Here is a 144,179-nt window from a genome sequence, read left to right on the forward strand (position 1 = left end):
AGCTCACAGATAAAAGTTCATTCTGCATGTTTTGGATTTAATGTCTGAATCTAAATGGAATTTTCAAGGGTCAGAAACAACTAACTTGCAGAACTGTCCCACTATTACACACCAAATGTTATTTAAATGAGTAATTATTTAAATGACCTGGAGTGGCATCCTTTTTCCTCTAAGAAGAAATACATTTTCATCATTATTCCTTTCACCAACTCTTTTCTCTTCACCTCTAAAGAAATGGGAAATTTTGTATCAGCACTGCAATATTTTTTTTTCAGTTATTCTTCATCGTTTAAATCAATCTGGTAAACATGTACTCTTGTGAGCCTGAGACTGTTCGAATGAAGATTGATGATTTCATTTTACAACTTGAGGATCTCCTAGGAAAAGCAGCTGATGTGAAGTCCAGATATTTAACTTCAGGGTTGAGTTTTCAATGAACTTACGACTTTTTTTTAGCTTTAGAGTAAACCTAGCAAGAGGCTTTCTTTGCTGTAGTGTGTGGTGTCTGTGGCCCTAAGTGTGACTGCCTCCCAAAGTGGCTGTTGGACAGGCTGTGTGAGCAGCCCTGGAGATGGTCATCAGAGCCCAGGTGATGAAGCCCAGGCTGCAGTCTTGGGAGGGGCATCAGATTGGCAGGAGGAAGAGAACTTTAACGAACTGAAAGAAAGATGGAACAGAACAGGTAAAAGGGCGATTTGGAGGCCAACCCCATGAGCCCTGAGCCTCTTCTGGGACATTCCTTCTTAACGGTAGCTGGTGCCTTTCAAGGACTAGAGGCAGGTGACCCATTCTAGGGAGTCGAATGGTCCTGAGGAGTGGATTCACCTTGGATCCCACAGCATAAGTTTGATTATCTGTGTACAAGGACGAAGGTCATTAAAAGCTGCCATCAGACCGGTATTCAGCAGAGAATTTCATGTAATTACTTGTTAGTGGCATTTTCAGAATGCATAACCTTGGAGTTAGTCCAGGTTAAAAGCAAAGATTCTCAACTTCAACTGACAGGTTCAAACCCCCAGCTCCACCGCTTGCTTATAGGCTGTGTAACGGTGCTTTGTAAAACAACCTAATCTTTCTAAAATGATCTATGCTTCAAGATCATTCATCCTTCTTTCTAAAATTGTGTTTGCGCCTGTCTAGCCACCCTCTATCCCACCCCCACCTGCCCCCACCTCAACTACTTTTCGCTGGCTGCCACGAACGGCTGGATGGAATCATATGAATTCTAAATTACTTTTAAAAATTGACATGACTTTGTTGCAAGCCAACTGCTTCATAAGCTGTGTCAGCTAAAGGTCTCCCCACCAGTTAGTCTGAAGAAGTTTTTGCTGTCATCTCAGTCCTGTTAATTTAAGCAGAAACTGTAATTAGATGTAAGTGGTCCTGTTCCCACAGAAATGAATGGCAGCATCTGTAGAGAGACAACCGTTCCAAACCCTTTTGGCTACCAGGGCTCTACAAGTTAGCAGTGTGCAGTGAGGCCTAGATCCAGACTTCTGTCGGCCTAATTTTATATCTGTGGGCACACAACACTAAATCCAACATTTCTAATGCCTTGCTGTGATGGGTGCAAAGCCAGGCACATTCCAGATTTTTACGCTGGTGCTTCTCCTGGGAAGGACAAACCACTAGGTTCTCTCTGTATGTGTGTGTGTGTGTGTGTGTGTGTGTGTGTGTGTGTGTGTCTTCTATGTCCTCCATCACTTAGTATAGACAGGGAAAATAAAATAAGAGGTTTGGTAAATAGGAGGAAAACCAGAAAATCAGAAAAAAGTAGAAAGTTGTGTTTATAACTGAACAATGGAATCACTAAGATGCTTTATTTATAATAAAGCTGCTCCATTCCCTTTTTCCCCCTGATTAATAAAGAAACTGCTTGCATCCTGAAAGCCTGGCGAAGGACAGACCCAAATGTGAGAGCCTCCTGTGCGTGTAGTGATATATTTAGGGGAGGACATGTCTATGGTGGAAAGACAGGTTCTAACTCCAGGCGGTTAAAGAAATCCACATTGAGACAATTTGTGCAGTAACTAATGCTTCAACAGTGCAATGAAGCCAGCGGTTGCTGAGTGTCAGCCTTCATCCAACCACACCAGACACTACGGGGTGTGTACAATTGCAATAGAAAACACAATTCCTGATTCCAGTGAGGCTGCAATTTGGATGGCACTGAAATACAGAAACTCAAAAGAATACTGTATAATACTGAGCAAAAAAAATAAAATTGTATAAAATTGAGTATTAAGAGTTTGTGAAACTCTCTCCATGATGAGAAGAGCAGGGTCCCCAAAATTCACTTGCTTAAAACCTGGGGTCACATTGCAAGATTAATGAAATGGCCAGAGGGAGGTTGCCCAGCAGCCATCTGGGAGTTCCAGGGGTCTGCAGCCTCCAATTCTGTCCTGATCCCAGCTGCAGTTCGGGGTCACCTGACAGTGGTTGTTGACTCCAGTTTAAAGGTACACGAGCTGAATCTGGGACGTGTGGTTGGAGGGACCTCCGGGTAAAGAGGCAGTGATTCTGGAAATCTCCCAGACAACTGGCACCCATCTCAAAGTCCAATCCAGAGAACCTGGGGTTGTAGACACCACTCTTGGTGTCCCAGCTTCCTGATGGGGTTACCTGCAAGGACTCCCCCTTTCCTTCCATGAAACCCTCCTTCCCACCTGCTCTCTCTTTGAGAACTGTAGCTGGGTTGGTAATGACAGCCAGTCACTAACTGCATTATACGCAGATTTACCTCTTGGTTGGTTTGTTTGCTTGTCTGCCATTTTTTAGCAAGTTTGCAGAGGGTTTATTCGGGCGTAGGTTGTAGCAGCCAAAGGTTCTTGAATATGCAGAAAGTGGTCCTTAACGGAAGTGTGAAATTTAGTTGTACCAAAGCGCAGTGAAAACATTTCAGAAAAGGCAAACTTTATACAATCAAGTATAGAATATTCTCCTAGCTGAGAATATACATATAAAAATATACCTGATTTAGCATAGATTTGGCCAAAATATGATATATTTGGGGATCTTTGGAATTTTTGGGGTGGCAGTAAGGGTTGAGGGACGTCTTGCTACCTAATAATAGTCCCTATTTTTGAAAGCTACAATGGCTGCTAATCATTTTTGGCAGCAGATTAAAAAAACCTTCTTTTCACAGGTAGATATTCAGCTGTATGCATGGATACCTTAAAACACCATCAACCGTGGCATATTTGAACATAAAGATCTACAGATTAAGAGAGAGAGATAGAAAGAAAGAGAATCGATGCTTACCTAAGAATCGACTTACCTCAGATTTTTCTCATTTAAAACACCGACTTGCCTTTCATACAAACACAGCCACTTTACCTGGGAGTTTGATTTTAGTTAGGTCTCAATCAGGTAAACAATAGATCTTCTAGGGATCAAGACCGGAAATTTAAGTTTATAGCAATCATGCAGCTCATTTTAAATAAAATTTTTCCTTCTGGTTCACTCACTTGTTATTAGGTCTCCCCTTGGTGATTTCCCCATACTGCCTCATGGTTAATGTTTTGCTTTTTGTATGTAGTGCATTTTAATCTTTTTAACATGCCATACAGGAGAGAATTAATCTCTAGTGGATTTTTTCCATTTTATTGATGGAGAAGATAGCAGAGGAAATGTGGATAGATTGTCTGTGACTCCAAAGTGGAATGCTTTCAGAGCTTGGATTTTGTTGAGCAGAAATCCTGAGACAGCATTAAAATTTCTGTGTGCTCCTGGATTCTATATTCTCTTGAATCATTTTTCCGAGTATGTGTATTTGTGTGGTGATGGGAGAAGGGAATGAGAAGTGCCCAATGAACTGAGTTAAAATGATATATTCTCAATTGTAACAATTGAAAAACAAACAAACAAAAGCTGCAGCACCAGATATAACAGAAAGAGCACTAGGGAATTACTTTGCATCTTTGTGCAGTGCCCTCTTCTATAAAACTAAAACCAAAATCAAACATATTTACTGAGCATTACTTATGCATTACATAGATATATATATGACTGAAACTGATCTAGGTGGTTCCCAGCTGAATTTCCCAACAGTCCAGAACCTTAGAAGAAGGAGACTCAAAAGATTCCATTGACTTTTCAAAGTTCAATCAACTATAAAGTAGAAGAGTCTGGATTCAAGCTCACATCTTTGCACCTGGGTCCTGAGCTCTCTCTGTCACCTTGCAGCTGCCTCAAAAGAGAGGGCAGGGCTAGATCATCTTGCAGATCCTGGATGGCTCTAATGTATTATGATCCTATGATATGTGAGAAGGTACGATTCAGTGAGTCGGACTGGAAGATGAGAAATTAATTAAGAGTGGGATCATGGTGACGGTCTGCATCTAGAGCCATGATTGACAACCTCGATTTCACATCAGCATCACCTTGAGAACGTTTTAAAAATCCTGATGCTCAGACCTCACCAGATGCTCAGACATGTTGAAACACAAGGGAGGGTTCCAGACGTCAGTCTTTTAAAATCTCTCCACTTGCTTCCAAGGTTGAGTACAACTGCTTGAGACTTAGAAATTCACACCAGTGAACCTCCTATTTTTTGTGTGGCAGTTTGATACCTTATTCTCTTCTCATGCACCCCATCTCCCTTTGCTCTTGCAGGCAAATACAAATGTCTGTGATCCTCAGCTTCCTTGTTCTTTCTCCTTACCATTCACAACAGAGCATGATAGCTAAAGGGGAGGGGAGGAAAGAAAATTAATAACAACAGGCATGAACAACAAATATTGGCAACAGGTCTATTCCTGACAAAGACTTAGCAGTGCATAATCATGACATGCCAAAACATTAGCAAGGAAACTACTCACGCATGACTTGCTCTGTCAGCTTTGCCAGCAGATATCAACAGGCTCTTGGGAGTAGCTTCCACCCATTGCAGCTCCTCAAACCAAGGGTGTTATAGGTTTACTTTAGCAAGAGGAGCAAAAGTGATGTGCAATGTCAGAGCATGCCATGTCCAAAACGACCCCAAGCCATATGGAATTCTATGAGCTAGAAAATAGTTGATTAAAATCTCAAGGCTCTCCGTAGACCAAAAGGGATTTTATCCCCAAATTTGGCAAAGAAACTGTGACAGCTTCTAGAATTGGACTATGTTCTCATGAGGAATAGTTCTTAACAATTTCCATGGGTTCTGATTCAGTTAGGCCCCTTGTTTTAGAATCTGATTTCAAGCTCTCTAGCAGATAGATTTCTATACTTCTTGAAACAGTAAACAGAGTTAAAAGGAAATATCTAGATCATATGAGTATGCCTAAAATATATATGCATTTCACTAGTAAGTTGAGAAGGAGCTAAGTAGTAACTGGTAAAATAGTCCAAGATTTTCCTAAAGTCAAAATATGAGAAGGCATTTGAAATGAGTGAGTGTATTTTTTCTGAATATTCCCAATTGGTCAAGAGAACACTAGTGAAGGCAAAAACCCCAGGGTTTCCAAATGTAGCAGCTGTCCCCCTACTCTGAGAGGATAAAAGGGAATAAAGGCTGACTTCCACTTTTCCCAGTACTTTAACTTGGGTTTCAGTTATTAGTAAGCAATACAGCAGAGGGAAGAGCTTTTAATAATTTTCAACATTTTTATTGAGAAATACAACACACGTGTCAGGAAAATACAAAACTGAAAAATGCTCAGCTCAATGATTTTTCACAAAGAGCATTAGAATAGCCAACTGCTGAGTCAAGAAATAGAGCGTTGCAGCACCCCTGTAATATTGTCTGATGCTGACTTGGAAAGATTCCTTAAGAGGGAAAAAGAAGGAAAGGACATTAATGGGAAATGCTGAATTCCTCTGAGGTCTTGAGGACCCATCTCTAGGCCAACTAGAATTCGCATGGTTGCCTAAATCTATTTCTGTGCCTTTGCTTCTGCTGCTGTCTGGGAAGTCTTCCTTCTACAGAATGTGCAAAGGGAGCCGATAATAGCTTTCCGACTAGAGGCTTATCTAATTCTGTAACAAATATTAATGAAGGAACAAATAGCCCAGTCTCTGTGAGGAGTTATATTCTGAGAAGTCCAGCAACCAGAAGCTATTAAAGGAATTCTAATTCTTATTTGCATCACTGAAAGAAGATTTTAGGGGATATATTTCATACCCCACAGTGACAAAAAAAAATCCCCTTTCCCTCTTTTTCATTTCTTCCATACCCTGCAGCACCTTTTGATGATTTCTATCCCAGAAATAATCTCCTAGACACCTTATACTATGGCAATTTCTTTCTCTGTCCCCTCCTCTATCTTTTTTCTGTTCTTTATTGTGTAGGCCAATTAAATCCCTCAGGTGGTGATGGCAGTGGGGGCTTTTCTCCCCCTCCACTCTCCCCTCCACGTCCTCCTCTCTTTCCTCCTCCTCCTCCTTCCTTTTCTGCTTTATCCGTCACCTAGATTTTTTTCACAGCAAAGGAAAGTAAGGGAAGTGCCCCTTGCTAACAAGAGTCTCCCATTTTTATCTTTCTTCTCGAGTCCTTTTTCCATCTGCTCCGTCCTCGAATTCTGTTTCACAAAGGGGCCAAACTGGTTTGAGAAAGGCCAAAATATACTTAGAAGATGGGAGGGTGGAGAGAAAAAATGCATAAAGACGAAATTCTCTCAGCTGGTGCGGGGATGATGCGTGTGTGGGCGGGTGGAAGAGTGGGGGATAGAGACAGGGAATACTTAATGTTAATAAATCAAATCCCAGACGTGGTTGTTGGACTTGAACTGAAATGAAAAGCAACGTAAGCTAATTTTCGTTCTTCGAGGCAGTTAAGTTCTATCAAGTTGATTTGAACACTCAATTAGTGAATACCAAGCCGCTGTCCCTAGGGGAAATATGTGGTTAGGTTCCAATGAACCACTGGTCACAACATTTTTGTCAACTGATCTTATGCGTGTATTGTTTAAAACACCTTATTCAACATATTTTATTTCATTAGCATTGAATTCACAGCCAACAGCACTGTAATTCATGCTGGAATGAAGCTTGTTTAACACATATATTTTCTCTGTAAGGCATATCATAGCTTTCTTGCACTTAGGGATATGACAACATTTCAGTATTATGTTTGGGGGGTGCATTTTAAACAGCAAAATCACCAAGAAAAGTACAGAAATGTGAAAAACAGGGCATTAAATCTACCACGAAAAGGACACTTATTTGCAGTAGGAGAGCTGAAGCTAGGAGGTTTGACCTCAACTCGGAACACACGTGCATTGGGTGACTCGATATTTTTTGCCCCTCTGAACAGAGCCACAAATGGCCATGAAAGCCCTGTGAGTATTGATTTGGGAATCACGAATAAATGTCAGCAGACAGGCAAATTTGCAAATACGGAATCCATGAGTAATAAGGATCAGCTACGAGCTGAATGTGGACAGGGGGTAGAGGTGCTACATCTTAACCCCATTTCATGCGTAGGAGATTCTATGAAAGGGTCGAAAACATTGAAAGAGCGACCTGTGGGTCTGAGTTATGGAGGCATTGCTTTCAGCCCCGGGGACCCCTAGTGCCTGGAAGGGAAGGATCTGAAATGAGGGAGAAGGCGACACCTTCTGCTTGGGTGGGGGTAGCCTTTCCCGTGGCGCTTTGCTGATATGTCCTTTCTCCTCTCACAACTGCAGCATCTCTATCCAGACCCAGCTCGGGTGGGGCAGAGCCTGAGGTGATAGGGTTCAGCCAGAATAGCAAGTCCAAGGCCATTGCAAAGGGTCAGTGTGTGACCAGAGAGCAGTTGCACCCCCGCAAAAACAGATCTAGAGATTGTGTTTAATAAAATTTGCTTCTCATGTTGTGATTTAGGTATTCTAAAATAATGCCTGTTCTGAATTGTCAGTGGAAGAATCCGTTCTGGAATTGCCCATAGTACAAACAACTAAATCTCATTCTGCTCAACCAAGCATCCTTTCACTCTGGTCATTACCCAGGAGGGCCAGTTAACCAACTGGTGCCCCGACAGGGAGGGCTCAGAAGAGATGCTCAGCCGTGCCAAGGTCATCCTATTATTCCCAACTGATGATATTGATTTAGATGTGTTATGAATCAAACACAGATGATATTGATTCTGAATTTGTAATTCCTCTGATTCTGAGTCCCCTGGTTTATGAATGATCACAGCTACTCATACTTGCCAGGCTTTGTGAAAGGGCAAATGGAAGCACCAGACTTACAGTCTGTATCCTTGACGTCTCCATTTCCTTTACTCCCCATATTCTGTATTATATCTTTCTTTTTTTAAAGTCTCCTGAATGCAGGACTGCCCCTATTATTTGAGGGACCCAGGGCCAGAGTAAAATAAGGTCCACATACCCTATGTCTAAATGCTCAAAAGTTGCAAAAGTCTTTTGGGCTGGCCACAGTGGCTCAGCAGGCAGAGTTACTGCCTGCCATGCCGGAGACCCTGGTTCGATTCCTAGTGCCTGCCCATGCAAAAAAAAACAAAAAAAAGGTGCAAAAGTCAAGTTTACAAACCGTTAAACAAAATACTCTCCCTTTCGTCTTGACAAGTAATTCCTTCAGGATGGCACAATGGGAAAATATGGGTAAAGCTATGGTTTATATATGACTGAAAGTTGGCCAAGTGTCAAAGGCCTCTGAATTTAATTATACTTGCATGTGTCTGGGTGTTCGGTTGATGGCTAGTGATGTTTAAATGAGTAATAAAATGAAGATATTCATATTTCATAATTACTATCTATGTATTTAATAAAATTTATTTTTCTTGCCTTCTTTTCAGCAAAATTACCAATCATGTTGTTATAATGAAGATTTTCATACGATTTGTGCTGTATTTAGCATTAATAATTTAGAGGATTAAAAAATAAATGTATTGTATCCAAGCATACAGCATTTGAATATATTTTCAGCAAAAAATGTAAATTAAAGTAAAATTTTGAAAAATTAAATTTTTTAAATCTGATTTTGAAAACATCTATTTTCTCCTGAAATATTTATATTTATTTATTAAAGTAACAAGGAAAGATACTAATAAAAATTAATAACATTTTAAAGCAAAATTATTTAGATAAAGCAGACATTTTCATTTTTATTTAATTTCTTAAAAAATTAATCCAATTTCTTTACCTATTCTTATAAAAATGAAACTATTGACAATACCTGCAGGGTCCCTATAGGTATCAAGGTGAAAAATCTTTATTACATACATGTTATATCTAAATCCTCAAATCTTAAAGTAATGTAACTCTTAGGCCTAACTTTAAATAGGTTTAGCCTATCCTTTGCAGGAATAAGTTTCATCTTACCTACATTTTTTTTTTCAAAGCTTAACAGATTTATTGAGGTGAGGAAGCAGGGAGAAGGTGGGTGGGAGAGTGGAAGGGAGAAAGGAGGTGGTAGCCTGAAAATGGCTCCAACCTTAGGAACCAGAGAAAGGAAAGAGAAAATGGCTCCCCATCTTACATACATTTTTATATACTTTTTAAAAACAAAAATATTCCCTTTTATGACTTGCTTTACTATTAACAATATATCATGGACATCTTCCCAAGTCAACATAGAAGGCTATGCCAGTCGTTTGAAGTTAGAAAACATGGACACAATATCTCAACTGTAAAATGAGATAATAGTATATATTTAGTTTTAAAAAATGTTACTGCCTCTTTTTTGCATTTAGCTGCTTTTTTAGCGTACCATTTTAATTCCTTTCTTTCCTTTTTTTTTTTTTTTTTTTTTTGCATGGCAGGCACTAGGAATTGAACCCAAGTCTCCAGAATGGCAAGTGAGAATTCTGCCACTGAACCACCATCACACCATCCCACTTCTTTCTTTTTCTCTATATTTTGTAGTTATCTTCTTAGTGGTTACCCCTGCAATTACAATTAACATCTTAAATAGTAACAATCTAATTTGACTGGTGCTGAAACCTAATTTCAGTGGTGTACAAATTTTCCACTCCTATGTATCTCCGTCTCCCCCCCACCTTATATTGTTATTGGCTCAGCGCACATCTTTATTCATTGTATGCTCATTAACGTAAACTTAAAATATTATTTTACACATTTGCCTGTTATGTCAAATGGAAGGGGGAAGCAGTTACAAACCAAAGGTAAAATAATACAGGATTTTATACTTACCTATGCAGTTAGATGCCTTTATCAATGTTCTTTATTTCTCTCATGGCTTTGAGTACTGTCTAGTGCCCTTTTGTTTCAGCCTGAATGACTTCCTTTAGCATTTCTTGTAGAGCAGGTCTTCTGGTAATGAACTCTTTCAGCTTTTGTTTATCTGTTAATGTCTTAATTTAGCCTTCATTTTTGAAAGCTAATTTTGCTGTGTATAGAATTCCTGGTTAATAGTGTTTTGTTTTGTTTTTTTCCTTAAGAACTTTAAATATGCTCTCCTACTGTCTTCTGGCCTCCATGGTTTCTGATGAGAAATGCTCTGGTAATAATCTTGGGGATCCCTTTTATGTGGCGTGTTTCTTCTCTTTTGCTGCTTTCAAAATCATACCTTTGTCTTTGGGTTCTGACCATTTTGCTCTAAGGTGTCTCGGTGAGATCTCTTAGAGTCTCTCCTTCTGGAGTTTGTGGAGCTTCTTGGATGTCTTTCATCAGATTGGGGAAGACAATGACTTTGATTATTCAGGTCTTTTTCTGCCACCATCTCGCTCTGGTCCTTCTAGGACTCCAAGGATGCATCTGTTGGGATGCTGGATGGTGTCACTCAGGTCTCTCAGCCTCTGTTCATTTTTTTTTTTTTCATTATCTTTTCTATCTCCTCCTCCCTCTGTATAATTTCAATAGTCTTGTCTTCCAGTTCACTGATCCAGTTTCTGCCTGTTCAAATCTGTGTTGAATCTGTCTAAGGAGGTTGCCATTTCAATTACTGTACTTTGCAGCTCCAAAATTTCTGCTTAATTCCTTTTTATAACTTCTATCTTTTTATTACTTTCATTTTCCTAATTCCCTTTAGTTGTTTTATATGGATCCCTTTAGCTCATTAAACATATTTAAGACAGTTGATTTAAAGTCTCTGGCTAATAGTTCCAGCATATGAGCATCCTCAGGAATGGTTTTCATCAAATTCTCTCTTTTTTTTTTTCCTGTGAATGGGCCATATTTTCCTGTTTGTTTGTGTGTCTTGTAATTTTTGTCGGGAACTGGATATTCTGAGTATTATGTTGTTATAACTCCAGAAATCTTGTTCTCCCACTCGTTGGAGATTGCTGGGGATTTTTTGTTTTGTTTTGTTTCATTTTGTTTTGTCTTTGTTGAGGCTTGGAGCCATCTATTTGTGGATTTTCCAAATTGTTTTTGCTCCTAAGTGGAGAATGAAAAGAGAAAAAAAATTAGCCTCTTTAAGACTCTTCTGCTAACTTTGCCTATGGGGGAGGGGGTGGGGTTGGAACAAGGGCCCCCACCCTCATAGCCATTCTCCCAGCCATCTGAGGTCGAGGAGCAAAGCAGGGATCAGCCCCCAGCCCCTGCACACAAGCCCCCCCCAGTCCCACAACCCCAGATTGTGGAGGACTGGGTCCTTACAGCCCACCCCGCACCAGCAAGCTCCATTCCCCACTGCTCTTTGCTGGGGAATGGTAGCCACTGCCTGGAGGATGGAATCACAGGTAGTAACAATTTACCACCCTTTCCTCCAGTTACTTCCTAGGTGCTGCATAGTGTTCCACTAGAGTCCCAAATTTCAAAAGAGTTGATTCAGATAGTTTCTGCTAGTTCAATAGCTGTTTTGGTGAAGGGACGGGTTCCTGGAGCTTCCTGCCATCTTCCAATAGTCCTCCCTCTGCAGTTAGCTTTTACAAATATATTTTTCAATGTAATTTATTTGATTTTAAGCTTTTCTAATTTAATACTTTAAAACATCCTACTTTGAGGTACGTGTAGATTCATAAACAGCTGTGAGAAAGAACACAGAGAGGTCCGTTGTACCCTTCAACCAATTTCACACCAGGAAATTGACACAATCCACCCATCTTCTTCAGATTTCCCCCATTTTACTCATATTTACTTGTGTGTGTGTATGTAGTTCTGTGCAATTTTATCATGTGTGTAGATTCACGTCCCCCCATCACAAGGACCCCCCATACTACTCTTTCAAAGTTGCAGCCCCCTCCCTCCCTCCCTCTCCCTTCCTTCACCCATGGCGACCACTAATCTGTCTCCATCTCCATAATTTTGTCATTTCGAGTGTGTTATATAACTTGACTCATATAGTATGTAACCTGTGGGATGGGGCTTTTCACTCTTTCATTGCCTCAGAGATTCACCCAAGTTCTTATATCTATCAATAGTTTGTTCTGGTTTGTTGCTGAGTGGTATTCCATCATATGGATGTGTTATAATTTATTGTTGAAGGACATCAAGTTGTTTCCAGTTTGGAGCTATGATGAATAAAGCTGCTATGAAAATTTGTGTACAAGTGTTTAAGCAAACTTTTCATTGCTCTGGGATAAATGGCCAGTAGTTCAATTGCTGGGTCGAACAGTTAGCACAGGTTTTGTTTTGTAAGAAACTGCCATGCACTTTTCCAGAGTGGCTGTACCATTTTGCATTCCCAGCAACAATGCATATATGACCCAGTTTCGCCACATCCTCATTAGCATCCATTCTTATCACTGGTTTTAATTTTAGCTATTCCAGTAGGTGTGCAGGGATCTTTCATTACAGTTTTAATTTCCTTAATGACCAAGGATCTTGAACACCTTTTCATGTGTTTATTTCTTTTATTGTGAAAAAAAAAAAGAAAGAAATTTCAAAGCACACTCCAACAATTAGTTGTAAAACAGATTTCAGAGTTTGGTATGGGTTACAATTCCACAACTTTAGGTTTTTACTTCTAGCTTCTCCAAGACACTGCAAACTAAAAGAAATATCAATATTATGATTCAGCAATTATAATCATTTGTTAAATTTTATCTTTTCTATTATAGCTCCATGTTCTCCTTTGATCTTTCTACCAGTTTTTAGGGGTATTTAGGCTATGACCATTGTAACTTTTTCATGTTGGAAAGGGCCATTGATAATATGGGATGGGGAACAGAACTAGTTAATATTCTGGAGAGGCTGGCCCCTCTGGGTTTCAAGACTTATCTGGCTTAGGAATCCATCTGGAGGTTGTAGGTTTCAGAAAAGTCATCATAGTGCATGGAACCTTTATAGAATCTCAGAAAACACCTTAGGTGTTCTTTAGGGTTAGTAGGAATGGTTTTAGTGGGGCGTTGGCAAACCATGATAAGTAGCAATGACTAGCTGAAGCTTGTGTAAGAGTAGCCTCCAGAATAGCCTCTCAACTCCACTCGAACGCTCCCAGCCACTGATACATTATTTGTTAAAATCCTTTCCCCCTACCTTTGGGCTGGAAGATGTTGTCGATCCCACAGCACCAGAGCCAGGCCTATTCCTGGGAGCCACATCCCACCATTGCTAGGGAAACTGTGGTTAGCTTTGGAATGTACATTTTTGCCCACATTTTTCTGTTTTACTTGAGACTGTGTGCCAGTTTGAAAGTGTTGTGTACCCCAGAAAAGCAATGTTCTTTAATCCTGATTCAATATTGCTGGGTGGGATCTTTTTAATTAAGTTGTTTCCATGGAGATGTGACCCACTCAACTGCAGGTGGGACCTTTTATTTTTTTTCCAGTGGCTGTACAATTTTATGTATTATGTGTGTTTATTTTTTGAATTGCAATTTAAAGACAACTTGAATTATAACTTAGTCTTGACTTAAGATAGTAAAGAAAGAGCAAAATTTAACTTGCCACACTGATTTTTTAAAACATTCAACTTTATATGTTATCTATAAAACGTGAGAAAGGTTCAGCATTCTTTATTGGGTATTATACATAAACCACATCAAAACGCATTTTGCTAAGTAAAAGGCAACATTTCAGATGATAAAATTGAGGGAATTTTAATTAGATGGACACAGTTAAGACCAAAAAGATAAAGCAGACATAGCTACCTTATTTTCAGCACCTGCCTTTAAACAGGCTAATAACACCAATTGAAACCCAGGCGAGTCTTGCTCTGTTTTGAGACAGTGAAGTGATTTCCCTAGTATTCAAATATATTCATAAAACCAGTTATGTATATCTAAATATAAAACCAATCTATAGATTAGGAATTGGTATTCACCATCTCTGTGAAACGTTGAACATAACTGATTCAAACTGGTCTCAAATCCAATTATGTCTTTAGAAAGGGGAAATAGTGATACCACTTGCTGAACCAGAATTACTATGAAAATTAAAAAAGCTTGATCTGTTCATTTTAACTATAAATTAATCTTATTTAACTTGGGACTGCCCAACAAAAATATACTATCAGCCATTCATGATCTGAATTCTGGTGTATGAGATCAATTTAAATATGATACACGTACAAAAGTCACAAGACATCTGTTTTAGAATAAATAATGCAGTGGCCAAGTATTACTCATTAGTAGCTTTTTTGAGATAAGCTATCAAGTCTGCCCTTTCTGCCTTCTTCTTAATGCCAGCAAAGATCATTTTTGTTCCAGGGATGTACGTCTTGGGATTCTCCAAATGCTCCCACAGTGTCTCCTCTTCCCGAATGGTGCCTTTCTTCTTGTTGGCATCTGTGTAAGAGGATCCAGGGGCCTGACCCGTCTTCCGCCCACAGAGACCATGCAGATTTGGCCCAGTCTTGTGTTTGCCTCCCTTTTCCACGGTGTGGCACTGGGCACACTTCTGAACAAAAATCTTCTTGCCCTTCTCAACATCAAGCAGGTGGGACCTTTTGATTAGATGGTTTCCATGGAGATGTGTCTCCACCCATTCAAGGTGGGGTTGCTTACTGGAGCCCTTTAAGAGGGAACCATTTTGGAAAAAGCTTCAGAGCCACCAGAGCCCAAAGATCCAGATGTTTGGAGATGCAGAAAGTAAATGCCCTCAGGCGAGCTTTTTGAAACCAGAAACCAAAAACCCCAGCTGACAGAGGTGTTCTGGACCCATTGGCCTTTTTTGAGTCAAGGTATCCTTATCTGGATGCCTTAGTTTGGACATTTTTATGGCCTCAGAACTGTAAACTTGCAACCTAATAAATTCCCTTTATAAAAGCCGTTCCATTTCTGGTCTGCTACATTCTGGCAGCATTAGCAGACCAAAACGGACAGGAAGGATACAAACTTTTAATTGCCATAGTGATTTGCAGGAAGGTTGTTAGTGGTGCAGGAGAGTGCCAGCTCTAGGAAAAGCCTGTAGAAGTCGGTCTCTACTTTTCCAATCTGGAAACTTCTGCCTTATCACTGCTTCTCTACCTCCTCCAGCACCAGAATGATCCTGGCAATTTTAGTCCCAGACTCTGATGGTCTAGCTACCAAACTCTTGCTCTGTATTCAGCACTTAGTTATTATCTCTTGCACTTCGCAATCTTTCTTTGAATTCTTTACGGCCACATTTCATACTCCTTTGGGATATCACCTCAGTGAGCTATATATGATTGGAATCCAAATTCTATTTTCTGCCCAACCATGGACTAATGCATTGTATTGGACAAGTTATCTATTCGCTCTGTATTTCAGCATCCTAATCAGCAAACAAGAGGTATATGCAATAGGCCTTTTTGCAATATAACATTTAGTACCCACAAATTGAATAAAATCACTCTAAAATCATTTAAAAGGTAGAAATTTACATGTAAGTGGGCCTATGATGATAAAATATGGCTCACAATTTTGTTGCCCTAATGAGAGGAGGGGTCTAGCTTGTTGGTCAAGCTGGTTGTAGCATTTCTTCCAGCTCTGAAGGGAACAGGTAAAAGTGCCTTTATTCCACTTTGTAAACTTCTAATGCGGGAGGCAGAAAGAATGGGGTGAAAAAAGAGAGGGTACTGGTAGGTGATGACTGAGGGAGCCTAAAGCATGTTCTACCTGTCAGGTGTGTTGATAGCTTTGGTTAAAATTCACATACAAGGGAGTCAGGTACAAATACCACAATTTTTTTTAGCCACAGGCAGAGAGTTGTGTCAGGCCCTTTTTTTCCCTGCTTTCATCCATATGCAAGCAAGTGATAACATGAACTAAGTTAAGTAATGCATGGTACTTCAACTATTCTTACTTTCTGTCCTTTGGTTATTGTAATTACATGTAATTTTGTGACGGATTTTCTATTTTTTAAGAAATCGCACTTTTGTACTTGATCCAGCTAACAGGATTTTCTTACATTACTTCATAAAGAGACCATCTTTTAAACTTCTAATGTTATTTCTTATTCATTAGTACATTTGCCTGTGGGGTACGTTCATAAATGGGTTAAAGTCACAAAGTTATGCTTATAAAAGCTCATGGTAATTTGGAGTATCAGGAGGATTTATTAATTTTGAAATCTTAAAAGAGCAAAAGCTGAAATGAGATTGGATTAGGTATATTCTTGCATGCAGTTATTCTAAATACCCTTAAGGACCAAAGACTAAGTTACAGAGGACATTATGCAAATGTGAATATATCTCTAAGTGCCTGGTAGGCTTGCTGATGTAACGTTTTACATGGTTAGTTAAATACATCAAGTAAAAGGTTTGACCTTGATGGAGAATAATGGTGCTTACTTCACAACAACTTGGTTGTTTTCCAGGCCACTGCAGATCGACATAACATGAATGAAATCTAGACGCTTATCATCAGTGTCTTAGCTAAGCATCTGCTCCACAGGAAACCAAACGTGTTGTTAATAAACACAGAGATCTTCTGCGTTCATGTTTGTCTCCTCAGTCTTCCATATGCTTGAGCGCTTCTTAGGGACCACGTCATTGCAATGTGAAGAAACAGGTCTCAAACAAGACTGGGGAAGTTTTTAAAAAAAACTTATTAAAAACAGATTCCCACATGATTCCCAGGGGTGTAAACCTCCCTGGCAACGTGGGACAGAAATCCTAGGATGAGCTGGGACTCAGCATCAAGGGACTGAGAAAACCTTCTCGACCAAAAGGGGGAAGAGTGAAATGAGACAAAGTGTCAATGGCTGAGAGATTCCAAACAGAGTGGAGAGGTGATCCTGGAGGTTATTCTTATGCATTGTATCAATGTCCCCTTTTTAATTTATGGTATATTAGAGAGACTAGAGTGAAGTGCCTGAAAATGTAGAGCTGTGTTCCAGTAGCCTTGTTTCTTGAAGATGATTTAATAATGATACAGCTTTTACAATATGACTGTGTGACTGTGAAAACCTTGTGTCCGATGCTCCTATCTATGGAATGGATAGATGAGTAAAAAATATGGATAAGAAATAAATAAGAGGGGGAACAAAGGTTAAAATAAATTGAGTAGATTGAAATAATAGTGTTCAATGAGAGGCGTGTATGAATTTTTTCTTTTTTCTTTCTTTTACTGAATTGATGCAAATGTTAAAAAAAATGATCATGGTGATGAATACACAACTATGGGGTGATATTGTGAGCCACTGATTGTAACCATGACAAGAATGTTTGTGTGTCAAAATGTTTGTATTTTTGTTTGTTATTTACAATAAAAATCTTTTTAAAAAACCACAGAAAAAGCAACAGATTCCCAGGTCTCATTTCATCAGGTTTTTTTGAGGATGGGCCCAAGAATCAAGCAATTTTTATAAAAGTAGCCCCAGATAAATCTGATGATCTAGTGTAAGAACCACCAATGGCCTTTAAACTGTAATTTGACAGCCTGATGTGGTATTTTTTTTCATTGTTCCCTTTGGCCGTATTATCATCTGAACATGATAAGGAAGCAAGCTTTTCTGAGATGCAAACCGTTTCTAGATTAATTTGTGAAGAACAAAATGAGAATGGGGGAATTATGGCAGACTCCTGGGAACTTTGAATGGAGGGGCTGTTTGGTATTCTTAAGCTCACCCATTTTAATTTGGCATCTACTTATGGTACCCAAATATAGAGTTAGCTAAAAGTAAGGGAAGAGTTTATGGAGGAGAAGACAGGAGAATGTTATGAAGAAACCTATGCATTCGTTATCATATCATTGCATCAAGTAGAGTCCTCTTCCCCACAAACAACTTAATTGATCATTCATCACTGATTGATCACTAACTTTTGTGATCATTCACTTTTTAAAATTCACTCAACAAGTATCTGCAGACATGTACAAAGTACAGAGTTCTGTGCTGTGCCCAAAGGAGCAGTGGGTTTAGAGACTTTCTAAACATTCCCTGCCCAATCCATTAGCAGTGGACACGGAGAGGGTTCAACACAAACCCAATCAACAAACTTATTGTAGAAGGAATTTTTCTGAGGGTCTGCAATTCAGGAGGGATACGAATTCCCCATTTTTAAGCTAATTGCATCCTTCCACATCTTAATAAGAATGGTTGGTGTTTCTTTCTTGATCATTTTAAGCATCACTAATGCCCCAGTAGACTAAAGGGGCAACAATTGGCAGGTGGAGCGAATGGATGATGGCGGAAATGGAATGTAATTTCTTCCACTGAAATGCCCCACAAGCTGTGTAAACCCACTGCAGTTAAATAAACACCTTTAAAGACAAAGATTTTATATTTCCATCCAAACACTGCTGGTGACAACTGCTCACTTTCACTCTTTTGGAACCTTCCCAAACAGCAAGGAGATTTGCATTTTCTCTAATAGTCTCAGCAGTATGCTTCCTTCCAAAAAAATGAGAGAGAGAATAAAAACCTTGAATTCCCCTGAATGCTGAGTAAAACCATGTGACTATATTCCAGGTGGCCTAGCGGATAAATATGCAATTATTATTATTTATTGACTTATGTAGCAAACTCCCCAGGCATCAGCATTTCACACACCACCAGATAAAAATGAGGCCATAACCTGCATACCAAATAAAGAGAACTTAAGTTGACTCTTCAAAATAGTGAATGGTTCACTGAGTGGGTCCTTAAATTGGAATCAGTGAGGAAAAATCTAAGGGTCAGTGAAAGTTTGAATGGATCTACATGCAATGTAGATTTTTATTTCTGAGGATGGTCATGGTTCTGACACTTGTGTTAGGGAAAATAAGTTATCTAAAGAGAGTGAATTTAGATATCTAATTTCACCTTAGGCTATATCAGTCATATTCCTTAAATGAAGGCCAAAAGTCAGCAAAATACAAAGGAGAGGAATGAATTACAAGTGAAAAGTTGGATAATGATATCGTTCCAACACGGGTTTCAAAACTCAGTTCTGTTTTCCACTGGCTGTGTGTCCTTGGATATGTGACATTGCATTTCTGTGCCTCATTTTCCCCATCTGAAATTGGGGACAATATAGTACTTATGTCACAAAACTGTTTGAGGTTAAAATAAGCTCATATGTGTATTAAATTTAAAGCAATGCAGAACAAAGTGAAAATGTTCAGTGAGCCTTATTAATTCCTACCTTATAACCTACTTTTATGACAAATTTTCAAGAAACCACTAAAATGTGACAATTCTGATTGGCTTACGGTGTAACCCATCCTTGCCGGGACTTTCTTCTGTGCCTGTCCCTTTGTTTCACCATTCTCACTTCCCCAGGAGCATTTGCCATATAGTTCCTCAAATTCCCAGGGTAAGAAAATCTATAACCTTGGGCTTAATGTATGGTGGTCCTCAAAGTTTATGCCATGGGGTTCAACCATACACTCACCTTTATCATTAACACTTACAGTACTGTGCAGGCATCACATGGTATTATGGCATCCATTTCGGAACCTTTGCAATCAGCCTTATTAAACATTCTGTACTCCTTAAGCATCAATGGCCCAATCTCTACCCTATCTGCTAATAACCTATGCTCTTGAATTTTATTCCCAGAGTTTTCTCATTATAGTTAATTCATATTAGTGAGATCAAACAATACTTGTCATTTTGTTTCTGGCTTATTTTGCTCAAAGTAATGTCTTTAAGGTTCATCCAGGTAGCTGGATGCCTCATGACTTCATCCCTTCCTAGAGCTGCATAACAGTCCGCCATAGGTACATGCCACAGTTCGCCCATCCGCTCACCAGTCAATGGACACTTGGGCCACCTCCATCCATTGGCAATCATGAATAATGCTGCCCAAAACATTGGTGTGCAAATATCTATTTGTGTCCCTGCCTTTAGTCCTTCAAGTAGGTACTTAGTAACAGGATTACCTGATCACATGGCAGTTTTATACTTAGCTTCCTGAGGAGCTGCCAAATGGCCTTCCAGAGCAGCTACACCATTCTACAATTTCCACCAACAGTGAATAGTGTACCTCTTTTTCCATATCCTCTCCAACACTTGTAGTTTTCTGTTTTTTTAAAACAGTTTTAAAATATTGTTCTTGATGAGACAAATGGCATTGCAATGCCCATAATGATGTGTAGCTGTATTTTATTACAACTGAGGTGATTCAGATTTGTCTCAACTTTATATGACGTAGAGTATTTTGTTAATGGAGACAAAGAAGTAAAGAGATTTAAACAAAATTGCCAATGCTGCAAAGCTAGTCTCTCTGGGTCTCAGAACTCACAGCTGACCTCCAAGTTTCCTGCTGAGGTTCTCTGCCTAATAGAAAACTGCTTCTGTTCTAGGTCCTTAAAGCAAGAGAGCTGTATGGCCCTCTAGGATTTGCTCCACCTAAGCTCCCCACTTCCCCAGCCTTGCTGCATCCAGCCGCATTTGCCTCCTCTCTATTCCTCATCCACTCTAGCCCCTTCCCAGCCCTGGCTCTTGCTCTTCCCATAGTTTTGCACATGACTGGCTCCTCGTCATCTTTCAGGTCTCAACTCAAACATTACCTCCTCAGAGGGACCTTCCATGACCACCCCCCAGCTCCTCACTGTCATGATTCCCTCCATACCATTTTCCACAATCTGCAATTATCTCTGTGATTCGTTCCCTTCCTCAATGTCTGCTATCTCCCGGAGACCGTGTTGGTCTTGTTCAGGGGTTGACCTGTAGTCCGAGTACTTGGTGAGCCCTTCTGTCTGCAGGTGAGCCCCTCAGCACCACCTCCAGCATCATCGCTTCTTCCATGAAGGCTGCCTTGGAACAGAAATGAATTTCCACCTCCATGGTGCCATCCCTTCCCTCGCCATGCCTCGGTTAAAGCACCTGCTATGCTAGTCTATAATTGCTTCTCTCCACACATAGCTTCTCTGATAGCACACAAGCTCCCCGAGAGCAGGGACCAAAGACTTCTCTCTCTCTATACCCAAAGCTGAGCAGTAGTGATAGGAGCATAGCAGGGGCTCCCGGTCAATGACTGAATGAAAGCAACCCCAATTCACCAGCAACCTTACCTACATGTTCATGTGTTCATCAGGGAAGGGAGGGGTGGAGGGCCACAGAAAGGTCCTGGGATTTTGCTTTTTGTTTTTCACATGGGCAGGCAGCAGGAATTGAAACCGGGTCTCCAACATGGCAGGTGAGAACTCTGTCACTGAGCCACCGTCGTACCACCCAGCCTGGGTTTTTTTTGGTTTTTGCTTGTTTTTTTTGGCTTTATCTGCTATACTGATGGGGGTGGGGTGGGGCGAAAGAAAGCTTTATGAGCAGAAGACAGGAAACTGATTCATCAAGAAAGAAAACCTGTGGGCAATCATCTCCGATTTTATTCATTGCCGCTGGTGGGTTAAAAAGAAGAAAAGTATTAGAGGGGAACCCAAAACCAAATACTTGACAAGCATTCCTTCAATACTTTTTCCTGTTCCTTGATGTGTTGTCTTCTTGTGGAAATATCGATATTGTGTGCATACAGGGGGGAAAGCATCATCTTCCAACTGTAATGAATCTAAAATGAAAACAAGTCACACAGTTGGCCAATACTGCTTTAAAACGGCACATCAAGAATGTTCCCAGTGACAAACACTTTCAAGGCAAACAAACCAAACAGAAATTAAAAAATCTCTGTGGGGTATAAATATGTAATTATACTCACACAGGGAGCATTTTATCAGGTAAACCATCCCACTTTGTTAATTGAAATGCTCCAGCACGGGGCTTTTTTTCACAAAGCGTCTGAATATGTATGTGTGCGGTGTAGACACGCTGTTCACCACGGCTGCTCCAAGCTGGGGTCAACAGCCTCAAAGCCATTTTCTCGTGCAGCTGGAAGGTCAGTTCTCCAAACCTTCCTTTTGTTTGTTTGCTTCTGTTTCCATCCAGCCGAATATCACCGGGAGACAGATTGATTCAGAATTCTAAATATCTGTCCAAAGCATAGCTATTGTAAAAATCAAGACTAATGCTTTACTTTTGTATAGCTCATGGAAAATACATAGATAAGCGATCTTCTTTGGTAATTTAAAGATGTGAAGATGACCCAAAAGAGAGACGCTCCAAGCATGTACATTAGTTTGGCATGGCGAAAGAATGTTGGACTAAAATCCCGGCTCCTGTGCTCTAATTCAGGCTTTGCCTTGAACTTGAGACATCAAAATGTTGCTGCCTCAGTTTTCTCCTCTAAAATGAAGGCTGGTCTAGAATTGTTTAAAAAAAAAAATTCTTTCTACTCCAACAAGGCAAATGATTCATTACCTAATCCAACTGTCTTTTCTTGAAGGGTATTTGAGCATTTATATTATTAACCCAAGCAGATCTTTATTAAATATAGGGAAAGCTTTTCAAATGAGGTGCCACCTCCTCACTCTGGCATGCCCGGGAACTCTGGCTTTCCTTCAGGTCTGGCATGGCTGACACTGCTGTCCCAAATGCCAGAGCCACCTCTGCAGATTTTCTGGATGACTTCCACACTCTACTTAGGAATATACTACAGAGATCGTCTGCTGCGGGAGGGACACAGGATGGTGTCTGGGACTTATTGGAGTAGAAATCCAAGTCCAAACACATAGATCTTGTGGATTGGTATAACCCACTGTTCGGGTTGCCCAGTTCCCCAGACCTAATATATTAGGTCATCACAGTGATGTAAAACAACAGAAATTTATCCTTTCCAGTTCTGGAGTTCGGACATCAAGATGCTGACAGGGCCATGCTTTCTCTGAAGACTGTGTGGGAAATTCTGTTCTTGCCTCTTCCAGCTTTTAGTGGCTTCAGGCATTCCTTGGCTTGTGGCGGCATCTCTTCAATCTTTGTGGTCACTTCATCTTCTCCTCTTTGGTATCTCTCTGTCTTCACCTCTTCTATTTCTCATAAGGACAATTATTGTTGGTTTTAAGTTCCACTCGGGAAATCCAAGATGATCTCATCTCAAGATCCCTAAATTAATGATCTCTGCAAAAATGCGTCTTACAAACAAGGTCACATGTTGCAGGAATTTGGGTCTGGGTGTATCTTCTGGGGGCCACCATTCCAATCATGACCCCTAATCTCTGCTCCCAAATGTCTGAGCCAGCAGCATCGAAAGTCTGAGTCTAATTATTAAAGGGGTATATAAATGATTATCATATGAATTCACTCCCGGGTCATCTTAGCCTGTAATTTATTTATGAGGAACTGTTGCAAAATGATAGGAATAAGACATGAATGCATTTGAGATTTAGTGAGGAGAATAAAAGGGGACAAGGATTAAACCCAGTGCTAAGTGCTTATGATCTCTACTAGGCACCAGGAGAGCTGCAAAGATGTATAAGAGATGGCTTACTCTTGAGTAATTCACAACGCATGGACAAAAAAGGCATAAGAATCAGAGATAGAGGAAAAAAAAAAAAAGAAAGTGAGACATTTTTAACAGGGTAAGCTAGCAGTAAGGTTTCCTTTCAGCCCTCAAATATTTCTTCTGAAACACACTTTAGATTGGGCTCCTTTTCGGGGGGTGGGAAGAGAGGCAATTAGAGCATAGAGGGGCAGACCCTGGAATGGAGATTAGCATGTGGGATGTTTATAAAGACTGCTTCTCTTGAGATCAACACCTGGGGAAGGGAAATGAGGGGAGAGGAAAGGATTAAGAATGGGCAGATATGCAAGGATGGTTCAACATAAGAAAATCAATTAATGTAATACACCATATCAACAAATCAAAGCAGAAAAATCACATGATCATCTCAATTGATGCAGAGAAGGCATTTCACAAGATTCAACATCCTTTCCTGTTGAAAACACTTCAAAAGATAGGAATACAAAGGAACTTCCTTAAAATGATAGAGGGAATATATGAAAAACCCACAGCTAATATCATCCTCAATGGGGAAAAATTGAAAACTTTCCCCCTAAGATCAGGAACAAGACAAGGATGTCCACTATCACCACTATTATTCAACATTGTGTTGGAGGTTCTAGCCAGAGCAATTAGACAAGAAAAAGAAATACAAGGCATCAAAATTGGAAAGGAAGAAGTAAAACTATCACTGTTTGCAGACGATATGATACTATACGTCGAAAACCCGGAAAAATCCACAACAAAACTACTAGAGCTAATAAATGAGTACAGCAAAGTAGCAGGTTACAAAATCAACATTCAAAAATCTGTAGCATTTCTATACACTAGTAATGAACAAGCTGAGGGGGAAATCAAGAAACAAATCCCATTTACAATTGCAACTAAAAGAATGAAATACCTAGGAATAAATTTAACTAAAGAGACAAAAAACCTATATAAAGAAAACTACAAAAAACTGTTAAAAGAAATCACAGAAGACCTAAATAGATGGAAGGGCATACCGTGTTCATGGATTGGAAGACTAAATATAGTTAAGATGTCAATCCTACCTAAACTGATTTATAGATTCAATGCAATACCAATCAAAATCCCAACAACTTATTTTTCAGAAATAGAAAAACCAATAAGCAAATTTATCTGGAAGGGCAGGGTGCCCCGAATTGCTAAAAACATCTTGAGGAAAAAAAACAAAGCTGGAGGTCTTGCACTGCCTGACTTTAAGGCATATTATGAAGCCACAGTGGTCAAAACAGCATGGTATTGGCATAAAGATAGATATATCGACCAATGGAATCGAATAGAGTGCTCAGATATAGACCCTCTCATCTATGGACATCTGATCTTTGATAAGGCAGTCAAGCCAAGTCACCTGGGACAGAACAGTCTCTTCAATAAATGGTGCCTAGAGAACTGGATATCCATATGCAAAAGAATGAAAGAAGACCCATATCTCACACCCTATACAAAAGTTAACTCAAAATGGATCAAAGATCTAAACATTAGGTCTAAGACCATAAAACAGTTAGGGGGAAATATAGGGAGATATCTTATGAATCTTACAATTGGAGGCGGTTTTATGGACCTTAAACCTAAAGCAAGAGCACTAAAGAAGGAAATAAATAAATGGGATCTCCTCAAAATTAAACACTTTTGTGCATCAAAGATCTTCATCAAGAAAGTAGAAAGACAGCCTACACAATGGGAGACAATATTTGGAAATGACATATCAGATAAAGGTCTAGTATCTAGAATTTATAAAGAGATTGTTCAACTCAACAACAAAAAGACAGCCAACCCAATTACAAAATGGGAAAAAGACTTGAACAGACACCTCTCAGAAGAGGAAATACAAATGGCCAAAAGGCACATGAAGAGATGCTCAATGTCCCTGGCCATTAGAGAAATGCAAATCAAAACCACAATGAGATATCATCTCACACCCACCAGAATGGCCATTATCAACAAAACAGAAAATGACAAGTGCTAGAGAGGATGCAGAGAAAGAGGCACACTTATCCACTGTTGGTGGGAATGTCAAATGATGCAACCACTGTGGAAGGCAGTTTGGCGGTTCCTCAAAAAGCTGAATATAGAATTGCCATACGATCCAGCAATACCATTGCTAGGTATCTACTCAAAGGACTTAAGGGCAAAGACACAAACGGACATTTGCACACCAATGTTTATAGCAGCGTTATTTACAATTGCAAAGAGATGGAAACAGCCAAAATCTCCATCAACAGACAAGTGGCTAAACAAACTGTGGTATATACATATGATGGAATATTATGCAGCTTTAAGACAGGATAAACTTATGAAGCATGTAATAACATGGATGGACCTAGAGAACATTATGCTGAGTGAGTCTAGCCAAAAACTAAAAGACAAATACTGTATGGTCCCAATGATGTGAATTGACATTCGAGAATAAACTTGGAGTATGTCATTGGTAACAGAGACCAGCAGGAGTTAGAAACAGGGTAAGATAATGGGTAATTGGAGCTGAAGGGATACAGACTGTGCAACAGGACTAGATACAAGAACTCAAAAATGGACAGCACAATAATACCTAATTGTAAAGTAATCATGTTAAAACACTGAATGAAGCTGCGTCCGAGCTAAAAAATAATAATAATAATAATTATATCATGAATATTGTTCAATGTAATCAGTGTTTATATTATTTTTGAATAGATATAAAACCTTTATTGCTCTTTTGAAGTTTTTTATTAAAAAATTATTCTGGAAAAAAAAAAAAAAAGAATGGGCAGAGAGAGCAGCTCGTCTGCGGTAAGGTCTCCCTGACCTTCAGGGAGCTCTGGAGCTAGGATGGTCCTTCAGAGGGATCCCTGGTTGGGGTGATGGGGCAGAAGCTTTGCACTTCAAATCAGTCAGTTGATATGTGCTGTCCCATGTGAGAGGTTCTCTTCTGCCAGCCTGTCTCCAGAGAGGGCTGACAGCTGCCGGCTGTCTGCCAGTACCACTCCCAGCAGCTAGGGCAAGAGGTTCTTGAGCGCTGAAGGAGGATCTGGTCCCATGCATCAGGCAGCCCCTACAGATCCTTTCTCAGGCGTAACCATCCCCCAGATCCATGGCACTATTCCATAAGCTTGGCATATTTTGAAGACGAATCACATTCAAAGGGTTGACAGAGCCCAGCTAGATTCTTCGGTCTGATTGCCCTCATGAATTTGTGATTGGAGAAGAGAACAGGACCTTGTGGTAGTGTCCAAATCTTGCATCTCCCAAGATTGGAGATTGGCTCTAAATTCTGGATCTCCCTTTGTGCCACGATTTCCTTCTTGTAAAATGGAGATAACAATAGTTGTGTTTTATAGATATATTCTCTCTCTATATGATGTACATATGTAATTTTAATATATATGAGTTGCTGTATTAGTCAACACTTTGCACCCAGTGTTAGCCATTACCAGTACCGTTATTTCACTTTCACACTCAGCAACTGTCCTTCGGTGTCATCCTCTGTTAGGCAGACAGTTGAGGTGTCTGCTCACATGTTGACTCTTTATCATTCTTCTCCTTGGGTCAGCTCTTCCACCCTTCTTTGTGGAGCCTCCCTTGATTGCCCCAGCCAATGGCCATCTCTCTTCTTCACTCTCATAGCACTTCTCTCCTGGGTCCCTGAGCTTCTTCACTGCATTACATCATTTGCCATCGTGTTACACTTGAATTTTTTTTTTTAATTTTTATTTACTTATTAATTTAAAAAATTAACAAAAAAATATTAACATATCATTCCATTCTACATATACAATCAGCAATTCTCAATATCACATAGTTGCATATTCATCATTTCTTAGAACATTTGCATCAATTTAAAAAAAGAAATAAAAAGACAACAGAAAAAGAAATAAAACGATAACAGAAAAAAAAGATTATACATACCATACCCCTTACCCCTCACTTTCATTTATCACTAGCATTTCAAACTAAATTTATTTTAACATTTGTTCCCCCTATTATTTATTTTTATTCCATATGTTCTACTCATCTGTTGATAAGGTAGATAAAAGGAGGATCAGACACAAGATTTTCACAATCACAGAGTCACACTGTAAAAGCTATATCATTATACAATCATCATCAAGAAACATGGCTACTGGAACACAGCTCTACAGTCTCAGGCAGTTCCCTCCAGCCTCTCCATTACATCTTGAACAACAAGGTGATATCTACTTAATGCATAAGAATAACCTCCAGGATAACCTCTTGACTCTGTTTGGAATCTCTTAGCCATTGATACTTTGTCTCATTTCACTCTTCCCCCTTTTGGTCGAGAAGGTTCTCTCAATCCCTTGATGTTAATTCTCAGCTCATTCTAGGGTTTTTCTCAATCCCTTGATGCTGAGTCTCAGCTCATTCCAGGATCTCTGTCCCACGTTGCCAGGAAGGTCCACACCCCTGGGAGTCATGTCCCACGCAGAGAGTGGGAGGGTGGTGAGACTGCTCATTGTGTTGGCTGGAGAGAGAGGCCACATCTGAGCAACAAAAGAGGCTCTCTTGGGGTGACTCTTAGGCCTAAATTTTAAGTAGACTTGACCTATCCTTTGCGGGGTTAAGTTTCATATGAACAAACCCCAAGACTAGGGGCTCAGCCTATAGCTTTGGTTGTCCACACTGTTTGTGAGAATATCAAGAATTCAACTTGGGGAAGTTGAATTTCTCCCCGTTCTCACCACTCCCCGAAGGGGGCTTTGCAGATACTTTTCCACTCACTGATCGAATCACTCTGGGATTCATCGGGGCATCACTCTGGACAAACCAACAAAATCTCATGTCCTACCTGAGATTCCAAGTACTTATGGCATTCAATCAAACCATCTCCGTAAATTATATTAGGAAATACACTAGTCAAAATATAAATTTTGTAACAAATAAGCATTTTTTGGAAAGCCTCCTTTTTGAGAACTTATCCTTCACCTGGATATTTCTATTTTAGCAAAACAGGCAGAGGTTTAGGATAAAGATGTCTGTAGTAGTATCATTGTTTTAACAAAAGGACACAGCAAATGCTTAAACGACAGGTGGTTGGTTGATAAAGTTGGATATTGTGGGTGGAATTATGCCGTTGTCAACAATTGTGAAAAAATCATAGCTCCGCTGGCCTAAAATAATGTTCACCGCATAAGTTTAGGTGAAAAAAATTAAAAGAAGATCACAAATCAGCTTTCAATCCCCTTTTTATAAAACATTCCCAAGTGTATCTGCATGAAAAAAGCTGGACATTTGTAAACAATTGATTAAAAAAAAAAAGGCTGGGGATTTGTTACAACTGAAAAACATATTTTATTATAATCGCATTATGAATTGTGGACCGTGGTTTACCTTAAGATTCTCTGTGTTGTGCAGTCCTATGGCTTTGGTTTTGCTTTTTAATTCTAGTAACATACATGCAACCTAAATGCAAGGTGTTAATAAAAGGGGTTGGGGGTAGTACATGGGAATTCTGTATTTTCTGCAGGATTTTTTTTTTATTATTAATTAAAAAAAATTAACTAACACAACATTTAGAAATCATTCCATTCTACATATGCAATCAGTAATTCTTAATATCATCACATAGATGTATGATCATCATTTCTTAGTACATTTGCATCGATTTAGAAAAAAAATAGCAAGACAACAGAAAAAGAAATAAAATGATAATATAGAGAAAAAAATAAAAATAAAAAATACAAAAAATATATATAAAAAAACAAACAAACAAAAAAAACCTATAGCTCAGATGCAGCTTCGTTCAGTGTTTTAACATAATTACATTACAATTAGGTAGTATTGTGCTGTCCATTTTTGAGTTTTTGTATCTAGTCCTGTTGCTACACTTGAGTATTTGGCCGACCTGGCTCAAGGAACACAATCACTGTCAGGTTGAAACAGCTGGTCAGACATTGGCAAGGACGATCTGAAACCCATGATACTGAGGGAGGATGAGTAAGGTCCCAGGCCTCACAGCCCTTACAGCTCAATAAGGAAGTGAGACGTTAGCAATGTGGTCTGGCGTGTGCTTTGATGAGGCAGCTTGGGGAGTCATGGTAACACACAGCTGGGACACTCCTGCTCCTCCCAGGTATGGGAGAATCCCTCAGGAGTACCCTTCGGCCTAGATAGAGAAAATAAGAAAAGAGGAGAACTGGATACATAGTAGGTAGAGATAAAAGGAACTTCTTCCAGACCTTTCACAGGTTTTCCCCCTGTACTCTTGGCCTTTCTTATACAACTGTTAACTACTTAGTAACTGCCTTTGGCTCATTCAACAAGTATCTATTGAATGACTTCTGTGTGTCAGGTACTACACTACATGCAGGGTCTATAGAGGGAATAAGACAGAAGCAGTCCCTCCCTCATGAAGCTGACCATTGCAGTCCAGGCCTTGGAGGCAGGCCTGAGTTTGGGGGTCTCCAGTACCGAGTTCCAGTTCTAGAATTTCACATGTATTAAGACATCTAATCCTTGCAATAGCCTTAGGTGGTAGACATGATTATTGTCTTTTTTTTTTTTTAACTTCTTTTAAATTGCATAGTATAACATATATATATAAAACAAAGTAATAAGAAAGCAAAAGTTTTCAAAGCACTCTTCAACAAGCATTACAGGACAGATCCCAGAGTTTGTCATGGATACCATACTATCCTCTCAGAGTTTTCCTTTTAGCTGCTCCAGAATATAGGAGGCTGGAGGGCTTAAATATTACTTTATCATCACAACTGACTTGTTTTCCTTTTTTTTTCTTATGAAGAATAATAATTATACAAAAAAAGCTACAGATTTTTTGTGCTGGTTTGAAAGGATATGTGTCCCCTAGAAAAGCCATGTTTTAATCTAAATCCCATTTTGTAAAGGCAGAATAATCGCTATTCAATACTATTACAATACTATTTGTAAAGAGGAATAATCGCAATTCATCTCCCCGGAGATGTGATTTAATCAAGAGAGGTTGTTAAGCTGGATTAGGTGATGACATGTCTCCACCCATTTGGACAGATCTTGATAAGTTTCTGGAATCCTATAAAAGAGGAAATATTTTGGAAAATGAAAGAGATTCAGAGAGCAGAGCAGAACGACACATCCACGAGAAGCAGAATCCACCAGCCAGAGACCTTTGGAGATGAAGAAGGAAAATGTCTCCCAGGCAGCTTCATGAAACAGGAAGCCAGGAGAAGAAGCTAGCAGATGAAGCTGTGTTTGCCATGTGCCTTTCCAGATGAGAGAGAAACTCTGACTGTGTTTGCTATGTGCCCTTCCACTTGAGAGAGAAACCCTGAACTTCATCAGCTTTCTTGAACCAAGGTATCTTTCCTTGGATGCCTTAGATTGGACGTTTCTATAAACCTGTTTTAATTGGGACATTTTCTCAGCCTTAGAACTGTAAAATAGCAACTTATTAAATTCCCCCTTTTAAAAGCCATTCTGTTTCTGGTATATTGCATTCCAAGAGCTAGCAGACTAGAACAATTTCCAAGTACAGCACCACAATTAATTGTAAAACGTATTTCAGGGACCCATCTGGAAGTTGTAAATTTATAGAAAGTTACTCTAGTGCATGGAACCCTTGTGGACTCTTATATATTGCCCTAGGTGTTCTTTAGGATTGGCTGAAATGGTCCTTTTGAAAATATCATTTTTATTGTCTATATAACATATAGACAAAGCAAAGAGATAAAAAAGCAATAGTTTTCAAAGCACTCTTCAAAAAGTGGTTACAGGACAGATCCCAGAGTTTGTCGTGGGCTACCCTATCATCCTCTTAGATTTTTCCTTCTAGCTGCTCCAGAATATAGGAGGCTAGAGGACTTTCTTTTTGATCATCGCTATCAACTTTTTGTTCCCTTTTTGTGTGTGTGAACAATAACATATATGCAAAAAAGCTACAAATTTCCAAGCACAGCACCACAGTTAGTTGTAGAACATATTTCAGACTTTGACATGGGTTACAATTTCACAACTTTAGGTTTTAACTTCTAGCTGCTCTAAAATACTGGAGAATAAAAGAGATATCGACTTAATGATTCAGCATTCATGTTCATTTGTTAAGTCCTATCATCTATGTATAATTCTACCATCACCTTCGATCTTTCCATACCTCTCACTGGGGTTGTTTGGGCTATGGCAGTTCTAAATTTTTTATATTGGAAGGGTTTGTCACTAACATGGGGTAGGGAGATGGAACTATTTGATGTTCTTGAGAGGTTGGGCTCTCCAGATTTCAGGACTTATCTGGACCAGGGACCCATCTAGAGGTCGTAGATTTCTGGCAAGTTACTCTAGTGCCTAGAGCCCTTGTGGAATCTTATATATTGCCCTAGGTGTTCTTTAGGATTGACTAGAATGGTCCTGGTTGGGAGTTGACAGGTTATGATAGGTAGGAAGGTCTACCTGAAGCTTGCATAAGAGCAATCTCCAGAGTAGCCTCTTGGCTCTATTTGAACTCTCTCTGCCACTGATACTTCAGTAATTATACTTCATTTCTCCCTTTTGGTCAGGATGGAATTGTCGATCCCACAGTGCTAAGTCTAGATTCATCCCTGGGAGTCATCTCCCACATCGCCAAGGAGACTTTCACCCCTGGATGTCGTGTCCCACGTAGGGGGGAGGGCAATGATCTCACTTGCAGAGTTGGGCTTAGAGAGACTGATGTCTTTGTTTTATAGATGAGAAAACTGAGGCATGGAGAAGTCATGTAACTTACTCAAGATCTAATAGCTAGTTTGAATCTGGGCTGTGTGATTTTGGCCAAGTTAATTTTGCAATAATTTCATAAGTTAGATACTATTACTATCATCCACACTTTATAGGTAAGAAAACAGGCACAGAAAGATTGAGTTAATCCATCTAAAACACTTAGCATCGTGCCTATTATGACACTATGATAGTGACTGCTAGCTGTTATTATCATTTGAGGAAAAGTACATGGAAAACTGGACAGGTTTCAGAAGACTGCAGATGAGTAAGTGTGGTTCCAAATTTTCATAATGTATGATTCTATCAACTGTAACCTGACAAGCTGACACAGGCACTGGGTAAAAAATTCTATTACAGTTGATTGAAAGAATTATTCATGAGTCATTAAACAGGTAGTATGAGGTACACAAGTTCACAGAGCAAGTCTCTCTCTTTCTCAGCATTAGACATGCTAGGTAAACTTGACTTAACTACAACATATGAGGGGGGTGAAAAGTAAGGATTTTGATTGACAATTGGCACAACATTATTTATCACTGTTGCAGCAAATGTCAACCCACAGTTACTGCCTCCTTACATTACATTGGTAGAAGGCATTTAGTTATGGGTCCTTACTTTAAGATGGGAAGGGGAAAACATTTTTTGAGCATATACTACATGAAATTTCTTTGGCATATATTACCATATTTAATCCTCATGACAAACCTGTAAATTGTTGGTATTATGGTCCCCGTTAAAAAAAAATCTAATGATGAAATTGTTGCTCAAAATGACGCTGATACTTTACCAAGGTCATCAAGCTAAGTGCGTAGGGAGACTCGGTTTCATATCCAGAAAGAATGGTGGAAATAGGGGGCCCTTGAAAAGAGAAATTAAGGGGTAAGTTTGAACATATTATGGATGATCATCTTTGGAAGAGGTAACTGCAGTAGACATTGTGACTCCTGAAGGCAGTACATAGATGGATTGGAAGAAATTTTGGGAAGAAAATTTTGATTTAATATATATACATTTTCCAACAACTCTCCAAAATATAATAGGTTATTCTAGGTGAGTGTATCATATTGCTTATTATTGGAGGTGTTCTAAAACTAGAAACTCTTTTTGGGGGAGATAATAGAGTAGAACCAAGCATCAAGTGGATTAGATTAGACAATGTATTTAAATGGTACCATTCTTCTAAGTTTGATGAAATTGCCTGTCACTGTAGAAGGAACTTCACAATAGTAAGCTTTGGCACATGAAATTCTAAATGCTTTTGAACCTTTAGGGTGGTGATTATCTAGAGTAGATCACAAACTTTATCTGATGCATATGTTTTGCTAATTGATGTTTACGTATTTTCACATATGAAAGTAAAATCAATTCAATAGGAATCAATTTGAATTAAGTTATTAGAATAAAAGAATAAGAGAACCATTTCTATTTATGACATCTGGAAGCTATATCCCAAGAATGCCCTTGTAATTATGTTCAGGGTTGCTTATCTAGGGCACATCAGGGAATTAGAGTCAAGTGGTCATTGCACTAATGAAATGCTTATCTTCCTCTACTCATCATGCTAAAGAGCTTTTTAAAATGCTCAATGTTTGGACTCTTATTCCACTATTAATTAATTGAATGAGTATCAGAGCTCTTAGACTTTATTAAATGAAAAGGGAGACCCAGCATAATTCTGTTTCTATACAACAGGTACATTTGAAAACAACAATTTTTAGCAGTTATAAAACAGATCTAGGATAAAATGCATGAGAGAAAAACACTCCTTCCTCCATTGATGCTTATTTTGTAAATAATAAAGAAAAAAAAGGCCTTAAGGTATTATGTTCCTGAAATTAAACTTGCACAATTGCCCTACAATATGTATCCTCTATAGATCTGAGACTTAATTGGAATATTACAATTCTCAGGGGCACTTGTACCTCATGTTCTAACTTTGAATGTGTTTTGGTTTGAAAGTACTTGGTTAAAAACTATTGCAAGAATGTTCAAAAAAAAATGATCATGGTGATGAAGACACAACTATGTGATGTTATTGTGAGCCATTGATTGTACTAACCATGTCAAGAATGTTTGTATGTCAAGAATGTTGATATGTCTATTCGTTGTTTATAATAAAAATATTTTTTTAAATATGGATAAAAATAAATAAATAATAGGGGAACAAAGGTTAAAATAAATTGGGTAGATGGAAATACTATTGGCCAATGAGAGGGATGGGTAAGGGGTATGGTATGTATGAGTTTTTTTTTTTCTGGAGTGATACAAATGTCCTAAAAAATGATCAAGGTGATGAATACACAACTATGTGATGATATTGCGAGACATTGATTGTACACCATGTATGAGATGTTTGTATGTAAAAATTGTTTGTGTTTGTATGTTGTTGTTGTTTTTTTACTTTTTTATTGTATAATATAACATATATTATATGTTGTTTTAGCCATAAAAATATTTTTTAAAAACCTCTTGCGAGGAAAAATACTTTTAACTGCTTTGGTTGTGTCACCTGTTCAAATGTTTCTGGCAAATAAGCTCAAGGAGTAAGAGCTAAAATTCTCCCCAAAGGCTTCTGGCTTAGATAAACTCTTGCCAAAGTGCTATTTATTCTTGGTATCAAAATAAACGTTGACTTTAGTCAGAAGGATCACAGCAAGTTTTTCTATTTTGAGAACATTGGAAAATAAAACAGTTTTCAATGGAAATGAAAGATGGTTGGGCCACTAAAAGACACTCAGATGGTGTAAAACTTTTCATAATTCAGAGGAAATTTAGACTTCATGTGGCCTTCCATTACATCTGGGATATTGAAGCCAACTTTAGCTTTTAGCTCTACTTTATGGTATGTCTGAAAATTCTAGCTTCCTTTCTCAATCTGTATCTCAAGTCTCCTATCCTTGCCCCCTCAGCCCATTTCTTTATCTAAAAGAAAGCTTCAAGCAACTACAGTAGGAAAACACTCTGCATGGATCACTCTGCATGGGTACTAATTATTTTAAACCACATTTGTTTGTTGTGTTTTACCTGCTGAGGTGAGCCTTACTTCCTAGGCAAGCTGCCATCGGCCAGCTTTTTCTGAACTGAAACACATGTTGATTCCATCATGGCATGGGGACTTAGTGAGAGAAGTGCATGTTTTGTACATTTAGTCTTGCCATTGCAAAGCAAACGTGATGCCAATTTTGACAGTTTCCTTTGAAGAAATTAACCTTTGACAACTTAGATGGAAAAATTTATACTTAGTTGAGTCACTTGACACTAACCAGAGTACTAAAAATATTATTGACATGTGAATAATTTGAGTGATGCTGGAGGGCTCTCTGTTTTACTTTCAGAAATTCTCAGGTTGGGTCAAATGTGTAGATTGATTACTGTGGGGTCAGGAGGTGGTGAAACATAATATATTAATGGGCCTGCCACTTGGTAGGGAGACTCATGGTATTGTCTTTACAAGCAAATTGCTCCTTCAGAACAATTGGTGGAGTTACTTTTATCAAATTTCTTTTTTTTGAGATGGTGGGCTTAGATGATAAGTCAATAAACACAGTGATCTTTTCTTGGTTTGTAACTTGTGGGTGGCTTTGAACCAAGTCTGTAAAGTAAACAGTTGAGTTATGACTTTTGAGGGGCTCACAAACCTCCTCTCTGCTCCATGTTCTCACAAAACATCTCCTTACTAACCTTGTGAGAGCCTGAAACACTCAGACTTACAAGTCACAGGATTGGAAGGAACCTTCAAGATCGTGTACGTCTACTTTCCTCTCAGTACAGGGATCTCCTGTACAGCAGCTTCACTCAATTACCCAAGCTTTTTATGCTATAATTATCAACTGGAAGAGGAAGTGTATCCATGGATCTCAAATTTTCTAAGCAATTGCTGCCTTCTCCCCTAATTACCCCTGACAGATGTTATCAGTTAATCTAGATCCTCTTTCCAGTTGAGACCACACCCAGGGCCTTAGAATCCTTCCTAAGACAGTACTCTATGCAGCCAATAATCTCCTTCAGTGCAGGGATGAGAGAAGAGACCTAATTTCCATTGCAATTTTACACGGTCAAGTCCTTCAGCACTACCAGTTTGGCTAGCCATTTATCCAACAGTCCCACTGGGAGGTTCACAGGACATGCAGATTTTATTTTCAGTATTTGTCCTGACTAAAATTCTTGTTTCTTCTTTGCACAGTCATAATACATGCGCCATTTTTGTATTCTGTTTTTAAATTTAACACTTTTATACATAATGTTAAATGGATGCATAATGTTTCATGAAATTGGTGTTATTAATTAAACTATTCCCTTATGTTGAACATTTAGTTTACTTCCAGTTCTTTATTATTACAAATATGTATTAGGAATGCTATAGAATTTATTTTTATGCTAGATTTTTTTTCCAAATTTTTTATTATTTCCTTCAGTTAAATTCTCGAAAGTAGATTTATTGGATCAAATAGTACAAAAATTTTAAGATTCTTGATAGGTTATCCAGTTGCCTTCCAAATAATTATATCAATTTAAACTCACACCATGTATAAAACTACTTATTTCACCTAACCTTTGACAATTTTGTGCACACTTTTAAATTTTCAGGCAGTAAACCAAGAGTTGCATTTCTGGGATACATGGACATCTGTCCTGTGGTATGAAGTGCTCACCTTTCTGCTACCATGGCCCATTTTCCATGAGCAGGCTGTCTGTATCTTTCAGGTCTCCAGGGCATTGAAAGTTCTTCCTAAATTCCCTAGGTACTGGTCTGTGAATTCTCCTGTTCCTCTATCCAGAGATTTAGTTCTCCTGGCAATGATTATAATGACCTACTTGGTTCTTTCCTCACCACTAATAATAGTAACAACAACAACTACTACCATCACCACTTACTGAGCATTGGTTTGTGCTGGGCATGAGTCTAAGTATGTCACATTTAATCCTCTCTGAAACCCACTAAATTGGGTTCTATCATCCCAGTTTACAGGTGAGTGGCTAATTGAATCATGGGAGAAGTTCAGTAACTCAACCAAGTAGAGGAGCTGATAATTGAAGAGAGACTGTATCTTATTTTCCAGTCCAAGCTTTTACCCAGTCTATAAAATTCCTCCAAGTCCCTGAGCCACCCACTATTAGGCTCAGTCAAGGTGTTGACTCTGGAAGCAATCCAATTCTGAGTTGTTAGCCCAGAATCTGAAGTAACCCTTGCTTCTAGACCAGTTCTGGTCTTGTACTCCATTCACATTAATTGAACGTCTGCCATGCATGTAACTGAAAAGATATGAGGGGGACTAGTACTAATGAGAACACTTGCTAAAATTGAGATTTTGATTTTAAAAGAGGACTGTAAGAAAGTATAATGGTAGCAAATCAGATAGCTAGATGAAATGGAAAAATTCCTGAAACACACAAATTACCTTAACTGATTTATGAAGCAATAGAAAATCTCAAAAAAACAATAATAAGTGAATGATGGAGTCAATAGTCAAAAACATCCTAATAAAGAAAATCCAGGACAGTATGGCTTCACTAGTGACTTTTAGCAAACTTTCAAAGAATAACACCAATCCTTCTCAAACTCTTCCATAAAACTGAAGAGGAGGGAACACTTTCCAGCTTATTCTATGAGGACAACATCACCCTAATATCAAAGTCAAATAATAATGTCATAAGAAAATAAAATTAGAGACCAATGACTAAGTGGTATTTATCCCAGGAATGCAAGGATGGTTCAACTTAAGAAAATCAATCAATGCAATCCACCACATTAATTGAATGAAAGAAAAAAATACAGGATCATCTCAATTGAAACAGAAAGGACATTTAACAAAACCACCACCCTTTCTTGATTAAAACAGTTAGAAAACTAGGGATAGATGGAAACTTTTTCAATATAATGAAGGGCATATATGAAGGACCCACAGCTAACATTATACTCAATGGTGAATGACTGGAAACTTTCCCTCTAATGTCAGAAAAAAGACAAGATGCCCACTTTCTTCACTGCTGTATAATATTGTACTGGAGGTTCTAGCCAGAGGAGATAGGGGGAAAAAAAGGGAAGAAAAAAACTTTCGCCATTGACATATGACTTGATTATATAGAAAACCCCAAAGAATCCAAAAGAAACTACTAGAGCTTATAAACAAATTTAACAAAGTTGTAAGATGCAAGATTGAGACAAAAAAAAATCACGTACATTTCTATACACCAGCAATGAACCACCCAAAAAGAAAATCAAGAAAACAAATCCATTTACAATAGTATATGTGGTGGTTTGGAACTATGTACCACAGAAAAACATGTTCTTAAACTTAATTCATTTCTGTGAGTATGAATTCTTCTAAATAAGACATCTGCAGAGGTTACTTCAGAAAAGGTGTGGCCCAGCATGGACATTAATCCTACTACTGAGGGCCCAATAGAGAAAGTCATTGGGAGAGAAAAAAGCCAGAGAGGGAGCAGCCAGAAGTTGAAATCAGTGAAACCTGGAAGAGAAGGGAGAAGCCAGGAGAGGGTGCCATGTGCATTGCCATGTGACAAAGGAACCCAGGAGCAAGGGTCACTTGCAGCCAGCCACAGGATACCAGTCTTTGGGAAGAAGACATTGCCTTGATGATGACTAGATATGGATTTCTTCTAGCCTCAAAATTGTGAGTCAAAAAATTCCAATTATTTAAGCCATCCCATTGAATGGTGTTTGCTTTAGCAACAAGGAAAATAAAGGGTATGCTTTAGAAACAAGGGTATGAAATATTCATATAATGAGAGCTATAAAACATTTCTTTCTTGTTGAAAGAAATTTAAAAAGACCTAACGAATGGAAAGGTACCCTGTGTGCCTAGATTGGAAGATTTAATATTAAGATGTCAATACTACCAAAGCAATTAACAGGTGCAAAGCACCCCCTCTCAAAATCCCATAGCCTGGTTTGCAGAAATGGAAAAGCCAGCCATGAAATTCATATGGGATTGCAATGAGATACCCCTTTACACTCACTAGGATGGCAATGAGATACCCCTTTATACTCACTAGGATGGCTAGTATTTAAAAAATGGAAAAAATAGCAACTGTTGAAGACGGTGTGGAGAAGCTGAATCCTTAGGCCACTGATGAGAATGTAACATGGCACAGCCACTGTGGTGAGCAGTTTGGCTGTTCCTCAAAAAGCTAAACATAGAATAGCCATATGAACCAGCAATTCTACTCCTAGGTTTATAATACAAAGCATTGAAAACAGCAATTCAGATACCTAAATACCAATGTTCATAGCAGCATTATTCACAATAGCCAAAAGTTATAAACAACCTAACTATATACCAACAGAGGGATTGATAAACAAAATTTAGTATATACAGACAATGAATTATTCAGTCATAAAAAGGAATGATATTCTGATACATGGATGAATCTTGAAAACATTAAGTGCAATAAACCAAACACAAAAGGACTAATATTGTAGGATTTCACTTATCTGAAATGTACAGAGTAAACAAATTCATAGAGATGAAAAATAGAATAGAGGTTACCAGGGGCTGGAGGGTAGAGGAATGGGGCGTGGAGTTTCTATTCTGCTTGATGAAATGTTTTGGTAATGGACGGCGATTATGATGGCACAACATTGTAGATGTGGTAAATGCCACTGAACTGTATTCTTAAAAATGATTAAAATGGCAAATTTATATAAATACATATACATCTACTTCACAAAAATATATTATTAAAAAAATAGACTTTTGCAGGCAATAAAAAAGGATTATCCAAGTGTGGTACTATATTTTAGTTGTTCTCTTTCCAATAGTAAATTATGGTTACATTTCAGCTTTTGATCAAATCCCTATTTTCTTCTTGATTCCAATGACTGTTCTTGCCTCAGTTTCCCATGACTGAATCCTAGTCTTGAGAAAATTCCCAAAAGCTTACTTCTTATAAGATCTTCAAAAGAATAGGAGGACCTGGTACTATGCCCTGGTAGGAAAGGGGGAACACAGTGACAAAAGATCTTGAAAGTTTTAGAATAAGGGGTGGAATATAAGGCTGAATTCATTGACATAGGGACATTCACCCATGAGTCAGGTGTCAATATTATGTTAACTGATTGTAAAGCTGGTCTAATAATTTGCTGTGATTGTTCCTTAATGCCTGGATTTGAAGACAGTTTATGAAATAAGTAGATGCCAGCATTTCTTTGGCCTGGTACTGAGGAAGTGCTCAGAAGTCTCAAGGAGATAAGAATATTAGAATAGGTTTATAAACCCCCAACCCATTACCTAACTGTATTCTCTGGGAGAGTCCGGAGGGCACTCTTCATTTTAGTAAAAAGAATGCACTAGCAAGGGAGGCATCCACATCTCTAATAAACTTGGCAGTGTTTATCATAGGATGTTTAGAGAGGGGAATACCATCTTGGAACTTGATTCTCTACTATCAAATGGGGAATAGCAGAGGCCAGGTGGTAACTTTTAACTGACTACAGTGTAGTACTCAGCCCAGATCCCTTGTTCGGGGCCAGTGCACACTGCCGTTGGGAATGTTGGCCTGCTAATAGCTCATAGATGTGTCTGTCGCTGGGAAATGTTTCACCCTAGGTTATATTCCTTCCCAGGCAACCTGACTGAAGATATGGAGATACACAGGCTTAACTTCCTTACCTTGATTTTGGACAACTCTGAAGTGCCACCCTGTCGCTACTGCTCTCTGTAGAAGCAAATGAGGTCTCCGTGAGAACTACCCTGTGGCTCAACATCTTCCTCGGACCAATCCCTCCCTCTTTACTTCCCTTAGACGTCTCTCCTAAGAGTACTCCCCAGTAAGCTTTCTGCATACAATGCTTTATCTCAGAGTTTGTTTCCAGAGAACTTAAACTAAGAGAGCACCACAAGTGTTCTAGGAACCAGACTCTAAAATGGGACTTCAGACATGCTGTGACAGTGTAACTGTTAGAACTTCCATCAGTCTTGATCTGGGATGGGAGGCCAGTGGAAGTATATGCTCTGGCTGGTGTAATAGCTCAGTTGCTTAAGAGATCTGAGGGAAATGATTCTTTGGGAACAATGGAATTGTGTGTCTGTTGCTGGGTGCCATTGATTCATTGAAGAGAGAAAATGTCAGACCTGGGGTGACTAATCACCAATTCAAGACAGAATGTGAAAGCCAGAGGTCCTGCTTGGTAGCATGTAAGGGGACTCCAATGTCCTACAGCCCAAGCACAGAGAGAATGGAGGATAAAGTTCAGAACTTAATCACGAAAGTAGTGGCGCTTCATGCCAAGGTCATGGTTGGCTCCTGAGTTTGGGGATGGGGCTATCTCAGTATATGTATTTGAAAACTCTAAATTCCCAAATTCCCTGAAGTCACTGGGCCCTTTCCCTTGTCAGAATATAGACGATACCTTTGATTAAAGAACATGCAGAGGACTCGAATGATGCGGGTACCATGTAAGACCATGCTAGTCTCTCTCCTACCTCCCTACCTACTCCCCTGCCTTCTCACCTAATAACCAAACCAATAACAAAGATCAAATCATAGCATAGTCTGATTGGGAATGTGTTAGGCCAACAAAGAAGGAAAAAAAAATACAGAAATAACTATAGGATCTGACCAGAAGAGAATGCTTGGGACTGGTTCCTGAGGGCACTGAATTGAGGGGATAAGACATACAATTGGGGTAAGACATACAATTGACTAGGGAGAACTTACTGAAATTGGAGAAATCTCCTGTGATATAGGATTTAATACCCTGTGGAGGACCCAAAGACAGTGCTAATATACTACCAGGAGAGCTCCTGGAAGCTTGGAAAAAGCAATGTCCATACTAAGTGAAGAAGAAATGCCAGAACTTGTATGGAAGATAGAAGAAAGGATCAAAAGGTTCAAGAAGTGGGATTGTGGAAATGGGTATACAATACACGTCTAAAGGCTACCACTAACCAAATATGCTCTACCCTCTGCAGAAATGTGCTAGTGATGAGACGCTAGCATTGTTGAGAAGCTCAGTGGTGGCTGTCCCTGTCCTTAGCTTAAGCCAGGGATGATGGTGGAGATGCTATTTAAAAACTGGATTCTCTGAGAGAAATGGGGTTTATAGTTAGCAATGATTAAACATCAGAAGCAATGTAGGTGCAATTATCACAACCTGTGGAAAGGTCAGAGTGGCAGCAGGGGAGGTCTGACTTGCAGGAATCTATGAGATGGTTAATTATCAGGACTATGTTAATTAATAGGCTGCTCCTATCCGGGGAGGGCAGGGGAGAATATGACTGGTGCTCAGGATATCCATTGGTTTGTCTCTTGGCATTTCCTTCCCAATCCTCATAATAAATGAATAAGTACAGTGGCCATAGCCTGGAATAGAATGGTAACTAGGACTCAGCTCCTTCAGAGATGAAGAGTTTGGACCATCCCACCAGACAAGCTGCCTAGACCAGCAGAGTTGCTAGCCAAAAGTGAGGAGAATCGAGAATTTGTGAGGAGGACGGGATGATGAGTCTTGGCTATGGTCTCCCAAATACTTTAATTTCATTCTGTATAGAGGAAGAAGTGGCCTGAAGTATATGCAAAGTCTGTACATGGACTCCTGGGAAACATCAAATGGTTTGGTTAATCAGTGGTCTGGAAGGAACGGGACAAGGCTATCTACGGAAGAGGAATATGAAAACCTTGTGGGAGTATGAAAATGCATTGGGAACCTTTGAGTCTCATGTAAATAATCACCAGCAGGTATTTCCTACCACAGATGAGGTTCTTAACAAGCAAGAAAAGTGCATGTCCCATCCTGTAATGTCAGCCATCTGCTCTCCTCAGACATCTCCATCCTTGTCGAGTGAGCCCATAAATACAGTGGCTATGGTGAAAGGGGTTGGGGCTGTACATGGCCAAATAGCATAGGTCCCCTCTCATTAAGTCTGATGTAGCTCCTGTCTCCTCTGATTCCAACCTATAGGCAGCAGAGTCAGATACTGATCCCTCAACCTGTCACTATCCCACAAGGAAACCAGCCAGTTTACATGGTGGTAGGTCAAATGCATCCAACCCCTTCCACTTTGAATGAATAGCAGTCCATCCCTATCAGAATTGATGCATACTTTGCATATGGATTTTCCTTGCTCCCCTGCAGTGCCTTCATCTGAAGGCTTATAGAATATCCAATCCAGCATCATATCTCCCACCAATTGCCTTGGACCAAGGAATGCAATTTATGGCAAAAGAGCTGTGAAAATATCCTCAGGCGCAAAGGATTGTCATTTACTCCATCATCCAAAAGCAGCCTGAGGGCTTAAAGGGTAGAATCACCTTTGAAGGCTCAGCCTAGGGTCGACATCTTGGATGGTTGAAACACTGTCCTCAGATGTGTGGCGTGCATTGAACCATTGACTGATATATGGTACTTGACGTCCAATAACTAGAAATGCATGGGCTAGGAACCAAGGGTGGAAGTAGAAGCAGCTCTACTGAAGATCACACTTCATAACCTACTTGTGGAATTTGTGCTTCCTGTTCCTACAACATATAACATATATGTATGCCATATATAATATAGGTGTGTGCATGTATATGCATGTATGTATGTATATATGTATATATACATATACACACACATACACTTAATGGCTATAATGACCATGCAGCAAAGTATACATTCAACCCCCTGGAGATTGCAAATATGCCTTCCATTTAAAGGAGTGTGTTGCATTTATGCTGATTTAATCATTAACATTAATAAGAGGCCAATTATACTGTTCAAGAGTAAGATGTTTTACGAGAAAATGACAAAAAGATACATGTAATCATTGAAATGCCGGTTTCCCATCAGATAGGATGTCCAATAATCCTTTTAGCAAGCTTAAGCTTTCACATATTAATGGCAATATTGGAGAGCAGGAAGATGTCTTTTACCTTGTCTCTCAGGTTCTTAGAATAAAGCAAATGCTTCTGCTGTTTGGCCTGATTACTGATGTGTCGTGGAGAGTATAATACTGTTTCCTGGGCTTACCCCTCCATCACTGGGGCCTAGCGTGATTTTTTTAAAGTAAAGCTGCATAGAGATTAACATTGAGGAGGGGGAAATTCATTTAGACATATGGTAACATCCTTGTGACACTCAGGATGGATCTCATATATATTAGATTCACTTTGCAGAGAAATGCTGGCAATGCTTTATTCTTTTTTTTAAAAAAATTGTTTTTTATTTTAATGTTTTTTAATTGTGAAAATGACATATGTACAAAAAAAGCAATAAATTTCCAAATACATTTTAACAAGCAGTTATAGAACAGATTTTAAAGTTTGATAATGTGTTACAGTTCCACGATTTTTCGTTTTTTCTTCTAGCTACTCCAAGACACTGAAGATCAAAAGAAATAGCAACATGACTCAGCAGTCACACTTTCATTTGTTAAATCCTATCTTCTCTTTTATACTCCAACTTCTCTTTTTTTTTTTCTTTTTGTGAAAAATAGCATATGTACAAAAAGCAATACATTTCAAAATACCTCACAACAATTAGTTGTAGAACAGATTTCAGAGTTTGGTATGGGTTACAATTCCACAATTTTAGGTTTTTATTTCTAGCTGCCTTAAGGCTCTAAGGAGACTAAAAGAAATTATCAATATAATGATTCAGCACTCATACTCATTTGTTAAACCCTACCTTCTCAGTATAACTCCACCATTACCTCTGATCTTTCTCCAACTCTTAAAGGGTATTTGGGCTATGGCTATTCTTTTTCATGTTGGAAGGGGCTGTCAATAATATGTGTTAGAGGGATAGAATTATTCAATGTTCTGGAGAGGCTCCATTTCAGGACTTATCTGGTCAAGGGACCCATCTGGAGGTTATAGGTTTCTGGAAAGTTACCCTAGCGCATGGTACCTTGGTAGACTCTGATATAATGCTCTAGGTATTCTTTATGATTGGCTGGAATGGTTTTGGTTGAGGGTTGGCTAGTTATGATAGGTAGCAATGTTTAACTGAAGTTTGCATAAGAGTGACCTCCAGAGTAGCCTCTCGACTCTATTTGAACTCTCTCAGCCATTAGATACCTTATTTGTTATGCTTCTTTACCTTCTTTTGGTCAGGATGGCATTGTTGATCCCAAAGCCAGGGCCAGGCTTAACCCTGGGAGTCATGTCCCACGCTGCCAGGGAGACTTTCACTTCTGGATGCCATCCACGTAGCAGGGAGGGCAGTGGTTTCACTTGTAGAGTTGGGCTTAGAGAGAGTGAAGGCACATTTGAGCTACAAAAGAGGTCCTCCAGAAGTAACTCTTAGACATACCTACAGGTAGGCTAAGCTTCTCCACTACACATGTAAGCTTCACAAGAATGCCTTATTCTTAAATGTGTAATTAACCAGCTACCAAAGACAATAGGACATTTAAAACTCTTATTCCAAAAACCTGGTTACCATCTATAAGTCTCAGAGCTACTAAATGTATAAAAATTAGCTGCAGAACACAAGGTCCTTTCTTCATGTTAAAACAAAGGGTTTGGACTAGATTATGTTCTGAACAACAGTGTTTCACAATATAAAAGCCAACTAGGTAGAAAATTGTAAAAACTGTGGACTAGGGGAAGTAAGCAATAAACTAAAGATAATTCGTCAACAATGGGTCTAAAGGAATAATTCTTTATTGGTTAAACAATTATGGCTGTTGTCATACTTTCTTCCATCTGAAGATCTCCATTTTTGGGTGTCTGCTGGATGAAACATCTGCCTTTTTTTATGACACCTTTATTGAGATACAGTTCATTTACTTTAAAATGGACAATGCCATGGGTTTTAGTATATTCACAGATAGACACATCCATCACCACAGTTCATTTTAGATCATTTTAATGAAATCCCATCCTCTTGGCTATTACCCTCGGTCCTCCTTCCTTCCCCTCTCCAGCAATAACCAACAACTAATCTAATTTCTGATCCTATATATTTCCTTGTTTTGAACATTTCATGTGAATGGCATCATGATAATGGTCTTTGGTGACCGACCGACTTCTTTCACATAACACAATTGTTTCCAAGGCTTATTCATGTTTGGAGCACGTATCAGTACTACGTTCCTTTTCATAGCTGAAAAATATTCATTGTATGGAATACCAACATATACCACATTTTGTTTATGTTTATCAGTTGATGGACATTTGTATTGTTTTCACCTCTTGGCTACTTATGAATAATGCTACTACAAACATTGATGTACAAGTTTTTGTGTGGACAAAGATTTTCACTTTTCTTGTATAAGTAACTAGATATAGAATTACTGGGTTATGTAGAGGATGAGGTAATCGTTCACACATATAACTGGGGGTAACAGCTAAGAGGATGGGATTTCGTCAAAATGACCTAAAATGAACTGTGGTGATGGATGTGCATATCTGTGAATATACTAAAAACCTTGGCATTGTCCATTTTAAAGTAAGTGAACAATATCTCAAAAAGTTGTCATAGAAAAAGAAAAGGGAGGTGTTTCATCCAACAGACACTCAAAGGATCTGATAGACTTTTTTAGAAAGTGGCTCTACCCTTTTCCTTTCTCTCCAACAGTGCGTGAGGATTCTAATTTTTCCACATTTTTGGCAACACTTTTACTATCTAATTTTATAATTCTAGTCTTTCTAGTGGATATGAAGTGGTAGCTCATTGTGGCTCTCATTGGCGTTTTCCTTGTGATTAATAATGCCAAGCATCTTTTCATGCGCCTCTTGGCCATTTTTATATATTTCTTGGAGAAATGTCTATTTGGATATTTTGCCATTTTTAAATTGGGTTATATATCTTTTTATTAATAAATTGTAAGAGTCATCTTTTCTGGATTGAAGAACCTTATCAGATGTATGATTTGCAAATATTCTCTTCTATTCTATGGTTGGCTTTTCACTTTCTTGATGGTGTCCTTTGAAGCATAAAGGTTTTTAATTTTGATGAAGTCCAATTTATCTACTTTTTCTTCTCATACTCGTGCATTTGGTGTCATACTTAAGAATTTTTTGCCAAATCCACAGTCATGAAGACTTATCCCTAAGTTTTCTTTTAAGGGTTTTTGCATTCAGGTCTTTGATCTATTTTGAATCAATTTTTATATATAATGTGAATCTAAGTGTCCAACTTCATTCTTTTGCATATGGATATCTGGTTGCCCCAGATTCATTCATTGTAAAGACTATTCTTTCCCCATTGGATGGTCTTGGCCTCATCATCAAAATCATTTAACCAAAGGTGAGTGGGTTGCTTTTCCTTTTAAGCTTGAAAATTAGATAAGACAGCTCAAAGGTCAATCAATAGCGAAAAGAATAAGTAAATGTGGAAATCTAGCCAGCAATGAAAATTAACAAGGTAAAACACAGCTAAATCTCACCAATATAATGCTGAGAAAAATTTCACCAATATCATGCTGAGCAAAAGTATTCCATTTATCAAAAACTGGGACAACTGGACTATGTCGTTTAAGATGCAGACATAGGTGGTGGAACTGCAGGACAAAAATAAGGAAATGAGCATCACAGAACTTAGGGTGGATATTATGTCTGGGAAGGGGTCAGGAGAGCATTGTGATTGGAGACGGATTCACCGGCTGCTTAAATGTTGTACAATCTCTTTCTTGACTTGGGTGGGGATTATCTAGTGTTTCTTTAAAACAGTTTGCAAAACTCTACAAATATGATTTATGCCCTTTAGGTTTCATACTTTAAGAATACAGAGAAGTAGAGAGAAAAATATGCTTGAAACAGCAGATACATGATCCAGAACGATAGAATTTTAACACGTTGTACTTTTATTTAAAGAAAAAAGAAAAGAAATAGGACCCTCCAGATCAAAGTGAAGTCTCTTATGAGTTACTCCCCAGTCCCATTCTCCTCAGCCATTGGAAGCAGCTACAACATGAGCTTAATATGTAATTCTTCCTGTCTTCGTTTCTACCATTTTACTGTACATGTCTATCCACGAATAACAGGTTTTCTTTGGGTATTTTTAAACTTTACATAAGTTCTGTGATACATGTATTTCTCCGCCAACTTGCTTTTACACTCAACATAATTTGTGAGATCAATTCATATGGATACATGAAAAAGTGACTCTGCCTCTTCCTACTTTAATTTCCACATGAGCAAAAGTAACGATGATAATGGTTTCTACCACTATGAACTGCTGAGAGGTTTTAATGAGCTAATATTTATCAAATGCTTAGAATGGCATCTGGCACATCGGAAGGGTTGTATGTGCTTGTTAAGTAAGTAACTAGATCCCTAATTTTACCTGCTACATAGAATACGTCAAATGATTATTTTTACATTTATTTATCTACGTATTCCGCCACCGATGGACATTTGGAGAGTTCCAATATTTAAATGATAAACAAGGCTATAATAAATAGCAGTATATTCCCATCTTTTTAGAACATATATTTGGCATTTCCCCCCCATCTGGCTCTGATGTAGACGGTAAATATTACCTTCATTTTTCAGATGAGGAGACAAGTTTGGAAAGTTAAGGAACATGCTTGCGATTGCACAGGTTGTAAGCAGAGGACCTGGAATGCAAGAAAACGAATAAAAACAGAAGGAATAAACGTCGGGGTGGGGGAATGGGTGGAGAGTTTATCTCAGGAGGAGGAATTTAAAAAATGGTAATTGGCTCCATCCCAGAGGCCTGAATCCTATAAAAATCCTGGGCACACATAGGCTGGGGCTCAGGATGCCTTAACAGCCTCTTTGCCTCACTCGCCCTTTTTGAGAAGGTCCAAATGGAGCCGAGTTTCCTTGCTGTTGTTGAAGAAGCGGGGAGGGAAGAAGAAACGAGGTGGGAGAATAGAAAAGGATATGCTACCGAGATGATTCTTGGAAGTTGACAGCTGCCAAACACACTGTGTCTCTGGCAACACCTGTTGAGTCTGCCGTGACGGTGGGGGGAGAGTGAGATGGAGAAAGACAGCTGCAGACATGCCAACGGCAGCAGGATGCTGGGCTGGGCTCGTGCGCTGCCAGCGGAAGATGTGCCAACCCTGCTGGCCCGGAGTCAGATGGCTGGGGGTCCGCTCGGTCTGCCAGCGGAGAAGCCCAGGGAATACATTCGCATTAACACCACTCGGCCATGTCCCCCTTCGCCTGCCTCCCCATCCCTCCCCCACCGCACACAACGTACTTCTCCTGCCCAGAATGTCATCTTCAGGCGGCTTTTCAGAACCTGCATTTCAGCGGAACATGAGGTAAGCCAGATGCTGTCCTGAATTGCCTCGAGGAAGCTAGTACCAGCAGTGGAGGGCAAGACAACAACGAGAAAAAAACCAAACAAACTCCATCCCAGGTTTTTGGCAGTTGGCTAGAAAAATATTCTGGGTGGTTTTAATTTGGGGTGTGTGTGAAAAGAAAGAATCGATGGGGCTTTACGTTTTATCTTGTGCAAACATTATGTTCACCCAGACCCTTCTTTTATGCAAGCACCTTCAAATTTAGGAGATTCTCAGCTAAGCTGGGAGGGTTTTACAATTGCAGTGGGATGGTATAGGGAAAGTTGGGTTCTTTTGGCAAAATTGCTTCCTAAGATGGAGAAGTCTCAGATATGGCTAATTTCTTATCTTTTCTCAAGACACTTCAAGGCTCCAGGGATACCTTTGAGGAATAAGTCTCAGATCTGCGTGTGAGAGTCTTTCTCTTCACAGACCACTGTTTGTGATATAGTATTTTATATATTTATATATAAAATATATCATTTTAGCCACTTAATGCCAGCATGCAGTAGAGACAGTGAGAGAAAGAGAGCCTTTAGGAAGAGAGAAGCTTTGTGGATTACTGTTTTTGACAGCCCAGTTCCCAGAAGTCTTAGTGACTAGATCTCAAATGATAGAAATTATCCCATTCTTCCTGAACTGCTAAAATTGCCCACAACAACAACAACAAAATACTGTGCTTTTTTTTTTTTTTTTTAAGTCTTTCATTTCATTTGTGGTGTGTTTGTGAAGGAAGATCATTAACATTTATCCTTGATTTCTCCTTCTCTGAATGACTGTAAATCTTAATTTTTGAGTGGGTTTTGGTTGAAATAATTAGGTAATGGTAGAAATTCCCAGCGAAGCAACATGTTTTGAGTCAAAAACTTATTTCAGGATTTTATCTCCCAGATATACTTACGTATGTGTATAAAAGCCCATGTGCAAGGAAATTCAATACAGCATTAAAAAATATCAATAGCAAAAGACTAAGAAAAATCCTAAAGGTCTGCCAGGAGGATATATCTCATTGGGAGTACACCCATACAAAGAGCTGGTAAAGCTGTTAAGAAGAGGTTAGTTGCATACGTAAACACATGGGCTAATCTCCAAGTCATAAATGCAAAAAGCAGAGTGAAGAATGAAGTGTATAGGATGCTATCATTTGTGTTTTTTAAAGAAATAGACACAGACTCATATAGATGTTATCTATACATGACTGTCCTTGTGCAGACAAACAAAAAGCACATGCGACAGCTGTCCCCTCTGGAAAGGGGCACTAAGTGGTTAGAGAAGGAAGACTGATATGTTATCATGTATCTTTTTGTACTGTTTGATTTTTTTTTCCTGTTACTCAGAACATGTGCCACTTGTTCTAAAGAATAAAAAACAAATAAAAGAAAATAAATGTATTTCTCACTAGGCTCTTAAGTTGAGTACTGGAAATTTAATTTCTAAGTTCTTTTCATTTGAAGCCATAGCACTGATGCCACATGTAATCAGTTGGACTATTACTACAGGTTAATAACTTGATTCGTTGAATTTGACCGGCTAGTGACTAATTAGAAAATATGAGTCAATGTAGTCAAAATATCTCTTATGAGTAGAAGTTGAGATGAGGTTCTTTTCCTTCCTTAGCTACATACATCAACTCAGATGAATTGTGGCTCACTATGGATGAAATAAGATTGCTTAAAAGGAGTTAATTCCCATAATTCTGCAATGACATTTGGGCTCCTATGCCCTTGTATTGCGATTTGAAAGCATTTTGATGCTTGCAGTTTGCAGTGATTCCTATGTGTACATAATCACGTGACTCCATTTATAAAAATGGAAAGAAATGGTGAACATTTTCATAGACTCGAGAATATCCTTGAAATGTTCATCAACCTGCCCATCAATATACACACTCTCTGTCTTCTTGTCTCTCTTAATTCCAAAGTTAGCATTTCTGAGAAATATTTTGCCTATGGAGTTAATAAGATAGCAAAATTCTGTTACTACCCTTGAATCAAAAAATGTAGAATATAGTGCTTGCTCCCTTTGGGAGATCTGGAGTCAAAAAATCTGAGATCTTTCAAATTAACCTCCTGCCTCTCCATGGCCCAGTCTCTTCTTATACAGTAGGACCCATCTTGTGGGACTCTTGGTAGGTCCAAATCAGCCAAGGGATGATGTCTGAGAACTTCAAAACTGAAACAGTCTATTAGTTATTTTTACTGGACATAGCACACAGATTGGGTAAAAATAAAGTCAAATGTCTTTCAAAGTTATGCTGAATCTGATTTCGGTACAATGTTTCGAATGAAAGATTTCAGTATTTTCAAGTTAGTTAGTCAGGTCATATGCAGTGTGTCTGCCATTGACAAGGGGCAGGTTCTCCTGACCCGTCCTGTGGCAGCATCTTTTCAGAGTCGAAAAATGAAACATGATTCACACACGTTCGTAGCTGATCACTCTTGGACAACTGAACTAAGCTTATTCTTGTGGGTTTGCAAATGCACAAGGGCAGGATCCCGGAAAGTGCAAATACATTTAGGAGATGACAACTTTACACTTACATAAGCTTAAATCCATGCAAAAACTTTTTAATGCAATTTTATTGAGATATAGTCATATACCATGTAAGCATCCAAAATGTACAATCAAGTAGTTCACAGTATCATCATATAGTTGTGCATGCATTACTGCAATCAATTTTTGAACATTTCCATTACTTCAAAATTAAAGTAAAAATAAAAACAAAAAGGACCGGAGACCTGGGTTCTATTCCCTGTGCCTGCCCATACAAAAATAAACAAATAAATAAAAAATAAAAATAAATAAAAAAGGACACCCCAAACACCCCATACCCTTTATCCCCTCCCTATTATTTATTTATTTTTGTCTTTATTTTATTACTAATCTTTCCAAACACTGCATAAAGGGAGTATCGGTCACAAGGTTTTCACAATCATGAGGTCAACCACAAAAGCTGTTCAGTTATCTAATCTTCAAGAACCAAGTCAACAGTTTCAGGTATTTCCTTCTAGCTACTCTAATATGATAAAAACTCAAAAGGGATTCTGTATAATGCATAAGGATGTCCTCTAAACTATTTGAAATTTCTCAGCCCTTGAAACTTTATTTTGTTTCATTTCTCTTCCCCCTTTTGGTCAAATTCTTTCTCGATCTCATGATGCCAGGTCCAGGTTCATCCCTGGGAGTCATGTCCCATGTTGTCAGAGAGATTTACATCCCTGAGAGTCGTGTCCCATGTAGAGGGGAGGGCAGTGAGTTCACCTGCTGAGTTGGCTTAAAGAGAGAGGCCACATCTGAGCAACAAAAGAGGTTGTCCGGGGTGACTCTTAGGTATATCGTAAGTAGGCTTAGCTTCTCCTTTGCATGAATAAGTTTCATAGGGGCGAGCCCCAAGATCAGAGATTTGACCTATTAAATTGGCAGTCCCCAGTGCTTGTGAGAATATCAGGAATACCCCAGGTGGGGAAGTTTAATATTTCTACTTTTTTCCCCCAGTCCCTCAAGGGAACTTCACTAATATTTTTTTATCTTACACTCAGATTACTCTGGGACGTATTGGAGCATCGCAATAATCTGTACAAACCAACACGATCTCACTCCTTATTCAATGTTCCATGAAATAATGGTATTTGAATAAACTGATCATACAAGTTAAATTAGTGTGCTATAGAAACTATAAATTTTGCACAAAATATTTTCCTTTGATCTCACACAGAAAGTTGAAGTTTTAAGATGTCAATATTGTACTTTATCTTTTGGTCTGATTTACCTTAGTCCTGGTTAGATCAGCTTCATTCATATCTTTAATTGAAGTCTGATCTCTTTTTCAGCTTTTAAAACAGTTGTTGAATGGGGTAATGCTGACCTTCTCAGCTTCAGAGCTCCAGCTCTGAGTCTCAGATGTCACACAAATAAATACCCAAAGTTCCAGGGACTGACCAGGACATACACAGAGAGCTCAGCATCTCAGAATTGAGAAGCGACTGCTACAATTCAGGAATAGATGTGACTGCTGTAAGACCTCACAATCTAGGAACCTTTCAAATAAGCCTTCCCCTGATAACCTGTGCTCTCGAATTCAATTCCAGAGTTCATACAAAGACTTTGGATTAGACACTTTGAGTAAGATAAAAGTGGGGTGATACCCTTGGTCATGTTTCTTGCTTCTCAGAAAGAAGAGATGAAGATTTTTGACCCATTAACTGCTGCCCTTGAATTTCACTTGGCTCCTATGCGTTTTATTTGATAAACCAATTCCTTCTCTGTATGCTTCTTCTTTGATATACGATATTTTCCCATTGAGAATTTCACTTTAAATGTAATAGTTTTAAGTTAGAAGAGAGCTTCTAAGAAACTATACCCCAAGTCTCAAGACAATGGTTTGAAATATGTTTTTAAGTGGCAGAATACTTTATTCAAAAGAAATAGGCAGATATGCAGCATGTAAGATATGGGTAAAAGAAGAGCGTGTGTGCGTGCGTGTGTACTTTAAAAGTGTGCGGAATCCAGCTTACTGGGCTGCCCCTTCTCCGTTCTCCCTTATGACAACTTCTATTAGTGGCTGATGAAATCTAATGCATAATCTCAAGACGTGAGATCCTTATGCTGAGGAGTTGCAATAATGAATTAGATCCACGACCTCTTCTGTATCTTGTGCAGATAAAACGAAGAGCTAAGTAGAAGTTCAGGGGACAGAAATGGTTTCCCTGGGATTTCTTTTACAGTTATCTGGTCATTATGAGTCAGTCCAGGATACAGAGCTTGGGATTTGAAGACATTTATAGTAGAAATATGATAAGAGAACTTGCAACGGCTGGGTTGAGAGACATACGGTGAAAAAGCAGGATGTTTGGTAAAGTAGCTCGCTTCTGAGCTGCCGTGCACTAAGATAAAGCAAAAATCACTCCATATCGAAAACACCCTGTGTTCAGTTTCTTCTGAAGCTGAAATGATCTATTTTATATTGTTTGTTTTAATTGTGTGTGTGTGTGTGATTGTATAGTGACATTTTCCTTACTGACTGTGAGTCGTCCGATTCTCCACCTTGGCATAATAAAATAGAACTAATAGCTCTATTATGTACATTACATTCAGATTTTTATGTCCATGCTTCTCTACTCAACTGTATCCAAATGGGTATAGTATGAAAAGCGATTTACATATGACATTGTTAGACTCCAATATCTAGGAAGAGCAGTGAAATACTTATTTCACAAAGAGAAGCCTAGTACTATTGAAAGTCTTTCCTGTCTGTTAAAGGGAAAATAGAGTTTATTTTGTAACTCTGCTAATAAAGGGCTTTTAGGTTTCTTGGCATATTTAACATGAAAGAAAAATGATCAAGCAGCAAAGACCCTTGATGTAAAAAAAAAAAAGAAAGTCCCCTGACCTATAACCCGAGCATTACATGACAATGCATTTCCCATTGAATACCGCTGCTACTCAGATATAACCTATGTAAGATTTACTTTCTGCGAGTTCTTCCAAAAATCCTACCTTTACTTTGGCTCACATTTGCTTGCGGATTTGTGTGAGTTCTCCTAACCACATGAAGGTAGAGAGAATCTGGAAATTGACCACGTAGAGCGAATATTACTATAAAGCAGATGGTCTAAGGCCTGGATCCAGAGGAGAAATGGAGAAGTGGAAGCAAAGCCTTTCTTTCTGGGAATTGAATTATGACATTGAAGAACATCTACTAATTAGGATAGTTAACACTGATGGAGTACTTAATGTGGGTCTGGGACTGTAGCAGTATTTGACTAATCCTCATGATCTCTGCAATCTTCATTTTACAGATGAGGAAGTTGAGGATTAGAGAAGCTCAGAAACATGCCCAAGATAGTAGGGTCACACATCTGGTCAGCTCAGTATCCAAGCCCAGGTCTGGCTCTCCTGTACACTGTACAGCCACAAGGGTGCCTGCTACTGAGAGGGAGTCTGTGTAAAGCTGCTGGTAGCCCTGAGACCTGACAAACTTCCACAAAGGAACGCAGAACTCTTACTCATACTTTGAAACCCCAGGACACCTTCTTTTACATCTTAAGCCAAGTATAATATTATCAAAAGGGAAACATAGGGTAGTACAACAGTGGCTCAGTGGCAGAGTTCTTGCCTGCCATGCCGAAGACCCAGGTTCAATTCCCAGAGCCTGCCCATGCCAAAAAAAAAAAAAAAAGGAAACAAATTAAAAATGAAAATTAAGTTAATACCTATCAGCAGCCACTGTTAAACTCTCTGGATTTGCCAGAATACAACGAAAAGAATAGTTAATGTACTTTCATGAAAATGCATCGAGATCTGCCAAGCCAATCAGCTTCTCTTGTGAGACAAGATGACGGAATGTTTCTGAAATCGTGGGTGTTTGGGATCTATTTAGAAATATTGCTTCTTCGTAATGAATGTAATTTTCATTACGAAACAGAAATCATAATGGTTTCTATTTAAGGACAGCTGAGAGTGGACAATGCAAAATCCACCTATATTTTGCTTTGAAGTGCATTTCTGCAGCAACAGATTTAACTTCTTGTTGATTGTTGCATATTCAGACTAGTACATTAGTTTGTTTTCCCTGAGTGTAAAACAATGGAACGAGCTGGAGAATATTTGCCGGTTAAGGAAAAGAGGGTGTAAAGTGGCAATAAGCATGCATTTCCTGCACAAATCACTTGTGATCAAAAGACTCTTTACAGAGTAAAGAGTGCTCTTTACAGACACTGAAGAAGCCCCCTGCCCGCATGAAATTTATGGTCAGCTGTAGAGATAAAATATGTACACAGAAGATGCTGTTTTGAAGCAACATATCGACAGAAGCAAAAAATATGAGAAATTTAATTAAATACAGAAGTTTCAAGGATAGGTGAAGAATTGGAATGATTAGAATGACGATACAATTAAGAAGTGAAAATTTTTATTTATTTATCTATTTTTGCATGGGCAGGAACCGGGAATCAATCCTGGGTCTTGGACATAGCAGGCGAGAATTCTACCACTGAGGTACCGTGGCCTGCCCAGGAAGCGAAAATTTTGAACTGAGTTTATATGATGCTTTCCTAGGATGAAAAGTTTGAAGAAGATAATCTACTACACATAGTCTAAGTTAAGTAAAGGTTAATTTTACTCGAAATTAAGGGATGGCTCGAAGACATCCCTTCAATTCAACAGGGTCGATGAACTCTCCAGCAGCCCAGAGTGGGAAGTCAGATCGCTAAGATGGTGGCCAGTCCCTCAATCTGTCAGCATAAAGACCTGCCTGCTAAAGAGTAAGACACGATGAGTGGCTTAGTGTGGTGCAGAGAGATGGAATCCCAAAATAAAGTCGAATGCTTCTCTATCCTCCCATCCTGCTGAGCTGCGTTCCTTTGCAAAGCTTAATGTCAATGACAAATTTCAGTTATTGAAAAAAAGCCTTCCTTTGCTGCTCTGGTCGCCTCTGAATTTCTGTTTTAAAACTAGAAGACTATTTTGTTTTGTTTTTTAAAATAAAAAAAATTGAAGGACAAAGAAGGGAAAAAATGTTATGTATAGATCCATCACCCAGAAATAACAACTTTCGACTCAGTGGCTTATTTACTATTAGTGTTTGTAAATAAGAAAAAAGCACTCTATTTCTTTTTTATAAAAACGAAATACATACAGAGAAAAGAATTGGACACCAACGAAAAGTATAATGCTGAATGTTTTAAAATCACCACAAATCCAGTCACCCAGAAATAGGTATTGTTAATATTATATTGGGTTAACGTTTTCAGATTCATTCTCTCTCTCTCTCTCTCACACACACAGACATATAGAAATACTTTTATAAACCTAGGATCATAATGCAGATGTTATTTTTAATGAGACAAAAGCAAACTGTATGTAATTACAATTCAATGGATGGAGAAAAAAGAGACTTTAAGAATTGTTGATCTTTGAATGTTTTTCACTATAAGAATTAATTTCTTCCAAATGATATCTCAAACTTTAGAAAAGAGGTGATAAACTTTGCATTACATTTGTGTAGGTTTTAATATTAAATTATTTGGCTTTGCAGTGAAATAAGAAGGCATTAGAACCTACCCATACCCTCTCATTTCCTTGCCGTCCACTCACAAGTTTTGGTAACACTATTTTTACAATGTACATATTTCTAGTAGAGAGCCTAATCTTTAACATTTTCATATTAATTTATTGATCAATTTAAATTAATATGGTGCTCATTCCCAGTCCTTTTACGACACCTTCTCCATTCTAAATTAGAATTTTTTATTAATCTCATAAGATTGATTTAATGGTTAAGTAATTTTCTCAAGAAGGGTATATGGATGGAGTATTTCTGAGTAATTTTTTTTCTGGTTTGAGAATGTCTATCTTTTGCTTTTATCGAAAAAAGTTTTAGTGGTGGATATAATTTTCTTGTCTGCCGTGTTACTCTCTTCAGAACTTTGATCTGCCCCTGTGGATTTGTATAACCACCTCTAGCATCAAGACACAGAGCTCTATCGTCACCAAGAAGCTTTCCTTCCTGCTACCTCCTCATAACTTCCCATCTTCCTTCTTCACCATCCCTGGTCCTTGGCAACCACTAACCTGTTCTCATTTGTATAATTGTGTTGTTGAGAATGTTACATAAATGAGTAAATGTGTCTTACTATGTGGCCTTTTGAAATTGGCTTTTCCCCATTCAGTGTAATGCCTTTGAGATTCAGGTAAGACTGCTTTTTTTTTTAATAATTGTGCAGTGGACAGTGCTTGGTTTTCTCCCCTGTCTTTTGGTAAGAGTACCTAATCTGTCTTTGAAGGACCCTTCTCCATTCTCAGCTCACTGACCTCAACGCTATCTCCTGGGCTGGCCACATGACCGAAATGCGTTCTCACATTGCGCACAATGGGAGGCAGTGTTATACTCACGACAATACTCAACGTGGTCTGTTGGTAGCAACAGAATAACGAAAGAGGGTGACAAAGGATTTGGAAAGTCTTCCCAGAGGAGGCGATATTTGGATTGAATCTTGAAGACTGAATAACCTTTTTCTAGCAGAGAAAGTGGAGCAGATAATAAACCATCATCAATGAAAGATGAAGAACATGGGGAAAAACTCAGATGTTAAAAGACAAATAGGAAAATACACGAAGATTATGATTACCTTCTCTGAAGATAACCCTGCAAGTGAAAACTCAGAAATATCTGAGGACTGAGCATCTGCTACTAATTATTTAGTTAAAAATATCTGCTTTGATTAAAGTCTGTTAACACAGAAATAGATAAAATTGTGTTTGGATTTGAAAAGTGTGTTTGAATTTCATGAAACATACATATTATGTCAAGAAGTTCAAATTATTTTAAAAAGGTATCTCATTAAGACAAAGATTTATTTAAACAAGTTGAAGTATAAAGAAGGATAACTGACAGATTTCCCAACTCCTCTTTCTAATATGTTTGGTTTTTAAACATATTCAGTCTACCACAATCCCCTTCAACCCATCTTATCACTCACATTTGGTCTAAGAGTAGAAACTCTGCAGAGATGAATTACAATTATCACTTGGTGAGAGTAATAGGACACTCTCAGCATATTAAGTGACATTATTCTATTCAACTTCTGAAGTATATTCTTTGGGTTGGCCCACTCAACATTCAGCCTCCTTCTTATGTGCTTTGCTGTACTGCTAAAAGTAGAAATCTGAAAACATTTCCTAGACTCCCTTGCAGCTAGAGACTACAATGTAATTTAGTTTTAGCAATCAGATGAGTTTTTCCAAAGACGTCGATACAGAATGAAATTAAGAAGATAACAGGTGTGCTGTTTTGGAGCTATTGCTAAAAACTCAGCTTAAAATCTGTTTCCTCAACCTTTCAACTGGTTTTATAGACTGCACTCTACTGTGTAATAAATATATTTTTTACCTCAATGAACTAGAGTAGATTCTGTTCTTTGTAAGTGAATCCAGAGCAATACAGCTATCTTTTGGAATTTGATTTCTTTAAATATAATAACTTCACTTAAGTATGAATTTTATGTAGTACAAATAGGATTTGATGCTGAGCACCCCAAAAAGGTTTTTTTATTATTTTATTTTTAAATAAAAATGAAACTCCATCTTTACTCAAAATGGAAATAGTTTTATAACATTTTTCTGATCATAAAATGAAGTCGTGTTTATAATATTTCAGTCAGTAGTAAAAAGAATAAGGAAGGAAGTTAAAATCTATTTTCAACCATTACCTGAGATATTCTCCATTCTTTTTCTGCCCCTGGACATATGTAATACACATACAAGATATAGTAAAAATATTGTTCTTAATATGTTTTTCAACTGATATATTGTGAATATATCTCTATATCAAATGAATCATCATATAATTATATTTTCCAATAGTTAATTTCTATTAACTTTTTATTAGATATTAATTCTCAGTAGATACTTAGATATGCAAATACCATAAAATTTTATAACCCATCCCCTATTTTGAATATTTCAGCTGTTTCTAATTTTCAGCTGTTATGAACAGAGCCAAAATTAATATTTTTATACATATTCCATTTCTTCTATATTTTTGTCATGTAAATTTCTAGAGGAGGAATTTCAAAGTCTACTTTAAAAGCTTTTGATATGGATTGCCAGATTGCCCTTTGTGCTGGTTTGAAATGATGTATGTACCCTAGAAAAGCCATGTTTTAATCCTAATCCCATTTTGTACAGGCCGCTGTTTCTTCTAATCCCTGTTCAGCACTGTATATTTGAAACTATAATCAGATCATCTCCCTGGAGATGTGATTTAATCAAGAGTGGTTGTTAAAATGGATTAGGTGACAACATGTCTCCACCCATTGGGGAGAGTCTTGATTAGTTTCTGGAGTCCTATAAAAAAGGAAACATTTTGTAGAGAGATTCAGAGAGAGCAGAGAAGAACGACATAACCGCGAGAAGCAGCGTCCACCAGCCAGCGACCTTTGGAGATGAAGAAGGAAAATGCCTCCCGGGGAGCTTCATGAAACAGGAAGCCAGGAGACAAAGCTAGCAGATGATGCCGTGTTCACCATGTGCCCTTCCAGATGAGAAAGGAACCCTGGCCGTGTTCTCCGTGTGCCTTTTCAGATGACAGAGAAGCCCTGACTGTGTTCGACATGTGCCCTTCCACTTGACAGAGAAACCCTGAACTTCCTTGGCCTTCTTGAACCAAGGTATCTTTCCCTGGGTGCCTTAGATTGGACATTTCTATAAACTTGTTTTAATTGGGACATTTTCTAGGCTTTAGAACTGTAAACTAGCAACTTATTAAATTCCCCTTTTTAAAAGCCATTCTGTTTCTGGTATATTGCATTCTGGCAGCTAGCAAACTAGAACACCCTTTTCAAAAACTGTGTCCATTTCCGTTGCCTGCAGCTGGTGTCCATTATTTCGCATGCCACCAACACTGGGTATAAACGATTCTGATAATATGATAGGGGAAAGTCAGCATCTCCCTTTGTTTTGTTGTTTTCTTCTTCTCTTCGCATTAAAAAAAGAATTGATTTCTCTAGGTGTAAATATATATTTTTTCTTCTAACAATCGGTGTTTTATTCTTTCGGTTTCTTTAGTTCAGGATTATTTTTCAGACATGCTCCTTATCATGATAGTAAATATAGATATGGGTTGAAAAGCTGCAGTGATTCTTCAAGTGAGTTTGAAAGGTTATTTCTGAAGTGGAGGCTGTATCAGATGGCACATTTCACGTGCATTTTGACTTTGTAATTTCTGCAGCATTTGCTATAAAGTAGAAGGTCGACATCACAGCTTTACATTCAACCTCATGGAAGACAGCGCCCTGGAAATCTGAATGTGATTCTGTGGTGTAACTTATCAGAGTATATTTGATTGCTACATCTGGATACATTGAGTCTCTCTTCAAACAACCACAGGGCTCATTGCTATTATTAATCTGTCTCTGTGGCCAGATTCATAGCTTCAGAGTAAGAAAATATTATCTGAGCAAATATTTAAGCAGAATTCTCTACGCTGCTATGCTTCATTAAAGAACAGTTCTGATTCCGTTTGTTCAGAAGTAAAGTGAAATGCTCCAAATAAACACTCTGGTGTTTCACAGCATTTTTCCTTCACAGTGGAGAGATAAGGGCTTCTCAGGAAGACGGGTTTTATGCGGTGAATGCGTCCTTCTCTTATATCCATGCCCCTCTGCCAGAATTTGTTCTGTGGCAGGAAAGCATTGTGGCTGACATGAATAAAATACAGAGCAGTTTGTGTGCACACTTGTGCAAACAGGTTAAATAATGGTGGATATTTTGCTGGATTGGAAAGCATTAAAGTGTCACCTGTGCAGTATTCTGTGGTACAATGCCAGGACTTCTGTATAATGCAGGATAGGATCTATTCTTTTCTTTTCTGCTTTGGTTGGTCCCTCTCTATTCCTCTGTTGAAGGTACATGCTCTAGACAGTACCAGGTGTCAAGTGACAATTAAAAAAAAGGGAAAGCTGATATGAAAAAAATTGATCTGGAGAAGTAGCATTGGTACAACAAACTGGTATGAATCATCACAAAAAACACTGGAAAATATCTAATCATATATACTTTTTGAGGGTATTGGGGTACTTGTTTTTCTGGTGTGTTTCTTATTGGCATAGGTGATTTTAGGAGATATGTGTATTTTCTTTTAAAATCAGTAGATTGAGGAGCAGTGTTTTTTTGGCTGATTTTGATCATGTCAATAGCTGCCTATTAACGTCATTATTCATAGCGATCTTATGAGTGGAAGAGAGGCCAACCAGCTTGTGGAGAATTCAGGGTTGCCCAATCTTTCAACCTCCTATTTAGTCTTTTTCAGCCGAGTAAATTCAGAGCCCATAAGACAGATTCCTTTTCTCTCAATAGCTTTCCTCCTCATGCTTTTATATCTGTGCTCACTGACAGATGACTGTTATTAGTTCTTCCCACCTTATTTTATATGAAAGCTTGGTAGAGCAAAGGCCCCTCCTCTTTCTCGAAGCCAACTCAGCAGTTGAACTCACTGCCCTCCCCTCTAAGTGGGACCTGGTTCACAGGGGTGTAGATTTCCCTGGCAACGTGGGACATGACTCCCAGGATGAGCCGGGACCTGGCATCATGGGATTAAGACAGCCTTGTTGGCCAAAAGGGGGAAGAGAGAAATGAGACAAACTAAAGTTTAAGATTTTAAACAGAGCCGAGAGGTTATCCTAGAGGTTATTTTTATGCATTATGTATAGCTATCTGTCTTTTGTTTGTGGTGTATTGGAGTGGCTGGAGGGAAATACCTGAAACTGTTGAGCTGTGTTCCAGTAGCCTTGATTTTTGAAAACGATTGTATAACGACATAGCTTTTACAATGTGACGATATGATTATGAAAACCTTGTATCTTTTATGAACAGATGAGTAAAAAAAATAAAGATAAAAATAATAATAGAGGGGATACAAGGTATGAAAATTGGGTAGATTAAAATACTAGTGGTCAATGAGAAGGGGGGGTAAGGAATATAGAATGTATGAGTTTTTCTTTTCTCTTTTTATTTCTTTTTCTGGAGTGATGCAAATGTTCTAAAAATGATCATAGTGATGAATACACAACTATGTGATAACATTGTAAGCCAATAATTGTATACTATGTATGGACTATGCGTGTGTGAAGATTTCTCAATGGAAATATTAAAAAAAAAAAAAAAAAGGTTTACTGAGCCCTCCTCTCTGTTTCCTGAAAGGGTATGCTACAATATCTTCAGCCAGATGAATCTGTTCTATTATGTGGTAACATCAATCAAAGTTGTGGCATGTTTGTTTAATGGAGAATCTGTTGGAACTGGGTGGTATGGATTTTTTTTTTCAAAACACGTCTTCAAGGAAAACTACGACTTTCAATTTTGGGTCTCAAAATTGTGTTTAGAATCACAGATAAAAACATCAAACTTTAATATTTAAAAATAGACATTTTATTATATTAAAAAATCTATCTCTATCTTGCTATTTCTTTATCACAAAGAAGAGAGAAGTGAAATCCATGTTTAAAAGGCTGCAAAACATTGTGCGTTTAAAGTACTCAGCAAGTTATCCCCTAAAGCACTCCATATGATATATAAATCTTTTGATCTTTCACAAAATGCATGAATACTGTAAAGAATAATGAGTACAAGCTTGGAAAATACAATATCGACTGTCAATATAGTGCACTTAGCCACGATTATTATTTGCATGGCTTTTGCAACATAGCTGGAGGGGATACTTCTGTGAATACATTAAGTACATGCGTGTTTCTACTAAAGAAGATTTAATTTTATAAAAAAGACTTCGTTTCCCTTTTCCCTTCCACTAGTTATTATTTTAGAGTCATTTTCTCAAGATAGAAAGCATCTTTGAGGAAGATTTGAACTGATTAGAATTTAAAGAGAAGCCCTGCTACCCTGTTGCTATTAATTACCATATAATGGATAAAACAACTTGGCTTTGAAAAGTATCACTCTATGATATTCTGCAGAAAGTGTAGCTAAGTCATGGTAAGCTGCTCTTTCTTGAAATATTTATTTAAAATTTAGTTCAGCCATCTGAATCAATGGTTTTTTTTCAAGTTTAGTTTGGAGGATAGTTTCACTGACATTCTTAAATAATATTTTTAGAAAATACAGATTATGTTTAAACTTATTCAATAAGATTTATTTAGAACAAACAAATAAATAAACCACAACCTTTCTATGTATCAATTAAATATTTAATTTTTGAATTTACTCAATTTTGATCAAAATAATGGGTTTTGTTGTGAAGGTTGTTAGTGTTTCAAGTGGAATAGGGCCTGGTTAGTTAGCCCAATCCTAATAATACAGACCTGCTAATTAAGAACAAATGGCTGCATGATAAAAGTAATGTGACATGATTGTAAAAGTTGATATACAAATAGAATGAAAAGTTCACTTCCATGATAGAGTATGTAATCTTAAGACATTAGTGTCCAAATCTACACAGGAACATGAATGCATGAAATTCTTTTTTTAATTTTTTTTTATTGTATAATATAACATATATACAAAGCGAAGAAATAAAAAAGCAATAGTTTTCAAAACACTCTTCAACAAGTAGTTACAGGACAGATCCCAGAGTTTGTCATGGGCTACCAGTCTATCATCAAGTTTTTCCTTCTAGCTGCTCCAGAATATAGGAGGCTAGAGGGCTTAAATATTTTTTTATCATCATAACCGACTTTTTTTCCTTCTTTATTTGTGAGAAATAACATATATACAAAAAAGCTATAAATTTCAAAGCACAGCACCACAATTAGTTGCAGAACACATTTCAGGGTTTGACATGGGTTACAATTCCACAATTCTAGGTTTTTACTTCTAGCTGCTCTAAAATACTGGAGACTAAAAGAGATATCAATTTAATGATTCAGCATTCATATTTGTTTGTTAAATCCTATCTTCTCTGTATAACTCCACCATCACCTTTGATCGTTCCATACCTCTCTTTAGGGTTGTCTGGGCTACTGCAATTTTAAATTTTTGATATTGGAAGTGTCTGTCACTAATATGGGGTAGGGAGATAAAACTATCTGATGTTCTGGAGAGGCTGGACTAGGTTTCAGGACTTATCTGGACCAGGGACCCATCTGGAGGTTGTAGGTTTCTGGAAAGTTATTCTAGTGCATGGAACCCTTGTGGAATCTTATATATTGCCCTAGCTGTTCTTTGGGGTTTCCAAAATCTTTTAAAATTTCAGTCTTTTGGTCCTTAGAAAAGAAATGTTGTATTTTTAAAGTTCATCAACATAAATAACTGTGCTCAAATTATTCCATACCTCCTACATTTTTAACTTTTCACTTTAAAAAAAAATGGCAAATCTATCATTGTTGTATATGGTCCAAGTATGAAATAATATGGGTTATTATTGTATGCTATATCATACAATACTTACCTGCTTAATGTCTGCAAGCTTGATGCCTTCTTTTTTCTCCTTGGTGAACACAATTTTCATTTCTCATGGATCATTTCCATCAACCTACAAATATTTCTCCCATCATAAAAACAAATCCTCTCTTGATCCCATGTTTTTATCTTTCTCTTATAGCAATGTTTCTTTTTATTTCAAGTAAATAAACCATTTTTATTGTGAAATGTAACATATAGACAAAAATAAAAATCAAAGTACATTTTAACAAGTAGTTATGAGCAGATTTCAAAGTTTAGTATGGGTTACCATTCCACATTTTAGGTTTTTCCTTCTAGCTGCTCCAAAATGCTGGAAGCTAAAAGAAATATTATAGTGATTCAGCAGTCATACTCTTTATTAAATCCTATCTTCTCTGTTATAACTCTTTCTCCTTTGATCCTACTCCCAATCTATGGGAGTCTTTGGGCTATGTCCATTTTAACTTTTTCATGTTGAAAGGGGTGTCAGCAGTATAGGATAAGGGGATGGAATAAGTTGATAATCTTGGAGAAGCTGGCCCCGCTAGGTTTCAGGGCTTATCTGGCCTAGGAACCCTCTTGAGGTCATAGGTTTTAAGAAAGTAAACTTAGTATATGAAACTTTTATGGAGTCTCAGTTAGAGCTGTAGGTGTTCTTCAAGGTTTCCAGGAATGGTTGGGGTGGGGGGTTGGCAAACCATGGCAATTAGAAGTATCTAGCTGAAGCTTATGTAAGGGTAGCCTCCAGAATAGCCTCTCAACTCCATTTGTTCTCTCGTAGTCACTGACACATTATTTTGTAATATTTCTTTTGCCTTTTTTAGTCTGGAAGGATTGTTAATCCCGTGGTGCAAGGGCCAGACTCATCCCCAGGAGTCATTCCCCATGATGTCAGGGAGATTTTCATCCCTGGATGTCATGTCCCACATAACATGGAAGTTTATCATTTTTTCTTGCAGAGTTGGGCTTAGAGAGAGAGAAAGAGGCCACATCTGAGCAACCAAAGAGGTTTCCAGGAAGCAACTCTTAGGCATAATTATAGGTAGTCTTAGCTTCTCCACTACAGAAATAAGTTTCATAAGAGCAAGCCTCAAAATCAAGGGCTTGGGGTGGTGCAAGGGTAGTTCAGTGGTAGAATTCTTGCTTGCCATGTGGGAGACCTGGGTTTGATTCCTGGATCATGCACCTCCAAAAAAACAAAAAAATTTAAAATTAAGAGCTTGGCTTATTTTTCTGAGAGTCCCTAATGTTTGAGAGATTATCAGGTGCTTCCCAGGTGGGAAAATTTAATATTCTCATATTTTTTCTCCAGTACCTAAGGGGATTCTGCCAATACTTTTTAATTGCTTGCCCCCTATAGTCTGGGATGTCTCAGGGTATTATATTAAGCTATGCAGACTTACAAGACCTCATTCCTGCTCTGGACTCCAGGAGTTTGGGTTGTTCAAATGAGCTCTCCAGACGTGGGAAGGCACAGGGTGATCTCTGCCAGCCTTCTCTCCGGGCTTCTGGGTTCCAACAACTTTCCCTTTGGGGTGATTTCTTTCTGCATCTCCAAAGGCCTGGGCTGAGATGTGAGTGCTGAGATGAGGTATGCTGAGCTACTTGGCTGTGCTATGTTGAGTCTCTCATTTAAGCGCCAGCCAATTAAGTCAGACATCATTCATTGCAGCAGGCACGCCTCCTGGCTGACCACAGATGTAATGAGCACCAGATGAGGTTCACGTACCATTGGCTCACATCCACAGCAAGAGAACTAGGCACCTTCACCTGGCCAAGTTGATACCTGAATCTAACCACCACGCTGGTTCATATTTCCTTCAGTTCCATTGAGTTTTGTTCCTTCTTGGTACTACACAGATCACCCTGTGCCTTCTCGTGTAAGAAAGAACCTCAGTTGAAAGTTAGCTGCTTTTCCTCTGAAGAACTAATGAAATAAATCCTCTTTTATTAAAAGCCAAGGCATCTCTGGTATGTTGCATTCCAGCAGCTAGCAAACTAGAACATACACACACACACACACAGACACACACACACACACACACACACACATATCACAGTTTGCCTTTTGGCTTCTCAGTCATTGTACCCTTTGGCCCCCTCCATCAATTGGGCATCATGGATAATGTCCAAAATAAACAAACCGTGTCTTGTGTTGTCCTCACTTGGTTGTACAATCAGAAGCACTCTCAATTTTTGACAATTTTCATTGTTCCAGAGAGACAAAGAACCAACAAACACAGCCTCAACAAATATCAAATCAAACCTCCTCTAATCTCTTATCCTCCCCACCCCCACGCAATTATTTACCCCTGGTGTTGCTGTAGCACTGTTGCTGTCTTCCTGTTAAAATAAGCCATAGTTTGCATCATTAGTTTATCCCCTGTATTAGCTAGAGTTCTCTAGAGAGACAGAATCAGCAGGAGATATTCATAGATATAAACTTATAAAACTGTCTCATGTGACTGTGGGAATGTAGAGTCCAAGGTCTGTAGGGCAGGCTGCAAGCTGGTAACTCCTATGAAGTTCCTCAACAAACTCTCAGGAGAGGCTGGCTGGACAACCGTGGGGATGGAAGAGTCCACATCCATAGGACAGGCTGCAAAGCTGGTGACTCCAAAGAAGGGTCTGGATGAACTCCACAGGAGAGGCTCACCAGCTGAAGCAGGAAGAGTGACTGTCTCTTCTGAATCCTCCTTAAAAGCTTTCCACTGATTGAATTAAATCCTCCTTAAAAGCCTTCACTTATTGTAGAAGACACACCCCTTAGCTGATTACAAATGCAATCAGCTGAGGGTACAACTGAAGTAATCATGATTTAAGTCCATGAAATGTCCTCTTAGCAACAGACAGGCCAGCGTTTGCCTGACCAGATGACCAGGCACCACCATCTGGCCAAGTTGACACATGAACCTGACCATGATACCCCCTATACCCGTCTATTATTGACTCTTTGTATGAGATCGAACCTTTGAAGGAGTTCATGTGAGAACTTATTTCTAATTGTGGAGTTAATCAATGGGTTACATGGCTTTATATATACTCTTTCAATCATATTCACCTTCAATATAGCAGTTTGTTATAACACATTATTTAGCTACCATCACTTCTATCCGTTCCTTTATATTTGAGTTCAACCTCATTGAGTAGCCTTTCCCCCATCTCTAGCTTCTGTTACCTCTAGGTCCCCTATATTCTAGGTGGAAACCTCTGAGATTACCTTTACCATAATCATAGTAATGAAATCATACAGGTTTTTCCTTTTGTGTCTGACTTATTTCACTCAGTATTATGTCCTCAAGTTTCATCCAGGTTGTCATATGCTTCAGGACCTCATTGCATATTGCTGCTGCATAATACTCCATTGTATGCACATTCCTAATTTTGTTTCTCCATTCATCTGTTAATGGGCACTTGTGTTGTTTCCATCTCTTGGCAATTGTGAAAAGTGCCACTATGAACATCAGTGTGTAAATGTTTGCTTGTGTCACTGCTTTCATCTCTTCTGGGTATGTACTGAATATTGGTATTGCCGGGTTTAGGGCAACTAGATATTTAGTTGTCTGAAACCATCAAATTGTCTTCTACAGTGGCTGTATTATACATTTCACCTAGTAGCAAATAAGTGCTCCGATTTCTCCACATCCTTTGCAACATTTGTAGTTTCCTGTTTGTTTAATAGCAGCCATTCTTATTGGTGTGAGGTGATATCTCGTTGCAGTCTTGATCTGCAGTTCTCTTGTAGCTAATGAAGATGAGCTTTTTAACCATTTGTAATTTCTCTTCAGAAAAATGTCTACTCATATCCTTTGCCCATTTTATAATTGAGTTGTTTGTTCTTTTGTTGTTGAATTATATATTTTTTTATGTACACAGGATATCAAGCTTTTATCCTATATGTGGTTTCCAAATATTTTCTTCCATTGAATTGTTGCCTCTTCACCTTTTTGGCAAAGTCCTTTGAGGCACAGAAGCTCTTGATCTTAAGGAGTTCCCATTTGTCTATTTTTTTCTTTTGCTGCTTGTGCTTTAGGTGTATAGTTTAAGAAGCTACCTCCTATTACTAGGTCTTGAAGATGTTTCCTATACTTTCTTCCAGGAGTTTTATGGTACCGTCTCATATTTGGATCTTTAATCCATTTTGAATTAATTTTTGTGTAGGATATAAGGTAGGGGTCCTCTTTCATTCTTTTGGCTATTGATATCCAGTTCTCTCATTCCCATTTATTGAGGAGACTACTCTGTCCCAGTTCAGTGATTTGGGGACTGTATCGAAGATTAATTGACCATAAATTTGGTGGTTTATCTCCATACTCTTGATTCAATTCCATTGGTCAATACATCTATCTTTGTGCCAGGACCATGCTGTTTTGACCACTATAACTTTACTGTAAGCTTTAAAGTTAGGAAATGTTATTCCCCCACTTCACTCTTCTTCCTTAGAATAGCTCTTGCTATTTGAGGTTTCTTTCCCTTTTGAATAAATTTGATAACTAGCTTTTTCAAGTCTTCAAAGTAGTTTGTTGAAATTTTCCTTGGTATTGCATTAAATCTATATAGATCAATTTGGATAGAATTGACATCTTAATGACATTCAACCTTCCTATCCATGAGCACAGAATGTCTTACCATCTGTTAAGGTCTTCTTTGATTTCTTTTAGTCATGTTTTGTAGTTTTCTATGTACAAGTCCTTGACATCCCTGCTTAAGCTTATTCCTAGATACTTGATTCTTTTGGTTGCTATTTTGAATGGATTTTTTTCCTTATTTGTCTCCTCCATTAGGTCATTATCTGAGTATAGAAACATTGCTGACTTTTGTGCATTAATCTTGTATCCTGCCACTTTGTTGAATTTGTTCATTAGCTCAAGGTAGTTTTGTCATAAATTTCTCAGGGGTTTCCAGGTGTAGGTTCATGTCATCTGCAAATAATAAAAGTTTACTTCTTCCTTTCCTATTTGGATGCCTTTTATTCTTTCTCCTGCCTGATCACTCAAGTACAGTGTTGAGTAGCAGCGGTGACTTTGGGCACCCTTGTCTCATTCCCGATCTCAGGGGAATGCTTTCAGTCTCTCACCATTAAGTATGATACAGCAATTCTTCTTGAAAGAGTTGTCTGTAGTTGCTTCCTCCAGCTCCTCTCCTTCCATTCTCTCATGAACCCATAACCACTGGGCATTACTAAATCCAATGGTAAATCATCAGGCCTCTTCTCACTTAACCAATCAGCAACATTATACCCACTTGATCCATTTTCTTTCTTGACATATGCTTTCATTGAACTTCCAGGCACTTTCTTTTCCTGGTTTTCCAGTTACCTCTATACATTGCACACACACACCCCCCTTCTTATCCTTTGCTGTTTCCTTCTCATCTTTACAATTGCTGCAACATTTCCATTTATATGGACATAATACATCTCTCAAATTTAATATGATCAGAATGGAGTTCATGCCAGCAATCTCCAAGCTCATTTCTTGCACAAACTTCCCCATTTCTGTCACTGAAAACCACACCCCTCTGTTGCTCAGAACTTCCTTGACTTCTTTCTATTTCTTACACCCCCCCCATTCAATATGTTAGTAAATACCATTGGCTCTAACTTTAAAATATCCTGAATCCCATGATACCTGTGTCTCCACCACTGCCACCTTAGTGCAAGCTTCCACCCTTGCCCCACTTCAGTTTATTCTTCACACTGCGGCCTGAGAGACCCTGTGAAAAAGCCAAGTCAGATCATGGCATCCCTCTATCAAAACCTTTCTGTGGTTTCCCATCTCACTCAGAATAATAGTTGAAATTCTTACAATAATCTACAAACCCTTACATCGATCTAACCCTGGTTATTTCTCTGACCTCATGTCCTACTGTTCTTCTCTTCTGGTCAGCCACACTAGAGGTTTTACTGTTTCTTGAAAACATTGCACACTTATCAGCCGCAGGGCCTTTGCACTGGAGTTCCATCTTCCTGTAGTATTCTTTCCCAGCTATTCACTAGGCTTGCTCCTTTATCTCCTTTTCAGTATCTACTTAATGTCACTTTCTCAGGGAGACCTTCCCTGGACACACTAAATGAAATAGCAACATCCCCTAAATGCATTCATGAGCTCAGGCGTACTCTCTCGCTCTCTCTCTCTTCTCTTTATCTGCTTACTAATATTCAATATAATATGCATTTTATTTAAGTTGTTTAGTGTCTGTCTTTTCCACTAGAATTTAAGCTCCTAGAGGGCAAGCAATTTTTTTTTCTGTTTTGTTCACTGATTAGTTCCCAGCACTCAGGAAAAGGCCTAGCATATAACAGGCACTTAATAAGTCATTCGCTGTATGAATAAATGGTTAAAACTAACTTCCATGTATTGTATATTTACTCTGTGTCAAGAATGAATTCCCATAATGACATTATGTAGTAGACACTCTCATTATTTCCATGTTAAGATTAAGCAATCTAAGGCATAAAGAGGTTAAGTAACGTGCTAAGGTCACAGACACAAGTGGCTGCACTGAGGCTTAAATATAGGCGAGTGCTTCTGGCCGCTATACTTGTGCACCCTGAATATTTCAAGAAAATTATAAATTTAAGAGATAAACATGACATTTTACTTATTTACGTATAACATTTACTTATAATTAGCTTATCCTTTAAAAATATTCTGATGATTAAAACCCATGGACTAAATATTCATAACTTAAAAATGTCAAGTACTGTGGCAAATGAAAAGAGTTTTCCCAAAAGCTAAGAGTAAACTTTCTCATACACATCAATTCCAGCACTAATCACCTGTGAAGGATAGGAAGTTTACTCGTGTGAACTTATGACACAGTGGCTCTTCAACCCTTACCAGTAACCCAAAAAGCTAATGGTAGAAAGTGTTCATGAAAATGTCCAAATGTGACTTTTTAAAACAGTTGGAACTGACACCTTATGACTCAGATTCCAAATTTGCTGAAATAAAAGATAATTGATTTATATGTGGTTTGTCCAGTGATGTTGCAGTGATGACAGAATACCTAACGTTCTAAATCTAAGATTCATTTAGAAACTCTCTCATTCTATCAACTACCATGGCATGCATTCTCAACAGAAATGACATGCTTCCCCAGGGGCAAACATTGATTTGGGGGTGAGCAAAAAGCTTAGATATTCCAATGGTTTGTGGCCCTCAGAGGCTCAACCTCACCCAACAAAATCTCATTCTTAATATTTAATTTAATTTTTCTTTATGGGTTTCCTTGAGTATCATAAAAGCAGCAATGATATTGAGTTCATGGAAGAGAAACAAAATGTTTATCTTGTAGCAACATCAGTGCTACAAAATTATGGCAATATGTATCTATGATTTGCAACTTTTCTCTCAATCAGTTCCTCCATGTCCGAGTCACGTGGCTTTACACAGTTGACTTTACACAGCGTCTGGTGGCTGCCACCAGCTGTCTTGTGAATACTGTTTGATGATCAGTGCTTTTGTGAGTGAATTAGTAGTTGCTTATCTTTTATTCTTTCTACTAAAATTATTCAGCACATTATTAATTGTGTCAAGTAATTGAAAAGAAAAGATGTTGACAATACGGTATCTGAACATCTACCTTACAATGATAACTCAAGACAGCCTATGTTTCTCCTGGGTAATAGCTCTTTTGCATCTGAGACTATGAAATGATCAAGACTTTGGGAAAAAGGAAACATCCTAGAAAAGTAGGTAAATATAATGAATATTTCAAAAATTTAAAACAGAATTTTGAGCAATGTAACACTCTTACTTCCTTTTTTAAGAAGAACATGCAAACGCGTGATGGTGGGATGAGTGGGTCTTATAAAGTCGTAGAAAAATTGCGAGACTTGGTAGTGCTCACAGTTGCTGAGACTTCTGTATGACCCACGAAGACCGCAACTACCGTGGTGATACAGCCAAATTCTTCCAGTACTTGAAAAACACTGCCACTGAGCAATGATTCAGTCGGAAGATGGATCAAGGAGATGCAAGGTCACACTGACTGACAGCTAATTGACAAATTGAAAACAAGAAAAATTTCTTTCAGATTGATAAAACCAGAGACACTGACAATAAATCCTTCTAGGGCATACATTAATTTCAATGATGACCGTAAATTGCAGGAAGAGATGTTGTTTGTAAAATCTTTAGAAAATAGCTGTACTTGTTTTTGCTGCTATAAAAACTTGGTTTGATGAAACATGGCACCACTGGAAAATTGGTATCATGTGCCACTGACGGAGCACCATCCATGGTAGTGGACATACAGGTTGTACCATCCTCTAAAGGCAGTATGTCTTGAAGCACTAAAAAAAAACTGTAATGTGTCAACATCAACTGATTGCAAAAATGTCATTCCAGTTCTTTGCTTCTCTCAGTATAGTAATTAAAATCATCAATAAAATAATGTCACAGCATATAAGATTGTTTTTTCAATCGGGATTAAGGTAATTCAGAAAACAGGGGTAAGGAAGACATTGCCTGTATTTTAGAATTTCACCTATTCTTTGAGACCAAAGGAAGAAAAGCTGATTATGTCCAGAACCTAAATTTTCTGCAGCACATGGTCTAACTCAACCTGTCTGGATAGACCATTTAAACAATCCAAACACAGGGAGCCCAGAATAAGAATGAGGGCCTTTAATCCTCTATAGTTTAATGTAATGCCTGAATACATCCCCGAGTTTATTAAGCAGATAATCAAAAAATATTGGCAAAGTCCCTTGAGGGATGGGAGAGAAATATGGGACTATTAAACTTTACCACAGGAAACCCCTGAACCTTTGCCGAGCATTAGGGACATCCAAATCACTACACCAAATCCTTGATCTTGAGGTTTGCTCTTGTGAAGCTTACATAGGTAGCAGGGAGTCTTAGCCTACCTATAGGTATGCTTAAGACTTACTTTTGGAGAACCTCTTTTGTTGCTCAGATGTGGCCTCTCTCTCTCTAAGCCCAACTCTGCAAGTGAAACCATGGCCCTCCCCTCCTACATGGGACATGACATCCAAGGGTGAAAGTTTCCCTGGCAGCATGGGCAACTCCCAGGGATGAGCCTGGCCCTGACACCATGGGATCAACAATGCCATCCTGGCCCAAATGGGGGAAAGAAGTGTAACAAATAAGGTATCAGTGGCTGTGAGAGTTCAGATAGAGTCAAGAGGCTACTCTGGAGGTCACTCTTATGCAAGCTTCAGTTAGACATTGCTACCTATCATAACTTGCCTAACCCCAACCAAAACCATTCCTGCCAATTTTAAAGAACACCTAGGGCATTATATAAGATTCTACAAAGGTTCCACACACTAGGGTAACTTCTCATAAACTTAACAACTTCCAGATGGGTCCCTGCACCAGATAAGTCCTGAAATGCAGAGGGCCCAGCCTCTCCTGAACATCAACTAGTTCCATTCCTTATGCCATATTATCAACAGCCCCTTCCAACCTAAAAAAAGTTAGAATGGGCATAACCCAAATACCACTAAAGAGTGGGATAGAAAGATCAAAGGTGATGGTGGAGTTATACAGAGAAGGTAGGTTTAACAAATGAGTATCAGTGCTGAATTATTATACCAATATTTCTTTTAGTCTTCAGTACCTTAAAGCAGCTAGAAATAAAAACCTAAAATTGTGGAATTGTAATCAATACCAAACTCTGAAATCTGTACTACAGCTAATTGTTGTGATGCACTTTGAAATTTATTGCTTTTTTAATATATATGTTATTTAAAGAGAAGGAGGAGTATAACAGAAAAGGTAAGATTTAAGAAATGAGTATGACTGCAGCATCATTATACAGATATTTCTTTTGGTCTTCAGTGTCTTGGAGCAGCTAGAAGAAAAAGTGGAAAATGGAGGAATGTCACCCATACTAAACTTTAAAATCTGTTCTATAACTGTTCGTTAAAATGAACTTGCAAATTTATTGCTTTTTTTGTATGTATGTTAAATTTCACAATAAAAAAAGTTTTAAAAAATTTTATTAAAAAACTGCCTTTTCAGAAAATTTGTATTGATGAAGAACAGTATGTGAGACTTCCAAACACAGAATCAGATGATTTCTGAAAGAAATTGTCTAACAGGATCTGTAAATGTTTTTGATATGATGGTTCATTTTATAGAAAATGAAGGAGAAGATATAGCAAAGGATCTCAGCAAATACAAAAAACATATATATTATACGGTTTGAATTTTTCTGAAACATGATGAATTATAATAATTACTGCATGTATACACCAACATATATTAACAGCTTTCACTGAAAACTAGAAATATCTAAAAGCAATTTAGTGAGAAAATAATCTCAATTGTATGCAAAAATTAGCTGAAATCAACAAATCACTCATCAAGAATGATCTTAAGAATTATTCAGATAATTTGTTTTCTTTAAAAGACTAAGTGAAAACTCAATTTTCAGATTTATTTTCTTTTGAGGTGAAGCCATGGATGTCACATATGATTGGAGGTGATTCTGGGCCTGCTAGGGAGGGAATTCGAGAAGAACTAATGGAATCAAAATGCAATGAGAAATGCTAACACAAATTTGAAAAAGGTAAAATGGCTTTATTGTAAGAATCGAAATAATACACCTTTTTTCCAAACAACATGATATGAAATGGCAAAATACTTCGTTTTCCAACATCTTATATGGAAAAGTAATTTTAGTTCAGTAAATAATATATTATCAAAAAACAAAAAAAAAACAGAAATGCTAAATGTTCAAGAGGAGTCATTGAAATTAAACTTACTAACATCACATCAGAAATTAAACTTTTAGTTAAAAAACACCAGGCTCAAAAAAACAGTAACAACAACACACCAGGCTCAGGGATCCAACTGAATTGTTCTTAGGTATGTTACCTTTTATTGTAACTAGTTAAGTTAAAAGTTATTTTCTTAATCACAAGTGTTGGAGAGGATGTGGAGAAACAAATACACTCATTCATTGCTGATGGGAATGCGGGCGCCAGGGGCAACAGTTTTGGCACTTCCTCTGGGAGTTATATATAGAACTACCATGTGAACTGGCATTGCCACTACTGGGTATATACTCAGAAGAATTGAAAGCAGTGACTCGAACAGATATTTGCACATTGGGGTTATAATGGTATTATTTACATAATTGCCAAAAGTTGGAAGCAGACCAAGTGACCATCAACAGATGAATGGATATGCAAGTGTCTATATGCACAATAGAATATTATGCAGCCATGAAAATGGAATAAGGCTGTGACGCACTAAACAAGAATGAACCTCGAAGACCTCATGCTGAGTAAAATAAGCTAGACACAAAAGGACCAAAATTGTATGAGCTACTGATATGAACCTTAGAATTCTTACACTCAGAAACCAGAATACAGATTACAGGGGCTGGAGAGGGCTCAGGAAGGGGAGAGTTGAGGCTTAATTGGTACAGAATTTCTGTTGTGGGTGATGGGATAGTTGTGGTAATGGATGACGGTAATAGTTGCATAACACTCTGGATGTAACTAACATCACCAAATTTTATTTCTGAATGTAGTGAAAGGAGGAAAATTTAGACTGTATGTTTGTTACAAAAATAAAAATTAAAGACAAAAAGACAAATGACATTAGGGAAGAAACAGATGAAATCTGAGTCCAGTCTGTAATTTTGTTAATAGTGATGTAACACACGTAGTTTCTTAGTTTTGACAGCTGTTCCAGGATCACATAGGATGTCAACATATTGGTTGCCACAATCAAGAAATTTCTGCTTTTTAAAATGCCCAGTTACAAATCTGGGTCTTGTACTGGGACTCAGGTCCTCAGTACACACCAGGACTGCGTTTTATATATTTCTATTGCAGAGCTTTGTCTGTAAGGTTTTCTTAGTGCCATTCTGATCTCAAAATCTGGAAGAAAGAAAGAAAATGTAAAGGATACTTACGCAAAAATCACTTGAATATTCAGAAAGATAAAAAATGTATCTATTGCTGCAACGTCAAGCACGAGAAACCTTTCATGTAGATTTGTTCAGTTATTTAAAAAAAAAACTCATTATCACTGCAAATTCCACATCATAAGCTCTTTCTAGCATTAGCAAGATGCAGGACACTTTCTCGAAGAAGCACAAAGAAATCGTATGTATTATTACATAGCACAATGTTTTGAGGAGTCAACTTTCTTCGGAGAAACTGTTCCTGCTTTGAATAACAACTTATAATTGTACCAGCAAACATTATTGTTCACCATAGCAACCAAAACAGATGGATATCCAGATACACCCACCGGTAAATCAAAAAGGGCCAAGATTCAAATTTACCTGCTTTTTGTTTGCATGATTGGGTTCATGTGTTTGTTTGTTTGTGTTTTGTTTTAGTTTTACTGTTGTTGATGACTCTGTCCCTGAAACCAAATTTGGAAATTCTCGATGAAAAATGAATTTTAAAAACAAATTATCATTTTAATAATAATTAATTATTATATTTATATCATATTATTATTATATAATTAATTACTCTTTAATAAGAGTAATTTATCTTATTTTAATTTGATACAATCATTACAAAGATATTTAGAAATAGTTATTTTATTCAGATTCTAGTTTCAATGAACAGTCTTTGGAGAAATACCAGATGGAGGAAAGTTGAGAGTGAAAGTTTTAAATTAGACTTCATCAGGAGTTAGGAAGAAAAATATTCTGGATAAGGCCATGTTTTATTTACTCAAACAGAATGATTAAGAAGCCATGAGAGCAAGCCACGGTGGCTCAGCAAGCAGAGTTCTTGCCTGCCATGCTGGAGACCCAGATTCGATTCCCGGTGCCTGCCCATGTTAAAAAAAAAAAAAACAACTTGGGTGGTGCAATCGTGGCTCAGCAAGTAGAATTCTTTCCTGCCATGCCGGAGACCCGGGTTCAATTCCCGGTGTCTGCCCATGTTAAAAAAAAAGCAATGATACTCTGGCTGGAAAGTAGTTATACTTTGATCTAACACAATCTTTTCTGATATATTTGAGATGGTTGGCCTATCGGTCAACTGAAATTAGTTAGGGTAAAAGCGAATTTGCTTTAATCAATTAAATACAGTTGTTTCAAGCAGACATTTCTGCAGAGTATTCCAGGTTGGTGGGATAATTCTACTCCACATGGCCATTCATAGACCCTTGGTGTTTGGCAATCCTTCATACATCGCTCTTATGCATGATTAAAGTCGGTTGTGGCCACACCCATGTTCCACCTTATGGGAATGGAAAAGAAAGGTACATTGGGGCAAGCGGCTTGTTTTTAAACTTGGAGACGTCCTGGAAGTTGCATGTATCCCATTGTCCTGAACTTAGTCACACAGTCACACCCAGAAGCAAGGGAGGCTGAAGATGTGGTCTTTAACTGGGTGTCCACATGCCCAGTTTAAATTCTAGCCTACAGGAGGAGGAAATGGCAGATTTTAGTGGGCAACTACAGTCTTCTGGTCTTTATGGGATGCTCTGAGAGAAACACTATAATGCTGAGCTTGAAAGCATGAGCTTCAAAAGACAGGACTCATTGGTCAACCAATGGTTAAAACGTACTAAGTTCATATTGCAGAATAAGGGAAATAGGATGCAATATATTTCAAATGAATGTCTTGGGGAGAAGCAATAATGCAGAAAGATAGCGAAAGTCCCGGAGCTTAAAGAAACACATCTGAATAGCAGATGTGTTGCAGGTGATTTACCATGCCCCTGTCCAAATGAAAATAAGGTCACCTCTGATTCTGAGAAGTTCACGTAGGAAAGGGAAAGAATTTTAATTAGGATTAAGGCCATTATCTCTCTCCTAATGTCTGCGAGCATAGAATGCTGGTTCAGTCTATGGCTATACCTATAATTTTGCAATATTACTTTTTTTAAAGGAGGAGACAATTTGGTAAACTGATAACTAATTTAGATAATGCTGATTGTATTGGGTGGAAGATGATTAGGAAACGTACAAAAGAAAGCTCAAGTGTGCTCCGCATGGGATATTACTGAAAACATGACTACCATGTAAAGCTGTTATCCCTTACACACACATACAAAAAAAAATTAGATGATTCCTGGATGTGCTTGCACTACACAAAATCAAAAGAGGTAGAGCTGGGCATAGAGATGGTTGAGATAGTAATTACGCTGATTTTGGTCTACCCTAGAATTCCTCTTTAATTCCCTTCTGTGAATGACATGTGTGTGTGCAGACATGCAACCTAATTGTTGTAACGTCATCACTTGACTTAATCACCACAAGCCATATTTTGCATATGGAATACCTGTACAAATTTACTTCCTTCTCACTTAAATGCAATCAGCAGCCTTGGATATTGATTTAGATTCCTAGACTGCTCGAGCAAATACCACGAAATGGATCAGGTTAAATGATGGGGATTCATTCGCTCAGGTTTGAGGCTGGGAAAAAGTCTAAATCAAGGCATCATTGAGGTGATGCTTTCTTCCTGAAGAATGTGGTATTCTTTTCAGGCTGCTGGTGATCTTTGGTCGTTAGCTTGTTGTATGCCAAGGCACGCGGTGGCCTCTCTTGGCCTCTCCATTCTCTTCTGGGTTCCGCTGAATTTCAGCTCCTTGCTTCCTTAGCTTTCTCTCCCTATATATGAAATTCATTCTGCTTATAAAGAATTCCTGTAATAGGATTAGGACCCATCCTGATAGGGCCGGGCCACATTTAACCAAAGTCACTTCATCCAAAGATCCTACCTACAATGGATTCACACCCACAGGAACGGACTAATTTTAAGAACATGTTTTTCTGCAGTACATACAGTTCCAAACCACCCCAGATATCAAGTAGGTCCTCTTTATTTTACATATGCACACAATGTGCTGCCTCAGAGCATTGTGGGACTTATATGCCCCTTCTAGGGGAAGGGTTGCTAACACTGAGTTTATTTACTGCCCGTTTTAAGTTAAGATAGTGTGCTAGTCATCACCAGACTGCTATCCTGTGCAGAATCTGTACAGTGTCATGTGGAGTAAGCATATTTTCTCCACGTCATGTGACAATCAACAGGAAAGTGCTCCTAACTGTGCGAGGAGCACTCAATTACGCAAAAAGCATGTCCTTTGCAAGATGAAACAAACACCCTTCCACTTCTCAAATCCAAATCAAGAACCCCTCTGTGCTTGTTATGTTCTGTCCTCCCCTCTTCGTCTCGTGATCCATTCTACACGCTTCCCTTCCTTTCTCTGTGCTATAGGAAGGTGCCGTTTGGAGACCGCATCTCCTGGGCTCCCTCGCTGGCTGACTCCTGATTAGATTTGACCAACGTTTTGTCTGGAGGTCAGAAGAGTAAACCTTTATGGTCATTATTCCTGACTCTCTCCTGGTTCTATGCCCAGAGCTCCCACAAACGACCCCCCCCTCCACTATTTCATCTTTTTTTGAGTTCTGACACCTGATTTTTTCCTCTTGTCCCTTCAGTTCAGAGGGGGTAAGAGGGTCCCACTGTAGCTAGCGTCTGAGTACTTCACCACCAATTGTTTGGTCCTTTTTTTTTTTTTATTTTTTTTTTATTTTTTTTTTTTTAAAGACAGAGAGAAGGAAGGAAGGATAGAAGGAAGGAAGGAAGGAAGAAAGGGAAACATTTTTAAACATTTTCTTGTTTTATTGTATTCTGTTTCTCCGTTTTTGTTACATGGGCTGGGGCCGGGAATCGAACCGAGGTCCTCCGGCATAGCAGGCAAGCACTTTGCCCGCTGAGCCACCGCGGCCCGCCTGTTTGGTCCTTTAATCCATCCCACCTCTCTCTCAGTGATACTTTCCTCAACGTTTCTTCATTTGAACCATATGGGGTGAATTCTGTTTCCCGCCAAAATGGTGACAGAGAAGATGCTGGCAGGCCTTTGTGCCAATCTAAATTCAACACTCTGGAAAGAGTTATCTATGCTCACTCTCTCTGATTTCCCGTCTTCATTTCTTTCTTGAACTCACCCCAATAAGTCATTGTCCCCTAAGCCCACCAAATCTTCCCTTGTCAAATTCACCAAAGATTTTCTAATAATAATCCAATGATCTGTTCTCAATCCTCGTTTTAATTTTCAGCAGCAGTGGACACTGTCAATTGTTCCCTCTTCCTTGAAATCTTTTTTTCACTTGGTTTCTTGGACCTCACACTCTACCGACTTTTCTAATACCTTATTAGCCAGTGTTTCTCAATCTTCTTTGCTGTTCCTCCTTGTGACCAGCAAAGCATGAATTGCTGTTTGTCAAGCCTTCTTTCTCTTTTGGGCACATAGTTAAACTGCATTTCTGCATCTCCCTTACAGGTTGGAGGGGCCACAGGTACCACTTCTAGACCTAGCCCCCCCCAAATTCTCCCATGCACCATCTTCCATGATTTTTCTCTTTCTCCTGATATGATACAGATGCTTACAATGACCTCAGAAACCACATATTAGAGGTGGAGGAGCCAAACATGGAAGAAGAATCACCCCCCTATTTTGAACTCTGTGTAAGTTAGAAATACTTCTACTAAGTTTGAACCATTTTTCACTTTTGATTGTTTGTCACCACAGGTCAGGTTAACTGAACTAATCTACAAATTGTCTCCCCACCTCTTAACCCTAAGTGACGCAGTGCTCAGTCCTTGGACCTTCTAAGCTTACGCTCTTTCCCTTATGACCTCATTCAGCCTCATTACTTTAAATGCCACCCATATCTTTGGCAGTCTCTTCCTTCCCGTTACTCAGGTCAAAAACCATTCTTGAATTCCACATCCAATCAATCAATCAATAGATCCTATTAATTCTATCTACAAAATATACCCAATATCTGTGTTCACATCATCTCCCTCTGGATCACGCTGGTCTAATATCGCTCCCCTGGAAAGCTACCATGGTATCTTACTGTTCTCCCTCCTTCTACCCTTGCCCTTTCTGATCTATTTTTAATCTTGCCACAAAATGACTCTGTTAAACGACTTTCAGATCATGCCTCTTCTCTGCTAAGAACCTTTATAGTTTCGTATCCAACTCTGAGGAAACACAAGAGTCCTTACAACTGGCTTACAACCCCCTGCGAGAGCAAACCCCTTCGTTCTCATTGCCGACTGCTCTCTGTCTCCGCCCTCCTGCCTCACCGGCCTCCTGGCTGTTCCTTCTTGCCTATTCCACCTTCAGGGTTTCTTTCCCTCCTGTGTCATCTCTCACGTGGCCCCAGGGCTCAGTCGCTCACCTCCTTAACTCAGGGATCACCTCCTCGGTGAGGTTTCCCTGACCACTTACTTAAATTGCAGCTCATCTTTTTTCCTTCTCAATCCTTTCCCATAACACTCATCACCATCGCACATACTGTTATTTGATTAAATGGTGGTGTTTAGCTTAGTCTCTCCCCCCTAGGATTTAGCTCAGTATAGGTAAGGATTTTTGTTTGTTTTATTATCAGCTGTATTTCAACACGTGGAACATGGCCTGGCATACACAGTGGTTGCTTCTGTTCGCTAGAACTGCCAGGATGTGATATATACCAGAAACGGGTTGGCTTTTACAATGGGGATTTATTAGTTTATAAATGCACAGTTCTAAGTCCATGAAAGTGTCCAAATTAAATATCTAGAGGAAGACACCTTCTCTGAGGAAAGTCCGCTGGCATCCAGGGCTCCTCTGTCATGTGGGAAGGCTCATGGTGACATCTGCTGGACCGTCTCTCCTGGCTTCTCATTTCAATGGCTCTCTCAACTCCTGTGGGTCCTTCTTGCTTCTTTGGGCATTTCTCTCTCAGAATTTCTGCCTTTTATCCTCTCATAAAGAGCTTCAGTAAAGGATGAAGGTCCACCTTGAATAGGGCGGGTCACATCTCCATCGAAACATCCTAATCAAAACGTCCCACCCACTACAGGTCTGCATCCACAGCAAGGGATTAAAGCGCATGGCCTTTTCTAAGGCACACAGCTATCAGAGCAGTGCTCCAGAAATGTTCGTGAAACAGATGAATGAATGAGCACATGAATTTTACATACCCCTTTTAAACTAGGCAGGATAACCCGAGTCATAAAAAGTGCCCCTTAAAAAACAACGACATTAAAAAAAATGTTGCCTGTGATGGCTTCGCGTTCTAACAGAAAATGTCTTATACCATCACAGCCAGCGTCTTCACATTCCAAATTGAAGCCATCTAGGAGTCATGCTGACAGACACTCCTAGAAGCTTGCGGTGCTCTGACCAGCATTCCAAGAACCCTTGGCAAGCAGGCACCTGACACCAGTTTTAGATTTAACGTGACAACAAGTTAAGCCACATTTTATGCAATGTCACCAAATGGTTATATTTTAAAGTGTTTTAAAAATGTATTTCCACTGCTGTTTGTAAAAATAATATTTAACCAGAATACACGATTTGGAAAACATAGGGAAGGATAAAGACAAAAACGTGAAAGAAAAAAGAAATAAGTTAGAACGAGGGACAGAGGGAAGCAACATCTAACGTCACAAAGACATACACAATTAACATGACCGATGACCTTTTTTCCTTAACATTTGACAACATCTCATCTTTCAATGACCTTAATATGTTAAATACATTAGTGGGAACTCAGTGCCCATGGCATTAAATCATTGACCAAATGTTGAGCCAGAGCTGCTCTTGCTTTTTGCTGCATACAGTTGGTAATCAGTTAGCATTATCATAATTACCCTGTCATCAGCAGCATTTAAAGACAGACAGGGTCAGCCAGACACCACTAACATTCCAATGTGCAGATTTCTGTTACCCTTTTTCTCTATGCGAAATAACGATTTCATTAATGTAGCAGTAATGAAGTATTTCTTCATGAAAAAAAAAAAGACGTGAGAGATTAAAAATCATTTGGGTCTTGCCTGTGAGTAATGATGTCAACTGATGGAGTGGGGTAATTATTGTGAAGACTTAATTCCTGTGTCATCAGGTATTTATAGGTATACAAAGCATTCTACTGATTAAACAGCAGTCAAGGTGACTAAACATTGACTGTGATTGACGGTTTACAGCTCAGACAGACTAAAAAGATTAAATTACATTGGAAAGTGGCAGGTGACTTCTTTCCCCTCAGGGCATTTTGGCCCTGAGAGGAAATGATTGAGACTTCTAATAATATTCCTAACAAGTGAGCTCTGAACTGTTTGCTTGCAGCAGTTATATTCCAGTAAGGAATGCAAATCCTGTTATGCATCTTTTTTCATCTTCCTGAAGTTGCAATGGCTATAGAAGTTTAATATGAGGTAGAGGAAAATATAACTTCCCTTGAGACTTAAAACACCCTGAAACATGGCCAACTTCTAGGGCAGACGGTATTTCAAAGCTATTGGGCAAGATCAGTTTGTTTAATATCTGATATACTCTTTCCCAGAAAATTCACTTTCTTCACAATTTCAGGTAACCAACATCACTTTCATATAAAATTTCCCCTGTAGCTGAGCCATTACATGGCTCCTAATAACATAGCTATGCATGGCTTACCTCAGACTGTAATCTTTTTTCCTTTCTAGCAGGTTCAGAGGAGATTTTTCCACCACATCCTTAAACCAGATGCTCTTGATTCCTACAGAATCATAATCATAAAGCTTTACATCCCTGTAGTCCTTTGAATTTTATGAAGTGTTCTTCCCCCCTCTCATCTCATGGGAATAATCGTACGTACATTCAGAGTTATCATGAGAGCTAGAAGAAAGAATGCGGGCGGAGTGTTTAGCACAATGCTGAGCCCATAGCCACTGTCAAATAACTGTAAGTAATTTTAATTAACTCATATATTGTATTTCATCCTGACAATGGCCTCATAAAGTAGAGAAGGTAGACGGTATTATTTTTATTTTACAAATGGGGAAACTAAGCCACAAAGGTCGAGTGGCCTGCCTCAAGTCCCACGAGTTGGGGAACCTCAGTCCAATTTGGAATTCAAACCTGTTGATTCCCAGCCTCAGAGGTTTCTGGACCACATCTTTGCTGTGGGGTGACAGCTTCCTCCTTCAGCTTCTCTATCTCTCATCTCTCTTTTTTTCATGGGCAGGCACCGGGAATCGAACCCGGGTCCTCTGGCACGGCAGGCAAGCATTCTTGCCTGCTGAGCCACCATGGCCCGCCCTATCTCTCATCTCTTAAGGTGACATAAATATCACTAACGCTCTCCAGCTGTGCTCCCACGAGCTCTTTTCATCCCCATTCCATTCCGCATCTATGAAGCCTGGATTTTGTGCCCAGAAGGGGCATGAGCTTTGTTCGTGACAGACCTGGGTTTGAATCCCGCTTCTGCCTCTGAATAGCTGTGCATTAAATGGATGTGAGATAGTCATGAGGATAGGGGGAAATGAGATATTGCCTGTGTAGTACCTGGCATATGGGAAGCGCTCAATAAATTATTTCCATTGTTAGTATTATTATTCCTAGATGAACGCTGAGGGCTGAGCTACTGTACCTGCTGCCATGTCCACATCTCCGCACCAGCTGTCTCCTTGGGCCCCAGCCAACCTGGCTGACATCCTCCCCACGCCACTCAAAGTACCGCTATCCCCATCAATGGCACCTCCTTCTGACCAATGCCGGACTCTCTTCTCCTGGGGACACTGGGGAGCTGTCCCTCTCCACTTGGCATCAGTCACTCCCATCCTGACAGGGCTCACGTACCGGGCTCCCTCCTCGTCTCATGTCATTGCCTTCCCCATCCCACCTCTCCCAGGCCTGTAGATAAAGCCTTGGACTTCGCATCCTTCTTTTCAACTCCGCCCTGCAAGGACTCACGGCTTTCTTCACCCTTCCATACCTTCAGACTTGTCACCCTGTAACCATCATCTCTGCTTCTCAAGCAATTAATTTCTTTATCCCATATCACGTGCATATAATTAGACACACACGTAGGCGCACACACAATTTTTTTCTCTATCTCTGAAGGCTTGGTGAGAGCAGTTGAAGGAAAGTGATTGACATTATTGGCAGCAACAAAATGAAAAATGCCTAAGCGTCTTCTGCCATCTATTTAACTACTCTATAGAAACCCTCAGAGGCTCAGTCATGGAACGCCCTCCCCTGCCCCCGCCCCCCCATACATTTTACCACTTCAGTGCAAGCATCCAATAGCAATTGAAGTTAATGATTCTCCCACCTCCTTACCATGCAATGTTTAACAATCTGTCAAAATGTTGGAAAATGATGAATAAGCAAGATATATCTCCAGCACTCATGTTCCATTTGGAATCTCATTAAGGCAACAGTCAATTCTGGACTAAAATTCTGGACCGGAACAAGTGAGACTTGGGTGCCTTGTTTAAATGATCCGTTCTACAGTCAATAGCTCAACACACTTGAAACAGTTTTTACAACCTGCCATCTGAATCATATTGCTGAAACCTCTCTACAATCTTGGAATATCTTCCTATTCTTGAAGTCTCCTTCACAAGATGTGCCACGATGTATCTCACTGCTTACCTGACACTTCTGTGCTCTCTGTCACTGATTATGGGAATCCCCCAGACATTCTGAATATCTTGCCGCAAATATGCAGATACATTTAAAACTGTAGCTATGGACACAAAATATGGAAAAACGGGAGTGGGGGTTGGGATAAAAGCTGGGAGCTCTGGAGCTTCCTTCTCCTTCTCTGTCTTGGAGCCTTGAGAGACCGTAAGTATGGTACAGACATGCATGGCAGTGCCCTTTTACATAGAATATGGGGAATGAATTCCAAACAATACTGGAAACAGCTGACCCTTTTAGCACAATGCTTAAATATGCTAGTGCTGAGCCAAGGCAGCATGTGCAGAGTAAATATTTTAATCCCTAATTAATCACTTTGGTTAGATTGGTAAAACACAAGTCTAATGAAAATAATTTGAAATTTCCTTCATGAATAATTGCCTTGTTCAGGGAATTGTGGGAAGAGTCAACTGACTGACCTTCCATTCTTACTCAGCTGTACCGCTCCGAGACTTAATTTGTGTCCTTCAACCTCTTCCAGACACCGTCAGGAGATTAGAAATACCTTTCATGCAGTTTAGCAGCAACTATGCAGTATGACAGTTAAGTCAGCAGAGGGGAAAAGGCCCAGGCACCTTCCTTGCTTTCTTGCTGGGGAGCCTTACTGTACACAGGAGAGGCGAGAGGGTCTTCGCAACCCCGAATTCTTTTATTAGGCTTTGAACATGATGGATTGCTCCAGGTTATTGGACTGTTCCTGTTCCTTTTTAATTAGAAACTTGAATAATAAGGTGCCCAGGGTTTGGGCATTTACAAAGGGGAGAGAAAGAATTTTCCAGCTTGGAGTGCTCATGAATGCTACCCTGATTAACACTATGCCACCAGATTTAATTACTTCTTTGAGTAGATCAAATCCTTCTCAGAGGGCAATGTTTCTGGGTGTGCGGAGACCAAAGGTTAGGCCACCTTACTAGTTACCTGTTTAGACTTGTTGGAACCTGTCAGATTTGGATCGTGAGGGCATTCTACTTCTTTCCCACTTGCCTGCCCATTCTCCATAACATCCTCCCCGGTGCCCCCCAACCCCCTTAAAGCAATCAGTGTTTTGCTTATCTGGTTGGAATGTCGCTAGGAGGGACGGCTGGCGATATGCCATATGGCTGGTGCACTCTGGCGCACACTGCAATCATTGCTAAAAATTGCCTGGTCCACCAGTCAGTTTGGCCAGTTCTGTGGACTGTCAGAGTCCGCCTGGTAGACCATCTGCCACCTCCCCCTGGAGGTTCCTCCTCTCTTTTGTTTTCCAGTCTAGTCCTCCTCCTCAATCTTGCTCTTTTATTTGAGAGATCCAAATATTTGGGGGTGGGGTGGGGGCGGATTTTGCTTTTGCCTTTCGGCAGAGGAACATGAAGTTCTCGGTTTGCTGGAATGCAGTTGGAAAACAGCACCTTAGCTCCTTCTTGTCCTGGAGTTGTCCTTGCCCCATGGCCAATCGTGGGCTTAAGAAGCTTGGTTGTAGGGTGGCAAAGTACTGCTCAAGGGGCAGGCCTAGAGGCAGACAACTTGTTACCCAGGTGACAATTAAACCAAGTTTTGGAGCAGATTCGGTGTCTCTAGTCACAAATGGAATTAACCACATTCCATGCCAAAAGAGCTATCAGAGTCTTCCCATGTTACAGGATCAGAGGCAAAGAGAATTGGAAGCCAAACTATTAATTTTCAATATATTTTGACCATTGTGGGTATGAGGAGAGATAACTATGCAACCAACAGCATGATATGTGGTTAAATACAGCCAACTGAATGTGTCGCTGTCCTAATGATTGTCTATAAAAATAGCTCTAAAAGATTCCTTCCCAGAGCTCCTCAGTCCTGGCCTCTGAATCAGAGTTGCCAACAACAAGTCTAATTCAGGGGACAAGGGCAAAAAGAGGAGCCTGAGGTGCAGAAGGTGAGTCTTTGTGACTGCTTTGTCATTGTGCCCAGGCTGGGGCCTGCTGAGGGCGTCTACAGAATGTGAGGGTGTATGTGTTATGTATGGAACCAAAACCATTGCTCACTCTGCCAGGGCTCATCTCCACTGCTGGGCCACTTCCCATCCTGACCACACTGCTCTGTGCAGATCTCCATAGAGCAGACCTGGAACCGCTTTGGGGATTGGCTGTCTGCACTCTGGCTTTCCCCAGCTTGTCTAATTAAAATAAGGCAGGTCGAGGGGAATGCAAGGATAGTGCAGTGGTAGAATTCTCACCTGCCAACCAGAGACCCGGGTTCGATTCCCGGCCCATGCACTTCCCCAACAAAGAAACCAACTGACCAACAAACCAACCAACAAAAACTCAACAAATGGTGCTGCAATAACAGAATACTCACATGGAAAAAGAATGAAATATGACCCCACCATACAGCATACAAATAAAATAAAATAAAGCAAGTCAGGTCAGAACACTTATAGACCCCACTGGAGGAAAACAAAAGTGTCTTCTGTGGTTATGTGACCCTGTATTTCTAGAGTCATTGGATATGTTTCAAATTCTGGTGATGGCACTCTCACTGGAGTTAACCCTACACCAGAGCACATTCTATTATCTGAAAGTTTTCATTTATAACTGTTTTTATTCATTCAGGAATGTTTATCGAGCACTGGGTAGACACAAAATACTGTGCTGAGCACTGCTGCCATGATTAAATATATTTAATTATGTCCTATTTAACTTTTTCTCAACACCACAATTTAATTCCTTCTTTCAGACAGTTTGGTCGTTTCTAACCTTTCCTAAATTCTGCCTTCTCTCCAACATCGCTGTTTTAGGCTCGAGGATCTCTAAGGGTTGAACCTGGAAACACAGTGAAACTGAGACTGCACTGGACCACTTTGCTATGAGACACAGATGTGGGAATGGATGTAAGCATAGGTATAGGAATAGTCTAGGTACAGTTAGTTGTAGATGTTGATGGAGCAAGAGGTAGAGAGAGAGTGTGAGCTGTTATGTATCACAGAAATATTAATATTGGAAGGAATGTCAAAGGGCCTGCAGTCCTTCTCTCATAGAGCGTCACTGGCTTAAGTTACTTACTCCAGGTCACAACTAACTGTCTTGGAGCTAAGGCTAGAAAACTGGCTTCTGATTCATAACACACTATGCTTTTTCAACATGTCAAGATGCTCAACCCGAATAACTCAATGTCAATGTTCTGGTTGCCTCTGTTTCCATTTAATCTCTTAAGAAATGGTGAAGTATCAGGAAGATTTAAACTTTTAAATAATAGTTATGATGATGCATGCATGCAGGCTTCTGATTTAATCTTTCTTCAGTATGCCCCCAATATAATCACAAAATGTGACTTTTCACTGATTTTGCTTTGGGTTAACCATTGGCTGTCATCAACACAGGAGAGAAACCAGACCTGCCTGCCTCTTCTCCTGCCCCCTTTTAATTACTGCGGTGGCACTTCTGTGGTGCTTCTTAATCAGCTGAGTTTGTGAAGCCCGGCTACCTGGCCCAGTGCCAGAGCTGCCTCTAGCAGTCAATAAAACTCTGGGTCTGAGTTTAGAGGCAAAGAGGTGAATCCTCCCTGCTGTCCCCTCAGCCTTTCATAGGGGCAGTTCCAGGAAAAACACAGGACTCCATTCTTTAATAAAATGAGGGCTGCCTCATTTCCAAAAATCAGCCCATCAAACCTGAAGCAAACTGGATTCTTCTTTTTTTTTTCCATTTGGTAAATGTCTCATTCACAGAGCATTCCTTTTCTTTTTTTGAATCTGAAGACAGTTTTTTTAATTGAGTTGCTGCTTGTCATAATCAGATTGGATAATATTTTCCAAAACCAAAACCATGAGTTTTGAAAATAATCGTATAGTGAAAACCTCAACTTGTTTGGGTCTGTGAAGTCGTTTCCCATTATAAAAATGAAGTGCACTGCCCAGACACTTGAGACCTGGGCCCCACTTGGCTTTATTTTTCTGAGTCCTTGCTAGAAGCTGGACTCATGAGGGAGGAGAGAAGAGTGCTGCCAAGGTCAGGGGAGCTGAAAGTGTGGATGGGAGGGATGGAGGGTAATTGGACATCAGGTAGTTTGGAAAGACTGAAGGACTGTTCACCAGACTACAGTAATTGCTGTGAAAAATGGTAGAATTGGGGCTGTTTCACCCTCAGAGCTACTGCTAGTGGGGCTGATCTCTAGGGCATTCAATGACATTCAGTGATCCATGACAATGCCCCTGAGAAAAACATTTGACCTGGGGTGGTCTTAGGAGAGAGGAGAAAGGAGTTCCCTTCAACTTATCTTGCCATAAACACAAACTGAGTTTACAGGAAGGCAAGTTTGCTCATGATATGAGTAAGAGGTTCTAACAACTGGCAATGGTCAGTGAATGAGCTGAGGTGCACAATAAGTGCTCTGGCTCCAGAAGTATTTAAGAAGAGGCTTAACGAATGTCAAGGGTGTAGAAAAGGGGCTCTGAGTGGGATTAGATGACTTAGAAATTCCGTATAACCAAAAAGATTGTGATTTCTTGGATGTCTACACTTCTTTACCATGTTGGGCTTAAAGGTTTATAAACATAATTTCATTCCACCTCAGCTCATGTGTGGAATTTTACACCTGTAAGATGTTTCTACAAGATTAATAATAGCAGGGTCAGATAGGCAGTTGCTTCTAGGATGGTGCCACTGCTTAGAAACACAGTGTCAGTTTTACTCTTGTGCTGAAGGCCATGTTCCTAGTAAAATGCAAAACCTCTGAGACATCCACTTGATATCAACGGTCATCGTGTCCAGTCACACTGAGGCACTGTGTTTATAGAGTTGTGAGCTCAAGAGCACAAATTTTGTGATGAGGTTTCCTGGGTTGGAATCCCTGCGTGAATCTCAGCAAATTCCTGGGTTGTTCTGTAAAATGGGTGTAACGGTATGATCTGTCTTATGGAGTTGTTATGAGAATGAAATGACAGTACATGCTTAGACCTGTGAATGGCAGAATGCAGGAAATCAGTACTAATATTTACTGATTTACTATTTACTCCTTGCTTTGAATGGATTGATCAACTCTTTCTTGAGATGAAGGACTTTTGTATTAGGACGGGAAGTTCTTTAAAGGGCTGGAGGTGGGAACTAGCAGGCAAGAAGGCTCAAGAAAGTAGAAACTGAGGGCACCAACTCTTATTGCTACTTTACAATTTTGCCCGAGAAAGTCCAGCTCTACCTGGTCCCCTGAATTCCCATTTTGATGAGTAAATCCCAGATCAAGAGTTTTGAGAACTCAGTCGCCTCTCAATTCATCAGACTCAACTGATGCATGGGAAACCCACCAGCATTTTAGACCTGGGGCTTTTCCCCTCCCAGGTAAATCAAGTCAGGAGAGAATCAAAGCCTCCAAACTGAACACATTTACCTTAAGAGTTTGATCTACTTCCTGGAAAATTGTCCGTGGATTTTAATTAAGTTCTAAAGACCAGTGAACCTAAAGGTTCACTAAACAAAGTAAGGGAAAGCAGCTTGTCAGGCTGTCCTCTCCCGGCATGCCTTTCACCAGCTTCTCACAGGTAAGTTACGGTGTGCGTTTTATTATCTGGCCTTTCTCAGGACAAGGGCCACTTCATCACATCATAACAACACTCAGGTCATTTCATCGCTTGAAGAAAGTCTTTGAAGACCCCTTCAGTAGTGGTTTTAACATCACAGGGCAGACAGCAGCCCTGCTTTTAGTTACCACCCCCCACCCCCACCCCTCGCCTCCTGCCAAATTCCCACCCCCCTACATTTGTGTGTGATTTAAAAATTAATTTCGAATGTAGTGAGATCAGTGAAACAAAGGCATTACAGTCCCCCAGAAATGGACTTCTTATACTCCAGAAATGTTCTTAGAAGCACATGTGAGTTTCTTTGCACTCAAATTAAGGAGGATTAAAGCAGCTAAACAGTTGTTGCTCAGTTCCTTTGGATCATGTGGCCAAGGCTGAAAAGCCTTAAGTTGCTGGCATGAGCCTAAGTCATTTGCCTGATCTTCAAATTAATTTTTGAATTAAATGATTGCCCCCCCATTTTTTTTTCTAATTGAGACTTTCATTGAAAAATGCTTAGCAAACAGATGGAAAACCCAGAACAAAGGGCTGTTGTGAAATAATGAAATGGAAGTCATTTGAAACAGTTTTAGGTTAGAACTAAAAATACAATTAAATCTTTCTTTCAATCATTGTTTTACCTATAAAATATTTAAAAATAAATCATCAACACTGTAGTTAAAACCTAAAGAATGGCCAGAAAGAGCTTAAATCGTTGAATAGTTATAGCTTCTCATATTCCCAGAGACTGAGAACAAAGACTCTGATGCAGAAGAACTTAATAATTAACTTTAGAGTAACAATAACATTACCCTATAGACTTTAAACAATGCAAAATGCTTCTACAAGGGAAAATTAAAAGAGATGTTTTTTAAAATTCAAACATGAGAAAGGTCCACAAACTTATAATCCATGAGGACTGGTGAGTGTTTGAGTGAGGAAGTGATATTCTGAAAGTAAAGGTTTATTTGGGAAAAAAAAAAAGCTGACTTGGAAGATGAGCAAAAATGTCAAATTGTGCTTTGCAAATTTCTGTTGTTAGCCATGAAAAAACTGTGACAAAGGCTTAGATTCAAAATGTTTAGTAAAAATAAACGGTGAAAAAAATACAAGATAATATTGCATCATGTTTTCAAATATTAAAAACCCAACTTAATCAACAAAAATAGTTTTAAAACCAGTGATACTAACTGACAGTGAAATGAGAATGGTTTGTCCAGCTGAATTTATTTAGACTAGTCATTTTCATCAGACGTGACAAGACTTTCTCTGGTGTGAAGAGTTTGGGGTTTTATAGTTTTAATCATCCCAAAGAGTTCTTGACAGATTGAGAAAAGAGACGGGAATAAGTGTGAACAAATACCATTTCTGGCATGTAATGGAAGTGCTTCTTATGGCTCAATGAGTTAAAACAAAATTCTCAGAGCTCTTTGGGTATAGTTGTTTATTATGCTCCTTATACTTCATAGTTATAGCAGCTTTACTAAAAGGGAGTCGTTGGTAGGTGAAGGCAGTGGACAAGTGCTTGGAACAGAAATTTAAAAACAGCTACCATCTAGAATCTTCAGACATGGCTCTTTCAGTGCAACAGCAAATGGATGAACACCCGATTTAAAAATCAGCAAAGGAATTGAAAAGACGTTTTTCCAAAAGAGGATACACAAATGGTCAATAAGCATATGAAAAGATGCGCAACATAATTAGCCATTAGGGAAATGCAAATTAAAACTACAATGAGACATCATTTCACACCCACAAGGTGGCTATTATTAAAAAGCAAAAAATAACAAGTGTTGGAGAGGATGTGAAGAAATTGGAACTCCAAAGCATTGCTAGGGAATGTGAAATGGTACAGCCACTGTGGAAAGCGATATGGTAGGATTACCATATGACCTGTCAATCCATTCCAACATATATAAGCAAAGAGGTGAAAACAGGGCCTCAAACAGAATCTTGTACAGCGATGTTCAAAGCAGCATTAGTCACAACATCGAAAAGGTGGAAACGACCCAAGCAATCATAAACAAAACGTAGTACATACACGCAATGGTGTTTTTGTTGGCCATAAAAAGGCCAACATACTGCAAAATAGGTGAACCTTGAATTATGCTGAGTGAAATGAGCAAGATATGTAAGGACATATATTGTGTGATGTCACTTATATGAGATACCTAGAAATAGCAACTTCTCAGAGACAGAAAGTAGATTAGAGGTTACCAGGGATGGGTGTAAAGAGGAAGGGGGCGTTTTTATTTGGTGAGTATAGTGTTTGTAAATAAAATTTAAAAAAAAAGATTCTTTAATATTGGTTTTTGAAATGTTGACTACAGAGTTGTTAGTCATTAATGTGTACAAAAACTCTAATAGAACCTTAATGATTAACTATTTTTTTCTTTCTAAATTGAAGTTCTCTTTTTGCTGGTCTGGCTGTAGGGACTTTTGACCTGCTCTCTTTGCTTGCAGAAGATGCTAAAGAGAACCTAAGATGGGTGAAGAGATGAGGGAGCAGCCGGTTGCTCTAAATGAGCTAAAGTGTCCTGACCTTCATTCATCCATTCTACAAATATTTCTCAATATTGCCTGCCACTGTTCTGGGGTTAGGGACATATTAGTGAACAAAACAGACAAAAATCCTGTTCTCCTAAACTTTACATTCTAGTGGGGATTGGGAGAAGAAAAAACAATAAGCAAATAACGTTACAGGAGGTGGTAAGTGTCTGGAAAAGAGTAGAGAGTAAGGGAATACTGCAGGGAGAGTGGTGGTGATTGCAGTTTGGAACAGGAAAAGGCTCCCTGCCAGGTGATACTTCAGCGTAGGTATGTGGGAGCTGCCCATGTATATACCTGGGGGATGAGCGAGCCACGTAGAGGGAATGGCAAATGCAAAGACGCTGCAGGGAGGTGTGCCTGGTAGCTCCTGGGAGTTAGCAAAACAGTCAAATGGAATCTAAAAATATCTCAGTGCGCCAAATCAAACAACATGGTATTTAAGAGTGAACAAGGGTTGGGGATGTCCAATGAGGTCATAGAAAAAATGAGAGACCCTTTTGTATAGGGCCTGGATGGGCCACTGTGGCGACCTTTTAGGGGTCCCCGGACCTTGATGATTGATTAACCACTATTGACCATCTAAGAGAGAAAATGAATAATGAGGGCAGACTATAAAAGGACTAGAGATGGGAAATATCTGATGTTTAGAAGGTAGAATAGTTGGATTCTGCAAATTGTCAACCCAGGGTTAGCTATTTTTAGAAAAGAATCAGGCAGTAAATATTCTAGGGTTTATGGGCTGTATGGGCTGTGTTAAAGCTACTCAACTCAATGTCATCACAGTGTGAAAACATCCAAAGACAATACATGGATGAGCATGGCCGTGTTCCAATAAAACTTTACTTACAAAAAGAGATGGCAGGTTGGATTTGGCCCAGAGGCTATAGTTTGCTAACTCCGGCATATAGACCAATGATGTGTGAGGACTTAGATGAGAAAGCAAAGGATCATCAAGAACAAGTTATGTCAAAGTAGTCTTATTTCTTCAGTCAATGGGACTATTGTTTTAATAGGTAAGTCAGACAGGTCAGTTTTGCATATCTGGACTTCTTCAGGACACTCAACAAATTCTCTCTATTTCCTTGTGCAATGGGATGGAGAATTGGCTCTGCTCCGTCAGTAACTGTTTAAACAACCCAATCCAGAGGGGACTGTGTCAGTCCTAGGTGTGTGTGAACCCAGATCTACTCCTCATTTTTATGCCCCTCTGCTTTGTATCACAAGGTTGACCTAAGCCAGCTGTGTCCCAGGCTCCTGGGTCAGCCAGCTTCCAGCTAGGTTAGGGAAATGGAAGGAGGGAGAAGCCAGGTGCTTCTTCTTCTCCCACCGTACCTTGGTGGTAGCTCCAATAGAAGCTGCATCTCCTCCACGTCTCACACGGCAGGTGAGAGTTCTGCCACTGAACGACCTGCGCACTAGAAGTACTATTAGTTAGGCTTTTTTTTTCTTTTCTATTTTTTTTTTTTACATAAGAATAAGATGTCATAGAAATCAAGGCCTATTTGAATCCAAAAAAAGAACTTTCAATGGATATAAAATAAAAATTCATAGTGATACATCTTATCATCAGGGGCATCTTAGAGCAAAGGAAATAAGCAATGTCTACAAATCCACATCCCTTTTCTGTTCACTAGAACAAGATTACAGACTATGCCCACTGTGAGCTGCCAGGAGTATTGTTTTTTGGCATTATAGTACTATGTATATTCTACACATGAAGACACAGTAGGGAGTCAGCAGAGCTTCCTAAGATTGATGTGGCAGAAAGAGCACTGGCCGGATAGAAAGGACCTCCGGCTTCTTATTCCAAACCTCACTCTAGGTAGAGACCTTAGGGGGTTCACCTAGCCTCTCTGGGCCTCAGTTTCCTTATCTGTAACAGAAACTGATAACCACTAAAATCTCTTCTGATTGCAACATCTTAAAGGCTGACAATGTGACCTAGTGTTCTTATCATAGAACTACATTGATTATTTTAGAATTTGTCAAGTATCACAATTGCATCACAAAGAAAATGTAATAATAGGTAAAACCTATAGACCATGAAAAGAGAGAAGTATATCAGACCCAGCAATACCCATATTTTTTCCTACATTCATCAAAATAACACAAAGCATCTGGTTAAGCATTAATTAAAATTTTTTCTTTTAACTTGCCCATGCTGAACGCTTGGAGCTATCCAGTGTAAGTGCTAATGAGTTTAGCATTATTGGACCACATCAGGAAATGCTGATCCCTAACTCTAAGTCATTTGTTCTGCAAGTCGATTCTGTCTGTGCAGAAAAGATGTCAGTCAATATCTTAATTTCTTCCCAAGGAAGCAGGAGAAGAAAGTGGTCACCAGGTAAGCAGACCAGACCAAAATTGTCCCACAGCTAAGAGTGCAGAGAGAAACCAGCTTAACAGAATCTGAAGTTTTTGTTAGAGCACAATGCAGACAAAATATTAAAACATTTTTAAGTCTAGCAACCCAAGAAGAGAAGCCTATGCACTCCAAAAAAATTGTTTTTTCAACAAATGGTGCTGCAATAATGATATATTCACATGGAAAAGAATGAAATGTGACCCCCACTGCAGAGCATACAAAACAAAACCCAAACTAATGGCATTTCTAAAACTTCCCTACATTCGGTGTCGAATTCTTCTCAATCATTTTGGGACTTGCACTCGTTAATGTACATGTGTTTCTATTCAATGTTTTCTGTGCAATCAAGACCATTGGTGAGCCGGTATTTCTGCAAAGAATGTTCTATTACAGTGTCCAGGATTTCTCCATACTGCTAATATCCTTTCTGCAATTTTGGTGGATGTGTTCAAGTAAAGAAGGAAGGAGGCTTAGAATAGTGAAATATGGCACGTTGCTTGGTGTTCCTAGCATTTCTTCCCCGCTGGTGTGCAAATGCATATGCGTGTGTGTTTGGGGACTGCTGCAGTCATCTTCCCCAGGTCCTTTGAGGAAATAAATTTGCAAAATAGGAGAATGAAGGTAACGCTGAGACACAGAAAGAGTTTAACATCATTTACCTGTGGATCCAGCCATGCCTGAAGCTATCCTTGTATTTCTCATTTCAGTGAGACAATTAAAGACCTTTTTCAGGCTTAAATTAGTTTGACCTGGCTCTTTCTCACTAGGAGCCCAAAGAGTTTTGAATGATACATGGACAACCCAACACATAGTCAAGGAATATCCCATACCTTGAACATTTAGGGGCAGTAAAAGGAAAAGCATTAAATCTGGCGGCAATGTCAGACAACGTCTTCATGCACGTAGGCAAAAAGAATATTGGGAAAGCAGAAAAAGCAAGGAGCAAGACAAATAACCAAGTTTATTAAGTAAAACTGAAGTTTAGAAATTTAATCTGGAAAGTACACTGAGAAACCGAGGGTTTCTTTGCTAGTAGAACTAATCCTGAACTCCCACCTTCCATAGTCCCTGCAGGCGTTGGGGACCAGCAGTAGCACTGCCCAGCTAAGCATGGACAGGATGCTCCCACAGGCACTACCACATGCTGGCTGGCTTGACTTCTTCCACTGCCATCACTGCACATGACTTAAGAGGAAAGATTGCAAGCTATTACCTCTTTCCCTTACACAAACACTTACTATCAACCCAGGGTTGCGCTGGAAGGCATGTCTTTAAGGGAGACTCACGAGTTTGGCTGACAGTGTAACATATCCATCTGACAGCTAGGATGACTATTTATCTTCTAAATTGGCACATTTTTGGAGAATGAAAGGAGATACTAGAAATAATTACTCTTGAACAACACACGTTTGAACACCTATTAATAGCCCTAGTTTGGATACTGCTTTGTCATTCAACCTCATTTCCTTACTAGCTAAACCTGTCTTCCATTAAACTGTGAGCCCTGTGGAGACACTTCATGCTGTGTCTTCCATTCTTAGCACAGTAGAACTCATACAAGGGGCACAGTGAACGTTGAGCATTGCAAAAAAGCAACGCGAGCAAGGAGATAACCATAACAGATGTGTGGGGAAAGGATGTGTCTTTTAAGTTCTTCTAATTGTGTTTGGTCACCCATGTTTCATGAGCAAAATGCTCTGAAGATGGGGAATAGATGAGCTGTTTAGAGTGGTAATCCAGAACACAATTTATACAAAAAAGCTTATCTGACACATCATACTTATGCATTGTCATAACTGTCCCACAAGATCATTCAGCATATATTGTGAGCAGATTGTGTTATCTGTACATGGTTATATCCTGGAGAGGGAGATGAAATGAAGCAGGAGATTGCTATGCGACTTCTGCAGGCACCTGTACCTGGAACCTGGTGTGTGTGTGTGTGTGTGTGTGTGTGTGTGTTGGGGCAGAGAGGGTGGTGGTTCTCTGCTGTGGGAAGGAGTATCTGTGCCTGTTCCCTTAGTGTTCCTAGTGGGACAGGGAAAAGCCTAGTGTCTCAGGCAAAGTTGATTTAAAGCAGAGTTGCCTCTTCTCGCGCCCTCCTTCCCTCTGAGGTGAGGTGTCTTCCTCATGCAGGTTGTGGTAATTAGTTTCAGGTGTCAACTCGGCCAGGTGAAGGTGCCTAGTTTTACTGCTGTGGACATGAGCCAATGGTACGTGAACCTCATCTGTCACTGATTACATCTGCAGTCAGCTAGGAGGCGTGCCTGCTGCAGTGAATGATGTTTGGTTTAATTGGCTGGTGCTTAAATGAGAGAGCCCAATGGAGCACAGCCCAAGCAGCTCAGTATACCTCATCTGAGCACTTGCAGCTCAGCCCAGGCCTTTGGAGATGCAGAAAGAAGTCACCCCAGGGAAAGTTGTTGGAACCCAGAGGCCTGGAGAGAAGGCCAGTAGAGACCATCCTGTGCTTTCCCACATAAGAAAGAACCTCAGTGGAAAGTTAGCTGCCTTTACTCTGAAGAAATATACATTTTTAGCTGAATAAAATCCCATTTTTTAAAAGCCACTCCATCTCTGATGCATTGCATTCTGGTAGCTTTGGTGGAATAGAACACAGGGAAACCAGAACCTCACAGTCAAGTGTCCTGGGCTTGAGAGCCTGCAGGGAGAGGGAACAGAAGAGGCAAGCAGAGTCCTTGACCCTTTCCATTACTCTGCCTGGCAGGGAGGCACCAGAGCCCTAGAGTGTCTTCTCCCTCTCACCTCCCCTCTTCTCCTTCATTCCCTACCCAAGTCCACGGGCATCCGAATTACTTTCTACTCTAGCAAGATTAACTTACTTTTATATTCTCTTCCTTTTCCCCTTTTCCTCCCTAAGAAGGTGAGGAGGTATAGTAGAAAGGGGCAGGAGTAGAAAGGGTGGGAGAAAAATATTTGTTAAGGTCGTACCCTGACTCAAGTCCATCTTGGAGATGGTGGGCAGGGGTGTGGAGAAGAGGAAGCAGCGTTAGCACTAAAAGCTTCTGATGTGTTACTCCTGTAAGGGGTCTCATGACCCCTGAGCTTGATTGTGTGTCCGTTAGAGGAAGAGAGAGTTCAAGAGATTGAGTTCTGGAAGGCCAAGTAGGAGGCCAAATGAGAGAGTTGTTTCCTGAGGCTACCCGGAGAATTGAGGAGGTGAGCCAAGCCAGTGTTGGTAGAGAGTTACAGAGGGGCTGGAGAGGGAGGGATGGAGATGGGTCCATGGGACTAAGGTTTTGGAGCTACTGAAAATGGGATTAAGGCATAGATAAAACGCAACTAGAGCTGTGAGAGGGGCGGGGTCATGGACTGGGTCTTGAGCCCCAGCTATTTTGTGGTTTTTCTCTAAGGGTCAGGAGGATGGCTCTGCTGGCTTCTGGGTACAGGGTTGCACAGGCGATGTGGGAAAGCTGGAGGTAGGGATGGAGGAGGAAGCGCAATTTCGGTGATGTTCGTTCTTGTTGACCTCAGCTCCCCATTTGAAGGCCCCTCCGAGTGACTCTAGAAATTCTTCATAACGGTGGGTAAGCACTGCTACTAAAACTGCTGCAGAGTGGAGCTCAGCACTCAGCCCTGCGTCTCCTGCCTCTCACTCACTCCTCCAGTGTCATCTGCTGGGGGGCAAAAGTGTATTCAAGTTAATCAGTTTCATATTCAGTGTTTTTAACCTATTAATATTAGGTCTCAAAATGATGTTACCTGAAGCATAAGGAAGACACTTTGCACTAAAAAGAACAGGAGACAGAGTCTAATTGACCCTGTAGGGCCTTGGGTGCATTGTCTCCCTTCTCATATTCTGCATCTACGAAACTGGGAAACAAACGTCTAGTTCATCAAAATTGCATATAAACTGCTTAGCCTAGTGCCTAGCGCTAAGTAGATGCTACGTAATTATCCCTCCCTGCGCTCCTTTCAAATTCCTCAAAATCATAGATTGCTAGGCTCCATTTAATGATTAGTAGATGGTGGTTTTTGTTTGACTAGACCTCACTTAAAGGAATGAGATACGAGTCATTTTAAATATCAGATTACTTTAAAAAATTAATTTATTGGCAATTCTGCTTTAAATTACATTATTTGGGCTATTTGGAGTGAAGTCAATATTTAGACATTTCACTTATAGAATGAGAACAGGAGTATTTTATCTGATTGCAATAATTTTAATACTTATGGACAGTTATTAACTCTGTCCCATCATTATGGAAGAGCCATCTGGCTGCTCTGCAGCAAAAGCAGCTAAGGAAATGAGGGCAGCGGTTGATTTCTATGACATTGTTCTTTACGGGAAGCAAGCGGATCCTTGAGAGGTTGTGTTTCACGGCGTCAGGTTTTTAGAAAACCAAAGATAGGGATAAAAAGGAATTTTAGGGCATTTATCCGTAAATGAAAAATCCAAATTCTTCAGGCACACGGTAACCCTGTGGGATCCAAACCTACAGGCCACAATCATCTTTCCAGTAGGATTTGGCAGAACTTGATTGCGTTGGTGCTATTTCTATAAAGCTCCACCTCAATAGGTATATAAAGTAATCGTATTAATAATATCAAGGGTAAATAATCACTCCCCCTTGAGAATTGCTCCGTTTACTTTTTTCGGCTCATATCTGAGAGTTGAGGGAACACGAGGAAAGAAAGGATATGGAAATGGTTCTGGGGGAGGTTGTGGGGGAGAAGCTTTCCTCGGGCCTTTTTGTAGCAGCCTCCCCCTCCCCCCCCACCCCCAGATGGGGAGCAGAGAAAAGCCAATTCACTCCGAAGGAAACGTTTAATGAATTTCTCAGAAACCCCCCCCTCTCCTACCGCCTGAATTAACCAAATGTGCACCAAGCTGATAATAGAGGAATGACCGGGTTCAGCCTTGAGAGGCTTCGTCCTCACCCCCTCGTGTAAAACAGTTTCTTTTTCCCTTAACACAATTTCCATCCTGAGAATGTTTTCAGTGGGAGATAATGCACTGAAGGTGGACAATACTACCGGTTGTCAAAGAAAAGAAGCTGGGGTCCCTTCTGGTGGGTGGTAGGTAAGAATTACTAATCCAATCTGCTTGAGTTAACTCAAAACAAGGATTAGTGTAAAGTTCCAGAATATGTTAATCTTCCTTTATAGAAGTAAACTTCAGCAGTGCCACCAACCCCATGGTTTATAGTTCCTGGGAACAATGAGCCAATTAAACTTGAGAGGGAGAAAGAATGTTGCCCAAGTTTACTGATTGTTACCTAATACTTTGAGTTGCTTTGATTCTTGATTATTTGGGCTTTGTGTCTCAGACACAGGAAATAAAACATCATTTACTATTCATTAGAACGTTCCTAAGTACAGTATACCTCCTAATTGAACACATACTGTTGTGCGCTGGTATTTTTCATCTCCTACCTTATTAAAGAAGCTGTTTAAAATAGCTTTTGTATATAACCAATGTTTCCTTGCCAAATATGTCCATCAATATTAAGACACTTTTTTCAAAAACATATTTAGAGCTTACATGATTAATGAATGGAACAAATTGTGAGTTTGTTTGGATTCAGGTTCACTGGGTAGAGATTTCCAAGGAGAAAATAGGTCCTTGTTTAAGAAAGCCTGGAAAAGTATTTTCCTCTCTCCCCACCAATCTGGCACTGGCATTTTGGGGAAATTTGTGCCCCCAAAATTGTTGACATTAACTCAGTTTGATATGTGAAAAAAATTGGAATTATGTTCCCATTTCCCATAAATAATTGGTTTGTTTCATTGAAATATTGGATCAGGAATAGAAGCTGTCAAATATTGATAACCTTGATCATTATAGTCAGATAGTTATCCAAAATTACTCTACGAGTTAAATAAGAAAAACTAACATTTGTGAACCACTCTGCGTACGAGACACTTTGCATACATTTCTATTTAAGTGATTAAAATCAATTTTAAGCTTTGGAATTGAATTACGTTGCAGTGTCTGCTGTGTAACATTAATTGGGACATCCTCATGTAACATTTCAAACGATCCTAATCTAGAGTACGTGTTAATGCAGTTTTTATGGATATAGAACAAGTTTCACTGTAAATTCTAATCCTTTAATTAGTAAAATTTGCAAGTGGACAAATATATTTTGGTCTTTTATACCTTTCAAAAGGTACATTTTTGTTATTAATTCAAATGTCAGATGCCAGCAACATTTCAACGTGGTGGTATTTAAACTTTATATTTAAACATATATTAAACTTATATCATTCAGGTTAAACAATGACTTGATAGTATTTCCTGAATTTTATTTCCTAGCAGCAGATTTGGCTTTGTTTTAATTTCCAGCTTTGGAAAATTAGAGAAATGAAAGTTGGTGAAGTCACTAATTTAAGTTTCAAATCTAGATTCTCTTTTCTCATCAGGGCTCATGTGTAGACTCCCCACAGTCAGAGGGAGCAAAACATCCCCAGAATAGGCTCAGGTGAATGCCTTTCAAAGAACCTGGGCTCTGCAGCCCACCAGCCTAGCAATGTTCTGGAAGAAATGATTTACAATTCCAAGAATGTGAATTTGTTTTTTAAATTTTTGGATTTTGCTTAGAGTCTCAATATACCAATTTATTTTATTAGAAACGGAATCGCATTGAAATTAAAATGAAAAGGCAATACTATTTTGTTATTATGGTTCACTAACCCTGTTCACACTGAGCTAATTACGCTGGGTTGGAGTTTGCCAACTCCAGTTCTACTCAACTTGATGAGTAGATGATTATGGAGGATTTAATTATAACTGAAAAGATAAAGGAAAAAAAAATCCCATTCCAAAATCAGTTTTGTATAGAATTTAACAACTGATCAAAGCTCAAAATTTTATAGCTAACATGAATAATGTCAACTCTAGGAAATATGTCCAGCCCAAATCCAGCGTCCAGCCCAATACCTGCATATGTGCTTCCTTATCTTGCTTCTTTCATCAACTTTATAAGAGAGGCATTGGCCCCACACTGGGGCATGGTAAATACACTAAGAAATAAAGGAAGACATTATAAACAATGCAAACCACATTAAACAAAGGCAAGTTAAAGCTGCAGGCAGACATCCTTTCTTCCTCTCTCATATTTAGGTAGAGATTCCCAGGATCCAGTCACTGGTTTTTAGATTTCTCCTCTCGTGCCTGGCATGAAATGTGCGGGTAACAGCCTTCTGTGGACACCCGTGAAGTTCAAACAGTTCAGCCACGCTTTATCTCTCAGATGATTCTTCTGTATTTACCATGCACTGAACAGAAAACCACAGGAAAGAGTAAGCGAAATTTCCTCCATTTCCTGGTTTGGTTCAAATGTCCACAGTAAGGTTTCTGAGTGGAGACTGTCTGTTTTATACATAGTATGAACCTCTTGATACATTATGGCAAAAATGTCAGCAGCTATTATTTACATTGTGGTGTGTGTTTCTATTACATTTTGGACGCAATAACGCACGTTGTGAGAAAGTTGGGCTTTTTTTGTTTAGACAAGGACAGTAAGAAAATATCAAGGTTTATGAAATGACATTCACTTAAAGAGAAAAAAAAACCCACTGCCAAGTATATCTTCATTATATCCCATTTAATTACATTTTAATTTATTTTATTGAGGTGAGATTGGCGCAACATGCGACGAACCAGTTTGACGTGTTCAGTTCAATGGCCTTTCCTTCATTCACGATGTTGTCCAGCCATCACCTCCAAGTACTTTCAAAACTTTTCATCGCCTCCTAAAAGAGAAGCTGCTAAAACTTTTAAAGGAAAGATGTCCAAATTGCAGGTGTGTCTCATGTATCGGGACCCAATTTCCCACTAGGAGGTGGTTGGGATGCTAGTTATTAAACCCCAGTTTTGAATATTCCCCAGCTAAGTTCTACTGCAAATAAATAAACAATTCCCCCAGTAAACCCACCCCCATTCCGACCATCTCCAGGGCTGAGCCCTGTGGCGCTGTGTCTGGTCCCCTATTCGCACTGCTTGGGGAAACCTTGGTAATAATGTAACTGTATTATGGCATCACACTGAAGGGAGCAGCAGATCATTTGCTGGAAAACATGACCTTTTAATTTAAACAAAAGGCTCGAAAAAAATAAATAAATAAAAGTGAGTCTTAAAGGCAGTTTAATCAGTCAGGCGAGAGATATCTAATGAAGCTGCCAGACGGATTTGTAGCCAGGCTGTCACTTCGGCCACCACGTTCCCAGCTCGACTGCTGACGGTAGCATGGTATGGAGGCACAAACTTGGGCAAATTTTCCCGTGCCTGGGATGCTTGTACATTTTGACAATTTGACAATCTGACAAACTGTTTTGTGGCAGGGATGATGGTTTTAGAAAACCTGACAGGTGAGAATTTAGTTCCTGGGGTCTCCTCTCCCCTGGAGCCAGAAAGTATTGTATCAATGCAACAAAAGGGGGCGAGCAATCTTAAATAAATAGACGAACGAATAAATGAATAAATACCAAAACACAGGTAAATGGGTTTTCACATTTTCTCCAGCTATTATTTCATCTGGTGCTTTCAAGGAAAAAACAAATCTGCCATTTTGGTCCACACTTCCGCTAAAAGCTCTTTCCGAAGATTTTTTTTTTAATTGAGGAAAAGTCACCAGTGTGTCAAGGTGACAATATCAGGTTACAGTTAATAAATAGTTCTTCTTAAATTTGAATTTCCTTTGTATTGTGCCTTTGCCTCCAGGGAAAGTCAGAAAGTAAATTAAAAAAACAAAAAACTTGGTCTAGTTGTCCATCCTCATTAGGGTATTTTCTGAATATTGGGGAATTTAAGTAAAACAATATTTTACTGTACTGGTGTTCTTTCTTAGCGCTCTTTGGAAATCATAATTCTCTTTGGAAACAAATGTTCATGGAATGTTCAGCTGAAGAGAGGTGGTCAGGAAATTTAAAGAGAGTAGGGACTTCTTTTACTATTGTTTTTCAGGAATATAAAAGAACAAAATTATGGAAGAAAATTGTTGCCTTGGAATAAATAAAAGTTTTTTTTTAACCCACATTTATTTGCTGAAAATAGCATGCATTTGTGCATAAACACTAATATTATTCACTTTGTTTCCTCTTAACAATCTAGGGAAGCCTCAGCTTAATCTCTCATCCATTTCATGCCTAAAGCACAAATGCATTACTTTTGTTTTGCTACACGTTTTATTCCATCTGTTGGAAGCCTAGTAAGTCAATATTTATCACATTTATAGATACTGAATCACCAGGGAAAAATCACGTCTGGAGAAAAAACATGTGCATCATTTTCGACTGTTTGAAAGTTTGAAAGTGTTGCCTATACGGTAATGTTAGTTTGGCTCTTTTGTACTAAAATAATGCAGCTTGTTGTTTTTTTTTAATTAAAAAAATGTAGACTATGTATTTTCAAAGTTTCGCTGTTCCCCAGCCCTCTCTGTAATTGCCTTGTCATGATTATCATTTTCCTTTCACTGTTGCTTTCTCTGGAAGCCCCAGGAAAGAGTTGCTAAAAATTAAATTTCATGCTTGCATGTGTTTCTGTGATCTGCCGCGTGTATGATCTCTGAGTGGAAAACTTCTCTAAAAATAAATGGATTACCCTTTTTACTACACTGTCTGATGTCTCTTCAACAGATATCACTGCTTGCCTGTGATCTCTAACCCACCACAATTGAAATGACAAGCGTTGAAATGGGAGCCTCACGATGGCGCCCTTTGCCTTTGCGGGTCCCCTCCGCAGCACGGAGCAGCTCACGCTGCAGTGCACCGCTTCTCAAACTTAAATAATACCCGGATCCCTTTAAAGGGGCAGAGTAGTGTCCACACACCCCGCAGTGCATCAGTGGAGCCCCCTTTGAGAAACACTGACATAGAAATTAGGATCTTATTCTATAAAAATATCTTTCAAATGGGAATTATCACTGCGAAAAAAACTTGTCTCTATAACTGCAAAAGGCTTGGAATTTTCCCTTTATCCCGTGTTTGAAACCAAACAATAGAAACATTTTAAATATCCCCAAAGTCTCAGAAGTCTGAAAATGTGTCCATGGTTCCCCATTTGTAAAAAAACAAACAAAAAAAAAAGTTGCTGGAGCGTCCACTTTTCCTTTTGCAAGGAAATGCATCTTCTTGTTGGCAGAAGATGAGCGTTTGACCTTTTATAAACTGCTCTGTAAATATCATCATTGCTTAGTTTGTGAAAGACTAACGTGTTTCCACTAACAAAACTGTCTTTCTAGGGTTGCTGCTTTCTAGAATACTGCTTGTTTTCCTACTGGGTTTTCTATTGCTGGCGTTTTGTTAAAGGCAACTAAATTTGTCTAAGGGATTGCACTTTGAGGCACTCCAAGGAATTTTGACCAACAACCAATGAGAAAGGAAAAGTCTTTAATGGAAAAAAAAATGACAAAGTAGCAGACCTCAAAAATACCAACCAAGTGAATTTTCTAATTTTCTTACTTTAGCTAGAGGCAAACACTAAGACATCTTCTCAAGCCAATATTAAAAATATGCTGAGCTTTTTTTTTCTGAGATAACAGGCAATAGAACTGACTTTATTCTCATCATGGCAATTGACAATTATAGGCTTTCTTATAAAAGAAACACCTGCACCAATCGTGATTCTAAAGGGTATGTTCTCTGAAAAGAGTGAACTAAAGGGAATAATGAAAACTACATCTAGAACATTGGCATTCACATAACATAACTCATCTGTTTTTGGTTTTGGTTTTGCAACAGAGGAAGGAAGCGCACCAATTAACAGTATTATTAATAAATGGGCTTTGAATTTAAGTCTTTAGGAAAATCGGACCGTATTGCACTCACTACTGGAACATGGGGAATTGCTTCAAGTGTAGTTGCTCAAAAGTATTAGGGTTTCCTGCAACCCTTCAGGGTTCCTGGAATTCTAATGCACTTGCAGCCACATGGTGAAGCTGCCACAGCTGCCTATCTTTGATGCAACTTCCACACCTTAAAAGCAAATATATATAGTTACTCCTGTGCCATTGTGGGAATGCACCATAAAACCAGTAGAAAGAAAAATAGTTAACATGCCGTACAATAGCATATGCTGTGATGCGTGGCTTCAGGCTTCCAATAGCTGAGTTTTAGTACAATAACCACAAATGAACAGCTTTAGGAAATGGAACAATCAGATCAACATGTAGGCCAAAAGAATCCACCAGTCCAGAGGTCTTTTCAAAACACAGCTACCTGTGTTGAGCTAGAGTAAAGCACTTTGCACCAGAAGTCTTTGTTTATCCTAGTAGTTTCACGGATATAAATAAAACTAGTGAGCCTAAATTGAGCCCCATTTTGATATGTTGTAGAAATGCAGTAAATAAATTCTTTGTTATTAATCTCAAAAAAGAATCTATTTCAATTAACCTGATGTATAATTAGGCTATGTTATAGAAGATCCAGTGGAGTCTGTCTTAAAAGCCTAAAGATAAGGAGGATTTTCATTTCCTAGAGGCTCAAATGCCCCTTATGTCTGAATAGGTAATGGTTTTGGTTTTTTTTACGTGATTATTATTCAATGGTTTTTAAATACTGCATAGAAATATTAAAACTTTTTTAGATAAAATTACCACATAGCCTCAATTTACCATTGTCTCCTTATTTTTAAATATTAAGCAATTCTTAAAAAAATAATCAACCCCTTAGCAATTTCTTTTAGTTTGAAAATATATCAGCATTGTGTTAGTATTATTATTATTTTTTTAATTAAATTTTATTTTTTTACGTGGTCAGGCACCGGGAATCAAACCCGGGTCCTCTGGCATGGCAGGCGACCATTCTTGCCTGCTGAGCCACCATGGCCCGCCCTGTTAGTATTATTTTATTTACCCTGCATGTGGTCACTGGGGAAAGCAATTTTTTAAAAATATATTTTTATTGACAAAACAGCATCCAAACACAAACATTTTTAACATACAAAAATCCATACATGGTGTGCAATCAGTGACTCATGATATCATCACATAGTAGCATATTCATCACCATGATAATTTTTTTAGAGCATTTGTATCACTCTAGAAAAAGAAATAATAAGAAAAAACTCATACATACCATACCCCTTTATGCCTCCCTTTCATTGACCACTAGTATTTCCATCTACCCAATATATTTTAATCTTTGTTCCCCCTATTATTTGTTTATTTTCTTATTCATATTTTTCACTCATCTGTCCATACCCTAGAAAAAGGGAACATCAAACACAAGGCTTTCACAATCACACAGTCACATTGGAAACGTTATATCTTTATACAATCATCTCAAAGGAACAAGGCTACTGGAGAACAGCTCTACAGTTTCAGGTACTTTCCTTTAGCCTCTCTAATACATCATAAACTGAAAGGGGATATCTATAATGTGTAAGAATAACCTCCAGGATAGTCTCCCACCTCTTTTTGAAATCTCTCAGCCACTGACACTTTATTTTGTCTCATGTCTCTCTTCCCCCTTTCGGTCGAGAAGATTTTCTCTATTCCTTGATGCTGAGTCCCAGCTCGTTCTAGGATTTCTGGGGACAGCGATTTTGTTTCCTGTTCTCTTCTCTCCTCAGCACCTAGGTCAGTGCCTGACACATGCAAATATGGACTCAATAAATACTTGTTAAATGAATGAGTGAATGGATGCTAAACTATGCTGGTAATAGGCATGCATTTTGTGTTGGGTATACGAATGTCATGTTAAGACGATAAAAGGCATATATTTTAGTTGGTTTCATTACATGAGGGCTGTCATTATGCTTATCACAGTAGAAACAGAGATTGCCTTTCAATGTTTGTGTTTCCCTAAATATGAACAAGTAGCACGTGGCCTTTTTTAATAGTGCTGACTCTAGTAGAATTGATTCTTCTCTGGCACAGAAAACTTTCTGCTGCCAAAAGGATCTTGCTGAAACCAATGCTTATCAGGGAACTGTCCATTTTTAAGTGAATTATAAGGAATCCATCTAGTTCGTGTGGTTGTTATTCTGAATCCTCTCCCTAATATATTTGCGTGTGAAATAAGGAGCACAGTTTCACCAGCAATCTACAAAGTACAGTGTGTATCCGATGTGTAATAGTTCCAGCTAGAACTGGAGTTTGAGATCAATAATTGTCATCACAAGCAAAAGCTACTTGATCTAACTAAGGTTTAGTTTTTCTCTTTCAGGAAAATGAGTTGTTGGGAGTATTAACAAGATGGTTCATGTGCTGTCACCTACTATACCTTTAGGTATATGTGAAAGTTTCAGGGCAAAAAAAAAAAAAAAAAAAGTTTCTGCCAGACTTCCAGAGAAAAATTAAGTAAATCTTTTAGAAATTCATTCTATTACCTGAAACCTTAGGATTTACTTATTTCTAAAGTTTGGATTTTCTGCAAGGTGGAAAAGAAACGCACTAGGACAAGAGAATTATTGGCAGTTGTTAGATATCAAAAAGTGCTATGCAGGTGAAGGAGAGAGATTTTATCAACAAGTGTTTTTAAGAACCCACTGTGCCCATATCTGCTTCAAGCACTCTGAGAAAGCAAAAACAGGAAATAAGGGATCTGGTTTAGGAGACCCATGGCCCATTGAGAAAGTAAAGCATACACACATACACACACAAATTAATAAGGGAATAATTAAAAACAGCACATGAATAATAATAATTGCAAGATGGCAAGATTAAGAGCTTATATAGAAATCCATGAGTACAAAATGCCTTCCGAGAGTGGGATTCGACGGGAAAAGCCCCCTGAAGGAGAGGGATTTGAGCAGAGCTTGATAAGTGCAATATTTATGTTGCCTTTCATTCAACAAATATTTGTGAAGGGACTTTTGGGGGCTGGGTCCTGGGTTAGCTAAACCCTGGAATGTCAAGACGAAGGGACAAGGTCACATTCCTAAGCCTTACTTATAATTTGACCCCAGTACATAGGAAGTGTTGTATCAGATTAGAGTTTTTAGTTGAGTATTTCTAGATCTAGGGACTAATGTTGAGTTTCCATCACTGCAAAAGCAGGGAAAATTAAAAGCGATCGCGGCCATTCTCTTAGGTGTGTCATCAGAACTAAAATGGAAAGGACACCCAAAAATTCTGGGTCAAAAGGAGCATAACTAAGGTCTTAGGTACACTTGTATTAAAAAAAAAATCATTGGGCAGTGTGGCCTAATTCTTTCAAAATGTATTCATACCAGTCATTTATCATTTTGCTTACAAAAGAGGATCTGCTTTACGGAACTTTTCAGTCAATGGGGTTCTTATTATAGAGACACAGATTTAAAGGTTGCCTCCAAATTTTCATTGTTTTCCATCTCAAATGTTTATGTTGCCTTAAAAGATTTTAAACTTTTTCGATGAAGAAAGTTTTGTTTTTTATTTATTTTTATTTTTTTAGTTTTTCTGAATGTTTCTGTTCAAAAATGAAAATTGACTGTGTTTCCCTCATCCTTTGTAAAGCCCTGCATTTTCAGCTGTCCCACCCGTCTTTGTCTGTACACCGTATATGAACCATCTACTGGCTTCTCCTCCCTTAGATACTTCCTAATTGCTGCCCTTCTGGTATCTTATGGTTGCATCTAAATGCTGACGTCCCTCAAAGGTCTTTGCCCAGTTCTGCTGTTGGTTCTACCTTGTATTTCCAAAACTCTGCTTGGTTGTCCCATACCTTGTAACATGAGTGCATCCAAAATGGAATTTACTACCCTCTCTCCCCAGCCTGCCCTGTCTTTGTCAGTGGTACCATTTCCCAATCTCCCAGCTGAGTGGACCCAAACTCTCCTGGTTTTCTTTCTACTCTTCTCTTAGTTCTTCTTGAGCCTCTTATAGAGTCTCTTCTGGCACTCACTTCCTGAACACAAGTGTTTGCCAGGGTTCTGTCCTGGCTTCTCTTCTCTTGTCACCCCTGTATGGTGTTCCATGGTCAACTCTCAAACCTGCATCTCCGGCTCCAATCCTCAACTCAGTGTGCCCAGAATTGTACTTATCATGTCTCCCTTGTAGACTCTGCTTACTCAGCGCATGCTCCCTCTTCTGCAGATCAGTGAATGGAACCATCACCAACCTAGCCACTCACTCCTGAAATCTGGCGACCACACAGGACCCTTCGCATGGCCTCACTTCCACCCCAAGCCAATCTTATTGACTGGACCTCCGTGCTATCGCTGGAGTCCATTCCTTAATTCCCTCTCAAATGGACCTTGTCTGTGACTTGAGATGAGAATTTTTCTTTTAAGAGGGAAGCCCTCGTCACCAATAGCAAAGCTTCTTCCCAATGCAGCTCGAGAAAGCTTTGGGGCAACACATGAGAAGAGAAGTAAGGAGCTGGGGTCACAGCTGTGCGACCTGGAGACTCTCTGTTCACTCTGGGGTGCCAGCTGCATGCCTGGCCAAGCCCTATACTGTTTCCAACCTATGTTAAAGGAAAAGGTAGAAATCAAAGGCACTTAGGAGAAGCTGCCTAGTGTGGAGAAAAACCATAGGCCCTCCCATTGGCTTATTACTGTGCCTGATGGCTGAATTGTACTAATTTATAGTCTTGGAAAACAGAAGTAGAATAACTGAGCTCAAGTGCCCAGCAAATTGGCCATAGATGCATTCTCAAGACCCAGGAATTCCTAGCCCTTATTCCCTGGCTCTAGCGAGGGGACCACACACAGAAAATCATCTTTTGTGATGATTATTGATTTCTCCTTTACAAAAATCTTGCCTTGGGAACCCTTGTCTCTGAGGCCACGCACTTGGAGGAAATTGTGAATGCCACCTCATCTGCTAGTGTAGGGTAAACAGTTACTTTCTTTATTTGCACAAAATCGACAGTCTGTGGCATAGATCTTTGATTCTTCAGAACACTATCCAAAGACTGTCATTGTTTTGTTGGTTTTATAAGAAAACCCTTCTCTTGGCTTTAAAGTTAACACAGAGGTGCTAAGTGGCAAGATTTACAAACTTGGGGAGAGAACCAGAAGTCTGGGGAAAACCTGAATGAATCTTTCTTTCTTTTTTTTCCTACAGGTAGACTAGGTGAAAGTTTTACCATGAATTCAATCCCATTAAAGGGAGTGTAAGAAAAATAAAGTGTCGGTGCTGCTAAGCTGCTTTTATGTGGCAGGGAGAATCTCTGCATGCAGGGCATATGTCTGTGATGTTTTGGTTCCATGTCAAGCTTGTGTGAAGGCTGACCTCAGGATTCTTCCAAGAGGAGCACCCGCCAACTCAGTCTCTCTCTGACTAAGTGAAAATTTTAATCAAGCACGATTCCATAAATATCTGTGTCTCACTATGATGCCCGCACTGCAGAAATCTGCCAGCTGGAATCAAGGGTGCTGACCTAGTTTGCCACCCCAAAGGTGGGATTTACTTTTTTTTTTTTTGGTTGTTGTGAATTTCTCTTCTTTAGAAAGGGAGGGAAATTTAATGAACGTTAGTTCTTAAGGAGCCCAGACGCAGATTGCCGAGGGTGGAGCCAGTTTCCTTTATGCACCGTCTCCCTACCTGTCCCAGCCACCCCAGCCTTCAGAACTCTTATCTGTCCTCCGAGGCAGACTTCTTTCACCCTTGACCTGAATTGTGTTTGAACCTTCACGTTGAAGAAGCAAAGTTTTGTTTGAACATTAAGCCACTAAAGACTTCGAAGGCCCCTGGATTTATGTCCTATTCTTTAGCAAGAATATCACTAGACAGGCCTTTAATCAGCAAATAAAGTGGGACCTGGCCATTCCAATACTAGTGGTGCAGAATTATGATCAGGAAAAGAGAATTTTTTTTCTTTTTTACCCCTTGACGCATTTCAATAGACAAAGTTTCTGAGGAACGAATAAAAGGGAAGATTTTCCCAAACTCTTCAAGACTTTTCATTTTGGTTCTTATTCCAATTCGCAGAATAAATGTGAATCTAGCTGAAGAAAGACTTTCATTCCTGCCTCCCTTGAAAGTACAGGCAGGCATTTTAGAAATACACATTTTAAAAATAACGTTGAGATTTTAGGGTCCAAATTTAGAGTCCAGAAGTTCTATCTAGCAATCTCTTTAGAACAGGTCCTGTTTGAAACAACAATGACCGTTTTAATGCACTGCCCTCTATATTCCCTACTAAATCATGGGGGATTTGCATTGACCCATAAGCACAACCAGATGCGGATATGCCTCAAAGAGAATATCTGAAGGGCAAAGTAAGTCTGAGAGGATTAACAGCAGAATAAAACCCAGATTAAATCAAATAACCAAAGAAAAATTAGTAGAAGAACAAGAAAGCTTTCAGTGTCTGTGGCAAGGAAATGCCGACCTCAGTGCATTGGAAAAGGAGGGACGCCCGGTTGATTTAAATCAAAACCCAAAACTAACTTTGATTTATCTTTGCATACATTATGACTTGCTCTTAAAAAAAAAATTACATTAGTTTCATTTGTCCTGTCAGTTAAAGCAATGAAGGCTGCCAAAACACTGTCATTTCTTATAACTGATTACTCCCCCCCTCCCATGGCTGTCATATGTATCTCAAGTGCATTTGTCTTTGGAATGTTGTTCCTTTATTGTCTTTTGTGAGACCTGTCTTACTCTGGCATTTTTACCGTGGTAGACCCATTGCTATATTACAGAAGGGCCAGAGGTCATCTGCCCAGCCACCAGTTCTAAGAATGATTTTTTGGTTAATAAAACTCATTTTCTTAGCTGAGGGCTGCTTGCTGTGAGAAGGATTTGTATTTGCCAGCTCATATTTTCCAGAAAGTGATAGAATGCCAACTATTAAACTATAATTTATGATGCCATGGTAGTTTGTCAAAAACCCAAACTTTCCTTTTTTTTAAGAAAATACGCATTTTTGAATACAGTAGGAAATTCTAGCTTGTCTGTTAAGTAACGTGAGGAAGGAAATAGGTATTTTGGAAGAACGTGCAGCAAATGTTATTTTTGTCCTGGCTCAGAAAGCACACAGGCACAGAGGACAGAGGTGGGACGCCGGTCAAGATTCAGGTTTTGTGGTCACATAGGTGTGGCATAGGAAACTGTCTCAGCCATTTGCCGTGACCTTGGGCAAGTTCATTACCTTGCTCAGCTGGGGCATTTTCGTCTGTAATATGGGCATGACAATAGTACGTTCCTCCTAGGCTTATTCAGAAGACTCAGTGGAATATGCAGAAAAGGCTTGGCTCTATAAACATAGGGCTTAGAACAAGTAGTAATCTCTTGCTTCGTGTTACATGTCCACTGTGGCTTGGTGGGGTCAAGACTCTGCTTGCCACAGTCGCTCAGGGACCCCAGTAAATGGCGCAACCACCATCTCTTTGGTCCAATGCAGAAAGGAAAAGAGCCCTAGAGGGTTGCATGCCAGCATAAAGCTTCAGCCTAGAAGTGACACCACATACATTACTTCTCATCAAACTCAGTGACCAGAGTCAATCACGTGATCCCATCCACCCACAAAAGGGTCAGGAAAGCTTATTCTCAGGGGGCACAGAACTGGAGCTATTCAGTGAACAACGGCTATGACAGAATTGTTTTGAATACATCCTATTTGTGGATGTGTGTATACATGTAGGTATGTATTCTGTGTGTGATTGTGAGTGTGTGTGTGTATGTGTGCGTGCATATAGAGAGAGAGAGCACGCTCAATCACTCTTGTTCTACAGGTGAAGCAGGGAGTACCCCTCCAGGGCAGCAGTATCAGAGTAAGGTCCTATAGTACTGCCCGGGATAGCTAGACGTGCCCCGTGTGGGAGGAACCCACAACTGAACGCCCAGGCCATTAAAGGGAAGGGATGAGATCAAAAGCAAACTCAGTGCACCTGAGCCCCTCCTCAAGGGACGCGTTCCCCTGACTGTGAAGGGAGGAAACCTTTCCACCACATGCACAGGCTATTCGGAGGAGCAGTGCTGTTTGAAGCAATCTTTTCCGTGTCTGGATGACTGAACTCATCTGTCAGCTAAAATGCCACAGAGGGTGGCAGCTGTCTGGTGGGGGGGGCCCTCAGCTGCAGCCGGGGGTGGCTGGGGCACACCCAGTGTGATGCTCTCAGAGCTCAGGGTCCTCACGTGGGAAGGGGGGGATGAGACCTGGCTCAGCGGGCGGTCTGGGGCACACACAGCCAAGAGCTCACAACAAGGACTCCAAAAGCTGGTGGCAGGGCTCCGTAGCATCTGTCGATTCATTCATTCATTGAGTTGATCCATCGGCGATCACAGATCTAGAGTCTCTCATCTCCACACTCATGAGAAAATGCAACATTCTTTTCAGTTCCATTAATAAAGTCGTTTTCAGAAATGGCATGTCCCAAAGGAGCTCTTCCATGGCTGAGCTGGTGACACCCACAGTCAGGCGAAGGTGCTGGCGGCGCTGAAGCGCCGCTGGCCGCAGTGGGGAACACAGCAGGTTGGCGGCTGACCACATCCCTGGGCTCCAGGCTGCACATGAAAACCCCTTGCCCAGCCCTGGCTGGTTGGAGATGGGACCCTGACCACCGCTTTTGGAGCCCGCCCCCACCATTGTTTCTGAGTCCTGCCTGCCCTCTCCCGGCGTGGCCACTGCCCAGGCATGATCTGGGAGCCCCCTAAAGCTGGGGGGGGGAGGTTGGCAGAAAAAATCTCAGGCTGGAAGTTGGCAGGGCCTGAGCTCTGGTCCTAACTCTGTGGTCTAGCGCAAGCCACCTGCCCTTCCAGCCCCTCAGTTTCCCCTGGTGAAAAATAAGGGGTCCTGAAGTAGGTTAGTGGTCTTTAAACTTTTTTATTTTTCCCATCTTTCCTAAGTGAAGGCAATTTCCAGTCCTCAGGGCAAGACAACTGTCAACAGAGCTGCCCTGAGGTCCCTGCCGGATCTCCCTTTGCACATGTCTCATTCTGTGTCAACTTTCCTCGGCTCCCTCGGTGTTTCCTTCACCCCAGGCTCTGGTGCCAGAAACCCCAAAAACATTCATTTCTTCACGTAGACACCTACACGCCTTTATTAGGATGTGAGAGGAGCTGCACGTCAGTCCACTGTCACCTTCATTGTGAATTAATAGATCAGCTTGGTTTTGGTCACCTTGGCAGAATGGAGAGAAAATATCAAGCCAGGGAGAAACAGCTGCTTCCCAGAGGCCAGGGGCTGGGGAGGGGGGACAGGATGAGAACAGCTGTCTCCCAGGGTGTCTCTTCTGAATCAGAATCGCCTCAGGAAGGTCTCAGAGACCAGGGAGTTATAAGGGACGGCTGCTTGATCCTTCCCTCAGTATTAACCCAAAAGCAGTTAATTTAGGGAACCAGTGAAAGTTCAGAGAAAAGCAAAATGAGTGTCACCTAATCTGGGAGAAAGGATGTGAGTAAATGTCAATCTGTAGTCTTCTGAGCAAGAGCTGTTCCTTCCATGCCCTCTCCCCGCTTCTTTGCTTTCTTCCGGTTACATAGCCTGTATGTAGTTGGGACAAATGAAACTGTTAATACTTTTTTAATACTAACTTTCTACAAACTCTTTTCTGAACAACTTGCCTATATTTTAGTTAACCACCTGCAACCCTCTGAGGTGGTCAAGGGTCTGTTACTCTATTTACAAGAAATATCTCTAGAAAAGGAAGCAGTTTTTAAAATTAAGAATTAGGAGACTCCTGTACTTTCATCACTTCACTCTCTTCTCTCCTTTTTGCTCTCTCTCCACCTCCCCAGTTTTTGTTTGTTTGTTTTTGTTTTTTTTCAGTTCCCCTTTTTAATCACTGCTAAGGAAAAAGATCAGCTTAAGGAAACGAGCATAGAGGAACATGTAGAATTCCTGTTTTATCAGTTATTTTGCCATCAACACCTGCTGATGTGTTTTTCCCTTCTTAAACCCCAGAACAAAGTCCAGCATCCTTGACTTTATTTCTCAAGATCTTTACAATCTGATGTAACATCTTTTCCAGATTTTTGGACCACTATCACATCATCATGCCCAGCACACATGACTTAATTTCTTGTTATTTCCCAAACATCACTTGCATCACCATGCCTCCGTGCTTCTGTTCATGCCATTCCTTTCATGTGGAATTCCCTTTCCTTGTTCATTTGCTTGATGATTCAACATATCTTGAGCTCCCACTCTGTGTCAGACTTTGGAGCTGTAAAGGTGATTACATCCAGGTCTCTGACTTCCTCCAGCTTACAGTCTGATGGGGTCACAATGAGAAATGAACAGGCAGTTACAACGCAATGGGATAGGTTCTGTGATAAGAGGAAGCACAGGACAATATGACAGCTTATAGGGGAGACTTAACCCAGATTTGGGGGATGTACATTTGCAGGAAATGATTGGTGTCAGGAGGCTTCTCAAAGTCAAAGCACTGTCTTTCTTAAAGGACTTAAAGGATGGGGAAGAGATATATGGAACTAATGAAAAACTTTAAAAGGGGATGTAGAAGACAGATTTTGAGGTGTTAGGCAGTCTATTCTCCTGCAACACATGTAGTAATAAACTCTTCCTCTCTTGGAAATCCCGGTGTCCCAGGAATTGGTAATTGTGTATGTTGGGCAGAAAAACCCACAGCCTTTGTCTGGTAACAATTTGGTGACACAGATGGGATGAACGCCTGAATCTCTGGAGCCCCAGCAGAGCAGTCTCCCACCATCCCCTTCAAATCCTGTTTGAATAGTTGCTTGAGCTGGACTTGGCAATTGGCACCTGAACAGGGAGTTGATAGGCGGACTCTTAAAGTGTAAAGTGAGGAGATGGTCAAGGGACATCCACTACAAATACGACAAAGACCTACTAAGAGCTACAAAAAGGAATTCCACATCTGTAAAAAGAAGCCATTATTAAATGAGCTCATGTTCTCTTACATCAATTCTTGAAAAACAAAAACAGGAAGAATATTGTTCTACTTTGCTAGCTGCTGGAATGCAATATATCAGAAACAGAATGGCTTTTAAAAGGGGGAATTTAATAAGTTGCTAGTTTACAGTTCTAAAGCTGAAAAAGTGCCCTAATTATAACAAGTGTATAGAAATGTCCAATCAAAGGCATCCATCCAGGGAAAGATACCTTGGTTCAAAAGGCCAATGGAGATTCATGAGGTTCTGGGACAAGATGGCAGCTTAGCAAAGTGATCGTTTTAGTTCATCCTCCAGAACAACTCCTGAATAACCAGAAACAGTACAGAACAGCTCCTGGGGCCACGTTGGTGGCCAGAAACACAGAGTACCCCAGTCTGAACCATCTGGACTGGCTGTGAGCCCCCCCCCAAACCATAAGTTCCCCAAGCCATGGTGGCCAGCACCCCTCCCCCTCAGGCTGCTTCCCAGAGGGTAAAGGAAAGAGACTTTACCAGCAGCAGGGGCTGAGCCCAACCAAATGCCAATTGTGGCATTAATTAACAAATTCTGACTACTAAAAACAGGCCTCCAGATCAGGTGAACCTCACCAAAGCATAAGTCACTCATTTTTTCCTGGTGGCAAGGGGGCAGCACAGACAGAAAAAGAAAAAAGAAAAAGGAAACAGAGGTTTTTGTGGCTGTATTTCTACAAAGGCTTGACTGCCTTTGGATACAGCGGCAGGGCTTCTCAGGCTGCAACTGCCCCAGGCATAGGCAGAAACAAGCTCGTTTGAGGGCTTGTCTGGAGCCTGTGCCTTCCCCAGGGGAGGGGTGAAGCCCAACTCAGGTGGAATCCCTCTCTCAAGGAATTCAGACAACAGGGCTTGGTAATTTGAAGCCATTAAAAACAGCCTACAACCTCTCCTGCATCTCCACCATGCCCCCAGCAGGGAGAGTCTGCCAAAGTTAAAGGTTCCACATCATCTTATGCTGGTGGGACCTGCAGGCAGACAAGCACCACACACTGGGCAGGATAAGAAAAACAGAGCCCAGAGACTTCACAGGAGAGTCTTTCAACCTGATGGGTCTCACCCTCAGGAAAATCGATGCAGGTGACTCTTTCCTCCTGATAGGAGGCCAGCTTGATCTGGAAAAATCTAGCTGGGGTCTATAATACTTAAGCAGACCCTCCTAAGGGTGGGGGGAAAGAGGCACCTTACAAGCAGGTGAAGAAACAAGAAAACAAGAACTGAAAAATACTTCTCTGTTAAATAAAACCTAAGCTAGAGGTCCAGATAAAGCTGAACGAAATGTCAAAGAACAGATAGACAACAAATTCATCCAGCAAGAAAACCCTCAGTAAAAGAGGTGAAAGCAATCTCCAGAATAAACTAATTAAGGTAATTAAATGCCTATATGCCTGGAAAAAATAACAAATCAAACTAGGAAAATTGAAGATTTGGCCCAGTCAAAGGAACAAACCAACAATTCAAATGAGATACAGGAGCTGAAACAATTAATTCAGAATATACAAATAGACATGGAAAACCTCATCAAAAACCAAATCAATGAATTGAGGGAGGATATAAAGAAGGCAAGGAATGAACAAAAAGAAGAAATCAAAAGTCTAAAAAAACAAATCTCAGAACTTATGCAAATGAAAGACATGGTAGAAGAGATGAAAAAACAATGGAAACCTACAAGGGTAGATTTTGAGAGGCAGAACATAGGATTAGTGAACTGGAGGATGGGATATCTGAAATCCAACAAGAAAAAGAAAATATAGGGGAAAAAATGGAAAATTATGAGCAGGGACTCAGGGAATTGAATGACAATATAGAATGCACGAATATACGTGTTGTGGGTGTCCAGAAGGAGAAGAGATGGAAAAGGAGGAGAAAAACTGATGGAGGAAATTATCACTGAAAATTTCCCAACTCTTATGAAAGACTTAAAATTACAGATCCAAGAAGTGCAGTGCACCTCAAAGAGATAGATCCAAATAGGCATACTCCAAGATATTTACTAATCAGAATGTCAGAGGTCAAAGAGAAAGAGAGAACCTTGATAGCAGCAAGAGAGAAGCAATCCATCACATACAAGGGAGGCCCAATAAGAATATGTGTAGATTTCTCAGCAGAAACCATGGAGGCAGGAAGACAGTGGGATGATATATTTTAATTATTAAAAGAGAAAAACTGCCAACAAAGAATTCTATATCCAGAAAAATTGTGCTTCAAAAATGATGGAGAATTTGAACATTTTCAGACAAAATGTCACTGAGAGAATTTGTGACCAAGAGACCAGCTCTGCAAGAAATATTAAAGGGAGCATTAGAAACAGATATGAAAAGACAGAAGAGAGAGGTTTGGAGAAGAGTGTAGAAAGGAAGACTATGAGTAAAGGTAAACCGAAGGATAATTAGATATGGCATATAAAATCCAAAAGGTGAAATGGTACAAGAATGTACTAACCATGCAGTAATAACAATAAATGTTAATGTATTAAACTCCCCAATTAAAAGATCTAGACTGGCAGAATGGATTAAAAAACAGGACCCGTCTATATGCTGTCTGTACTCAAGGACATGAGGGCAAGGACACAAACAGACATTTGCATGCCAATATTTATAACAGCATTATTTACAATTACCAAGAGATGGAAACAGTCAAAATGTCCATCAATGAATGGGTGGCTAAACAAACTGCAGCATATACATATGATGGAATATTATGCAGCTAAATAAGACAGAATAGTAAGACAGAATAAAGTTCTGAAGTATGTAACAACATGGATGGACCTTAAGGATATTATGCTGAGTGAGATTAGCCAAAAACAAAAGGACAAATACTGTATTGTCTCACTGATATGAACTGACATTAGTGAATAAACTTGGAGAATTTCATTGGTAACAAAGACCACCAGAAGATAGAAATAGGGTAGGATATTGGGTAATAGGAGCTGAAGGGACACATTGTGCAACAGAGCTGAATATAAAAACTCAGAAATGGACAGCACAATACTACCTAACTGTAATACAATTATGTTAAAACACTGAATGACGCTGAATGTGAGAATGATAGAGGGAGGAGGGCTGGGGACATAAATGAAATCACAAAGAAAGAGAGATGATGAAGATTGAGATGGTATAATCTAAGAATGTCTAGAGTGTATAATGACAGTGACTAAATGTACAAAGTTAAAAAATGTTTTTTCATGAGGAAGAACAAAAGAATGTCATTAGTGCAGGGTGCCGAAAATAGATGGTAATTAATATTTTAAAATTTCAACTTATGTGTGAGACTAAAGCAAAAAATGTTTATTTGGTACAAAATTTATATTTTGACAAATGCATTTCCTAATAAAACTTATGTAGATAGTTGGTTGAACAACATAAGTACGTGGAACGTTGGGTAGGACATGAGATTTTGTTGGGTTGTCTAGAGTAATGTCCTGATGAATCCCAGAGTGATCTGATCAGTGAGTGGAAATGTATTTGCAAAATCCCCTTCAGGGAATGGTGAGAATGGGGGAAAATGCAACCTCCCCAAGTTGAATTTTTTATATTCTAACAAGCAGTGTGGGCAACCAATGCTATAGGCTGAGCCCCCAGTCTTGGGGTTTGTTTATATGAAACTTAACCCCACAAAGGATAGGTCAAGCCTACTTAGAATTAGGCCTAAGAATCACCCCCAAGAGAGCCTCTTTTGCTGCTCAGATGTGGCCTCTCTGTCCAGCCAACACAACAAGCAAACTGATCACCCTCCCCCTGTCTACATGGGACATGACTCCCAGGGTTGTGGACCTTCCTGTCAACGTGGGACAGAAATCCCAGAATGAGCTGAGACTCAGCATCAAGGGATTGAAAAAAATCTCTAGAGTGAGCTGAGACCCAGCATCAAGGGATTGAGAAAACTTTCTCTACCAAAAGGGGGAAGAGTGAAATGAGACAAAGTATCAATGGCTGAGAGATTCCAAACAGAGTTGAGAGGTTGTCCTGAAGGTTATTCTTACACATTATGTAGCCATCACCTTGTTATCCAAGATGTAATGGAGAGGCTGGAGGGAAATGCCTGAAAATGTAGAGCTGAGTTGCAGTAGCCATGTTTCTTAATGATGATTGTATAATGATATAGCTTTCCCAGTGTGACTGTGTGATTGTGAAAACCTTGTGTCCAATGCTCCTTTAATCTACCTTGTCAACAGATGAGTAGAACATATGGAATAAAAATAAATAATAGAGGGAACAAATGTTAAAATAAATTTAGTTTGAAATGCTAGTGATCAATGAAAGGAAGCCATAAGGGGTATGGTATGTATAATGCTTTTTTTCTGTTTTCTTTTTATTTTTCTGTTGTCTTTTTATTTGTTTTTCTGAATTGATGCAAATGTTCTAAGAAATGATCCTGATGATGAATATGCAACTATGTGATGATATTGTGAATTACTGATGATATGTAGAATGGAACGAGCATATGTTAAGAATGTTTGTGTTTCTTTCTTATAATATTTTTTTTAATTTAAAAATTAATAAAAATCTTAATGAAAAAGGAAAAAAAAGGGGGATGTAGCAACAAAAACAAGTGGGAGGAGTGATGGACCAAGTCAGGACGGGCTTTTGGATCATGTCAAGTGCTATGATGTTTAAGTTCATATGTCAACTTGGCTAGATTATGGTGTCCAGTTGTTTGGTTAAGCAACCTCTGGCCTGATTATTACTGTGAAGGTATTTCATAGACAGATTTGCATATATACTCAGTTGGTTGCATCTACAGCTGATTGCATCTGCATTCAACGTAGGAAATGGCCCTCAGCAATGACCTCCAATTAATTGGGGGTCTTAGAGCCAGAACTGAGGATAGAAGAATTTTTATTTCTACTTCAACTGGCCAGCTTCTCCTTGGGAATTTAACTTCACCTTCATCAGAGTTTCCAACTTGTGGCCTGCCCAACAGCATTTGGACTTGCCCACCCCCATGGTCATGTGAGAAATTTTATATGATAAATCTCTTAAAATTACTTATATGGGCATATATGTGTATGTACGTGTGTGTGCGTGCGTGTGTGTTTGTGTGTATCCTGTTGGTTTTATTTCTCTGGAGAATCTTCACTAATACAAGGACTTCCAGTTTTTAACTGGAAGAAAATGGAGAGATTCTGAAGGATTTAACTGAGGAAGTGACAGAATCTTATTTGCAGTATGGGTTCAATCAATCTTTCTCCAAGACTTTGAGTGTTGCCGGTCAATGTAAGAAAGCCCATAGGGAACTTCTCCACTTCTTCAAACAAAGATATTTCCTCCCATTGTTAAAAACATGGGGCCTGGGTGGGCCGCGGTGGCTCAGCGGGCAAAGTGCTTGCCTGCTATGCCGGAGGACCTCGGTTCGATTCCCGGCCCCAGCCCATGTAACAAATACGGAGAAACAGAATATAATAAAACAAGAAAATGTTTAAAGATGTTTCCCTTTCTTCCTTCCTTCCTTCCTTCTATCCTTCCTTCCTTCTCTCTGTCTTTCCTTAAAAAAAAAAAAAAAAAAAAAAAACATGGGGCCTCAATGATTTGTCTTTTATTTTTCCACTTTTAATAGATAACAATAAATGAGCAAAAGAAACATTTCACTGTCCTCTTAACTGTAAGAGCTGCTAATAGTTGCTTCTTTGGTTCACAGCAATACTTTTATTACTCAGCTGCAGTTAAGGCAGAACATGGCGTAGGGGCTGGAAGTGATGTGGTGAGCATGCCCCATCTAAAGAGATAGGACCTCCACTCATCTCCACTCAGCTCCAACTGACTCTTCCCATGCAGAAATGTGGGCCAAGTCTAGGCCTCCGGCTTTATTCAAAGAAATCTGGAGATCTGGATTTGACTATAAAACTCTACTGGTTTTAAATATTGTTAAAAAAAAGAAAAAAAAGCATGCAGGCCAAATGAGGGTTGCCAGATTAAGTAAATAAAAACAAAGGACTCCTTGTTAAGCACAAATTTCAGATAAATAATAGATGTTGTTAGTGTAAATATGTCCCAAATATTGCATGGGACATAACTATATTAATACCTTACTTATTGTTTATTTGAAAATTAAAATTTAACTGTGTGACCAGTATTTTTATCTGCAACCCTTTGTCAAATAAACACTTGCATGGATGACAGTAGGCATGTGAGTTACCAGTTACTTGATTATATATGAATGCCTTCCTCTCCTGTTTTGTTGTTGTACAGTTCATGTTTTTTCTCTTTAAATTTTTTTCTGGTAGCCTATAAACAACCTAAAATTTCCCATTTTGACCACTTTCAAATATACAATTCCTTGATATTAATTACACTCACAATGTTGTGCTGCTCTCACCACCACACATTACCAAGACTTTGAGAAAATCTGCTCAAATTCAGCACTAACTTCCTATCCCCTACACCCTTCCCTGCCCCTGGGAACCTGTACTATAGTTTCTGGCCCTACAAATTTGCATATTCTCATTATTTTTTATAAGTGAGATCATACACTATTTGTCCTTTTTGTCTGCCTTATTTCCCTCAATATGATGTCTTCAAGGTTTGTCCTTGTCTCATGTAGCAGGACCTCATTCCTTTCCACAGCTAAGTAATACTCCATTGTACATTGTAGCACGTTTTCTTTATCTATTCATCTGTTGGTATACACTTGGGTTGTTTCTATCCTTTGTGAACACCCCCCCTTTATATAGAAAATATTTAATGTCATCTTTATTATGCTAAAATGAAATCCATAGATAATATAACTCATCGACACATGACATGTTTAAAAAAAATAAACATCAGGGCCTAATTATAAGATTAAGGAGAAACAAAAAAGCAAATTATTTCAATTCTTAATTGCTTTGGTAGGACTGCACTAGGAAACACGATGACTGTCTGGCAAGACATCTGAGGGTTCTATGGGACACAGGCTGCCCCAGGTACTTCAGGGCATCCAGCTTCCCTGTCCCTGAGTGCCAGCACTGGCCGCACTGTTTTGTGATAACCCCAAACACCTCCACCCACTGTCCAAATGCCCCCTTGGTGGTGTGCAGTCCCCAGTAATAAACACCAGTTAGAGAAGCAACAGTCAGCAGAGGGGAAGCCCAAAGAATGACAGTTGAGGTGGGGAGACCGATGAGGAAGTAGCTGTTCTCATCTATAGGCAAAATGACTGTAGAATGAATTGGAAGTAGGAGAAAGGAAAAGAGGAATTGTTGAGTGAGGCCATTCAAGTAGACAGCGTATACAGAAGCTGGCGCTTATATTGGAATAAATGAATTCCATTTGTTGAGCTTAAGATTTCTTTGAGAGATCTGGTAGGCTGTGGAGTCTGTGGGTGTGGTGCTCAGAGATCTGAGATGGACATGGAAATTTGGGGATTGGCAACATATAAATGGTGGATGGAAAACACGGAACTGGATAAGAACATATGCAAGGGAGATTGCAGAGTAAGAGGTGACACGATGACATGGCCCTGGAGGACACCAATGTTTACGAGATGTTCAGCTTCAATATTAGAGTTATGATGGAGTTTCTAGAGAAAAAGGGGGAGGGAGAAAGTGGTGTAATAGAAGACAAGGGAAGAGAAATGGGTGGCCCCAAATTTGCAGAGAAGATAAAGCCTATAGAATGGGCGAACAATTGTAAATAATGCTGCTATAAACATTGGTGTTTTATCTACCTTGTCTACAGACAAGTAGAACATATGGAATAAAAATGAATAATAGGGGGGACAAATGTTAAAATAAATTTAGTAGATTGAAATGCTAGTGACCAATGAAAGGGAGGGGTAAGGGGTATGGTATGTATGAGTTTTTCTCTGTTGTCTTTTTATTTCTTTTTCTGAATTGATGCAAATGTTCTAAGAAATGATCATGATGATGAATATGCAACTATGTGATGATATTGTGAATTACTGATTATATATGTAGAATGGAATGATCAAAATTTAAGAATGTTTGAGTTTGTTTGCTGTTTTGGGGTATTTAAAAAAAATTAAAAAAAAAAAAAAAAAGAATGGGCAAACAAGATAAGAGTTGAGTGATGTCCAGTCAGGAGTTCCCTGGTGACCTGAATGACTGCAGTTTCAACGCAGTTCTGGGTATGGGAAGCCTGTTTAGAGTGAAAGAGAAAATTCAGGCAAGGAGTACAGACTTCTCTTTTCAGTATCAAGGCCTCGAAGGAGTGTGAGATCCTATCTACCTTTTAAGTCTCTTCTCAAATGAGGTCTTTGGAATTTCACTTACCATCTATATCCTTTGGGATATTTGGACTGGTAAATAACAAAAAACTGAACTCAAACTAGGTTAAAAAATAAAATCCAAGCATGTATTTAAGCTACTGAAAAGCCCAGCAATAGTGTTAGCATCAGGCATGGTTTATTCAGGGGCTGTGGATCTGATTCTCTCAATTCTCTACTATGTTTGTTGGCCTTTGTCCTAAGACTGGCTTCTCTATTTTATTTATTCATTTAAAAATATTTGTTAAGCATGTACTATATACTGGGCACTGTTCTAGGCCCTTGGGATGCAGCAGTAAATAAAATGAGAAATATCACTGCCCTTGCACAGCATTCATTCAAATGTGCATATCTGTGTAAATTGCATAATATGCTAATTGATGATAAAAATGTATGGACAAAGAAAAATGCAATTTGTGGTGAGGAAAATTGGGAGTATTGGAAAGGGTGGATTGCAATTTATATAAGGTGCTCAGGGAAGTTTTCATCAAGGAAGTGGAATTTGGACAAAGACATGAGGATGTGTGAGAGTGAGAGGTGGGTATTTTGGGAAAGTGTGCTCCAGGCAGAAGAAATAAATGGTAGAAAACTCTGGGTAGGAGCGTGAGTGACATATTTGAATAACATCAAGGAGGCCAGTGTAGCTAGATTGGAGTGAGTAAAGGAATAACAATAGGAGATTAGATCAGCAAAGTAAAAGTGGGCCAGATCACATGGTCTGTAGGTTATTGTAAGGGATTTGGCATTTAATTTGCCAGACTTTGAGTCAAAGAGTTAATGATCCCACTCAAGTTTTAGGAGGATCTCTCTGGTTTATGTGTTGAAAATAGACTGTAAGGGAGCAAGAGTGGAATCTGAGAAAGCAGTTAGAAGGCTCTTGTAGCAATCCAGGCATGAGAAAACAGTAGCTGGACCCAGTAGCAGTGGAGGCGAAGAGACATTGTGGGATTCTGGAAAGACTTGAAAGTAGAGATAGCAGGATTTCCTGACAGATTGGATGTGCAAGACGACTGGAGAAGAGGCAAGAACGACTCCAAGCTTTTGGCCCCAACCATCATCTGAGATAAGGAAGGCCATGGGTGGAATAGGTCTGGAAGGAAGACCCAGACTTGAGTTTTGGGTATATTGAATTCTCGAAATCTATTAGACATCCAGGTGGAGATATTGAGTAAGTAGAGAGATCTATGCATCTGTATTTAGAAGAGAAGCCTAAACTGGTGATATATACTTGAGAATTACCAGCATACAATTCTCTAGGCTTTTAAGGCTGGATGAATCACCAAGGAAGCAAGTGAAAGTAGAGAAGAAAAAAAGAACAATGATGTCCTGAGGCGTGGAGACAGGAATAGACGTTTGCACACTGGTGTCTATAATAAGTATGTCCTGATCCGCAGTGGATGGAGGTGGCCTAAGGGTACAATGATTGAGGAATGGAATGGGGAACTATGGTGTATACATTCAATGGACTCCTGGGCAGCCACAAGAAGGAATGACATTGTAAGGCATGAACTAGGTGAATGAACCTTTAGTACTGTATGTTGAATGAAATGTCAGGAAAAAAAGACAAATACTATCATGCCTCAATCATACGGACTAACTATAATATAAAAATTCAGTGAACTAAAATAGAAAGCATGGGTTATGAGGTTGAGGCTTATTGTAAAGGGTCCTAGATTGTAAGCTCTTATAGCAGTCACATATATTCATGAGGTGTAACTGTTAATTCTAAATTCTGAGACACTTAACTGTTTGTATATGTTCTAGTTTGCTAGCTGCTGGAATTCAACACACCGGAGACAGACTGGCTTTTAATAAGAGGGGATTTATTTCATTAGTTCTTCAGAGGAAAGGTATCTAACTCTCAAATGAGGTTCTTTCTTACGTGGGAAGGCACAGGGTGGTCTCTGCTGGTCTTCTCTCCAGGCCTCTGGGTTCCAACAACTTTCTCCGGGGTGACTTCTTTCTGCATCTCCAAAGGCCTGGGCTGAGCTGTGAGTGCTGAGATGAGGTATGCTGAGCTACTTGGGCTGTGCTACATTGAGCTCTCTCATTTAAGCACCAGCCAATTAAACCAAACACCATTCATTGCAGCAGGCACACCTCTTAGCCGACTGCAGATGTAATCAGCAACAGTTGAGGTCCACACACCATTGGCTCATGTCCACAGCAATAGAACTAGGTATCTTCACCTGGCCAAGTTGACACCTGAATCTAACTACCACAGTATATAACATGGTCTTTCCCAGAAATTTTGGGTACTTATGAGGCACCTGAGACTCCGAGTTAGCGCTCTGAAGGTATGAAAGTGAGTAGTACCCTGTAGAGGAACTGTTTAAAAAGTTGAAAAGGAGATCAAACTTCAACTAGAGGTATGAATAAAGCTGATATGGATAGGACAAAGGTATATTAGAAAACTGGGCAGAGGATGATATTGTCCATATTTTAAAACCACAAATTCTGGGTGAGACTAAAGGGTGAGGTGTTTATGTGGTACAAAATTTATATTTTGGGTAGTGCATTTCCTAATTTACCTTTTATGGTCAGTTTCATTGAACACCATAAGTACATGGAATCTTAAACAAAGAGTGAGATTTTGTTGATTTGTCCAATTAGTGTGATGCCCAGATAAATCCCAAGGCAATTTGGGCAGTGAATGAAGAAGTATTTGGGGGGTCCCACTGGGGAATGGGGGAGAGGAGGAAGGTGTTCACCTGCCCCATTGGGAGAATTTGTGATATTCTCACAAGCAGTGGGACAACCAAATCAATAGGCTGAGCCCTCAATCTTGGGGTTCACCCCTATGAAAGTTATTCCTGCAAAAGATAGGCTAAGCCTACTTAAAATTATGCCCAAGAGTAACCCCCCAGAGGACCTCTATTGTTGCTCAGGTATGGCCTCTCTCTCTAAGCCAACTCAGCATGTGAACCACTGCCCTCCCCCATACATGGGACATGACTCCCAGGGGTGTAAATCTCCCTGACAATGTGGGACAGAAAGCCTGGGATAAGCCAGGACCCAGCATCAAGATATTGAGAAAACTTTCTTGACCAAAAGGGGGAAGAGAGAAATGAGACAAACTAAAGTGTCAGTGACTGAGAGATTTCAAACAGAGTTGAAAAGCTATCCTGGAGGTTATTCTTATGCATTATATAGATATCCGGTTTTAGTTACGGTGTACTGGAGTAGCTAGAGGGAAGTACCTGAAACTGTAGAGCTGTATTCCAGTAACCTAGATTCTTGAAGACAGTTGTATAAAGACATAACATTTACAATGTGACTGAATGATTGTGAGAACCTTGTCTGATGCTCCTTATATCTAGGGTATGGACCGATGAGTTAAAAAATTTATGGATAAAAATAAATAAATAATAGCGGGGAGAAGGTTAAAATAAATTGGGTAGATAGAAATACTAGTGACCAATGAGATGGAGGGATAAAGTGTACGGTATGTAAGAGTTTTTTCTTTTTTCTATTTATTTTTTAACTACAGTTTTATTGAGATACACTCCCACACCACACAAATCATCTGAAGAACACAATCGCTGGCTCACAGTATCATCACATAGTTGTGCAGACATCCCCATGATCAACTTTGGAACATTTCCATTACTCCAGAAAATAAATAAAAATAAAAATAAAACCCAAACTTTCCCATACCCCTTATCCCTCCCCATGCCCCACATTGACCCATAGTAGTGGTGTGGTACATTTGTTAATTGTTAATGAACGAATATTAAAATATTACTGTTAACTATAGTCCATCGTTTGCAATAGGTATGGTTTCCCCCATTGTGGTAGTTATAGTCAGTTGTCAATTTGGCCAGGTGAAGGCACCTAGTTTTGTTGCTGCAGACAAGAGCTAATGGTACATAAACCTCATCTGTTGCTAATTACATCTGCAGTCAGCGTGCCTGCTGCAATAAATAACGTTTGACTTAATTGGCTGGTGCTTAAATGAGAGAGCTCAGTGTAGCACAGCCCAAGCAGCTCATCGTATCTCACCTTGGCACTCGCAGCTCAGCCCAGGCCTTTGGAGATGCAGAAAGGAATCACCCCGGGGAAAGTTGTTGGAACCCAGAGGCCTGGGGAGAAGGCCAGCAGAGACCACCCTGTGCCTTCCCACTAGGAAAGAACTAACTAACAAAATAAATCCCCTTTTATTAAAAGCCTATCTGTCTCTGGTGTGTCGCATTCTGGCAGCTAGCAAACTAGAACACCCGTGTATCATCTATTATTTTTTTTAACATTTGTTCCCCCTATTATTTATTTATTTTTAATCCATACATTTTACTCATCTGTCCATACTATAGACAAAAGAAGCATCAGACACAAGGTTTTCACAATCACACAGTCACATCGCGAAAGCTGTATCATTATACAATCATCTCTAAGAAACATGGCTACTGGAACACAGCTCTACAGTTTCAGGCACTTCCCTACAGCCTCTCTAATACAGCTTAGACTAAAAAGGAGATATCTATACAATGTGTACGATAACCTCGAGAATAACCTCTTGACTCTGTTTGAAACCTCTCAGCCACTGACACTTTATTTTGTCTCATTTCTCTCTTCCCCCTTTTGGTCCAGAAGCTTTTCTCAATCCCTTGATGCTGAGTCTCAGCTCATTCTAGGGTTTTTTTCAGTACCTTGATGCTGAGTCTCAGCTCATTCTAGGATTTCTGTCCCACGTTGTCAGGGAGGTCACACCCCTGGGAGTCATGTTCCACATAGACAGGGGAGGGTGGTGAGTTTGCTTGTTGTGTTGGCTGGAGAGAGAGGCCACATCTGAGCAACAAAAGAGGCTCTCTGGGGGTGACTCTTAGGCCTAATTTTAAGTAGGCTTAGCTTATTCTTTGTGGGGATAAGTTTCATATGAACAAACCCCAAGATTGAGGGCTCAGCCTATTGATTTGATCATCCTCACTGCTTGTGAGAATATCAGGAATTCTCCAAATTGGGAAGTTGAATTTTCCCCCTTTCTAGCCATTCCCCCAAGGGAAACTTGCAAATACTTCTTTATTCACTCTTCAAATCACTCTGTGATTTATCAGCGCATGACACTGGACAAACCTACACAATCTCATGTCCTATTCAAGGTTCCATGTACTTATAGTGTTCGATTAACCAGTCCATATAAATTATATTAGGGAATGCACTAGTCAGAATATAAATTTTGTACCAAGTAAACATTTTTTGCTTTAGCTTCACACAGAAGTTGAAGTTTTAAAATATGAATGACCATTTATTTACAATACCCTGCAATATTGACATTCCTTTTTTCTTCCTCATGCAAAAACATTTTCCAATTTGTACATTTAGTCACTATCATTGTACACTCGAGGCATTCCTAGATTATACCATCTCCGTCTTTATTGTCTGTCTTTCCTTCTGGTTTCATTTATGCCCCAGCCCTCCTCCCTCTATCATTCTCACATTCAGCTTCATTCAGTGTTCCAACATTGTTGTGCTACAATCAGGTAGTATTGTGCTATCCATTTCTGAATTTTCACGATCAGTCCTGTTGCACAGTCTGTAACCCTTCAGCTCCAATTACCCAATCTCTACCCTATTTCTATCTCCTGATGACCTGTTCTTCACTGAAATTCTCTAAGTTTATTCATTAATGTCAGTTCATATCAGTGAGACCATACAGTATTTGTCCTTTTGTTCCCGGCTAATCCCGTAATGTCCTCAAGGTCCATCCACATTATCTTTTTTCTTTTTATTTCTTTTTCTGGAGTGATGCAATTGTAAAAAATGATCATGGTGATGAGCACACAACTGTGTAACGATATTGTGAGTCACTGATTGTGCACCATGTATAGAAAGTATATGTGTGAAGGTTTTTCTTAAAAAAATTTTTTGAAAAATTAAGAATAAATAAATAGATAAATAAGTAAAAAGATGTCCTGCAGCCCTCAGAAAGCTAACAGGTCTGGGAGAAGAGGGAAACCAGCATAGAAGACTAAGAAAGAAAGAGGTTGAGGGAAGACAGGACTCCTTGAAGCCGAAGTGCTAGGTTTCCCTCTGACTGGACCAATTTAGGTACCTTGAACCAGTCTCTATCACCCCAGAAACTAATAGACAGGGTCCTGTTTGAGATAATCTCTTGAAAAGGACTCTGTGCTCTGAGTGGCTCAGGCTGATGATGATTCACCTCTGCAACTGCTGTGAGGTCAGTCCCCCTCGAAGGGTAGAAAGGAGTATTAGGAAGCAACCCAGAAGGTGAATCTACCACCTTTCCACACATTTTTTCAGGGGGATTTTTTTTTAATTTAATATTTTTTATTGTGAAATACAACCTATATACAAAAAAGCAATATATTTCAAAGTACATTGTAACAAATAGTTATAGACCGGATTTCATAGTTTGGTATGGGTAACAGCTCCACAATTTCAGGTTTTTCCTTCTAGCTGATCTAAGACACTGGAGACTAAAAAGAAATATCAATATAATGATTCAGCAGTCATACTCATTTCTTAAATCTCAACTTCTCTGTTTTAACTCTGTCTTCTCCTAATCTTTAGGGATATTTAGATTATGCCCATTTCTAACTTTTTTTTAATCATCACAATCAACTTTTGTATGTGTGTGTGCACAATAACATATATTCAAAAAAGCACTACATTTCAAAGTACATCGCAACAATTAGTTGTAGACCAGATTTCAGAGTTTGGCATGGGTTACAACTCCACAATTTTAGGTTTTTTTCACTTATAGCTACTCTAAGATACTGGAGACCCAAAGAAATATCAATATAATGATTCAGCAATCATTCTCATTTATTAAACCCTACCTTCCCTGCATAACTCCACCATCACCTTTGATCTTTCTCCCACTCTTTCGGGGTATTTGGGCTATGCCTGTTTTAAATTTTTCAGGTTGGAAGAAGCCGTTGATAATATGGGATGGGGGGTGGGACTAGCTGATGCTCTCTTCAGGGAGATTTGAGCATTTTTTCTTCTGTATTCCCAAAGCCTTTTGTTCATATTGATCCTATCACACAAACCATTATTATATGATCGGTTATCTGGTCAACAATTTCTTCTCAGACTATAAGTTCCTTGAAGACTGGAACCATGCCTTATTCGTCTTTGAAATCCCAGGGCCTAGCCTAAGTGAATCTTTGCTGAAATGAGATAAATGTGAACATGCAAATGTATACGGACTTTTGGTCTGTGGGACTTCCAGGATCTGACAGCACCAGAGGTGATTGAAAGTCTTAAAGTTAAAATAAAACCTTAACAACTTTTAAAATAGCTTCTGTTCATCTGTAACAACTACATAAAAATCGCCTAGTTAGATTACTTTTATGAAGCTGGTGATAATTAAGGCTGCAAGACAATCACTTCTTAAATAGCTTTGAGAAAGACAAACCTAAAAGATCACTTTGGTAATTTGAATATGTTTAGTTATATTGTTATAAATATATTGTTATATATATATATAAACTAATGATTAAAAGTTCATAAAAGGTATTTAAGAGCCCTATAAATTCATATTTATCTGAAAAATATGAAAAAAGATGATGAGAACTGATAAAAATTCAAACGATAACGTAGGTGGCCAAAGAAAGTACAGCACACAAAGAGCGTAAAGGCTTTATGGAGAACCAGAATTCACTCCCTTCTAAACCCTGGTCTCAGCAGATAAGATAGCATATGTACTGCTACATAAGAGGTTTTTTCTTCTCTATGTGATTATGATATTTTGTTGGACATGATTTATCCCATAGCGTATCTGAAGCTATACAGTGAACTCTATCATTACCAGATTTTAGCTCATTTTGTGTTTGGCCACAAGTAAAACTGCCTAGACATTCTTAGCAGAAAAGAGAAAAACCAAAGTACTCTTCTATCTAGTATTTGAGTGAAAAAAGTAACGGCGAGGGCAGGCCATGGTGACTCAGTGGCAGAGTTCTCACCTGCCATGCCTGAGACCTGGGTTTGATACCTCGGTCCTGCCCATGTAAAAACAAAACAAAACACATACACACACACACGCAATAATAATAATATAAAATATAAACATCCTAAATACAGTAAAGCATATTATATATTCATTCAGTGCATCATTGACTTTATACTGTCGGGAACTATTTTCCATTGCTGACTCCTCCTCCTGTACCTATTAGGCTATATTTTGTCTGCATGTGCATTTTCAGAAGTTTAAGCACTAATATAGCTTCTTTAAATTATAAGAGATTCCAAAGGTTTGTATGTTTGCTTGTTTGGTTTTAGAAAAGTGATGGGGAAACCCCTGAAACAGTCCTGTTGAATATGTGGGGGCATTTAACACAACAAAATATTTGATCCTTAGCAAATAAACTGTCCGTGTTTACAACTTCCTTTGGAAGGAAAACTAGGTAGCTCTTAAAAAAAAAACCCATTGATTTAAGGTTGAAGGTACAAAGAGTACCAGCCACTGCTATGGAATCTATGAGCTCAATTTATATAGGGTACTTCACAATTCCTGGGTTATTAAGCAAGCCACTGATTTTGTTATGCTTGACTCTTTGCAGTGAAATAAAAAAGAGGACACATCTGAAAACCCAGATAATATAATGAATAAGACATTTGGTAAATAAGAGCAATTAAGAATTAAAAAAAACAGCACACATCTGGAAAAACAGATAATAGAGCTGGTAAGACATTCAGTAAATATGGCCCAAAAATGGTGTTGCAAACCTCAACCTAAATCAGCCATCCAAGATGCAATCCTACATCAAGTGATTTCTCCCCTTTACTAGGCGTGTCGAGTTTTTTGAAACATTAAGATAAGCTCCAAAGGTTACAAAGTTGTCTTCATGTGTTCTGTTGACGAAGGTGTAGTTATAGCAATGAGCATGTATGTGTTTTGAGGGAGAGAGTTTTTGGTAGAGGAGAGATAGCCCTTTCTTTAGCACAGTTCTTCTCCCATTTCTGCCGTGAGCCCGTGGAGCAGAAATGGGGCAGAGGACAGTTTAAATCGAGAAAGTACAAGGCAAACCCAAGTGTTCTCCTGTGCAGCGCGCCCCCCGCCAGGACGGCGTGAGACAATATAATGTAACCATTTGGTTTGTTGGGGTGGTGGGAGCTATTTGATGGTCTGTTTTGTGTTGTTATTGCTCTCTGTTCACTTGTAGGGCTCCCGGATCTCTTTCTTTTGTCCTTGAGAATGGCATTAAATGATTCTGCTTGTGTGCATCTGAGAAAGCCGGGGCACTATCCTATTAATCCTCCGAGCAGCATCAACACCTTGAAAATGATCAGCGCGCGGGCGCTGACCGGGTTGGTCAGTTTGCAAGAGCTTTAGAGAAGGGCCACTGCGAGTCATTCCGTTTAAGGGCTCTTCCCTTCCGCGGTCACCCAAGCCTCCCCTGCCCAAGGGCTCGGCCGCCTCCCTGTGGCCCCTGGTAACCCCCCTTCCAGAACGCGGAGTCAGTTCAGGGGGGTGATTGCTGCCTCCTTCTCTCTCCAGGGAGCACCTTCTCTTCCTAAGGATTCTTTTTCCCAGCAAGCAAAGATGACCTGGAAATTTGATAGTGCCAGGGTTACAAACTGTATTTTCTCAAGAGAGAAATATTACCTTATAGAAACCAGCTTTTATCCTGCTGAGAAACTGTACTGTGCTGTGGGGATTGTCCCTTATTAGAGCTGTGTGAGCTGGGGGAGCACGGAGAGCTGTCTTACGCACACCAAAAAGGCTGCTGGAATCCTGTCTATGACCCTGAAAAGACACTGCAGTGTCACTTAAGGGGGAGGTGGGAAATACAAAAATGGCAACCTAAGCTTTGTGCAGAATGAACCTGAATAGTCTTAAACACACCAGGACAAAAGTTCTGGAGGTTTAGAAACTCCGGGGTGATGGTGGAGCTCTTGGCCAACTTCCGAGAGCATTATTAGGCATTATAAATGTTCTCCGGATTCATGCAGTCCGGTAAGAACAAACAAACAAAAATTGTTGTGGGGATTTTGGTATTTAATCTCTAAGAGGGCTGAAGCCATTACCTGCCATTTCTCAGTAAGAACAAACCCTTCTGAAAGAGAGCAGGGGAGAGATTACCGGGAAATAAATTTATAACAAAATCAAGGAACTCAATTGCTCAGTCAAATAATATTCATTGGCACTGAAGCAAGCGCTGGAGTCACGGTTGTGACTTTGACAAACATGTTCCTGCCCTCACACCAGCTACATGCTAGTAAGCAGGACAGACAGAGCAGAAAATATGAGGTTAGAGCTCACAGCCTCTCAAATCAGCAGTCACGAAGAAATCTTGTAGGATTGAGACATACAGTACGCTGGAAGGAAAACACAATCTTAAAAATGTTCCTTCGTCCCCGCTAAGAGTCCCTTTAGACATGCAGAAAGTTTGACAACCCTTATTCCTTCTTAGGAAATCAGAACGTCTCAGTTGTTCTTATCCAATCCCTTACAGAGAATATATGGACTGTTTTTAGAGGTGGTTGTGCTTTCCTTTTTTGCTTCCCACAAATGCCTTCCCACAACATCTTTCTTCCCACAAGCTAGTTCTACTCTATGATTGTCTTCACCATTTTCAAAACTCTCTATCTACAGGTCAAACTCAACCCCTAAATATCTGCTCATCCTGCTAAGAAGTATAAGATCTAAACTTCTTAAGAGAATAGGAATTCCCCTTAGTAAACTAGAGCAGTGTCCGTTCATTCCAACTCTGAGTGGAAACATTTTTTTCTTCAAACTAAATCTGTGCTAATAATTTTTGCTTATTTTTTTTTAGTTGAATTATGGATGTTTTCAAATAGACAACAAAATGGAAAGGGTAGTCTAGCGAACCCAATGTACCCAACACAAAGCTTCAAGAATCATCTAAATTTTGCCAATTTTATTTCAGCAGTATAGTTTTCTCCACCACACACAGATTGCCTCTTTTTTTTTTTTTTAAAGTACAGGAGTGTTTAAAATAAAATTCCAGAGAGCATAAAGTTTCATCCATAAATACTTCAATTCATATCTAACAGCAAAGGAAATTTTAAATATAACAAGTCACTACCCCAACTAACACAATTAACAGAAATCTTTAGTATCATCTCACACCACCCTTAATCAAGTTACCCTGATTGATCTAAAAAAGAAAAAATGACTTTTTATAGTTTGTTCAAATCAGGATCCAAAAAAGGACCATGCATCATATTTGGTTGTTATATTTCTTAAATTTTCAAAAATCTATAACACCTCCTTTTTATTTTTCTGGCCACTTAGTTTTTGAGCAGGCCAGGTCACTTATCTTGTTGATTTCCCACGTTCTGGATTCTATTAGTTTCCTGAAAGCATTGGTTGGCTTATTCTTTTATTCCTCTGTATTTTCTGTAAACTGGTAGTTCTATAAGCTTGATTGAGTTTAGAATCTTTTCTTTCTTTTTTTGAGGTGAGGGCAAGAATATCTATAGACGGCGCTTTGTATGTCTGATCATGTCACATCTTGAGATGCAGACACCATGGGTGACCCACCTTTGGTCTTGCTAAGACTGATCAGTGGGCCCAGGTGTCAGACTGACACGTTCATTAGAAGGTTCCCGAACTTTCCACCTAATGGTTTTAACATTCTCTGATGAGCTTTGCATGCATTCATTATCTTATCATGTATGAATTTGAATTATAATATTAAATTCCATCAACCCTGAATTCTAATCTCAAACTCTTTTAGTAAACTTTTCTAATACAGTTATCCTAAAATAGTGCTTGGATTGCATTTTCAATCTGTGTTTTATAACTTTGAAATGATACATGCTCATTATAGAAAATTTAGAAAATGTGAAGAATGAAGTTGAAAATAAAAATCACCCCAAACCCTTCTACCAAGAGATAACTTGGATGGTTTCAAGATACTTCTTTTCAACCTGTCTTTCAGAAAACATAGTTAAACAAAATTGGGAGCACAGTATTTCTTGTCTTGTAACCTGCTGCTTTTTGCTCTGATTGGTCTGCTTTTTTTTCTTTTTCTTATTTCTTTTTAAATCTGTTTTGAACATCCTTTTATAGTAATAAACACAGATATACATTATTACTTCTAATGGCACATTTATATTTTCTTAAAATATATTCCTGAAAATGAAATCCTTGGAACAAAAGATATTTAAAAAATGTAATTTTTTGACATATACTTTCAAAACTCATGCTAAAAGTTTTCCTATCTGCATTGTATCTCAAGTACTAATATCCATTTGATAAGATTGGGTATTATAATTTTTTATTTTTACTATTTTATTTGAAAAAAACATCTGTCCAGTAATGTATCTTTGAATGGTAACAAGAGATATTGAAATATATGTTTATTGGCTATTTGTGTTTTTTCTTCCATTAATTTTCTGTTAATTTCTTCTGTCCATGCTTCTATTGAATATTTATATTTTCTCAAGAAATTATTAGTCATACTAAAAATTTATTTGTAAGATTTTCAAATATAACTGTCATTTTGTCATCTTCCCTTTAATTTTGTTTGTGATGTTTCAATGTCCAAAGTTTTATGTTGTCACATGTATCTATATTTTTCTTCATGATTTCTTCGATAGCTTTAATATTTAGTAAGTCCTTTCCATCTCAGGATCAGTTAAATATATGCTGATTTTTCTCAACATCTTTTTGTTTTTTTATTTCACCTTCACTACTAGCCTATCTTGCATTTACTTAGGTTAAAACATGATCTAAAGATCTAACTGGATATTCCCTGAAAAATTCTTAACCGGTTTTACCAACACCACTGTTTGCTTGAATAATATACCCCTTCCTTATGTGCTTCTATATGCAATTAATTTTTATATCAGGACTGCCTTTTGTGTAATGTTGATCTGTCAGACAATCTCTTGCAGCTATTGTATGTTTTAAGACCTGAAAGACTTTCATTATAACCACTTTCTTAGCTTTAATGTTTATTCACTGATGACTCCCAGTTGATGTCTGATTCTGATCTCTAGACTTGGTTACCTACCTATCCATTCAACTACTCCTCTCAGATATGTGACAAACATTCATCCATTCATTCAGCAATATTCATTGAGCTCCGACTCTGTTCCATGCACTGGTTTAGGAGTTCAAGATACATCAGTGAACCACACAATAATCTCTGTCAATTAATTCACTGTTTGACCCTTATAACATCTCTACGGAGTACATTTATTATTTCCATTTCACACCTGAGGAAGCTAATGCACAAAGGGGTTGAGTAACTTGTTTAAGGTCACACAGCTATAAGTGGTGAACCTGGGGTTCAGACTCAGGCAATCTGGCTTTCTAACTTTCTCCAACTCAACCTGTCCAAAACACAATGCTTGATTTCTGTCTAACAAATCAAATTCCCAAACTTTCTCTTTTTCAAGACATAACTCCACTATTCTTAACTAGTTGCTTAAATAAATCACCTACAAGTCATTCGTGACCTCTTTTTTCCCTTACTCTCCATATTTAGTTAATCAGCAATTTCTACAAACTTTACCTTGAAAAAGCTATCCCTGATTCAACCACTTCCTACCATCTCATGCTCCAAGTGAGTCCAAACACAGTCATCTCCTGCTTAGAGGATTACACCTTCTAAATTTTCTCTCGTCCCCCTTATACTCAAATGGTGGTAAGAACTGCTAAAACTGGAACTAAAAATATAGTCAACTTAGACTTAAGGCTTATAATAAAAAGTAGAAATCTTCGGCCTCATCATTCCCCATTTATGGCAACTGCTCCCCAGTGGCATCTGATGATTTTAAAAATAGAAGCTCTTTCATCACATTTACATGGTGAGTATATCACATTTTTATGGTGATTACTCTTTTCAAATTTTTTTATTTCTTTCTAGGTCAGTTTTGGCCATTTATTTTTTTTTTAGTAAATCATCCATTTCTTCTAGGTTATCAAATTGCTGCTCTAAGGCTTCAAAAAGAATATTCTTATAATTATTTTCATCTCCTTCACATTTGTGGCTATATGTATCTCTCAGTTTTAGTCTTGCATATTTACCCTCTTTTTTTTTCTTTATTCAGGCTAATAGCAGCTTAATAATTTTATTGCTATTTTCATAGTAGCAGTTTTCTATTTACTTATTTCCTTCTATTTTTGTGTTTTCTATTTCATTAATTTTATCTTTTGTCTTTGTTAATTCCCATTGCGTACGCTCTTGGATTTTAATTCTTAAAATGAATCTCAATTACTTTACTTTCAACTTTGTTCAACCATAAAAGCATTTGAGGGTAGGCATTTTTGTCTGTCAATCTTAATATAATAAAGCTGCTTTAATATGAAGGTTTTAATATGAAGTATACTCCTTTCCATGCTTTCTAGATAGCATGTAATTTCAGTTTAAATTTCTCTTTGATCCACAGTGTTTCTTTTTAAAATTATTTTTATTATAGTAAAACATATACGAATAAAAAGCCATTTGAAGTATACAATTCTGCAACGTTAAGTATATTGACAATGTTGTATACCCCTCACCACTATCTATTTCCAAAACATTTTCATCATCTCAGACAGAGACTTGTACCCATTAAATCCGCAAATCACCTTTCCTCCCTTTCCCCAGCCCTGGTAACCACTCTTCTGCTTTCTGTCTTTATATATTTGTATATTCTACTTATTTCATTAACTGAGATCATTGCCATATTTGTCCTTTTGTGTCTGGCTTGTTTCACTCCACGTGGTCTCTTCAAGCTTCATCCATATTGTCACATGTATCAGAACCTCACTACAGTTTACATCTGATTAATATTCCATCTTATGCCTATACCGCATATTGTTTACCAGTTCACCCACTGATGAACACTTGGGTTGCTGCCACCTTTTGGCTATTTTGAATAATGCTGCTATGAACACTGGTGTACAGATATTTGTCTGAGTCCTTACTTTCAATTCTTCTGGTTATATACGTAGAAATGCAATTGCAAGGTCCTATGGTAATGCAGTACTTAACTTTCTGAGAGCTGCCTAACTGTTTTTCACAATGGTTGAACCATTTTGCATTCAACGAACAACGCATGAGGGTTCCTATTTCTTACATCCTTACCAATAATTATTATTTTCCATTAAAAAAAATAATAGCCATCCTAGTGGGTGTTAAGTGGTATGTCATTGTGCTTTTGATTTTCGTTTCCCTAATGGCTAGTGCTGTTGAGCATCTTTTCATGTGCTATTGGCCATTTGTAGGTCTTCTTTGGAGAAATGTCTATTCAAGTCCTTTGTTGTTTTAAGATTGGATTTCTTTTCTTTTTGCTGTTGAGTGGAGTTCTTTATAAGTTCAGGTTATTAAACCTTTATCAGCTATGCAGTGTCCAAATATTTTTTCCCAATCTGTAGATGGACTTCACCTTTCTTGATTATACCTTTGAAGCACCAAATGTTTTAATGTTGATGAGGTTCAGTTTATTTTTTCTCTTATTATTCACACTTTTGGTATAAAGTCCAAAACTCCGTTGCCTAACATAAGGTCCTAAAGATATGCCCCTATAAACATAGGGCTAGGAGTCTTCTAGTTTTAGTTCTTATATTTAGGTCTTTGATGCATTTTGAATTAATTTGGGTATATGGTGTGAGGTAGGGATCCAACCTCATTCTTTTGCATGTGGATATCCAGTTTTCCTGGTAGTATTGGTTGAAGAGACTGTTCTTTCCATGTCGAGTGGTGGGAGAATATTTCTTAATTTCCAAAATGTTAAGATGTTTGTAGTCATCAGTTTATTATTTATTTCTAATTTTGTTGTGGTCTATGAAGGCACTACTTTTTAACGTTTTTTAAAAGAGTTTCATTGTAGTCAAACATAGCATCAATTTTGGGATTTTTATAGTCATATAAAAATACATAATCTGTATTAGAAGGATAAAAATTATCTATTTTATTAAACCAACTTTATTGCTTCTATTATTCAATTTCTCTGTCTTTATTTATCATTTTGTCTACTGAATCTATTACTGAGAGAGATGTTATAAAAATTTTGTCAGGTGATGACATTTCTAATAGTTTTTGTTCTACATATTTTGTTGTAAGGTTGTTTGTTGTGAGTTATTGTGACTGTGCTGTTTATCATCACTATAGATTACTCATTTCTTTCTTGAAGGAAATCCTTATCAGAATGCTGCCTTCTGTCAGCTCTGTATGCCATGATCTCCTAGTTTTCTTCTCATTTCTTGGTTTATTCCTTAAATGTACATGTTCCTCAGTGTTCTAATCTTCCTCTCCTATACCTCTAAGTGCATATAAATTCACAACTCTCACCCAGCTGTCTCTTCTGAGCTTGAGACTAATGCAACTAATTACCTGCTGGAGAACTCTACTAATAGGTTACACAACAGCTTAAAAGCAATCTGTCCTAAATCTGGCTTCCCTCCCATGAAAGCTTTATTAAAAAATTTTTTATAGATAAATATTGATGAGTTTTCCACGCTATGATCCTGCATAATCCAAATAAATTTCCAAATGCGGTATCTGATACGTTGTGAGTTTTCAGAAAAATTCACTGACATCATTAATAGAGTCCAAGTTTATAGATCCACTATCAATGTCAACTACATATGGCTAGGGGATGCTTTTCTGCCTCATTACTACTTTAGAGTTGGATCTCCTATCTTTTAGTAAACATTAGCCAAACAGCCCCAAAAAGAGAAAAATTAAAAATTGAATACACATATTGTGGGGTGAAATATGTCTTGTTCAGTGTCAAAATTGGTTACTAAGGCAAGAATCAAGGCACTGCCCCCAAATTTATTTTATTCTACTTCTACTGAGTGACCAAGTTCAAATAGCTTTTGAATTAACTGGATAAACCTGTGATGACTCGCCTATAGTTTTTGTTTGTTTGTTTTTGCATGGGCAGGCACTGGGAATTGGGCCTGGGTCTCTGGCATGGCAGGTGAGAACTCTACCAATGAGCCACTGTGGCCCACCCTCCTATGGTTTTTGTTTTTTTTTTCTTTTTTTGAATTCTATCTGATGGCAGAGAGCACACTTACTTGCCCATTGAAAAATGGGTCTGCTATTTTGTTGCTCAGATGTGGCCAATTTCTCTCTCAGCCAACACGGCAAGCGAACGCACTGCCCTCCCCCTCTCTACAGGGGACATGACTCCCAGGGGTGTAAATTTTCCTAGCAACGTGGGACAGAAATCCTAGAATGAGCTGGGAC

At 39.1% G+C, this 144,179-nt stretch overlaps 2 long non-coding RNA genes and 1 pseudogene across 2 annotated transcripts; 1 reads left to right on the forward strand and 2 right to left on the reverse strand.

Annotated features, from left to right (window-relative positions):
• Nucleotides 1-4,019: 4,019 nt before the first annotated feature.
• Nucleotides 4,020-49,308, reverse strand: LOC143651206 (uncharacterized). Its single transcript, XR_013159911.1, has 4 exons — nt 48,997-49,308; nt 48,623-48,700; nt 10,080-11,264; nt 4,020-4,685 (listed from the first exon to the last, which is right to left on the reverse strand). It is a non-coding gene; the product is annotated as an uncharacterized LOC143651206 (long non-coding RNA).
• LOC143652629 (cytochrome c pseudogene) lies at nt 14,390-16,567 on the reverse strand (annotated as a pseudogene).
• LOC143651205 (uncharacterized) lies at nt 49,046-113,170 on the forward strand. Its single transcript, XR_013159910.1, has 2 exons — nt 49,046-49,375; nt 113,087-113,170. It is a non-coding gene; the product is annotated as an uncharacterized LOC143651205 (long non-coding RNA).
• Nucleotides 113,171-144,179: the final 31,009 nt, after the last annotated feature.

This window comes from Tamandua tetradactyla, chromosome 12 (assembly GCF_023851605.1).
Source record: "Tamandua tetradactyla isolate mTamTet1 chromosome 12, mTamTet1.pri, whole genome shotgun sequence".
NCBI lineage: Eukaryota > Metazoa > Chordata > Mammalia > Pilosa > Myrmecophagidae > Tamandua > Tamandua tetradactyla.